This window comes from Haliotis rufescens, unplaced genomic scaffold (genome assembly GCF_023055435.1).
Source record: "Haliotis rufescens isolate VD_foot unplaced genomic scaffold, xgHalRufe1.0.p SCAF_18, whole genome shotgun sequence".
NCBI lineage: Eukaryota > Metazoa > Mollusca > Gastropoda > Lepetellida > Haliotidae > Haliotis > Haliotis rufescens.
The window spans coordinates 18,750,993-18,895,171 of NW_025963868.1; the positions used below are offsets into that span (position 1 = coordinate 18,750,993).

The window sequence follows — 144,179 nt, forward strand, 5'->3', positions numbered from 1 at the left end:
GGACACCGAAAAATGGGCTTCACACATTGTTCCCATGTGGGGAATCTAACCCGGGTCTTCGGCGTGACGAGCCAACGCTTTAACCACTAGGCTACCCGACCGCCCCTATCCCCAAATAAAGGAGCTGGCCATAGACACTTTGTTTGGTTTCTTTGAAGGTGGTGCCCGATCACGAGCTGATTCCCCAAGGCTAATTCTAGATATTATGACGGTTTGAATACAGAAGTTTATAAACCATCATAATACTATCAACGCTGGTCGATTATTGGGGATTGTCTAGTGCGTCCACCATGGGTTCCGCAACATCTGTGGCGGCATCAACACGACGACGGCGGCGGCGACACTTATTTAATCAAACAAATTAAATTTACGATAAATCAATTCTTCCAAAATGTTTCATCACAGGCATGTTTAACACAGTATAAACAATTCTGGCTTCAAGTCATTCCCTGTTTTACATCTTCTACCAAGTTTTTGACTACTATATGCGATTACCTCTTTACACACTGAATTAGATAAACACCCTTTACATAGTAAATGGCCGCAGTAGCCTCTTCTGCCATGGTCACCGAGCTAACTGTTATGATGAACCGACCCGGCACGTAGGCACACTCTCCTTCCTATCATTGCGATAAACTGTCATGCAATTCAACGTTTAAATAGAACTAAAACTGAACCATAGGCGAACAATTACAAATAGACCACGGCGGCATGGTCTCCGCGAATAGACGTAATGGCCGATAGCGTGTACAGTGGCGTACAACCAAATAATACAATGCAAATCTAGGTCGAGTCCAGGTTTGTGACTATGTCTAGTCTATATACCAGCGTCTAGATGCTATCAATTAATCATTTAGCGAATAGATTTGGCGATAATAGTTCTATTGGGCTTATGGGTAATTGAATGGGAATACATTCATTGTCAATGTGTTCAAAGTGCTTTATCTTTTGGGTTAAAGTGAAATATGGTGTATAAATGAAGTCAATTTATGAAAAACATCAAGCATACTGAAGGCCTGGGTTCTATTCCCCACATGGGTACATTGTGCGATGCCCATTTCTGGTGTCCCCTGCCGTGATACTGCCGGATGATTGCTATAAGCGGCACAAAGCCATACATTCAGTTACCTGTCGTTGAACATACAATTGAATAGAATTCGGCTGTATAACATACATGTACTTTTGATAGTGGTCTCTCTCTCTATAGAGAGAGAGAGAGTAGATTACTGCAAGTCTCTGGGCTCCTTTTTTTATATATTTTATTAAGATAATTTAACAAATGTTGTTGGGGTTTGTTTCAAGTAAAATATGTTCATTTCAGACAGACGGACAGACATTGTCAGAGACTATAGATGTTAGTCCAAAACATTTGCGGTAAGTAAAAAAACAGACAGCGATCATTTCGTGAGGATCATGTAATACTCTGAGTACACACCAGTCAACGGCTGAAAGTGAATTTTTCTATTCAGGATTTTTTAGTTAGTTAGACTTGAGATTTCCAAGGCAACAAGTTGGAGTCATGTGGACCTAAAGTTGGGTTCAGTTCCGAAACACAACTCATAAGCAGCTAAATATTTATTGTGTGAAACCTTGCAAACACATTAGACAGACCTGAGCGTGTGTCCTTTGATCTGTACATTAACAGAAGGCTCTAACAAACAATACATGTTAGTCACTAGAATCTATATAAATCTTTACTCCTTGTTATTCATTACAGGTGATACATCGGGCTAACTGCAAGAAATTAATCAAAATTAGGGTTAACCCTTTAGTCCCGACAAACGGCAATTTTAAACTGTGAATTAACATGTCAAACACTGGGTGCGGTCAACATAATAACCATCATCTCAGTTTTCTCATTTGTGTGTTTGTTATTCCAGCTGTAAATAACAGAAGAGGCTATTCAGTGATTGACATCATGAGCATCGATCTACGCAATTGGGATACGATGACATGCTTCAGCCAAGGTAGCGAACCTGACCACCTGATCCCGTCAGTCAATTATCTCAGTCTTACAGTCACCCTTGACTCTTCGTCATTTCATATGAAAATGCAACTGGATTTTTTATAGAAAACATTTTTACTTGTGAAAATTAACTTGAACAAAAAATGAATAATCTTATTTGCCCACCCCCCTGTCAAAAAAAGTTAACTTGGAAATATATGCAAAACTGGACACAACCCCTTTCCTTCTAGACTAAATGCATGTAGCCGTTGATCACGAAAATTACAAGTAACCCAGAAATACAAATCACAAGCTGAATGGAGACCTTCACACTATAAACCGTATTGACTTACCGAAAGCGTGAACTACAAAGGTCAACAGTCTGTTTTGAGACTGCAACTGCACGGATAATCCAGGTCCAAACTGGACATCTGCAGGAGTTCCAGCCTGTTCCCCTAATGGCGTCCTCTGTAAAAAGATACAACAATTCAGTCAAAATACAAGCTCGGGAGGGAAACCTAAGAGTTGAGCTATCACATCTACATTTTATTAATGAAATTATACTTTTAATTCACAGAATACTCAGTAGATGTAATGCGGGTGCTTTAAAGCCCCAGTTAGTTTACTATTTTAAACTGGATTCCGAACTCTTTTGTCTCCCTAAAATAGAACTGCTTGAAAGTAGATTCTCTTGACCACTTTCGTAGTTTAAAAAATCGGCGAAGCACCCTCAGCGTTAACATTTGACGTCGGAGCCCCCGGACAGAGTGTGTTCTATACACTGCTACATTGATCCCCGCATCCCTCATCACATGAGTTACCCGTGTAGCGACCGTAGCTGCGTATCGGTGGGGAGGCGTTTGCTCGTCATGCCGGGTTCTATTCCCCACATGGGTACAATGTATTAAGTCCATTTCTGGTGTCCCCCGCCGTTAATTAGCTGGAATATTGCTAGAAGCGGCAACTCAATTACTCACTCACTCACACAGGTTTGTTTATCCCCATCCTTTCTCCACAGTGCGGTCACGTAGTCTCTGATACACTGCACCTACTACACAGAGCAAAAGATTCTCTGGATAAGCTTGTATTGTCAAATTATGTGGTTTTGAACCAAACATCGAGACCTTTGTTGGTTTTGTCAGAAGGACGACAACTTTGTCGCCCTTGCTGACGTAAGCATCAACAATATGGCCAGTTTCTCCGTCATGCGCTTATCTGATAATTTACCATTTTCAGGCATATAACTATATTGGACTAGGAGCACGTCTATATTTCAAGTTTGACGGTATCGGGACATGGAGATTTCTTATTAAAATATCTGTCATCAGCCTTTTGGTCAAAGTATGTTGACCAAATGGATATCCATGTATGTGGGGATGAAAAGCATGCAGACAAAGCTGATCTGCTGGTGTTATCGATTCTGTATTCAGATCCAGTTTCATACATGTGAGTTCGATACTCTTGGATATGCGGACTGCCTCTGTGTTCTAGTGGTAGAGCGTCAGCCCGGAGAGCGGAAGGTTCGAACCCCGTTCTAAATATGTTTGTAGAACACTCCTGTTCTGGGTCGAGAACATCAACGTTCAGAATATCTTCAGAACACATGGACGCGTTCTAAGAGTGTTACATCCATGTGTTCTGTCGAGCGTTCAGAAGTAGAAAACTTGGGTTTAGAGTGCGGGACCAATGGGCTAATATACACCTGACGTCAAGTGCAACGTTTGATTCATGGGATGAGGAGGCGCGGCAATGCAGGGTGGTCAGTCACACCAAGTACTAGTATTGAACAAAACTGTGTTTCTTGCATCTGCTGACACTAGTTTCGTTGATACAGACAGTCTTAGACAGAAGTAGTTCAGTATTTATTATTCGACAAAGGTATTCAATGTCATTGTTCAAGATTGGCGCCTCTGGTAAGCAGTAAACATCATTGGACACTGCGCTAGGCGGCAAGTAAACTCATACAGGAAAATGTCGGTGGTGCTTATTTAATGTCCAGGTTGGGAAAAATCGGGGTGTGGTTCACAGGACGACAATTCACCAATTTTTAAAACAGAATTTGAGGCTTTTTAAACACAACGTAAAATGATTGTTTTACCATCTAAGCAGTGTCTTGAATTTTTAAGAATATTTAGGTAGGTTCATTGTGTATATTAATTAGACATGACCTGTTAGGCATCTATTTTACATAAATGAAATACTCAAAAGAAAATTTCAAAACAAAAATTATTTTCAATGTTGGGCATGTGTTTGTTTCTCTTCATTTCGTCTCAGAATTATATAACAAAAAAAAAAGGGGGGATAATTGTTTGTATGGAATTATCAGGAGATTCGTATCAGCTTTGGGGTAGGTGTCACGTTTTATATTAAGGTTTTACATCTTATAGAAATTTAAAGTATACAGTTTAATAGGGTGTAATATCAATATTTTTAAAAAGGCGAAACAATTTGTTATATACTCTCCAGAACTATAGAGGAGTTTCGAAAAGGTCTGATTATTACAGATATACAACTAGGTATCGAGTGATGGGATGGATAAGAACAAGGTGTAGCTAGGTGAACCATGACGATCAACAGAACATGTATGTTGTATTGTATCATAAGGGTGCAAACAACCAAGAAAGACGACAGGGGGTCGCAGTCCAAATTAAACTTTTGAAACAATTTAACTTGATATCAATAATGGGCCACGATTGAGGTGAACATAAAAAATTGCTTATACGGCGTGGCATGGAACGAATCAATCTCACAATGACATGAGGCACCTTGCAGCACCATTTAGTAGGTGGCCTTTGACGTGTTTTTCTACGACTAGACTTGCTTCTTATCTCCTGAAAACAGCGACTTATCTACCTGTCTCCACCAGTATCCTGGATTCAAGAACGGAGTACGTGCCTCATTCAAGACACACGATTTTCACAAATACTGGACATTCGTGACTGCAATGACTTTTGCAGACATGCGGGATATTGATATTGTTGATGCCACATATTTTTAATGTGAAGGTAATCCTGTGTATTTCATGATTATTATTATTTTTCATTGATCTTGTGCGGTTATTTACTGATTTCCGAACTTAGTTCTGTACGTACCTATTTCTGGGTTCACTTTCGCGTTTCAATTTAGGAATGAATACGTACCAAGCATCATTTGTATGTGAGGTTTCAACTTCATTGGTCCAGTGGTTGCTGAGGAGATGTTGACAGACGCCACCGATGCCACCAACACTGGAGTCACCGAACAAGCAGGCTGTCAGTCAGGCTAGGTCAACTAGAACTACACCACAAACACTGGAGTCACCGAACAAGCAGGCTGTCAGTCAGGTGAGGTCAACTAGAACTACACCACAAACACTGGAGTCACCGAACAAGCAGGCTGTCAGTCAGGTGAGGTCAACTAGAACTACACCACAAACACTGGAGTCACCGAACAAGCAGGCCGTCAGTCAGGCTAGGTCAACTAGAACTACACCACAAACACTGGAGTCACCGAACAAGCAGGCCGTCAGTCAGGCTAGGTCAACTAGAACTACACCACAAACACTGGAGTCACCGAACAAGCAGGCTGTCAGTCAGGTGAGGTCAACTAGAACTACACCACCAACACTGGAGTCACCGAACAAGCAGGCTGTCAGTCAGGTGAGGTCAACTAGAACTACACCACAAACACTGGAGTCACCGAACAAGCAGGCCGTCAGTCAGGCTAGGTCAACTAGAACTACACCACAAACACTGGAGTCACCGAACAAGCAGGCCGTCAGTCAGGCTAGGTCAACTAGAACTACACCACAAACACTGGAGTCACCGAACAAGCAGGCTGTCAGTCAGGTGAGGTCAACTAGAACTACACCACCAACACTGGAGTCACCGAACAAGCAGGCCGTCAGTCAGGTGAGGTCAACTAGAACTACACCACAAACACTGGAGTCACCGAACAAGCAGGCTTTTAGTCAGGTGAGGTCAACTAGAACTACACCACCAACACTGGAGTCACCGAACAAGCAGGCTGTCAGTCAGGTGAGGTCAACTAGAACTACACCACAAACACTGGAGTCACCGAACAAGCAGGCTGTCAGTCAGGTGAGGTCAACTAGAACTACACCACAAACACTGGAGTCACCGAACAAGCAGGCTGTCAGTCAGGTGAGGTCAACTAGAACTACACCACCAACACTGGAGTCACCGAACAAGCAGGCTGTCAGTCAGGTGAGGTCAACTAGAACTACACCACAAACACTGGAGTCACCGAACAAGCAGGCTGTCAGTCAGGTGAGGTCAACTAGAATTACACCACAAACACTGGAGTCACCGAACAAGCAGGCTATCAGTCAGGTGAGGTCAACTAGAACTACACCACCAACACTGGAGTCACCGGACAAGCAGGCTGTCAGTCAGGTGAGGTCAACTAGAACTACACCACACTTCACTGACACAATATTTACTGTATATCCAACGATAGGATATGGAAAAGATCCTGTATGGCCAAATAGATACAAGTACATGTAATTTGGAATAAGTTAGATGTGAGGGGAGTATGTCTGTTTGACATGAGGAAAGTATGTCTGTTAGATGTGAGGGGAGTATGTCTGTTAGATATGAGGGGAGTATGTCTGTTAGATGTAAGGGGAGTATGTCTGTTAGATATGAGGGGAGTATGTCTGTTAGATGTGAGGGGAGTATATCTGTTAGATGTGAGGGGAGTATGTCTGTTAGATGTAAGGGGAGTATGTCTGTTAGATGTAAGGGGAGTATGTCTGTTAGATATTAGGGGATTATGTCTGTTAAATATGAGGGGAGTATGTCTGTTAGATATGAGGGGAGTATGTCTGTTAGATGTGAGGGGAGTATGTCTGTTAGATGTGAGGGGAGTATGTCTGTTAGATGTAAGGGGAGTATGTCTGTTAGATGTGAGGGGAGTATGTCTGTTAGATGTGAGGGGAGTATGCCTGGTAGTTGAGAGGGGAGTATGTCTGTTAGATGTGAGGGGAGTATGTCTGTTAGATGTGAGGGGATTATATCTGTTAGATGTGAGGGGAGTATGTCTGTTAGACATGAGGGGAGTATGTCTGTTAGATGTGAGGGGAGTATGTCTGTTAGATATGAGGGGAGTATGTCTGTTAGATGTGAGGGGAGTATGTCTGTTAGATATGAGGGGAGTATATCTGTTAGACATGAGGGGAGTATGTCTGTTAGATATGAGGGGAGTATGTCTGTTAGATATGAGGGGAGTATGTCTGTTAGATGTGAGGGGAGTATGCCTGGTAGTTTGAGAGGGGAGTATGTCTGTTAGATGTAAGGGGAGTATGTCTGTTAGATGTGAGGGGAGTATGTCAGTTAGATGTGAGGGGAGTATGTCTGTTAGATGTGAGGGGAGTATGTCTGTTAGATGTGAGGGGAGTATGTCTGTTAGATGTGAGGGGAGTATGTCTGTTAGATGTTAGGGGAGTATGTCTGTTAGATGTGAGGGGAGTATGCCTGGTAGTTGAGAGGGGAGTATGTCTGTTAGATGTGAGGGGAGTATGTCTGTTAGATGTGAGGGGAGTATGTCTGTTAGATGTGAGGGGAGTATGTCTGTTAGATGTGAGGGGAGTATGTCTGTTAGATGTGAGGGGAGTATGTCTGTTAGCTGTAAGGGGAGTATGTCTGTTAGATGTGAGGGGAGTATGTCTGTTAGATGTAAGGGGAGTATGTCTGTTAGACATGAGGGGAGTATGTCTGTTAGATATGAGGGGAGTATGTCTGTTAGATATGAGGGGAGTATGTCTGTTAGATGTGAGGGGAGTATGTCTGTTAGATGTGAGGGGAGTATGTCTGTTAGATATGAGGGGAGTATATCTGTTAGATATGAGGGGAGTATGTCTGTTAGATATGAGGGGAGTATGTCTGTTAGATATGAGGGGAGTATGTCTGTTAGATGTGAGGGGACTATGTCTGTTAGATATGAGGGGAGTATGTCTGTTAGATATGAGGGGAGTATGTCTGTTAGATATCAGGGGAGTATGTCTGTTAGATGTGAGGGGAGTATGTCTGTTAGATGTGAGGGGAGTATGTCTGTTAGATATGAGGGGAGTATATCTGTTAGATATGAGGGGAGTATGTCTGTTAGATATGAGGGGAGTATGTCTGTTAGATATGAGGGGAGTATGTCTGTTAGATGTGAGGGGAGTATGTCTGACTGATATGAGGGGAGTATGTCTGTTAGATGTGAGGGGAGTATGTCTGACTGATATGAGGGGAGTATATCTGTTAGATGTGAGGGGAGTATATCTGTTAGATGTAAGGGGAGTATGTCTGTTAGATGTGAGGGGAGTATGTCTGACTGATATGAGGGGAGTATGTCTGTTAGATGTGAGGGGAGTATGTCTGTTAGATATGAGGGGAGTATGTCTGTTAGATATGAGGGGAGTATGTCTGTTAGATATGAGGGGAGTATGTCTGTTAGATGTGAGGGGAGTATGTCTGTTAGATGTGAGGGGAGTATGTCTGACTGATATGAGGGGAGTATGTCTGTTAGATGTGAGGGGAGTATGTCTGTTAGATATGAGGGGAGTATGTCTGTTAGATATGAGGGGAGTATGTCTGTTAGATATGAGGGGAGTATGTCTGTTAGATATGAGGGGAGTATGTCTGTTAGATGTAAGGGGATTATGCCTGGTAGATGTGAGGGGAGTATGTCTGTTAGATGTGAGGGGAGTATGTCTGTTAGATGTGAGGGGAGTATGTCTGTTAGATATTATGGGATTATGTCTGTTAGATGTAAGGGGATTATGCCTGGTAGATATGAGGGGAGTATGTCTGTTAGATGTGAGGGGAGTATGTCTGTTAGATGTGAGGGGAGTATGTCTGTTAGTTGTGAGGGGAGTATGTATGTCAGATGTGAGGGGAGTATGTCTGTTAGATGTGAGGGGAGTATGTCTGTTAGATGTGAGGGGAGTATGTCTGTTAGATATCAGGGGAGTATGTCTGTAAGATGTAAGGGGAGTATGTCTGTTAGATGTGAGGGGAGTATGTCTGTTAGATATGAGGGGAGTATGTCTGTTAGATGTGAGGGGAGTATGTCTGTTAGATGTGAGGGGAGTATGTCTGTTAGATATGAGGGGAGTATATCTGTTAGATATGAGGGGAGTATGTCTGTTAGATATGAGGGGAGTATGTCTGTTAGATATGAGGGGAGTATGTCTGTTAGATGTGAGGGGAGTATGTCTGACTGATATGAGGGGAGTATGTCTGTTAGATGTGAGGGGAGTATGTCTGACTGATATGAGGGGAGTATATCTGTTAGATGTGAGGGGAGTATATCTGTTAGATGTAAGGGGAGTATGTCTGTTAGATGTGAGGGGAGTATGTCTGACTGATATGAGGGGAGTATATCTGTTAGATGTGAGGGGAGTATGTCTGTTAGATATGAGGGGAGTATGTCTGTTAGATATGAGGGGAGTATGTCTGTTAGATGTGAGGGGAGTATGTCTGACTGATATGAGGGGAGTATGTCTGTTAGATGTGAGGGGAGTATGTCTGTTAGATATGAGGGGAGTATGTCTGTTAGATGTGAGGGGAGTATGTCTGACTGATATGAGGGGAGTATGTCTGTTAGATGTGAGGGGAGTATGTCTGTTAGATATGAGGGGAGTATGTCTGTTAGATATGAGGGGAGTATGTCTGTTAGATATGAGGGGAGTATGTCTGTTAGATATGAGGGGAGTATGTCTGTTAGATGTAAGGGGATTATGCCTGGTAGATGTGAGGGGAGTATGTCTGTTAGATGTGAGGGGAGTATGTCTGTTAGATGTGAGGGGAGTATGTCTGTTAGATATTATGGGATTATGTCTGTTAGATGTAAGGGGATTATGCCTGGTAGATATGAGGGGAGTATGTCTGTTAGATGTGAGGGGAGTATGTCTGTTAGATGTGAGGGGAGTATGTCTGTTAGATGTGAGGGGAGTATGTCTGTTAGATGTGAGGGGAGTATGTCTGTTAGATGTGAGGGGAGTATGTCTGTTAGTTGTGAGGGGAGTATGTATGTCAGATGTGAGGGGAGTATGTCTGTTAGATGTGAGGGGAGTATGTCTGTTAGATGTGAGGGGAGTATGTCTGTTAGATATCAGGGGAGTATGTCTGTAAGATGTAAGGGGAGTATGTCTGTTAGATGTGAGGGGAGTATGTCTGTTAGATGTGAGGGGAGTATGTCTGTTAGATGTGAGGGGAGTATGTCTGTTAGATGTAAGGGGATTATGCCTGGTAGATGTGAGGGGAGTATGTCTGACTGATATGAGGGGAGTATGTCTGTTAGATGTGAGGGGAGTATGTCTGACTGATATGAGGGGAGTATGTCTGTTAGATGTGAGGGGAGTATGTCTGTTAGATGTGAGGGGAGTATGTCTGTTAGATGTGAGGGGAGTATGTCTGTTAGATATGAGGGGAGTATGTCTGTTAGACATGAGGGGAGTATGTCTGTTAGATATCAGGGGAGTATGTCTGTTAGATGTAAGGGGAGTATGTCTGTTAGATGTAAGGGGAGTATGTCTGTTAGAGGTAAGGGGGGTTATGCCTGGTAGATGTAAGGGGAGTATGTCTGTTAGATATCAGGGGAGTATGTCTGTTAGATGTGAGGGGAGTATGTCTGTTAGATGTGAGGGGAGTATGTCTGTTAGATGTGAGGGGAGTATGTCTGTTAGATGTAAGGGGATTATGCCTGGTAGATGTGAGGGGAGTATGTCTGTTAGATATCAGGGGAGTAGGTCTGTTAGATGTGAGGGGAGTATGTCTGTTAGATGTAAGGGGATTATGCCTGGTAGATGTGAGGGGAGTATGTCTGTTAGATATCAGGGGAGTATGTCTGTTAGATGTGAGGGGAGTATGTCTGTTAGATGTGAGGGGAGTATGTCTGTTAGATGTGAGGGGAGTATGTCTGTTAGATGTAAGGGGATTATGCCTGGTAGATATGAGGGGAGTATATCTGTTAGATATCAGGGGAGTATGTCTGTTAGATGTGAGGGGAGTATGTCTGTTAGATATGAGGGGAGTATGTCTGTTAGATGTGAGGGGAGTATATCTGTTAGATATCAGGGGAGTATGTCTGTTAGATATGAGGGGAGTATGTCTGTTAGATGTGAGGGGAGTATGTCTGTTAGTTGTGAGGGGAGTATGTCTGACTGATATGAGGGGAGTATGTCTGTTAGATGTGAGGGGAGTATGTCTGACTGATATGAGGGGAGTATATCTGTTAGATGTGAGGGGAGTATATCTGTTAGATGTAAGGGGAGTATGTCTGTTAGATGTGAGGTGAGTATGTCTGACTGATATGAGGGGAGTATGTCTGTTAGATGTGAGGGGAGTATGTCTGACTGATATGAGGGGAGTATATCTGTTAGATGTGAGGGGAGTATATCTGTTAGATGTAAGGGGAGTATGTCTGTTAGATGTGAGGGGAGTATGTCTGACTGATATGAGGGGAGTATGTCCGTTAGATATGAGGGGAGTATGTCTGTTAGATGTTAGGGGAGTATGTCTGACTGATATGAGGGGAGTATGTCTGTTAGATGTGAGGGGAGTATGTCTGTTAGATATGAGGGGAGTATGTCTGTTAGATATGAGGGGAGTATGTCTGTTAGATGTGAGGGGAGTATGTCTGTTAGATGTGAGGGGAGTATGTCTGACTGATATGAGGAGAGTATGTCTGTTAGATGTGAGGGGAGTATGTCTGTTAGATATGAGGGGAGTATGTCTGTTAGATATGAGGGGAGTATGTCTGGTAGATATGAGGGGAGTATGTCTGTTAGATATGAGGGGAGTATGTCTGTTAGATGTAAGGGGATTATGCCTGGTAGATATGAGGGGAGTATGTCTGTTAGATGTGAGGGGAGTATGTCTGTTAGATATGAGGGGAGTATGTCTGTTAGATGTGAGGGGAGTATGTCTGTTAGATATGAGGGGAGTATGTCTGTTAGATATGAGGGGAGTATGTATGTCAGATGTGAGGGAAGTATGTCTGTTAGATGTGAGGGGAGTATGTCTGTTAGATATCAGGGGAGTATGTCTGTTAGATGTAAGGGGAGTATGTCTGTTAGATATCAAGGGAGTATGTCTGTTAGATGTAAGGGGAGTATGTCTGTTAGATGTAAGGGGAGTATGTCTGTTAGATATGAGGGGAGTATGTCTGTTAGATGTAAGGGGATTATGCCTGGTAGATGTGAGGGGATTATGTCTGTTAGATATGAGGGGAGTATGTCTGTTAGATGTGAGGGGAGTATGTCTGTTAGATGTAAGGGGAGTATGTCTGTTAGATGTAAGGGGAGTATGTCTGTTAGATGTGAGGGGAGTATGTCTGTTAGATATGAGGGGAGTATGTCTGTTAGATGTGAGGGGAGTATGTCTGTTAGATATGAGGGGAGTATGTCTGTTAGATGTAAGGGGATTATGCCTGGTAGATATGAGGGGAGTATGTCTGTTAGATATGAGGGGAGTATGTCTGTTAGATATGAGGGGAGTATGTCTGTTAGATATGAGGGGAGTATGTCTGTTAGATGTGCGGGGAGTATGCCTGGTAGATATGAGGGGAGTATGTCTGTTAGATATGAGGGGAGTATGTCTGTTAGTTGTGAGGGGAGTATGTCTGTTAGATGTGAGGGGAGTATGTCTGTTAGATGTGAGGGGAGTATGTCTGTTAGATGTGAGGGGAGTATGTCTGTTAGATATGAGGGGAGTATGTCTGTTAGATGTAAGGGGAGTATGTATGTTAGATGTGAGGGGAGTATGTCTGTTAGATGTGAGGGGAGTATGTCTGTTAGATGTGAGGGGAGTATGTCTGTTAGATGTGAGGGGAGTATGTCTGTTAGATGTGAGGGGAGTATGTCTGTTAGATGTGAGGGGAGTATGTCTGTTAGATATGAGGGGAGTATGTCTGTTAGATGTAAGGGGAGTATGTCTGTTAGAGGTAAGGGGGGTTATGCCTGGTAGATGTAAGGGGAGTATGTCTGTTAGATATCAGGGGAGTATGTCTGTTAGATGTGAGGGGAGTATGTCTGTTAGATGTGAGGGGAGTATGTCTGTTAGATGTGAGGGGAGTATGTCTGTTAGATGTAAGGGGATTATGCCTGGTAGATGTGAGGGGAGTATGTCTGTTAGATATCAGGGGAGTAGGTCTGTTAGATGTGAGGGGAGTATGTCTGTTAGATGTGAGGGGAGTATGTCTGTTAGATATGAGGGGAGTATGTCTGTTAGACATGAGGGGAGTATGTCTGTTAGATATCAGGGGAGTATGTCTGTTAGATGTAAGGGGAGTATGTCTGTTAGATGTAAGGGGAGTATGTCTGTTAGAGGTAAGGGGGGTTATGCCTGGTAGATGTAAGGGGAGTATGTCTGTTAGATATCAGGGGAGTATGTCTGTTAGATGTGAGGGGAGTATGTCTGTTAGATGTGAGGGGAGTATGTCTGTTAGATGTGAGGGGAGTATGTCTGTTAGATGTAAGGGGATTATGCCTGGTAGATGTGAGGGGAGTATGTCTGTTAGATATCAGGGGAGTAGGTCTGTTAGATGTGAGGGGAGTATGTCTGTTAGATGTAAGGGGATTATGCCTGGTAGATGTGAGGGGAGTATGTCTGTTAGATATCAGGGGAGTATGTCTGTTAGATGTGAGGGGAGTATGTCTGTTAGATGTGAGGGGAGTATGTCTGTTAGATGTGAGGGGAGTATGTCTGTTAGATGTAAGGGGATTATGCCTGGTAGATATGAGGGGAGTATATCTGTTAGATATCAGGGGAGTATGTCTGTTAGATGTGAGGGGAGTATGTCTGTTAGATATGAGGGGAGTATGTCTGTTAGATGTGAGGGGAGTATATCTGTTAGATATCAGGGGAGTATGTCTGTTAGATATGAGGGGAGTATGTCTGTTAGATGTGAGGGGAGTATGTCTGTTAGTTGTGAGGGGAGTATGTCTGACTGATATGAGGGGAGTATGTCTGTTAGATGTGAGGGGAGTATGTCTGACTGATATGAGGGGAGTATATCTGTTAGATGTGAGGGGAGTATATCTGTTAGATGTAAGGGGAGTATGTCTGTTAGATGTGAGGTGAGTATGTCTGACTGATATGAGGGGAGTATGTCTGTTAGATGTGAGGGGAGTATGTCTGACTGATATGAGGGGAGTATATCTGTTAGATGTGAGGGGAGTATATCTGTTAGATGTAAGGGGAGTATGTCTGTTAGATGTGAGGGGAGTATGTCTGACTGATATGAGGGGAGTATGTCCGTTAGATATGAGGGGAGTATGTCTGTTAGATGTTAGGGGAGTATGTCTGACTGATATGAGGGGAGTATGTCTGTTAGATGTGAGGGGAGTATGTCTGTTAGATATGAGGGGAGTATGTCTGTTAGATATGAGGGGAGTATGTCTGTTAGATGTGAGGGGAGTATGTCTGTTAGATGTGAGGGGAGTATGTCTGACTGATATGAGGAGAGTATGTCTGTTAGATGTGAGGGGAGTATGTCTGTTAGATATGAGGGGAGTATGTCTGTTAGATATGAGGGGAGTATGTCTGGTAGATATGAGGGGAGTATGTCTGTTAGATATGAGGGGAGTATGTCTGTTAGATGTAAGGGGATTATGCCTGGTAGATATGAGGGGAGTATGTCTGTTAGATGTGAGGGGAGTATGTCTGTTAGATATGAGGGGAGTATGTCTGTTAGATGTGAGGGGAGTATGTCTGTTAGATATGAGGGGAGTATGTCTGTTAGATATGAGGGGAGTATGTATGTCAGATGTGAGGGAAGTATGTCTGTTAGATGTGAGGGGAGTATGTCTGTTAGATATCAGGGGAGTATGTCTGTTAGATGTAAGGGGAGTATGTCTGTTAGATATCAAGGGAGTATGTCTGTTAGATGTAAGGGGAGTATGTCTGTTAGATGTAAGGGGAGTATGTCTGTTAGATATGAGGGGAGTATGTCTGTTAGATGTAAGGGGATTATGCCTGGTAGATGTGAGGGGATTATGTCTGTTAGATATGAGGGGAGTATGTCTGTTAGATGTGAGGGGAGTATGTCTGTTAGATGTAAGGGGAGTATGTCTGTTAGATGTAAGGGGAGTATGTCTGTTAGATGTGAGGGGAGTATGTCTGTTAGATATGAGGGGAGTATGTCTGTTAGATGTGAGGGGAGTATGTCTGTTAGATATGAGGGGAGTATGTCTGTTAGATGTAAGGGGATTATGCCTGGTAGATATGAGGGGAGTATGTCTGTTAGATATGAGGGGAGTATGTCTGTTAGATATGAGGGGAGTATGTCTGTTAGATATGAGGGGAGTATGTCTGTTAGATGTGCGGGGAGTATGCCTGGTAGATATGAGGGGAGTATGTCTGTTAGATATGAGGGGAGTATGTCTGTTAGTTGTGAGGGGAGTATGTCTGTTAGATGTGAGGGGAGTATGTCTGTTAGATGTGAGGGGAGTATGTCTGTTAGATGTGAGGGGAGTATGTCTGTTAGATATGAGGGGAGTATGTCTGTTAGATGTAAGGGGAGTATGTATGTTAGATGTGAGGGGAGTATGTCTGTTAGATGTGAGGGGAGTATGTCTGTTAGATGTGAGGGGAGTATGTCTGTTAGATGTGAGGGGAGTATGTCTGTTAGATGTGAGGGGAGTATATCTGTTAGATATCAGGGGAGTATGTCTGTTAGATGTGAGGGGAGTATGTCTGTTATATATGAGGGGAGTATGTCTGTTAGATGTGAGGGGAGTATGTCTGTTAGATATGAGGGGAGTATGTCTGTTAGATGTGAGGGGAGTATGTCTGACTGATATGAGGGGAGTATGTCTGTTAGATGTGAGGGGAGTATGTCTGTTAGATGTGAGGAGAGTATGTCTGTTAGATATGAGGGGAGTATGTCTGTTAGATGTAAGGGGATTATGCCTGGTAGATATGAGGGGAGTATGTCTGTTAGATGTGAGGGGAGTATGTCTGTTAGATATGAGGGGAGTATGTCTGTTAGATGTGAGGGGAGTATGTCTGTTAGATATGAGGGGAGTATGTCTGTTAGATATGAGGGGAGTATGTCTGTTAGATGTGAGGGAAGTATGTCTGTTAGATGTGAGGGGAGTATGTCTGTTAGATATGAGGGGAGTATGTCTGTTAGATGTAAGGGGAGCATGTCTGTTAGATATCAAGGGAGTATGTCTGTTAGATGTAAGGGGAGTATGTCTGTTAGATGTAAGGGGAGTATGTCTGTTAGATATGAGGGGAGTATGTCTGTTAGATGTAAGGGGATTATGCCTGGTAGATGTGAGGGGATTATGTCTGTTAGATATGAGGGGAGTATGTCTGTTAGATGTGAGGGGAGTATGTCTGTTAGATGTAAGGGGAGTATGTCTGTTAGATGTAAGGGGAGTATGTCTGTTAGATGTGAGGGGAGTATGTCTGTTAGATATGAGGGGAGTATGTCTGTTAGATGTGAGGGGAGTATGTCTGTTAGATATGAGGGGAGTATGTCTGTTAGATGTAAGGGGATTATGCCTGGTAGATATGAGGGGAGTATGTCTGTTAGATATGAGGGGAGTATGTCTGTTAGATATGAGGGGAGTATATCTGTTAGATATGAGGGGAGTATGTCTGTTAGATGTGCGGGGAGTATGCCTGGTAGATATGAGGGGAGTATGTCTGTTAGATATGAGGGGAGTATGTCTGTTAGTTGTGAGGGGAGTATGTCTGTTAGATGTGAGGGGAGTATGTCTGTTAGATGTGAGGGGAGTATGTCTGTTAGATGTGAGGGGAGTATGTCTGTTAGATATGAGGGGAGTATGTCTGTTAGATGTAAGGGGAGTATGTCTGTTAGATGTGAGGGGAGTATGTCTGTTAGATGTGAGGGGAGTATGTCTGTTAGATGTGAGGGGAGTATGTCTGTTAGATGTGAGGGGAGTATGTCTGTTAGATGTGAGGGGAGTATGTCTGTTAGATGTGAGGGGAGTATATCTGTTAGATATCAGGGGAGTATGTCTGTTAGATGTGAGGGGAGTATGTCTGTTATATATGAGGGGAGTATGTCTGTTAGATGTGAGGGGAGTATGTCTGTTAGATATGAGGGGAGTATGTCTGTTAGATGTGAGGGGAGTATGTCTGACTGATATGAGGGGAGTATGTCTGTTAGATGTGAGGGGAGTATGTCTGTTAGATGTGAGGAGAGTATGTCTGTTAGATGTGAGGGGATTATGTCTGAGTGATATGAGAATAGTTTGTAATTATGGCCACAATTGCCTATTCTTTGGTTTACTGATATATCGATAACCAATGCTTGTGTAACCTGTTGCCAATACACAGCCCTACCAGTCATTTGTTATGTCATTTGTCATCAAGTGTTTGCGTAATTGTGTAGATGAAATAAATACCAATTCTGTTATCAGTGCAGAATGTTACATGTGTCACAGTACGCATGTCAGAAAAGGCTTTGTTCTATTTTAAAGATAAACCAAGTTTTGTATAATGTTGGACTTGGGCTTCTGAGAATGTCAACTAATGGTGACATATGGAACTGTCCAGGTGACGAATAAAAGAACACATCCTGACCCTACACAACATTTATTCCCATAGGCATTTTGTCCAACGACAGTAAAGTACTAGATAAAATATAGTGTTAGAGTTATATCACAGTGTGGCATACAAAACATAAACAATGTTGTGTAACAAAAGCTGGTTACAATGTAAATAGATCAACAATAGTTGACAACAATGACAAGGTGATATGTGACAACACACAGGAGGGAATATAGAATATAGGCAGTGTACATACTTAAATACCTAATTTGTTGTTTGTTTGGGGGTTGTTTTTTTTGTTTTGTTTTTTTTTTGGGGGGGGGGGGGGGGGGGACGCTGTGATTATTTTGGGGGGGGGGGGGGCTGTGATTTTTTTTATCAAAAAAATATATTGTCCACGTAAATTCTCGAAAAAAACTAATCATATTTCACTCTTGAGTACCAAATAAACTGACTGCGCAAAAAATGATTTTCTTGCGAGGTGTTTTTCAACAAAAAAATATTCATGCTCATATTTTTCAATCACATACAGATATGCTACACACACAGAACTTGGATCACAGGGCCATCTAGGGCAGACCACACTTTACTGCTGACTCAGACATACTGCATATAGATATGCTCCACACACAGAACTTGGATTACAGGGTCATCTGGGGCAGACCATGTGGAAGCTGAGTGTACAGTACACCCTGACAGAGGTGCTGGTCAAGTGTGTGTGATGGCACAGTGCACAGACTGCACCTGTACATGCAGAGTTAGCTGACGCAGGAAGTTGATAAATATATACATATATCAACAGTATAACATCTGTTCAACATATTTAAAGAATTAAATACTGAATGGTTACAATACGTATCTATCTAACAACAAAAAGCCTCATTTCACCACTACTTTTAAAACTCTGCTCCTGAAACAAATCATCACATATCATTACTCTGTTCAGTGTATCATCTGGAAGCCGGTCTTAGTCAATGTGTTGTCACCTTTTACCTGATTTATATCGACCCCTTTTCAGGTCATTTAATTAATATCAGTTTAGTATTAAAACTCTTGAAAACACAAATATAGTCACAGACCAATTTGAGTTATTAACATGTGACCTTTCACCCTACAGAATTTGTCCAATGTTTTTTTGAAAGAATTTGCAAACGGAATCAGTCTGTGAGCAACTCACACTCACAGCTCCCACCACTGCCTAAGTATAACAGAATCTTGGATATCCTTAATTCTCACTAATTTCTATATTTTCAATAAAACACTTAGTATCATTATCATCTTGACACAGTTTCTGCTGGATCCCGGTGACATGGTGTTAACCAGGAGGGCCATGGTGTTAACCAGGAGGGCCATGGTGTTAACCAGGAGGGCCATGGTGTTAACCAGGAGGGCCATGGTGTTAACCAGGAGGGCCATGGTGCTGCATGTCACCTGCATGTGGACAGCAGATTCTGCTGGATCCCGGTGACATGGTGTTAACCAGGAGGGCCATGGTGCTGCATGTCACCTGCATGTGGACAGCAGATTCTGCTGGATCCCGGTGACATGGTGTTAACCAGGAGGGCCATGGTGCTGCATGTCACCTGCATGTGGACAGCAGATTCTGCTGGATCCCGATGACATGGTGTTAACCAGGAGGGCCATGGTGCTGCATGTCACCTGCATGTGGACAGCAGATTCTGCTGGATCCTGGTGACATGGTGTTAACCAGGAGGGCCATGGTGCTGCATGTCACCTGCATGTGGACAGCAGATTCTGCTGGATCCCGGTGACATGGTGTTAACCAGGAGGGCCATGGTGCTGCATGTCACCTGCATGTGGACAGCAGATTCTGCTGGATCCCGGTGACATGGTGTTAACCAGGAGGGCCATGGTGCTGCATGTCACCTGCATGTGGACAGCAGATTCTGCTGGATCCCGATGGCATGGTTTTAACCAGGAGGGCCATGGTGCTGCATGTCACCTGCATGTGGACAGCAGATTCTGCTGGATCCCGGTGACATGGTGTTAACCAGGAGGGCCATGGTGCTGCACGTCACCTGCATGTGGACAGCAGATTCTGCTGGATCCCGGTGACATGGTGTTAACCAGGAGGGCCATGGTGCTGCATGTCACCTGCATGCAGACAGCAGATTCTGCTGGATCCCGGTGACATGATGTTAACCAGGAGGGCCATGGTGCTGCATGTCACCTGCATGTGGACAGCAGATTCTGCTGGATCCCGGTGACATGGTGTTAACCAGGAGGGCCATGGTGCTGCATGTCACCTGCATGTGGACAGCAGATTCTGCTGGATCCCGGTGACATGGTGTTAACCAGGAGGGCCATGGTGCTGCATGTCACCTGCATGCAGACAGCAGATTCTGCTGGATCCCGGTGACATGATGTTAACCAGGAGGGCCATGGTGCTGCATGTCACCTGCATGTGGACAGCAGATTCTGCTGGATCCCGGTGACATGGTGTTAACCAGGAGGGCCATGGTGCTGCATGTCACCTGCATGTGGACAGCAGATTCTGCTGGATCCCGGTGACATGGTGTTAACCAGGAGGGCCATGGTGCTGCATGTCACCTGCATGCAGACAGCAGATTCTGCTGGATCCCGGTGACATGATGTTAACCAGGAGGGCCATGGTGCTGCATGTCACCTGCATGTGGACAGCAGATTCTGCTGGATCCCGGTGACATGGTGTTAACCAGGAGGGCCATGGTGCTGCATGTCACCTGCATGTGGACAGCAGATTCTGCTGGATCCCGGTGACATGGTGTTAACCAGGAGGGCCATGGTGCTGCAATTGTCACCTGCATGTGGACAGCAGATTCTGCTGGATCCCGGTGACATGATGTTAACCAGGAGGGCCATGGTGCTGCATGTCACCTGCATGTGGACAGCAGATTCTGCTGGATCCCGGTGACATGGTGTTAACCAGGAGGGCCATGGTGCTGCATGTCACCTGCATGTGGACAGCAGATTCTGCTGGATCCCGGTGACATGGTGTTAACCAGGAGGGCCATGGTGCTGCATGTCACCTGCATGTGGACAGCAGATTCTGCTGGATCCCGGTGACATGGTGTTAACCAGGAGGGCCATGGTGCTGCAATTGTCACCTGCATGTGGACAGCAGATTCTGCTGGATCCCGGTGACATGGTGTTAACCAGGAGGGCCATGGTGCTGCATGTCACCTGCATGCAGACAGCAGATTCTGCTGGATCCCGGTGACATGATGTTAACCAGGAGGGCCATGGTGCTGCATGTCACCTGCATGTGGACAGCAGATTCTGCTGGATCCCGGTGACATGGTGTTAACCAGGATGGCTATGGTGCTGCATGTCACCTGCATGCAGACAGCAGATTCAAACAGTAAAACAAAGGCAGCCATTCAGCAGGAAGTAGTTTCTGCAGTACTCGTCCTGCTGATAAGGACTGAACAGCAATAATGATGACACATATCATGCAGCTAGATGTCATTTCGCTGTAACGGAGGAAACATTTTACAAACTATAAACACAAACTCACATTAACTGGAAATGTGTTTGGCATAAAATCAAAAACAGAAGCAACCACATTAAACCTTTTCTAGCATGCCTAAAACATCATTAATCTCTTAAGCATACTCAATGATATACCACAGCCACCATGGTCAGTCTGCACAGTACACTGTACCACAGTCACCTTGGTCAGTCTGCACAGCACATTGTACCACAGTCACCTTGGTCAGTCTGCACAGTACACTGTACCACAGCCACCATGGTCAGTCTGCACAGCACATTGTACCACAGTCACCTTTGTCAGTCTGCACAGCACATTGTACAACAGTCACCATGGTCAGTCTGCACAGCACATTGTACCACAGCCACCATGGTCAGTCTGCACAGCACATTGTACCACAGTCACCTTGGTCAGTCTGCACAGCACATTGTACCACAGTCACCTTGGTCAGTCTGCACAGCACATTGTACCACAGTCACCTTTGTCAGTCTGCACAGTACACTGTACCACAGCCACCATGGTCAGTCTGCACAGCACATTGTACCACAGTCACCTTGGTCAGTCTGCACAGTACACTGTACCACAGCCACCATGGTCAGTCTGCACAGCACATTGTACCACAGTCACCTTGGTCAGTCTGCACAGAACATTGTACCACAGTCACCATGGTCAGTCTGCACAGAACATTGTACCACAGTCACCATGGTCAGTCTGCACAGCACATTGTACCACAGTCACCTTGGTCAGTCTGCACAGCACATTGTACCACAGCCACCATGGTCAGTCTGCACAGCACATTGTACCACAGTCACCTTGGTCAGTCTGCACAGCACATTGTACCACAGTCACCTTTGTCAGTCTGCACAGCACATTGTACCACAGTCACCATGGTCAGTCTACACAGCACATTGTACCACAGTCACCATGGTCAGTCTGCACAGCACATTGTACCAAAGTCACCTTGGTCAATCAACAAAAGATATGCAAAAACACGTTAATCAGGACATATACAGTTAAGTGAGGATTAATTGTACTGAAATTACATTTGTGACATTTGGTCAGAGATTTTGTGAGGTTATCTCCCAAACTTGCTCCTTTACATGTATATATAAAAGAAAAAAATTCTAGTTCCTTCAAACATAAATTTTTTATGTAAATGTTTCGTTATCATTTTCAGCAGGCAAAACCAGGTCCCATCTCTTATCTCCTTCTTTGGATGTTTGTTGGAAGTGAGTTGTCACTCCGGAGCTTGGACCTGACAGCTTGAGGGCAGATCAGGAAAAGAGAGGTCACCTCACTTGGTCTGGCACATCAACCCGAACAACACAAGAGAGGTCATCACACATCAACCTGAACAACACAAGAGAGGTTATCACACATCAACCTGAACAACACAAGAGAGGTCACCTCACTGGGTCTCACACATCAACCTGAACAACACAAGAGAGGTCATCTCACTGGGTCTCACACATCAACCTGAACAACACAAGAGAGGTCATCACACATCAACCTGAACAACACAAGAGAGGTCATCACACATCAACCTGAACAACACAAGAGAGGTCATCACACATCAACCTGAACAACACAAGAGAGGTTATCTCACTGGGTCTCACACATCAACCTGAACAACACAAGAGAGGTCACCTCACTGGGTCTCACACATCAACCTGAACAACACAAGAGAGGTTATCTCACTGGGTCTCACACATCAACCTGAACAACACAAGAGAGGTCACCTCCCTGGGTCTCACACATTCACCTGAACAACACAAGAGAGGTCATCACACATCAACCTGAACAACACAAGAGAGGTCATCTCACTGGGTCTCACACATCAACCTGAACAACACAAGAGAGGTCACCTCACTGGGTCTCACACATCAACCTGAACAACACAAGAGAGGTTATCTCACTGGGTCTCACACATCAACCTGAACAACACAAGAGAGGTCACCTCACTGGGTCTCACACATCAACCTGAACAACACAAGAGAGGTATCTACACTTGGTCTCACACATCAACCTGAACAACACAAGAGAGGTCATCACACATCAACCTGAACAACACAAGAGAGGTCATCACACATCAACCTGAAAAACACAAGAGAGGTCATCACACATCAACCTGAACAACACAAGAGAGGTATCCACACTTGGTCTCACACATCAACCTGAACAACAGAAGAGAGGTCATCACACATCAACCTGAACAACACAAGAGAGGTCACCTCCCTTGGTCTCACACATCAACCTGAACAACACAAGAGAGGTATCCACACTGGGTCTCACACATCAACCTGAACAACACAAGAGAGGTCATCACACATCAACCTGAACAACACAAGAGAGGTCATCTCACATCAACCTGAACAACACAAGAGAGGTGATCACACATCAACCTGAACAACACAAGAGAGGTCATCACACATCAACCTGAACAACACAAGAGAGGTCATCTCACTGGGTCTCACACATCAACCTGAACAACACAAGAGAGGTCATCTCACTGGGTCTCACACATCAACCTGAACAACACAAGAGAGGTCATCACACATCAACCTGAACAACACAAGAGAGGTCATCACACATCAACCTGAACAATCCTATAGAGGTCATCACACATCAACCTGAACAACACAAGAGAGGTCATCAACCTGAACAACACAAGAGAGGTCATCACACATCAATCTGAACAACACAAGAGAGGTCATCACACATCAATCTGAACAACACAAGAGAGGTCATCACACATCAACCTGAACAACACAAGAGAGGTCATCACATATCAACCTGAAAAACACAAGAGAGGTCATCAACCTGAACAACACAAGAGAGGTCATCACACATCAATCTGAACAACACAAGAGAGGTTATCACACATCAACCTTAACAACACAAGAGAGGTCTCACACATCAACCTGAACAACACAAGAGAGGTCATCACACATCAACCTGAACAACACAAGAGAGGTCATCTCACTGGGTCTCACACATCAACCTGAACAACACAAGAGAGGTCATCTCACATCAACCTGAACAACACAAGAGAGGTCATCACACATCAACCTGAACAACACAAGAGAGGTCATCACACATCAACCTGAACAACACAAGAGAGGTCATCTCACTGGGTCTCACACATCAACCTGAACAACACAAGAGAGGTCATCACACATCAACCTGAACAACACAAGAGAGGTCATCACATATCAACCTGAAAAACACAAGAGAGGTCATCACACATCAACCTGAACAACACAAGAGAGGTTATCACACATCAACCTTAACAACACAAGAGAGGTCTCACACATCAACCTGAACAACACAAGAGAGGTCATCACACATCAACCTGAACAACACAAGAGAGGTCATCTCACTGGGTCTCACACATCAACCTGAACAACACAAGAGAGGTCATCTCACATCAACCTGAACAACACAAGAGAGGTGATCACACATCAACCTGAACAACACAAGAGAGGTGATCACACATCAACCTGAACAACACAAGAGAGGTCATCACACATCATCCTGAACAACACAAGAGAGGTCATCACACATCAACCTGAACAATCCTATAGAGGTCATCACACATCAACCTGAACAACACAAGAGAGGTCATCAACCTGAACAACACAAGAGAGGTCATCACACATCAATCTGAACAACACAAGAGAGGTCATCACACATCAACCTGAACAACACAAGAGAGGTCATCACATATCAACCTGAAAAACACAAGAGAGGTCATCACACATCAACCTGAACAACACAAGAGAGGTTATCACACATCAACCTGAACAACACAAGAGAGGTCATCACATATCAACCTGAACAACACAAGAGAGGTCATCACACATCATCCTGAACAACACAAGAGAGGTCATCACACATCAACCTGAACAATCCTATAGAGGTCATCACACATCAACCTGAACAACACAAGAGAGGTCATCAACCTGAACAACACAAGAGAGGTCATCACACATCAATCTGAACAACACAAGAGAGGTCATCACACATCAATCTGAACAACACAAGAGAGGTCATCACACATCAACCTGAACAACACAAGAGAGGTCATCACATATCAACCTGAAAAACACAAGAGAGGTCATCACACATCAACCTGAACAACACAAGAGAGGTTATCACACATCAACCTTAACAACACAAGAGAGGTCTCACACATCAACCTGAACAACACAAGAGAGGTCATCACACATCATCCTGAACAACACAAGAGAGGTCACCTCCCTGGGTCTCACACATTCACCTGAACAACACAAGAGAGGTATCCACACTGGGTCTCACACATCAACCTGAACAACACAAGAGAGGTCATCACACATCAACCTGAACAACACAAGAGAGGTCATCTCACTGGGTCTCACACATCAACCTGAACAACACAAGAGGTCATCACACATCAACCTGAACAACACAAGAGAGGTCATCACACATCAACCTGAACAACGCAAGAGCTTTCGCCTGATGACTTTTATTGCCTTTCCTGTGAATGGTTACAATTACCTCCTTGTACAAGAAAGCTCACCTAAGTCAGGGAAGAGTTGGAGGGCCTGCTGAAGTATATCTGCTGCCATGTGTGACTGGCCCGCTTCTTGACACCACTCCACAAGGGAAGCATAGTGCTCCGCCCTGGCTCCCACAGAGCTCCAGTACTTCATGGCTCCGTCCACATCCCCACTAGAGATGAACACTGTTGTAGCTTTTTGCTTCAACAGGTGTAGGTTGTTTGGGTAACTGTATGTAAAGGAGCACTGTCAGCTTTCTTGTTCTCCTTAGAATCCTCAAAGTGTGATTGTACGTATATACAGGGTGGCCATGTAAATATGTAGGCAGGACACTGATGTCCCTATACAACATCTACACTTTGGATTATTGCTCTTGCGTTTGTGTGGTGTTCTGAAAGGGGACACAGCCCTTACACAAATACAAGTAAACTTGCATCTTTAGTTGAAGCCGCTTTGTTTTGTATTAGGGACCCGCTGAACTGCCTTTTCCCAGATGTTGACAGAAAATTAATGAAAAATGATGATTTAGAAATAATAATACTATACTGACAACACTATAATATTGACCAATGCCTCAATGGAAGGGAAGCAACTCTTCTGTGATTGTCACTTAAATTCCATCAGAAGAAGTGCAAATAAATGTCATTGGCTGACTGGTGTGTCTCCGCCAATGAAAGCACTTTTTGCTGGTAACAATTGTATGCACATTTAGAGCCTCTTGGAGGCTGGTTATGTTTTGTGAATTTGTTACTGTTGGCGCATCTTATAGTTCTGCACAAAGTCAACATAGTATTTAATTGTAATAGTCAAAAATAGATGCCAACTTCAGAAAAAAGGTAAAAACAAGCTGACACACTTGTGGATTTGTCATCAGATGTCATAGCCACATGCCCTGCCAGGTTTGAATTATCGTTTCAAGAAGTTTTTGCTACAAAACATGTTGGAAATGTCTGAAGTGTAACATTACATCCCTACATACAGGACTTTACACTCTCTACATACAGGACTTTACACTCTCTACATACAGGACTTTACACTCTCTACATACAGGACTTTACACTCTCTACATACAGGACTTTACACTCTCTACATACAGGACTTTACACTCTCTACATACAGGACTTTAATCTATCTACATACAGGACTTTACACTCTCTACATACAGGACTTTACACTCTCTACATACAGGACTTTACACTCTCTACATACAGGACTTTACACTCTCTACATACAGGACTTTACACTCTCTACATACAGGACTTTAATCTATCTACATACAGGACTTTACACTCTCTACATACAGGACTTTACACTCTCTACATACAGGACTTTACACTCTCTACATACAGGACTTTACACTCTCTACATACAGGACTTTACACTCTCTACATACAGGACTTTAATCTATCTACATACAGGACTTTACACTCTCTACATACAGGACTTTACACTCTCTACATACAGGACTTTACACTCTCTACATACAGGACTTTACACTCTCTACATACAGGACTTTACACTCTCTACATACAGGACTTCAATCTGTCTACATACAGGACTTTACACGCTCTACATACAGGACTTTACACTCTCTACATACAGGACTTTACACTCTCTACATACAGGACTTTACACTCTCTACATACAGGACTTCAATCTGTCTACATACAGGACTTTACACGCTCTACATACAGGACTTTACACTCTCTACATACAGGACTTTACACTCTCTACATACAGGACTTTAATCTATCTACATACAGGACTTCAATCTGTCTACATACAGGACTTTACACTCTCTACATACAGGACTTTAATCTATCTACATACAGGACTTTATTCTATCTACATACAGGACTTTAATCTATCTACATACAGGACTTCAATCTATCTACATACAGGACTTTACACTCTCTACATACAGGACTTTAATCTATCTACATACAGGACTTTATTCTATCTACATACAGGACTTTAATCTATCTACATACAGGACTTCAATCTGTCTACATACAGGACTTTACACTCTCTACATACAGGACTTTAATCTATCTACATACAGGACTTCAATCTGTCTACATACAGGACTTTAATCTATCTACATACAGGGCTTCAATCTATCTACATACAGGACTTTAATCTATCTACATACAGGACTTTAATCTATCTACATACAGGACTTTAATCTATCTACATACAGGACTTCAATCTGTCTACATACAGGACTTTAATCTATCTACATACAGGACTTCAATCTGTCTACATACAGGACTTTAATCTATCTACATACAGGACTTTAATCTATCTACATACAGGACTTCAATCTGTCTACATACAGGACTTCAATCTGTCTACATACAGGACTTTAATCTATCTACATACAGGACTTCAATCTGTCTACATACAGGACTTTAATCTATCTACATACAGGACTTTAATCTATCTACATACAGGACTTTAATCTATCTACATACAGGACTTCAATCCATCTACATACAGGACTTCAATCTGTCTACATACAGGACTTTAATCTATCTACATACAGGACTTCAATCTATCTACATACAGGACTTTAATCTATCTACATACAGGACTTCAATCTGTCTACATACCGGACTTTAATCTATCTACATACAGGACTTTAATCTATCTACATACAGGACTTCAATCTGTCTACATACAGGACTTTAATCTATCTACATACAGGACTTCAATCTGTCTACATACAGGACTTTAATCTATCTACATACAGGACTTTAATCTATCTACATACAGGACTTCAATCTGTCTACATACAGGACTTTAATCTATTGTATGTCACTCTGAGGGAAATGTGATCCTGTCAGTTTTTGTATTTCCTCCTCCATCCACACCAATATTGATGTGCTGATCATATTTTCCCTCCTTCAAACAGCTCATTTAATCCACAACCCAAGAAAGTAACTGCCTGTCCAAACTACAAATAGGACTTCTTCAACACAGCTGCTGGTAAAAAGACTATTTGTTTAAGGAGCACTGTGCTCCGGCTTCTCAGTAACCCTGCTGTCTGACTCTGCCCGCAGGTGCTCATCAGCTGCATCTGTCTACTAGCCGGAAAAAGACTTTGAGGCAATGACTTTTATGCATTTATGAATGTTGATTGGTTAACAAATTATTTAATATATGGCAAGGACAGAACACAAATATTATTAAATTTTCCAACATAAAATAACACACAAAATGAAAGATCCAAGGAGTGAAATCAAGTTCTGAATGAGTGGATGACAAAATGGCTAAAATTTGTTCTGCAACACCAATTTTCGATTGAACAGTTTTGTAAACTTCTACCAGATGCTATGTACTAGATGTAGACAACTCTGTCAGTGCTATACTCACTCCCAGTGCTATACTACTGAATGTAGACAACTCACTCCCAGTGCTATACTACTGAATGTAGACAACTCACTCCCAGTGCTATACTACTGAATGTAGACAAACTCACTCCCAGTGCTATACTCCTGAATGTAGACAACTCACTCCCAGTGCTATACTACTGAATGTAGACAACTCACTCCCAGTGCTATACTACTGAATGTAGACAACTCATTCCCAGTGCTATTCTACTGAATGTAGACAACTCACTCCCAGTGCTATACTACTGAATGTAGATAACTCACTCCCAGTGCTATACTACTGAATGTAGACAACTCACTCCCAGTGCTATACTACTGAATGTAGACAACTCACTCCCAGTGCTATACTACTGAATGTAGACAACTCACTCCCAGTGCTATACTACTGAATGTAGACAACTCACTCCCAGTGCTACACTACTGAATGTAGATAACTCACTCCCAGTGCTATACTAATGAATGTAAACAACTCACTCCCAGTGCTATACTACTGAATGTAAACAACTCACTCCCAGTGCTACACTACTGAATGTAGACAACTCACTCCCAGTGCTATACTACTGAATGTAAACAACTCACTCCCAATGCTACACTACTGAATGTAAACAACTCACTCCCAATGCTACACTACTGAATGTAAACAACTCACTCCCAGTGCTATACTACTGAATGTAGACAACTCACTCCCAGTGCTACACTACTGAATGTAGACAACACACTCCCAGTGCTATACTACTGAATGTAAACAACTCACTCCCAGTGCTACACTACTGAATGTAAACAACTCACTCCCAGTGCTATACTACTGAATGTAGACAACTCATTCCCAGTGCTATACTACTGAATGTAGACAACTCACTCCCAGTGCTATACTACTGAATGTAGACAACTCACTCCCAGTGCTACACTACTGAATGTAGACAACTCACTCCCAGTGCTACACTACTGAATGTAGACAACTCACTCCCAGTGCTACACTGCTGAATGTAGACAACTCACTCCCAGTGCTACACTACTGAATGTAGACAACTCACTCCCAGTGCTACACTACTGAATGTAGACAACTCACTCCCAGTGCTACACTGCTGAATGTAAACAACTCACTCCCAGTGCTACACTACTGAATGTAGACAACTCAGTCACAGTGCTAAAGTACTTACACAGTCAGGCCATGGTCAAGTGTTTCTTCTTTGAGGCGCTTAGGTCTGGTGTTGGCTGGTCTGGCCTGGTCAAGCTGGTCAATGTAGACAAATGTAGCGGCTGTCTTCTTCGGACTATGGACCAGTGCTTTCAGAATACGGTCTGCTTGATCATACTGCTTAATGTCCAGGTAGTGTTTGGCCATAGAGTTGTGTACCCATGCCAGGCACTCACACATCCGCCCTTGGGAGGTAAGGGCATTGACTGTAACATCAATGCAGGATGCTCAATTATCACTTGCTACATCAACCTCTAAGGCTTGGAGAAGTCTTGGTGAAGGATATTGCAAGAATGAAACCTAATGGTAAAGGCACTTTTGCTACCATGTTATATATATGTGTTTACTTACATACAGTCCAGTAGAAGGGTGTGGCTACTTCATACTTCCCCTGGTGTAAGTAACAGTTGACTAGGTTCTCCAGGCAGTTGCGGAACTCCTTGCTGCTAGCGCCATAGTCATTCACCTACATGGATACACATATCACACATATGAATACACACATCACCTATATGCGTACACACATCACCTACATGCATACACACATCTTCTACATGGATACACACATCACCTACATGCATACACACATCACCTACATGCATACACACATCACCTACATGGATACACACATCACCTACATGGATACACACATCACCTACATGGCTACACACATCACCTACATGCATACACACATCACCTACATGGATACACACACCACCTACATGGATACACACATCAGTCCATTACCTACATGGCTACACACATCAACTACATCGATACACACATTACCTACTTGGAGACACACATCATTCCATCACCTACATGGCTACACAGATCACCTACATGCATACACACATCACCTACATCGATACACACATTACCTACTTGGATACACACATCAGTCCATCACCTACATGGCTATACACATCACCTACATGGATACACACATCACCTACATGGCTATACACATCACCTACATGGCTATACACATCACCTACATGGATACACACATCACCTACATGGCTAAACACATCACCTATATGGATACACACATCACCTACATGGCTAAACACATCACCTATATGGATACACACATCACCTACATGGATACACACATCACCTACATGGATACACACATCACCTACATGGATACACACATCACCTATATGGATACACACATCACCTACATGGATACACACATCACCTACATGGATACACACATGAGCCCATCACTTACACGGCTACACACATCACCTACATGGCTAAACACATCACCTACATGGCTAAACACATCACCTACATGGATACACACATCACCTACATGGATACACACATCACCTACTTGGATACACACATCACCTACATGGATACACACATCACCTACATGGATACACACATCACCTACATGGATACACACATCATTCCATCACCTACATGGATACACACATCATTCCATCACCTACATGGATACACACATCACCTACATGGATACACACATCTCCTACATGGATACACACATCACCTACATGGATACACACATCACCTACATGGATACACACATCACCTACATGGATACCCACATCACCTACTTGGATACACACATCACCTATATGGATACACACATCACCTACATGGATACACACATCACCTACATGGATACCCACATCACCTACTTGGATACACACATCACCTACATGGATACACACATCACCTACTTGGATACACACATCATCTACATGGCTAAACACATCACCTACATAACTTAACACATCTCCTACATGGATACACACATCAGTCCATCGCCTACATGGATATACACATCACCTACTTGGATACACACATCACCTACATGGCTAAACACATCACCTACATGGCTTAACACATCTCCTACATGGATACACACATCAGTCCATCACCTACATGGATACACACATCACCTACATGGATACACACATCACCTACATGGATACACTCATCACCTACATGGATACACACATCACCTACATGGATACACACATCACCTACATGGATACACACATCTCCTACATGGATACACACATCTCCTACATGGATACACACATCACCTACATGCATACACACATCACCTACATGGATACATACATCACCTACATGGATACACACATCTCCTACATGGATACACACATCACCTACATGCATACACACATCACCTACATGGATACACACATCACCTACATCACACATGCATGATTTATGTTTGGCCTTATTGGACATCTGCAGTGGAATATGGTGATGCAGTTTCGAGTACCTTGTAGATGACATGTGCTTTCAGTGTGTACTCCTCCACCCGCGCCCAGTGTTTGCGAGCCCCCTCCAGGGTTCCCAGGTTCAAGTAGGCTGCAGCCAGGGCAGGGTGCTCCTCCCCAACTGACTTGGCCTTCACCTCTACGGACCTGGGGACAGCAACAGCACTTATACCAGGCAACTTGTCCTCAATATCATTGACGTTCAGTAGAGTAATTTGAGGAAAAAACTGTGTATCCAGTTAATTATCTAAAGATACAAATTAAAAAATTGCCATGTTGTGTTCACCACCCCAGATGAACACCTTCTGGCTGACAACTGTGTGCGCTGGGAACAAGAACATACAGGCCGGTGGTTTCTGACTCATTGGAGGGTGGAACCCCAGCCGGAGGTATAACAAGTATATCTACTCCTAATGAAAAGTATGGTTGTGGAATATCAGATGCAATTTGCTTGAAAGCCTTGTCTTTTTCTGAGTCATCTACGAATTTTCTCCTTGCTGCCGTAATGTCTTGTCATGAGATGTATGATGATGGTCAAAGGCAAACAAGTCAGAATAGGTAGTCCTACAGGGAATAACTTCTTAATCACTTCTAACAACACCTGCACCCAACACCTCTTCACATATACTCTGTCCACTACCTGTTGTTTATCACCTTTATTCCACCTTTTGCTACAATTAAAGCAATATTGCCTTATGTTGACGTGTCATTTCTGCTCAAGCGGGCAGTGATGTGTGTGATTTCTTCAGACTGTGTGTTATCACATACATGTTGTATTAGACTGCTTTCTCACTGTAAGCTACTGGTGCTATATACTTGAAGTAGTTCTTCATTGTAAGCTACTGGTGCTATATACTTCAAGTAGTTCTTCACTGTAAGCTACTGTTGCTATATACTTGAAGTAGTTCTTCACTGCAAGCTACTGGTGCTATATACTTGAAGTAGTTCTTCACTATAAGCTACTGTTGCGATATACTTGAAGTAGTTCTTCACTGCAAGCTACTGGTGCTATCTACTTGAAGTAGTTCTTCACTGTAAGCTACTGGTGCTATCTAATTGAAGTAGTTCTTCACTGCAAGCTACTGGTGCTATCTACTTGAAGTAGTTCTTCACTGCAAGCTACTGGTGCTATATACTTGAAGTAGTTCTTCACTGTAAGCTACTGGTGCTATCTAATTGAGGACGTTCTTCACTGTAAGCTACTGGTGCTATCTACTTGAAGTAGTTCTTCACTGTAAGCTACTGGTGCTATCTACTTGAAGTAGTTCTTCACTGTAAGCTACTGGTGCTATCTAATTGAGGACGTTCTTCACTGTAAGCTACTGATGCTATCTACTTGAAGTAGTTCTTCACTGCAAGCTACTGGTGCTATCTACTTGAAGAAGTTCTTCACTGTAAGCTACTGGTGCTATCTACTTGAAGAAGTTCTTCACTGTAAGCTACTGGTGCTATCTACTTGAAGTAGTTCTTCACTGCAAGCTACTGGTGCTATCTACTTGAATTAGTTCTTCACTGTAAGCTACTGGTGCTATCTACTTCAAGTAGTTCTTCACTGTAAGCTACTGGTGCTATCTAATTGAGGACGTTCTTCACTGTAAGCTACTGGTGCTATCTACTTGAAGTAGTTCTTCACTGCAAGCTACTGGTGCTATCTACTTGAAGTAGTTCTTCACTGCAAGCTACTGGTGCTATCTACTTCAAGTAGTTCTTCACTGTAAGCTACTGGTGCTATCTACTTCAAGTAGTTCTTCACTGCAAGCTACTAGTGCTATCTACTTGAAGTTGCTCTTCACTGCAAGCTACTGGTGCTATCTACTTCAAGTTGCTCTTCACTGTAAGCTACTGGTGCTATCTACTTCAAGTAGTTCTTCACTGTAAGCTACTGGTGCTATCTACTTCAAGTAGTTCTTCACTGTAAGCTACTGGTGCTATCTAATTGAAGTAGTTCTTAACTTTAAGCTACTGGTGCTATCTACTTGAAGTAGTTTTTTTACTGTAAGCTACTGGTGCTATCTACTTCAAGTAGTTCTTCACTGCAAGCTACTGGTGCTATCTACTTCAAGTAGTTCTTCACTGCAAGCTACTGGTGCTATCTACTTGAAGTCGTTCTTCAGTGTAAGCTACTGGTGCTATTTGTACTTGAAGTAGTTCTTCACTGCAAGCTACTGGTGCTATCTACTTGAAGTCGTTCTTCAGTGCAAGCTACTGGTGCTATTTGTACTTGAAGTAGTTCTTCACACCAAGCTATCCATGCTACACACTGGGTAACTTACTTGAAGTAGTACTTCTCTGCCAAGTCAAGTTTGTTCATGTGTTTGTAGGCCAGGCCCAGGTTGGTGTACAGGTTTCCAATGGTGTGCGGGACAGAGTCATAGTGGACAGCTTCGTACAACTGAAAGAGTTAAGGGTTAATTGCAACTCAGTTGATTCCTGCCTCACAGTCTTAACATGCCCCCCTCTCTGACAACAGTGTCTCCCCACTATTGTCAGACAGCTTGTAATCACATAGGTCACGGTTGAGTGGATTACTAATCTGTCAGTTGAAAACTTGCAATTCAGTTGTCTCAATTTCTTTTCAAAACAAACCCTTTGGTAAATATCAACTGTTTGATTATCTAATAAAGGTCAATTTGATATAAAAACAAGCATTAATTAATATACAGTTTAACTTGATTGTTATCTTATTTTTTTTGTAACAGATGTCTCTGGTGAACAAGTTTAATTGTCTAAATAATTTTTGTTTAAATCTCATATTTAATGTTTTTTTCTAAAATATATGTTACAGCAGGATCAATGCTGGTATCACCACTGCCCAGTGAGATGCTGGTATAACTACTACCCAGTGAGATGCTGGTATAACCACTACCCAGTGAGATACTGGTATAACCACTACCCAGTGAGATGCTGGTATAACCACTACCCAGTGAGATGCTGGTATTACCACTACCCAGTGAGATGCTGGTATAACCACTACCTAGTGAGATGCTGGTATAACCACTACCCAGTGAGATGCTGGTATAACCACTACCCGGTGAGATGCTGGTAGAACTACTACCCAGTGAGATGCAGGTATTACCATTACACAGTGAGATGCTGGTATAACCACTACCCAGTGAGATGCTGGTATAACCACTACCCAGTGAGATGCTGGTATAACCACTACCCAGTGAGATGCTGATATAACCACTACCCAGTGAGATGCAGGTATAACCACTACCCAGTGAGATGCTAATATAACCACTACCCGGTGAGATGCAGGTATAACCACTACCCAGTGAGATGCTGGTGTAACCACTACCCAGTGAGATGCTGATATAACCACTACCCAGTGAGATGCTGATATAACCACTACCCAGTGAGATGCTGGTGTAACTACTACCCAGTGAGATGCTGATATAACCACTACCCAGTGAGATGCTGGTATAACTACTACCCAGTGAGATGCTGGTATAACCACTACCCAGTGAGATGCAGGTATAACCACTTCCCAGTGAGATGCTGGTATAACCACTACCCAGTGAGATGCAGGTATAACCACTACCCAGTGAGATGCTGGTATAACCACTACCCAGTGAGATGCTGGTAGAACCACTACCCAGTGAGATGCTGGTATAACCACTACCCAGTGAGATGCTGGTAGAACCACTACCCAGTGAGATGCAGGTATAACCACTACCCAGTGAGATGCTGGCATAACCACTACCCAGTGAGATGCTGATATAACCACTACCCAGTGAGATGCTGGTATAACTACTACCCAGTGAGATGCTGGTATAACCACTACCAAGTGAGATGCTGGTATAACCACTACCCAGTGAGAGGCTGGTATAACCACTACCCAGTGAGATGCTGGTATAACCACTACCCAGTGAGATGCTGATATAACCACTACCCAGTGAGAGGCTGGTATAACCACTACCCAGTGAGATGCAGGTATAACCACTACCCAGTGAGATGCTGATATAACCACTACCCAGTGAGATGCTGGTGTAACCACTACCCAGTGAGATGCTGGTATAACCACTACCCAGTGAGATGCAGGTATAACCACTTCCCAGTGAGATGCTGGTGTAACTACTACCCAGTGAGATGCAGGTATTACCATTACACAGTGAGATGCTGGTAGAACCACTACCCAGTGAGATGCTGGTATAACCACTACCCAGTGAGATGCTGGTGTAACTACTACCCACTGAGATGCTGGTATTACCATTACACAGTGAGATGCTGGTAGAACCACTACCCAGTGAGATGCTGGTATAACCACTACCCAGTGAGATGCTGGTATAACAACTACCCAGTGAGATGCTGGTATAACCACTACCCAGTGAGATGCTGGTATAACCACTACCCAGTGAGATGCTGGTATAACCACTACCCAGTGAGAGGCTGGTATAACCACCTACCCAGTGAGATGCTGGTGTAACCACTACCCAGTGAGATGCTGATATAACCACTACCTAGTGAGATGCTGGTATAACTACTACCCAGTGAGATGCTGGTAGAACCACTACCTAGTGAGATGCTGGTATAACCACTACCCAGTGAGATGCTGGTACAACCACTACCCAGTGAGATGCTGGTATAACCACTACCCAGTGAGATGCTGGTATAACCACTACCCAGTGAGATGCTGGTATAACCACTACCCAGTGAGATGCTGATATAACCACTACCCAGTGAGATGCTGGTATGACCACTACCCAGTGAGATGCTGGTATCACCACTACCCAGTGAGATGCTGGTATAACCACTACCTAGTGTGATGCTGGTATAACCACTACCCAGTGAGATGCTGGTATAACTACTACCCAGTGAGATGCTGGTGTAACCACTACCCAGTGAGATGCTGATATAACCACTACCCAGTGAGATGCTGGTATAACTACTACCCAGTGAGATGCTGGTATAACCACTACCCAGTGAGATGCAGGTATAACTACTACCCAGTGAGATGCTGGTGTAACCACTACCCAGTGAGATGCAGATATAACTACTACCCAGTGAGATGCTGGTATAACCACTACCCAGTGAGATGCTGGTATAACCACTACCCAGTGAGATGCTGGTATAACCACTACCCAGTGAGATGCTGGTAGAACTACTACCCAGTGAGATGCTGGTATAACCACTACCCAGATAGATGCTGGTAGAACCACTACCTAGTGAGATGCTGGTATAACCACAACCCATGAGATGCTGGTGTAACCACTACCCAGTGAGATACTGGTATAACCACTACCCAGTGAGATGCTGGTATAACCACTACCCAGTGAGATGCTGGTATTACCACTACCCAGTGAGATGCTGGTATAACCACTACCTAGTGAGATGCTGGTATAACCACTACCCAGTGAGATGCTGGTATAACCACTACCCGGTGAGATGCTGGTAGAACTACTACCCAGTGAGATGCTGGTATTACCATTACACAGTGAGATGCTGGTATAACCACTACCCAGTGAGATGCTGGTATAACCACTACCCAGTGAGATGCTGGTATAACCACTACCCAGTGAGATGCTGATATAACCACTACCCAGTGAGATGCAGGTATAACCACTACCCAGTGAGATGCTAATATAACCACTACCCGGTGAGATGCAGGTATAACCACTACCCAGTGAGATGCTGGTGTAACCACTACCCAGTGAGATGCTGATATAACCACTACCCAGTGAGATGCTGATATAACCACTACCCAGTGAGATGCTGGTGTAACTACTACCCAGTGAGATGCTGATATAACCACTACCCAGTGAGATGCTGGTATAACCACTACCCAGTGAGATGCTGGTATAACCACTACCCAGTGAGATGCAGGTATAACCACTTCCCAGTGAGATACTGGTATAACCACTACCCAGTGAGATGCAGGTATAACCACTACCCAGTGAGATGCTGATATAACCACTACCCAGTGAGAGGCTGGTATAACCACTACCCAGTGAGATGCAGGTATAACCACTACCCAGTGAGATGCTGATATAACCACTACCCAGTGAGATGCTGGTGTAACCACTACCCAGTGAGATGCTGGTATAACCACTACCCAGTGAGATGCAGGTATAACCACTTCCCAGTGAGATGCTGGTGTAACTACTACCCAGTGAGATGCAGGTATTACCATTACACAGTGAGATGCTGGTAGAACCACTACCCAGTGAGATGCTGGTATAACCACTACCCAGTGAGATGCTGGTGTAACTACTACCCACTGAGATGCAGGTATTACCATTACACAGTGAGATGCTGGTAGAACCACTACCCAGTGAGATGCTGGTATAACCACTACCCAGTGAGATGCTGGTATAACAACTACCCAGTGAGATGCTGGTATAACCACTACCCAGTGAGATGCTGGTATAACCACTACCCAGTGAGATGCTGGTATAACCACTACCCAGTGAGAGGCTGGTATAACCACCTACCCAGTGAGATGCTGGTGTAACCACTACCCAGTGAGATGCTGATATAACCACTACCTAGTGAGATGCTGGTATAACTACTACCCAGTGAGATGCTGGTAGAACCACTACCTAGTGAGATGCTGGTATAACTACTACCCAGTGAGATGCTGGTATAACCACTACCCAGTGAGATGCTGGTATAACTACTACCCAGTGAGATGCTGGTATAACCACTACCCAGTGAGATGCTGGTACAACCACTACCCAGTGAGATGCAGGTATAACCACTACCCAGTGAGATGCAGGTATAACTACTACCCAGTGAGATGCAGGTATAACTACTACCCAGTGAGATGCAGGTATAACCACTACCCAGTGAGAACTCGGTATAACTACTACCCAGTGAGATGCTGGGCCGAGAGCTCACCTTGAGAGCGGCAAGGAACTTGTCTGCAGCCTTCTGGGGGTTGTCTGTTTTCAGCTGCACTAGGCCCAGGTTCACCAGGCAGTCAGCCTCATTCCTCTTGTTGCCATGTTTCTTGTGGTAGCATTCAGACTCTCTCAGTAGGGGCTCAGCCTGGAATGCACATGGCAGCCTGCCAGTTCTAAATGTCTACATGCTATAGAGAGAAGGGCATATCTACATGCTATAGAGAGAAGGGCATATCTACATGCTATAGAGAGAAGGGCATATCTACATGCTATAGAGAGAAGGGCATATCTTCATGCTATAGAGAGAAGGGCACATCTACATGGCATATCTACATGATGTAGAGAGAAGGGCATATCTACATGCTATAGAGAGAAGGGCATATCTACATGATATAGAGAGAAGGGCATATCGACATGCTATAGAGAGAAGGGCATATCTACATGATCTAGAGAGAAGGGCATATCTACATGATCTAGAGAAAAGGGCATATCTACATGCTATAGAGAGAAGGGCATATCTACATGATCTAGAGAGAAGAGCATATCTACATGATCTAGAGAGAAGGGCATATCCATGGATCTAGAGAGAAGGGCATATCCACATGATCTAGAGAGAAGGGCATATCTACATGCTATAGAGAGAAGGGCATATCTACATGATCTAGAGAGAAGGGCATATCTACATGGCATATCTACATGATCTAGAGAGAAGGGCATATCTACATGCTATAGAGAGAAGGGCATATCTACATGATATAGAGAGAAGGGCATATCTACATGATCTAGAGAGAAGGGCATATCTACATGATCTAGAGAAAAGGGCATATCTACATGCTATAGAGAGAAGGGCATATCTACATGATCTAGAGAGAAGGGCATATCTACATGATCTAGAGAGAAGGGCATATCCACTGATCTAGAGAGAAGGGCATATCCACATGATCTAGAGAGAAGGGCATATCTACATGCTATAGAGAGAAGGGCATATCTACATGATCTAGAGAGAAGGGCATATGTACATGATCTAGAGAAAAGGGCATATCTACATGCTATAGAGAGAAGGGCATATCTACATGATCTAGAGAGAAGAGCATATCTACATGATCTAGAGAGAAGGGCATATCCACTGATCTAGAGAGAAGGGCATATCCACATGATCTAGAGAGAAGGGCATATCTACATGCTATAGAGAGAAGGGCATATCTACATGATCTAGAGAGAAGGGCACATCTACATGGCATATCTACATGATCTAGAGAGAAGGGCATATCTACATGCTATAGAGAGAAGGGCATATCTACATGATATAGAGAGAAGGGCATATCGACATGCTATAGAGAGAAGGGCATATCTACATGATCTAGAGAGAAGGGCATATCTACATGATCTAGAGAAAAGGGCATATCTACATGCTATAGAGAGAAGGGCATATCTACATGATCTAGAGAGAAGGGCATATCTACATGATCTAGAGAGAAGGGCATATCTACATGCTATAGAGAGAAGGGCATATCTACATGATCTAGAGAGAAGGGCATATCCACATGATCTAGAGAGAAGGGCATATCTACATGCTATAGAGAGAAGGGCATATCTACATGATCTAGAGAGAAGGGCATATCCACATGATCTAGAGAGAAGGGCAAATCTATATGATCTAGAGAGAAGGGCATATCAACATGATCTAGAGAGAAGGGCATATCTACATGCTATAGAGAGAAGGGCATATCTACATGATCTAGAGAGAAGGGCATATCCACATGATCTAGAGAGAAGGGCATATCCACATGATCTAGAGAGAAGGGCATATCTACATGCTATAGAGAGAAGGGCATATCTACATGCTATAGAGAGAAGGGCATATCTACAAGATCTAGAGAGAAGGACATATCCATGGATCTAGAGAGAAGGGCATATCTACATGCTATAGGGAGAAGGGCATATCTACATGCAATAGAGAGAAGGGCATATCTACATGATCTAGAGAGAAGGGCATATCTACATGATCTAGAGAGGAGGGTATGTCCACATGATCTAGAGAGGAGTGTATGTCCACATGATCTGGAGAGTAGGGCACATGGTAGCCTATCATGTCCACATGATCTAGAGAGTAGGGCATATGGTAGCCTATCATGTCCACATGATCTGGAGAGTAGGGTACATGGTAGCCTATCATGTCCACATGATCTAGAGAGTAGGGCACATGGTAGCCTATCATTTCCACATGATCTAGAGAGTAGGGCACATGGTGGCCTGTTTATAAGGTCAAGTGAAGGTGCCTGCTCTATACCTCTGTGTACTGCTGCTGCTGAAAGTATACCAAGCCTTGTCCATTCAGAGCCCATGCTAGTTTTGTCTCAGCCTGTTTGATGTCCACCACTCCACTGGTTATTGTGCTGGAAAAGGGTTTTCAAGTTAGACAGTACCTAAAACACAGCATATTATCATCACACACTGTCGTCTTACTCCCTCCAGTACTGGATGACCTGTGTGTGTAGCGTCTCTGTCACACAGACACCATGCTACAGGTAGAACCTCCACACCAACTACTTACTCCCTCCAGTACTGGATGATCTGTGTGTGTAGCGTCTCTGTCACACAGACACCATGCTACAGGTAGAACCTCCACACCAACTACTTACTCCCTCCAGTACTGGATGACCTGTGTGTGTAGCGTCTCTGTCACACAGACACCATGCTACAGGTAGCACCTCCACACCAACTACTTACTCCCTCCAGTACTGGATGACCTGTGTGTGTAGCGTCTCTGTCACACAGACACCATGCTACAGGTAGCACCTCCACACCAACTACTTACTCCCTCCAGTACTGGATGACCTGTGTGTGTAGCGTCTCTGTCACACAGACACCATGCTACAGGTAGAACCTCCACACCAACTACTTACCCCCTCCAGTACTGGATGACCTGTGTGTGTAGCGTCTCTGTCACACAGACACCATGCTACAGGTAGCACCTCCACACCAACTACTTACTCCCTCCAGTACTGGATGACCTGTGTGTGTAGCGTCTCTGTCACACAGACACCATGCTACAGGTAGCACCTCCACACCAACTACTTACTCCCTCCAGTACTGGATGATCTGTGTGTGTAGCGTCTCTGTCACACAGACACCATGCTTCAGGTAGCACCTCCACACCAACTACTTACTCCCTCCAGTACTGGATGACCTGTGTGTGTAGTGTCTCTGTCACACAGACACCATGCTACAGGTAGCACCTCCACACCAACTACTTACTCCCTCTAGTACTGGATGACCTGTGTGTGTAGTGTCTTTGTCACACAGACACCATGCTACAGGTAGCACCTCCACACCAACCACTTACCCCCTCCAGTACTGGATGACCTGTGTGTGTAGTGTCTCTGTCACACAGACACCATGCTACAGGTAGCGCCTCCACACCAACTACTTACTCCCTCCAGTACTGGATGACCTGTGTGTGTAGTGTCTCTGTCACACAGACACCATGCTACAGGTAGCACCTCCACACCAACTACTTACTCCCTCTAGTACTGGATGACCTGTGTGTGTAGTGTCTTTGTCACACAGACACCATGCTACAGGTAGCACCTCCACACCAACCACTTACCCCCTCCAGTACTGGATGACCTGTGTGTGTAGTGTCTCTGTCACACAGACACCATGCTACAGGTAGCACCTCCACACCAACCACTTACCCCCTCCAGTACTGGAAGACCTGTGTGTGTAGTGTCTCTGTCACACAGACACCATGCTACAGGTAGCACCTCCACACCAACCACTTACCCCCTCCAGTACTGGATGACCTGTGTGTGTAGTGTCTCTGTCACACAGACACCATGCTTCAGGTAGCACCTCCACACCAACCACTTACCCCCTCCAGTACTGGATGACCTGTGTGTGTAGTGTCTCTGTCACACAGACACCATGCTACAGGTAGCACCTCCACGCCAACTACTTACTCCCTCCAGTACTGGATGACCTGTGTGTGTAGTGTCTCTGTCACACAGACACCATGCTACAGGTAGCACCTCCACACCAACTACTTACTCCCTCCAGTACTGGATGACCTGTGTGTGTAGTGTCTCTGTCACACAGACACCATGCTACAGGTAGCGCCTCCACACCAACTACTTACTCCCTCCAGTACTGGAAGACCTGTGTGTGTAGTGTCTCTGTCACACAGACACCATGCTACAGGTAGCACCTCCACACCAACCACTTACCCCCTCCAGTACTGGATGACCTGTGTGTGTAGTGTCTCTGCCTCCCTGTATTCGCCCCTGTCACACAGACAACAGGCTAGGTAGTAGCGGTGTTCAGAAAGAAGGTCTTGCCTGACGTTCTCCTCACACTGACCCTGCAGCTTCTCCTGCAATACAAGCATAGGATGTATACCAGTCTCCTCTCACTGTCCTTGGTGTAATTAGTTTTAACTGGGTACAGCCAATGTCCATATGTTAAAACATGTTACTGTAACTCACTGGTTTGAGGTCAGCAGCTTAAAATGCCATTAAACTCATATCAAGATGGTGTCAGCATTGCAATTCAAATATGTTTGGCATAGACATGGAGGACAAATTGACAAAGCTTACACAATGACTTTGTTTCAACAATGTATCTTCACCCTATAATAATGAATATAACATGTAAAAATGTTACAATACTACCTGTTAAATTTCCTTACACAAAGTGACATATGCCAACCCCATAATGGGGGCAAACAGGCAATGTTCAAGGTGACACAAAGTAATTTTCACGCACCACATTAATCCTAATTTCTTCTCTCTCAAAACAAAGAAAAACTAAGTATCCGCAGCACACATTCAGTAGAGAATAAGCCCCACAGTGTACAACAGTCAAAGTGGCCCTGCATGCTGGGACACAGCAGAACACACTGATAACTGTTCTTACTAATGTCTGGATGATCTTGTGTCCAGCTCTGGCAACCCCTTCCTTGCATCCAGCCAGGTCCATGAAGTAGCGCACATTCTCCAGGTGAAACAGGAGCTGTAGTAGCAACAAGGGGCATGTAGCAGAGAGACAGAACGGGATGTAGTGAAGATCTGGGAGGAGATCCTCTGTGTCCGAATAAATGGTATTTGAAATCAGGGTAATGGAGATGTGGTATGTAGAAGGCAATAAGACAATGGAGATGTGGTATGTAGAAGGCAATAAGACAATGGAGATGTGGTATGTAGAAGGCAATAAGACAATGGAGATGTGATATGTAGAAGGCAATAAGACAATGGAGATGTGGTATGTAGAAGGGGATAAGACAATGGAGATGCGGTAGGTAGAAGGGGAAAAGACAATCAAGATGTGGTATGTAGAAGGGGATAAGACAATGGAGATGTGGTATGTAGAAGGCAATAAGACAATGGAGATGTGGTATGTAGAAGGGGATAAGACAATGGAGATGTGGTATGTAGAAGGCAATAAGACAATGGAGATGTGGTATGTAGAAGGGGATAAGACAATGGAGATGTAGTATGTAGAAGGGGATAAGACAATGGAGATGTGGTATGTAGAAGGGGATAAGACAATGGAGATGTGGTATGTAGAAGGGGATAAGACATTGGAGATGTGGTATGTAGGAGGGGATAAGACAATAGAGATGTGGTATGAAGGAGGGGATAAGACAATGGAGATGTGGTATGAAGAAGGGGATAAGGTAATGGAGATGTGGTATGAAGAAGGGGATAAGACAATGGAGATTTGGTATGTAGGAGGGGATAAGACAATAGAGATGTGTTATGAAGAAGGGGATAAGGTAATGGAGATGTGGTATGAAGAAGGGGATAAGACAATGGAGATGTGGTATGTAGGAGGGGATAAGACAATGGAGATGTGGTATGTAGGAGGGGATAAGACAATAGAGATGTAGTATGTAGAAGGCAATAAGACAATGGAGATGTAGTATGTAGAAGGGGATAAGACAATGGAGATGTGGTATGTAGAAGGGGATAAGACAATGGAGATGTGGTATGTAGAAGGGGATAAGACATTGGAGATGTGGTATGTAGGAGGGGATAAGACAATAGAGATGTAGTATGTAGGAGGGGATAAGACAATGGAGATGTGGTATGAAGAAGGGGATAAGGTAATGGAGATGTGGTATGAAGAAGGGGATAAGACATTGGAGATGTGGTATGTAGAAGGGGATAAGACATTGGAGATGTGGTATGTAGGAGGGGATAAGACAATGGAGATGTGTTATGAAGAAGGGGATAAGGTAATGGAGATGTGGTATGTAGGAGGGGATAAGACAATGGAGATGTGGTATGTAGGAGGGGATAAGACAATAGAGATGTGGTATGTAGAAGGCAATAAGACAATGGAGATGTGGTATGTAGGAGGGGATAAGACAATGGAGATGTGGTATGTAGGAGGGGATAAGACAATGGAGATGTGGTATGTAGAAGGGATAAGACAATAGAGATGTGTTATGAAGAAGGGGATAAGGTAATGGAGATGTGGTATGAAGAAGGGGATAAGACAATGGAGATGTGGTATGTAGGAGGGGATAAGACAATGGAGATGTGGTATGTAGGAGGGGATAAGACAATAGAGATGTGGTATGTAGAAGGCAATAAGACAATGGAGATGTGGTATGTAGGAGGGGATAAGACAATGGAGATGTGGTATGTTGGAGGGGATAAGACAATGGAGATGTTGGAATGTAGAAGGGGATAAGACAATAGAGATGTGGTATGTAGAAGGCAATAAGACAATGGAGATGTGGTATGAAGGAGGGGATAAGACAATGGAGATGTGGTATGTAGGAGGGGATAAGACAATGGAGATGTGGTATGTAGAAGGGGATAAGACAATGGAGATGTGGTATGTAGAAGGCAATAAGACAATGGAGATGTGGTATGTAGGAGGGGATAAGACAATGGAGATGTGGTATGTAGAAGGCAATAAGACATTGGAGATGTGGTATGTAGGAGGGGATAAGACAATGGAGATGTGGTATGTAGGAGGGGATAAGACAATGGACATATGGTAGGTAGAAGGGGATAAGACAATAGAGATGTGGTATGTAGAAGGGGCTAAGGTAATGGAGATGTGGTATGAAGAAGGGGATAAAACAATGGAGATGTGGTATGTAGAAGGGGATAAGACAATGGAGATGTGGTATGTAGAAGGGGATAAGACAATGGAGATGTGGTATGTAGAAGGCAATAAGACATTGGAGATGTGGTATGTAGGAGGGGATAAGACAATGGAGATGTGGTATGTAGAAGGCAATAAGACATTGGAGATGTGGTATGTAGGAGGGGCTAAGGTAATGGAGATGTGGTATGAAGAAGGGGATAAAACATTGGAGATGTGGTATGTAGAAGGGGATAAGACAATGGAGATGTGGTATGTAGAAGGGGATAAGACAATGGAGATGTGGTATGTAGAAGGGGATAAGACAATGGAGATGTGGTATGTAGAAGGCAATAAGACATTGGAGATGTGGTATGTAGGAGGGGATAAGACAATGGAGATGTGGTATGTAGAAGGCAATAAGACATTGGAGATGTGGTATGTAGGAGGGGATAAGACAATGGAGATGTGGTATGTAGGAGGGGATAAGACAATGGAGATGTGGTATGTAGAAGGGGATAAGACAATGGAGATGTGGTATGTAGGAGGGGATAAGACAATGGACATATGGTAGGTAGAAGGGGATAAGACAATAGAGATGTGGTATGTAGAAGGGGCTAAGGTAATGGAGATGTGGTATGAAGAAGGGGATAAGACATTGGAGATGTGGTATGTAGAAGGGGATAAGACATTGGAGATGTGGTATGTAGGAGGGGATAAGACATTTGAGATGTGGTATGTAGGAGGGGATAAGACAATAGAGATGTAGTATGTAGAAGGGGATAAGACAATAGAGATGTAGTATGTAGAAGGGGATAAGACAATAGAGATGTGGTATGTAGAAGGCAATAAGACAATGGAGATGTAGTATGTAGAAGGGGATAAGACAATGGAGATGTGGTATGTAGAAGGGGATAAGACAATGGAGATGTGGTATGTAGAAGGGGATAAGACATTGGAGATGTGGTATGTAGGAGGGGATAATTTTTTTCACATTCATCGGGAAATGAATGCAATAACATGTGACCATTTCAGCTAATCAGAATGCAGGAATATCAATAAACAAAACGAAAATTTAATTATAAGTGTATGTAAGGTGATCTTCAGTTGAATGTAACACACCTCCCAGCACTCTCACAACTGGTGCCTGGCACACATGCAGATTTAAACAACAATGTCTTCACCTTCTGTGCAGGTGGGGCTGTTCCCCCTGCTGGCTTCACCCCCTTGTTCTGTGCAGGTGGGGCTGTTCTACCTGCTGGCTTCACCCCCGTGTTCTGCAGTGTCATGCTGAGCTCCTTCACCGCCTCATCATAGGCCTTCAAGTACCAGGTGGTCACATCGGTCAGCGAGTGACCAGTAGCCTTCCACAGCTCCAGCAAGCTGTACTCATCCACCCTATCAACAAAGTATCCACTGAAGCCTGACACACACTTCACACTGTAGCATTACACAGCACACACTGTAGCCTGACACACACTACACACTGTAGCATTACACAGTACACACTGCAGCCTGACACACACTACACACTGTAGCATTACACAGCAGCCTGACACACACTACACACTGTAGCATTACACAGCACACACTGTAGCCTGACACACACTACACACTGTAGCATTACACAGCACACACTGTAGCCTGACACACACTACATACTGTAGCATTACACAGCACACACTGAAGCCTGACACACACTACATACTGTAGCATTACACAGCACACACTGTAGCCTGACACACACTACATACTGTAGCATTACACAGCACACACTGAAGCCTGACACACACTACACACTGTAGCATTACACAGCAGCCTGACACACACTACACACTGTAGCATTTCACAGTACACACTGCAGCCTGACACACACTACACACTGTAGCATTACACAGTACACACTGCAGCCTGACACACACTACACACTGTAGCATTACACAGCAGCCTGACACACACTACACACTGTAGCATTACACAGTACACACTGCAGCCTGACACACACTACACACTGTAGCATTACACAGTACACACTGCAGCCTGACACACACTACACACTGTAGCATTACACAGTACACACTGCAACCTGACAAACTACACACTGTAGCATTACACAGTACACACAGCAGCCTGACACACACTACACACTGTAGCATTACACAGTACACACTGCAGCCTGACACACACTACACACTGTAGCATTACACAGCACACACTGCAGCCTGAGACACTACACACTGTAGCATTACACAGTACACACTGCAGCCTGACACACTACACACTGTAGCATTACACAGTACACACAGCAGCCTGACACACACTACACACTGTAGCATTACACAGTACACACTGCAGCCTGACACACACTACACACTGTAGCATTACACAGCACACACTGCAGCCTGACACACACTACATACTGTAGCATTACACAGTACACACTGTAGCCTGACACACACTACACACTGTAGCATTACACAGTACACACTGTAGCCTGACACACAATACACACTGTAGCATTACACAGCAGCCTGACACACACTACACACTGTAGCATTACACAGTACACACTGCAGCCTGACACACACTACACACTGTAGCATTACACAGTTCACACTGCAGCCTGACACACACTACACACTGTAGCATTACACAGTACACACTGCAGCCTGACACACACTACACACTGTAGCATTACACAGTACACACTGCAGCCTGACACACACTACACACTGTAGCATTACACAGAACACACTGCAGCCTGTTAATTTGTTATACTCCATAAGTGAACCCACCCTATATTAAAACTTAAATCCAACTTGTTGCCATGGAAACGTAAAAAATAAAAAATTCTAAAATTCCTTAATAGCAAAAGCACAACTTCAGTATGTGACTGATAAATTTGCCAAGTTTCGATCAAATACACCAAATTGTTTTCGAGTTCTGCCCCGGAAAAGGAAATGATGACAGACGGACGGACAGACAGACGGACGGACGGACAGACGGACTGGCTGATCGCTATATTTTTAAATATATATATATCAATGCAATACCTTCTACATCTTAAGACTAATATCCTCACAAATATAACTTGAGAATAGTTCTATTCACTAGATGCATGCAAAGGATTCATTAAGTTTTTGTGACGTGAATGCACTTACTTAACGAGTGTGTGGAGCACATTCAGATCAGTCAGAGTCGTGCTGAGCTCTGCTTTGTCTCCAAGTTCTTCTTGTAACCATGGTAACTCAAATGCAGGACGTTTCCGTATTGAATAAGGCACTTGTGGCCAGACCGGGTGGCTCTGTCAAAACACATGTATCTATGACAACACAGTTTCATTTAAGTCATCTCGGTCGACATTGAATAGGTGGATAAACTGGGGGTCACACTGGAAAAATATTCCAGGTGTGACTGTCACAGTTCTAGGTGTGGACTGTCCCAGTCCCAGATGTGGACTGTCACCGTTCTAGGTGTGACCGTCACAGTTCTAGGTGTGACTGTCACAGTTCTATGTGTGGACTGTCACAGTTCTAGGTGTGGACTGTCACAGTTCTAGGTGTGACCGTCATAGTCCCAGGTGTGACCATCACAGTTCTAGGTGTGACTGTCACAGTTCTAGGTGTGACTGTCACAGTTCTAGGTGTGACTGTCACAGTTCTAGGTGTGATTGTCACAGTCCCAGGTGTGACCGACACAGTTCTAGGTATGACTGTCACAGTCCCAGGTGTGACCGTCACAGTTCTAGGTGTGACTGTCACAGTCCCGGGTGTGACCGAAACAGTTCTAGGTGTGACTGTCACAGTCCCAGGTGTGACCGACACAGTTCTAGGTATGACTGTCCCAGTCCCAGGTGTGACCGTCACAGTTCAAGGTGTGGACTGTCACAGTTCTAGGTGTGACCGTCACAGTCCCAGGTGTGACCGACACAGTTCAAGGTGTGGACCGTCACAGTTCTTGGTATAGACTGTCCCAGTCCCAGGTGTGACCGTCACAGTTCTAGGTGTGGACTGTCACAGTTCTAGGTGTGACTGTCACAGTTCTAGGTGTGACTGTCACAGTTCTAGGCATGACTGTCACAGTTCTAGGTGTGGACTGTCAAAGTTCTAGGTGTGGACTGTCACAGTTCTAGGTATGACCGACACAGTTCTAGGTGTGGACTGTCACAGTTCCAGGTGTGACTGTCACAGTTCTAGGTATGACCTACACAGTTCTAGGTATGGACTGTCACAGTTCCAGGTGTGGACTGTCAGTTCTAGGTATGGACTGTCACAGTTCTAGGTGTGACTGTCACAGTTCCAGGTTCGGACTGTCAGTTCTAGGTATGACTGTCACAGTTCTAGCTGTGGACTGTCACAGTTTTAGGCGTGACTGTCATAGTTCTAGGTGTGACCATCACAGTTCTAGGTGTGGACCATCACAGTTCTAGGCGTGACTGTCACAGTTCTAGGTGTGACTGTCACAGTTCTAGGCGTGACTGTCACAGTTCTAGGTGTGGACTGTCACAGTTCTAGGTGTGGACTGTCACAGTTCTAGGCGTGACTGTCACAGTTCAAAGATTGACCGTCACAGTTCTAGGTGTGGACTGTCACAGTTCTAGGCATGACTGTCACAGTTCTAGGTGTGACTGTCACAGTTCTAGGCGTGACTGTCACAGTTCTAGGTGTGACCGTCACAGTTCTAGGTGTGGACTGTCACAGTTCCAGATGTGGACTGTCAGTTCTAGGTGTGACTGTCACAGTTCTAGGTGTGACCGTCAAAGTTCTAGGTGTGGACCGTCACAGTCCCAGGTGTGACTGTCACAGTTCTCGGTATGGACTGTCACAGTTCCAGGTGTCACTGTCACAGTTCTAGGTATGACCAACACAGTTCTAGGTGTGGACTGTCACAGTTCCAGGTGTGGACTGTCACAGTTCTAGGTATGACCGACACAGTTCTAGGTGTGACTGTCACAGTTTCAGGTGTGACTGTCACAGTTCTAGGTATGACCGACACAGTTCTAGGTATGGACTGTCACAGTTCCAGGTGTGGACTGTCAGTTCTAGGTATGGACTGTCACAGTTCTAGGTGTGACTGTCACAGTTCCAGGTTCGGACTGTCAGTTCTAGGTATGACTGTCACAGTTCTAGGTGTGGACTGTCACAGTTTTAGGCGTGACTGTCATAGTTCAAGGTGTGACCATCACAGTTCTAGGTGTGGACCGTCACAGTTCTAGGCGTGACTGTCACAGTTCTAGGTGTGACTGTGACAGTTCTAGGTGTGACTGTCACAGTTCTAGGTGTGGACTGTCACAGTTCTAGGTGTGGACTGTCACAGTTCTAGGCGTGACTGTCACAGTTCAAGGATTGACCGTCACAGTTGTAGGTGTGGACTGTCACAGTTCTAGGCGTGACTGTCACAGTTCAAGGTGTGACCGTCACAGTTCTAGTTGTGGACTGTCACAGTCCAAGGTGTGACTGTCACAGTTCTAGGTTTGGACTGTCACAGTTCTAGGTGTGGACTGTCACAGTTCTAGGTGTGACTGTCACAGTTCTAGGTTTGGACTGTCACAGTTCTAGGCGTGACTGTCACAGTTCAAGGATTGACCGTCACAGTTCTAGGTGTGGACCGTCACAGTTCTAGGCATGACTGTCACAGTTCTAGGTGTGACTGTCACAGTTCTAGGCGTGACTGTCACAGTTCTAGGTGTGACTGTCACAGTTCTTGGCGTGACTGTCACAGTTCTAGGTGTGACTGTCACAGTTCTAGGTGTGACTGTCACAGTCCAAGGTGTGACTGTCACAGTTCTAGGTATGACCAACACAGTTCTAGGTGTGGACTGTCACAGTTCTAGGTGTGGACTGTCACAGTCCGAGGTGTGACTGTCACAGTTCTAGGTTTGGACTGTCACAGTTCTAGGGGGGGTCGTCACAGTTCTAGGTATGACCAACACAGTTCTAGGTATGACTGTCACAGTTCTAGGTGTGACTGTCACAGTTCCAGGTGTGACTGTCACAGTTCTAGGTATGACCAACACAGTTCTAGGTGTGGACTGTCACAGTTCTAGGCGTGACTGTCACAGTTCAAGGATTGACCGTCACAGTTGTAGGTGTGGACTGTCACAGTTCTAGGCGTGACTGTCACAGTTCAAGGTGTGACCGTCACAGTTCTAGTTGTGGACTGTCACAGTCCAAGGTGTGACTGTCACAGTTCTAGGTTTGGACTGTCACAGTTCTAGGTGTGGACTGTCACAGTTCTAGGTGTGACTGTCACAGTTCTAGGTTTGGACTGTCACAGTTCTAGGCGTGACTGTCACAGTTCAAGGATTGACCGTCACAGTTCTAGGTGTGGACCGTCACAGTTCTAGGCATGACTGTCACAGTTCTAGGTGTGACTGTCACAGTTCTAGGCATGACTGTCACAGTTCTAGGTGTGACTGTCACAGTTCTTGGCGTGACTGTCACAGTTCTAGGTGTGACTGTCACAGTTCTAGGTGTGACTGTCACAGTCCAAGGTGTGACTGTCACAGTTCTAGGTATGACCAACACAGTTCTAGGTGTGGACTGTCACAGTTCTAGGTGTGGACTGTCACAGTCCGAGGTGTGACTGTCAAAGTTCTAGGGGGGGTTGTCACAGTTCTAGGTATGACCAACACAGTTCTAGGTATGACTGTCACAGTTCTAGGTATGACTGTCACAGTTCCAGGTGTGACCAACACAGTTCTAGGTATGACCGACACAGTTCTAGGTGTGGACTGTCACAGTTCCAGGTGTGGACTGTCAGTTCTAGGTATGACCGACACAGTTCTAGGTATGACTGTCACAGTTCCAGGTGTGACTGTCACAGTTCTAGGTATGACCAACACAGTTCTAGGTGTGGACTGTCACAGTTCCAGGTTTGGACTGTCAGTTCTAGGTATGACCGACACAGTTCTAGGTGTGGAATGTCACAGTTCTAGGTGTGGACTGTCACAGTCCGAGGTGTGACCTTCACAGTTCTAGGTATGACCAACACAGTTCTAGGTGTGGACTGTCACAGTTCCAGGTTTGGACTGTCAGTTCTAGGTATGACCGACACAGTTCTAGGTGTGGACTGTCACAGTTCTAGGTGTGGACTGTCACAGTCCGAGGTGTGACTGTCACAGTTCTAGGTGTGGACTGTCACAGTCCGAGGTGTGACTGTCACAGTTCTAGGTATGACCGACACAGTTCTAGGTGTGGACTGTCAGTTCTAGGTGTTACAGACAAAATACATCCTTTGAATAAATGTAGTGAAAAACTGTGACTATAGAAAAATATGAAACTTCATACCTTACGTTTGTCTCCGAAAAACTTTATCAAAATCTTGATGGCTGATGACCTATGAAAAGAACAGCACAACTTCAAGAGTGTTTCACTGAAGCATTTTTCTAGTACGTCAACCATCATTTTGGCACCCGTTTTTTCAAAATAATTTTCCATTAAACACGCAATCACATGACGATCGATGAAGAAAATTGTTTCATTCAGACATGAAATATTACAAAACTTGTATTTGTAGTTAGATCAATGATTATTATTCGATAATAACCAATTTTCGTCCTGTGTTTGTATGTTTATTGGAACATAATTACGAAAAACAGGTGTCAAAATGATGGCTGACAGACTAAAAGGATTTTTTTGAGAATCATATGTGAAGAGTGTGTTTCACTTCTCCATGGACATGTTGGGGTATTCCTATGTTTTGCTGAACACAGCCAAACTTCCCGGGAAGATCATATAACTAGCATCTTAAAGCATCCATTGTCAGCTACTGTTTGTCCTGTATATCATGTGAGGGACAATGTTGGACGTTCCTGACCTGTCTTGTGTAGACGTGAGGTACCGCTGCTCCACAGCATGCCCAAGTTGTGGGAAGGAGAACCTGCAACATGTATGTCATAGTTGATGGGAAGGGGAACCTGCAACATGTGTGTCATAGTTGATGGGAAGGAGAACCTCCAACATGTGTGTCATAGTTGATGGGAAGGAGAACCTGACACGTGTGTCATAGTTGATGGGAAGGAGAACCTGCCACATGTATGTCATAGTTGATGGGAAGGAGAACCTGCAACATGTGTGTCATAGTTGATGGGAAGGAGAACCTGCAACATGTGTGTCATTGTTGATGGCAAGGGGAACCTGACACATGTCATAGTTGATGGGAAGGAGAACCTGACACATGTGTCATAGTTGATGGGAAGGAGAACCTGCAACATGTGTGTCATAGTTGATGGGAAGGAGAACCTGCAACATGTGTGTCATAGTTGATGGGAGAGGAACCTGCAACATGTGTGTCATAGTTGACGGGAAGGGAACCTGCAACACGTATGTCATAGTTGATGGGAAGGAGAACCTGACACGTGTGTCATAGTTGATGGGAAGGAGAACCTGACACATGTGTGTCATAGTTGATTGGAAGGAGAACCTGCAACATGTATGTCATAGTTGATGGGAAGGGAACCTGCAACATGTATGTCATAGTTGATGGGAAGGGAACCTGCAACATGTATGTCATAGTTGATGGGAAGGGAACCTGCAACATGTATGTCATAGTTGATGGGAAGGGAACCTGACACATGTGTGTCATAGTTGATGGGAAGGAGAACCTGCAACATGTGTGTCATAGTTGATGGGAAGGAGAACCTGCAACATGTATGTCATAGTTGATGCGAAGGAGAACCTGCAACATGTATGTCATAGTTGATGCGAAGGAGAACCTGACACATGTGTGTCATAGTTGATGGGAAGGAGAACCTGCAACATGTATGTCATAGTTGATGCGAAGGAGAACCTGCCACATGTGTTTCATAGTTGATAGGAAGGGGAACCCGCAACATGTGTGTCTTAGTTGATGGGAAGGAGAACCTGCAACATGTGTGTCATAGTTGATGGGAAGGAGAACCTGCAACATGTGTGTCGTAGTTGATGGGAAGGAGAACCTGCAACATGTATGTCATAGTTGATGGGAGAGGAACCTGCAACATGTATGTCATAGTTGATGGGAAGGAGAACCTGCAACATGTGTGTCATAGTTGATGGGAAGGGAACCTGCAACATGTATGTCATAGATGATGGGAAGGAGAACCTGCAACATATGTGTCATAGTTGATGGGAGAGGAACCTGCAACATGTATGTCATAGTTGATGGGAAGGGAACCTGCAACATGTATGTCATAGTTGATGGGAAGGAGAACCTGCAACATGTGTGTCATAGTTGATGGGAAGGGGAACCTGCATCATGTGTGTCATAGTTGATGGGAAGGAGAACCTGCAACATGTATGTCATAGTTGATGGGAAGGAGAACCTGCAACATGTGTGTCATAGTTGATGGGAGAGGAACCTCCAACATGTGTGTCATAGTTGATGGGAAGGGAACCTGCAACATGTATGTCATAGTTGATGAGAAGGAGAACCTGCAACATGTGTGTCATAGTTGATGGGAAGGGGAACCTGCATCATGTGTGTCATAGTTGATGGGAAGGAGAACCTGCATCATGTGTGTCATAGTTGATGGGAAGGAAAACCTGCCACATGTGTGTCATAGTTGATGGGAAGGAGAACCTGCCACATGTGTGTCATAGTTGATGGGAGAGGAACCTGCAAAATGTGTGTCATAGTTGACGGGAAGGGAACCTGCAACACGTATGTCATAGTTGATGGGAAGGAAAACCTGACACGTGTGTCATAGTTGATGGGAAGGAGAACCTGACACATGTGTGTCATAGTTGATTGGAAGGAGAACCTGCAACATGTATGTCATAGTTGATGGGAAGAGAACCTGCAACATGTATGTCATAGTTGATGGGAAGGGAACCTGCAACATGTATGTCATAGTTGATGGGAAGGGAACCTGCAACATGTATGTCATAGTTCATGGGAAGGGAATCTGACACATGTGTGTCATAGTTGATGGGAGAGGAACCTGCAACATGTGTGTCATAGTTGATGGGAAGGAAAACCTGCAACATGTATGTCATAGTTGATGCAAAGGAGAACCTGCAACATGTATGTCATAGTTGATGCGAAGGAGAACCTGACACATGTGTGTCATAGTTGATGGGAAGGAGAACCTGCAACATGTATGTCATAGTTGATGCGAAGGAGAACCTGCAACATGTGTTTCATAGTTGATAGGAAGGGGAACCCGCAACATGTGTGTCTTAGTTGATGGGAAGGAGAACCTGCAACATGTGTGTCATAGTTGATGGGAAGGAGAACCTGCAACATGTGTGTCGTAGTTGATGGGAAGGAGAACCTGCAACATGTATGTCATAGTTGATGGGAGAGGAACCTGCAACATGTATGTCATAGTTGATGCGAAGGAGAACCTGCAACATGTGTGTCATAGTTGATGGGAAGGGAACCTGCAACATGTATGTCATAGATGATGGGAAGGAGAACCTGCAACATGTGTGTCATAGTTGATGGGAGAGGAACCTGCAACATGTATGTCATAGTTGATGGGAAGGGAACCTGCAACATGTATGTCATAGTTGATGGGAAGGAGAACCTGCAACATGTGTGTCATAGTTGATGGGAAGGGGAACCTGCATCATGTGTGTCATAGTTGATGGGAAGGAGAACCTGCCACATGTATGTCATAGTTGATGCGAAGGAGAACCTGACACATGTGTGTCATAGTTGATGGGAAGGAGAACCTGCAACATGTATGTCATAGTTGATGCGAAGGAGAACCTGCAACATGTGTTTCATAGTTGATAGGAAGGGGAACCCGCAACATGTGTGTCTTAGTTGATGGGAAGGAGAACCTGCAACATGTGTGTCATAGTTGATGGGAAGGAGAACCTGCAACATGTGTGTCGTAGTTGATGGGAAGGAGAACCTGCAACATGTATGTCATAGTTGATGGGAGAGGAACCTGCAACATGTATGTCATAGTTGATGCGAAGGAGAACCTGCAACATGTGTGTCATAGTTGATGGGAAGGGAACCTGCAACATGTATGTCATAGATGATGGGAAGGAGAACCTGCAACATGTGTGTCATAGTTGATGGGAGAGGAACCTGCAACATGTATGTCATAGTTGATGGGAAGGGAACCTGCAACATGTATGTCATAGTTGATGGGAAGGAGAACCTGCAACATGTGTGTCATAGTTGATGGGAAGGGGAACCTGCATCATGTGTGTCATAGTTGATGGGAAGGAGAACCTGCCACATGTATGTCATAGTTGATGGGAAGGAGAACCTCCAACATGTGTGTCATAGTTGATGGGAGTGGAACCTCCAACATGTGTGTCATAGTTGATGGGAAGGGAACCTGCAACATGTATGTCATAATTGATGGGAAGGAGAACCTGCAACATGTATGTCATAGTTGATGGGAGAGGAACCTGCAAAATGTCTGTCATAGTTGACGGGAAGGGAACCTGCAACATGTATGTCATAGTTGATGGGAAGGAGAACCTGACATGTGTGTCATAGTTGATGGGAAGGAGAACCTGACACATGTGTGTCATAGTTGATTGGAAGGAGAACCTGCAACATGTATGTCATAGTTGATGGGAAGGGAACCTGCAACATGTATGTCATAGTTGATGGGAAGGGAACCTGCAACATGTATGTCATAGTTGATGGGAAGGGAACCTGACACATGTGTGTCATAGTTGATGGGAAGGGGAACCCGCAACATGTGTGTCATAGTTGATGGGAAGGAGAACCTGCAACATGTATGTCATAGTTGATGGGAGAGGAACCTGCAACATGTATGTCATAGTTGATGGGAAGGAGAACCTGCAACATGTGTGTCATAGTTGATGGGAAGGGAACCTGCAACATGTATGTCATAGATGATGGGAAGGAGAACCTGCAACACGTGTGTCATAGTTGATGGGAAGGAGAACCTGACACATGTGTGTCATAGTTGATGGGAAGGAGAACCTGCAACATGTATGTCATAGTTGATGGGAAGGGAACCTGCAACATGTATGTCATAGTTGATGGGAAGGGAACCTGCAACATGTATGTCATAGTTGATGGGAAGGGAACCTGCAACATGTATGTCATAGTTGATGGGAAGGGAACCTGACACATGTGTGTCATAGTTGATGGGAGAGGAACCTGCAACATGTGTGTCATAGTTGATGGGAAGGAGAACCTGCAACATGTATGTCATAGTTGATGCGAAGGAGAACCTGCAACATGTATGTCATAGTTGATGCGAAGGAGAACCTGACACATGTGTGTCATAGTTGATGGGAAGGAGAACCTGCAACATGTATGTCATAGTTGATGCGAAGGAGAACCTGCCACATGTGTTTCATAGTTGATAGGAAGGGGAACCCGCAACATGTGTGTCTTAGTTGATGGGAAGGAGAACCTGACACATGTGTGTCATAGTTGATGGGAAGGAGAACCTGCAACATGTGTGTCGTAGTTGATGGGAAGGAGAACCTGCAACATGTATGTCATAGTTGATGGGAGAGGAACCTGCAACATGTATGTCATAGTTGATGCGAAGGAGAACCTGCAACATGTGTGTCATAGTTGATGGGAAGGGAACCTGCAACATGTATGTCATAGATGATGGGAAGGAGAACCTGCAACATGTGTGTCATAGTTGATGGGAGAGGAACCTGCAACATGTATGTCATAGTTGATGGGAAGGGAACCTGCAACATGTATGTCATAGTTGATGGGAAGGAGAACCTGCAACATGTGTGTCATAGTTGATGGGAAGGGGAACCTGCATCATGTGTGTCATAGTTGATGGGAAGGAGAACCTGCCACATGTATGTCATAGTTGATGGGAAGGAGAACCTGCAACATTTGTGTCATAGTTGATGGGAGTGGAACCTCCAACATGTGTGTCATAGTTGATGGGAAGGGAACCTGCAACATGTATGTCATAGTTGATGGGAAGGAGAACCTGCAACATGTGTGTCATAGTTTATGGGAAGGGGAACCTGCATCATGTGTGTCATAGTTGATGGGAAGGAGAACCTGCATCATGTGTGTCATAGTTGATGGGAAGGAAAACCTGCCACATGTGTGTCATAGTTGATGGGAAGGAGAACCTGCCACATGTGTGTCATAGTTGATGGGAGAGGAACCTGCAAAATGTGTGTCATAGTTGATGGGAAGGAGAACCTGACATGTGTGTCATAGTTGATGGGAAGGAGAACCTGACACATGTGTGTCATAGTTGATTGGAAGGAGAACCTGCAACATGTATGTCATAGTTGATGGGAAGGGAACCTGCAACATGTATGTCATAGTTGATGGGAAGGGAACCTGCAACATGTATGTCATAGTTGATGGGAAGGGAACCTGACACATGTGTGTCATAGTTGATGGGAAGGGGAACCCGCAACATGTGTGTCATAGTTGATGGGAAGGAGAACCTGCAACATGTGTGTCATAGTTGATGGGAAGGAGAACCTGCAACATGTATGTCATAGTTGATGGGAGAGGAACCTGCAACATGTATGTCATAGTTGATGGGAAGGAGAACCTGCAACATGTGTGTCATAGTTGATGGGAAGGAGAACCTGCAACATGTATGTCATAGTTGATGGGAAGGAGAACCTGCAACATGTGTGTCATAGTTGATGGGGGAGGAACCTGCAACATGTGTGTCATAGTTGAAGGGAAGGGAACCTGCAACATGTATGTCATAGTTGATGGGAAGGAGAACCTGCAACATGTGTGTCATAGTTGATGGGAAGGGGAACCTGCATCATGTGTGTCATAGTTGATGGGAAGGAGAACCTGCAACATGTATGTCATAGTTGATGGGAAGGAGAACCTGCAACATGTGTGTCATAGTTGATGGGAAGGGAACCTGCAACATGTGTATCATAGTTGATGGGAAGGAGAACCTGCAACATGTATGTCATAGTTGATGCGAAGGAGAACCTGCAACATGTATGTCATAGTTGATGCGAAGGAGAACCTGACACATGTGTGTCATAGTTGATGGGAAGGAGAACCTGCAACATGTATGTCATAGTTGATGCGAAGGAGAACCTGCCACATGTGTTTCATAGTTGATAGGAAGGGGAACCCGCAACATGTGTGTCTTAGTTGATGGGAAGGAGAACCTGCAACATGTGTGTCATAGTTGATGGGAAGGAGAACCTGCAACATGTGTGTCGTAGTTGATGGGAAGGAGAACCTGCAACATGTATGTCATAGTTGATGGGAGAGGAACCTGCAACATGTATGTCATAGTTGATGGGAAGGAGAACCTGCAACATGTGTGTCATAGTTGATGGGAAGGGAACCTGCAACATGTATGTCATAGATGATGGGAAGGAGAACCTGCAACATATGTGTCATAGTTGATGGGAGAGGAACCTGCAACATGTATGTCATAGTTGATGGGAAGGGAACCTGCAACATGTATGTCATAGTTGATGGGAAGGAGAACCTGCAACATGTGTGTCATAGTTGATGGGAAGGGGAACCTGCATCATGTGTGTCATAGTTGATGGGAAGGAGAACCTGCAACATGTATGTCATAGTTGATGGGAAGGAGAACCTGCAACATGTGTGTCATAGTTGATGGGAGAGGAACCTCCAACATGTGTGTCATAGTTGATGGGAAGGGAACCTGCAACATGTATGTCATAGTTGATGAGAAGGAGAACCTGCAACATGTGTGTCATAGTTGATGGGAAGGGGAACCTGCATCATGTGTGTCATAGTTGATGGGAAGGAGAACCTGCATCATGTGTGTCATAGTTGATGGGAAGGAAAACCTGCCACATGTGTGTCATAGTTGATGGGAAGGAGAACCTGCCACATGTGTGTCATAGTTGATGGGAGAGGAACCTGCAAAATGTGTGTCATAGTTGACGGGAAGGGAACCTGCAACACGTATGTCATAGTTGATGGGAAGGAAAACCTGACACGTGTGTCATAGTTGATGGGAAGGAGAACCTGACACATGTGTGTCATAGTTGATTGGAAGGAGAACCTGCAACATGTATGTCATAGTTGATGGGAAGAGAACCTGCAACATGTATGTCATAGTTGATGGGAAGGGAACCTGCAACATGTATGTCATAGTTGATGGGAAGGGAACCTGCAACATGTATGTCATAGTTCATGGGAAGGGAATCTGACACATGTGTGTCATAGTTGATGGGAGAGGAACCTGCAACATGTGTGTCATAGTTGATGGGAAGGAAAACCTGCAACATGTATGTCATAGTTGATGCAAAGGAGAACCTGCAACATGTATGTCATAGTTGATGCGAAGGAGAACCTGACACATGTGTGTCATAGTTGATGGGAAGGAGAACCTGCAACATGTATGTCATAGTTGATGCGAAGGAGAACCTGCAACATGTGTTTCATAGTTGATAGGAAGGGGAACCCGCAACATGTGTGTCTTAGTTGATGGGAAGGAGAACCTGCAACATGTGTGTCATAGTTGATGGGAAGGAGAACCTGCAACATGTGTGTCGTAGTTGATGGGAAGGAGAACCTGCAACATGTATGTCATAGTTGATGGGAGAGGAACCTGCAACATGTATGTCATAGTTCATGCGAAGGAGAACCTGCAACATGTGTGTCATAGTTGATGGGAAGGGAACCTGCAACATGTATGTCATAGATGATGGGAAGGAGAACCTGCAACATGTGTGTCATAGTTGATGGGAGAGGAACCTGCAACATGTATGTCATAGTTGATGGGAAGGGAACCTGCAACATGTATGTCATAGTTGATGGGAAGGAGAACCTGCAACATGTGTGTCATAGTTGATGGGAAGGGGAACCTGCATCATGTGTGTCATAGTTGATGGGAAGGAGAACCTGCCACATGTATGTCATAGTTGATGCGAAGGAGAACCTGACACATGTGTGTCATAGTTGATGGGAAGGAGAACCTGCAACATGTATGTCATAGTTGATGCGAAGGAGAACCTGCAACATGTGTTTCATAGTTGATAGGAAGGGGAACCCGCAACATGTGTGTCTTAGTTGATGGGAAGGAGAACCTGCAACATGTGTGTCATAGTTGATGGGAAGGAGAACCTGCAACATGTGTGTCATAGTTGATGGGAAGGGAACCTGCAACATGTATGTCATAGTTGATGGGAGAGGAACCTGCAACATGTGTGTCATAGTTGATGGGAAGGGGAACCTGCATCATGTGTGTCATAGTTGATGGGAAGGAGAACCTGCAACATGTATGTCATAGTTGATGGGAAGGAGAACCTGCAACATGTGTGTCATAGTTGATGGGAGAGGAACCTCCAACATGTGTGTCATAGTTGATGGGAAGGGAACCTGCAACATGTATGTCATAGTTGATGAGAAGGAGAACCTGCAACATGTGTGTCATAGTTGATGGGAAGGGGAACCTGCATCATGTGTGTCATAGTTGATGGGAAGGAGAACCTGCATCATGTGTGTCATAGTTGATGGGAAGGAAAACCTGCCACATGTGTGTCATAGTTGATGGGAAGGAGAACCTGCCACATGTGTGTCATAGTTGATGGGAGAGGAACCTGCAAAATGTGTGTCATAGTTGACGGGAAGGGAACCTGCAACACGTATGTCATAGTTGATGGGAAGGAAAACCTGACACGTGTGTCATAGTTGATGGGAAGGAGAACCTGACACATGTGTGTCATAGTTGATTGGAAGGAGAACCTGCAACATGTATGTCATAGTTGATGGGAAGAGAACCTGCAACATGTATGTCATAGTTGATGGGAAGGGAACCTGCAACATGTATGTCATAGTTGATGGGAAGGGAACCTGCAACATGTATGTCATAGTTCATGGGAAGGAGAACCTGACACATGTGTGTCATAGTTGATTGGAAGGAGAACCTGCAACATGTATGTCATAGTTGATGGGAAGAGAACCTGCAACATGTATGTCATAGTTGATGGGAAGGGAACCTGCAACATGTATGTCATAGTTGATGGGAAGGGAACCTGCAACATGTATGTCATAGTTCATGGGAAGGGAATCTGACACATGTGTGTCATAGTTGATGGGAGAGGAACCTGCAACATGTGTGTCATAGTTGATGGGAAGGAAAACCTGCAACATGTATGTCATAGTTGATGCAAAGGAGAACCTGCAACATGTATGTCATAGTTGATGCGAAGGAGAACCTGACACATGTGTGTCATAGTTGATGGGAAGGAGAACCTGCAACATGTATGTCATAGTTGATGCGAAGGAGAACCTGCAACATGTGTTTCATAGTTGATAGGAAGGGGAACCCGCAACATGTGTGTCTTAGTTGATGGGAAGGAGAACCTGCAACATGTGTGTCATAGTTGATGGGAAGGAGAACCTGCAACATGTGTGTCGTAGTTGATGGGAAGGAGAACCTGCAACATGTATGTCATAGTTGATGGGAGAGGAACCTGCAACATGTATGTCATAGTTCATGCGAAGGAGAACCTGCAACATGTGTGTCATAGTTGATGGGAAGGGAACCTGCAACATGTATGTCATAGATGATGGGAAGGAGAACCTGCAACATGTGTGTCATAGTTGATGGGAGAGGAACCTGCAACATGTATGTCATAGTTGATGGGAAGGGAACCTGCAACATGTATGTCATAGTTGATGGGAAGGAGAACCTGCAACATGTGTGTCATAGTTGATGGGAAGGGGAACCTGCATCATGTGTGTCATAGTTGATGGGAAGGAGAACCTGCCACATGTATGTCATAGTTGATGCGAAGGAGAACCTGACACATGTGTGTCATAGTTGATGGGAAGGAGAACCTGCAACATGTATGTCATAGTTGATGCGAAGGAGAACCTGCAACATGTGTTTCATAGTTGATAGGAAGGGGAACCCGCAACATGTGTGTCTTAGTTGATGGGAAGGAGAACCTGCAACATGTGTGTCATAGTTGATGGGAAGGAGAACCTGCAACATGTGTGTCGTAGTTGATGGGAAGGAGAACCTGCAACATGTATGTCATAGTTGATGGGAGAGGAACCTGCAACATGTATGTCATAGTTGATGCGAAGGAGAACCTGCAACATGTGTGTCATAGTTGATGGGAAGGGAACCTGCAACATGTATGTCATAGATGATGGGAAGGAGAACCTGCAACATGTGTGTCATAGTTGATGGGAGAGGAACCTGCAACATGTATGTCATAGTTGATGGGAAGGGAACCTGCAACATGTATGTCATAGTTGATGGGAAGGAGAACCTGCAACATGTGTGTCATAGTTGATGGGAAGGGGAACCTGCATCATGTGTGTCATAGTTGATGGGAAGGAGAACCTGCCACATGTATGTCATAGTTGATGGGAAGGAGAACCTCCAACATGTGTGTCATAGTTGATGGGAGTGGAACCTCCAACATGTGTGTCATAGTTGATGGGAAGGGAACCTGCAACATGTATGTCATAGTTGATGGGAAGGAGAACCTGCAACATGTGTGTCATAGTTGATGGGAAGGGGAACCTGCATCATGTGTGTCATAGTTGATGCGAAGGAGAACCTGCAACATGTGTGTCATAGTTGATGGGAAGGGAACCTGCAACATGTATGTCATAGATGATGGGAAGGAGAACCTGCAACATGTGTGTCATAGTTGATGGGAGAGGAACCTGCAACATGTATGTCATAGTTGATGGGAAGGGAACCTGCAACATGTATGTCATAGTTGATGGGAAGGAGAACCTGCAACATGTGTGTCATAGTTGATGGGAAGGGGAACCTGCATCATGTGTGTCATAGTTGATGGGAAGGAGAACCTGCCACATGTATGTCATAGTTGATGGGAAGGAGAACCTCCAACATGTGTGTCATAGTTGATGGGAGTGGAACCTCCAACATGTGTGTCATAGTTGATGGGAAGGGAACCTGCAACATGTATGTCATAGTTGATGGGAAGGAGAACCTGCAACATGTATGTCATAGTTGATGGGAGAGGAACCTGCAAAATGTGTGTCATAGTTGACGGGAAGGGAACCTGCAACATGTATGTCATAGTTGATGGGAAGGAGAACCTGACATGTGTGTCATAGTTGATGGGAAGGAGAACCTGACACATGTGTGTCATAGTTGATTGGAAGGAGAACCTGCAACATGTATGTCATAGTTGATGGGAAGGGAACCTGCAACATGTATGTCATAGTTGATGGGAAGGGAACCTGCAACATGTATGTCATAGTTGATGGGAAGGGAACCTGACACATGTGTGTCATAGTTGATGGGAAGGGGAACCCGCAACATGTGTGTCATAGTTGATGGGAAGGAGAACCTGCAACATGTATGTCATAGTTGATGGGAGAGGAACCTGCAACATGTATGTCATAGTTGATGGGAAGGAGAACCTGCAACATGTGTGTCATAGTTGATGGGAAGGGAACCTGCAACATGTATGTCATAGATGATGGGAAGGAGAACCTGCAACACGTGTGTCATAGTTGATGGGAAGGAGAACCTGACACATGTGTGTCATAGTTGATGGGAAGGAGAACCTGCAACATGTATGTCATAGTTGATGGGAAGGGAACCTGCAACATGTATGTCATAGTTGATGGGAAGGGAACCTGCAACATGTATGTCATAGTTGATGGGAAGGGAACCTGCAACATGTATGTCATAGTTGATGGGAAGGGAACCTGACACATGTGTGTCATAGTTGATGGGAGAGGAACCTGCAACATGTGTGTCATAGTTGATGGGAAGGAGAACCTGCAACATGTATGTCATAGTTGATGCGAAGGAGAACCTGCAACATGTATGTCATAGTTGATGCGAAGGAGAACCTGACACATGTGTGTCATAGTTGATGGGAAGGAGAACCTGCAACATGTATGTCATAGTTGATGCGAAGGAGAACCTGCCACATGTGTTTCATAGTTGATAGGAAGGGGAACCCGCAACATGTGTGTCTTAGTTGATGGGAAGGAGAACCTGCAACATGTGTGTCATAGTTGATGGGAAGGAGAACCTGCAACATGTGTGTCGTAGTTGATGGGAAGGAGAACCTGCAACATGTATGTCATAGTTGATGGGAGAGGAACCTGCAACATGTATGTCATAGTTGATGCGAAGGAGAACCTGCAACATGTGTGTCATAGTTGATGGGAAGGGAACCTGCAACATGTATGTCATAGATGATGGGAAGGAGAACCTGCAACATGTGTGTCATAGTTGATGGGAGAGGAACCTGCAACATGTATGTCATAGTTGATGGGAAGGGAACCTGCAACATGTATGTCATAGTTGATGGGAAGGAGAACCTGCAACATGTGTGTCATAGTTGATGGGAAGGGGAACCTGCATCATGTGTGTCATAGTTGATGGGAAGGAGAACCTGCCACATGTATGTCATAGTTGATGGGAAGGAGAACCTGCAACATTTGTGTCATAGTTGATGGGAGTGGAACCTCCAACATGTGTGTCATAGTTGATGGGAAGGGAACCTGCAACATGTATGTCATAGTTGATGGGAAGGAGAACCTGCAACATGTGTGTCATAGTTGATGGGAAGGGGAACCTGCATCATGTGTGTCATAGTTGATGGGAAGGAGAACCTGCATCATGTGTGTCATAGTTGATGGGAAGGAAAACCTGCCACATGTGTGTCATAGTTGATGGGAAGGAGAACCTGCCACATGTGTGTCATAGTTGATGGGAGAGGAACCTGCAAAATGTGTGTCATAGTTGATGGGAAGGAGAACCTGACATGTGTGTCATAGTTGATGGGAAGGAGAACCTGACACATGTGTGTCATAGTTGATTGGAAGGAGAACCTGCAACATGTATGTCATAGTTGATGGGAAGGGAACCTGCAACATGTATGTCATAGTTGATGGGAAGGGAACCTGCAACATGTATGTCATAGTTGATGGGAAGGGAACCTGACACATGTGTGTCATAGTTGATGGGAAGGGGAACCCGCAACATGTGTGTCATAGTTGATGGGAAGGAGAACCTGCAACATGTGTGTCATAGTTGATGGGAAGGAGAACCTGCAACATGTATGTCATAGTTGATGGGAGAGGAACCTGCAACATGTATGTCATAGTTGATGGGAAGGAGAACCTGCAACATGTGTGTCATAGTTGATGGGAAGGAGAACCTGCAACATGTATGTCATAGTTGATGGGAAGGAGAACCTGCAACATGTGTGTCATAGTTGATGGGGGAGGAACCTGCAACATGTGTGTCATAGTTGAAGGGAAGGGAACCTGCAACATGTATGTCATAGTTGATGGGAAGGAGAACCTGCAACATGTGTGTCATAGTTGATGGGAAGGGGAACCTGCATCATGTGTGTCATAGTTGATGGGAAGGAGAACCTGCAACATGTATGTCATAGTTGATGGGAAGGAGAACCTGCAACATGTGTGTCATAGTTGATGGGAAGGGAACCTGCAACATGTGTATCATAGTTGATGGGAAGGAGAACCTGCAACATGTATGTCATAGTTGATGGGAAGGAGAACCTGCAACATGTATGTCATAGTTGATGGGAAGGAGAACCTGCAACATGTATGTCATAGTTGATGGGAAGGAGAACCTGCAACATGTGTGTCATAGTTGATGGGAGAGGAACCTGCAACATGTGTGTCATAGTTGATGGGAAGGGAACCTGCAACATGTATGTCATAGTTGATGGGAAGGAGAACCTGCAACATGTGTGTCATAGTTGATGGGAAGGGGAACCTGCATCATGTGTGTCATAGTTGATGGGAAGGAGAACCTGCCACATGTATGTCATAGTTGATGGGAAGGAGAACCTGCATCATGTGTGTCATAGTTGATGGGAAGGAGAACCTGCATCATGTGTGTCATAGTTGATGGGAAGTGGAACCTGCAACATGTGTGTCATAGTTGATGGGAAGGAGAACCTGCCACATGTGTGTCATAGTTGATGGGAAGGAGAACCTGACACATGTGTGTCATAGTTGATGGGAAGGAGAACCTGACACATGTGTGTCATAGTTGATGGGAAGGAGAACCTGACACATGTGTGTCATAGTTGATTGGAAGGAGAACCTGCAACATGTATGTCATAGTTGATGGGAAGGGAACCTGCAACATGTATGTCATAGTTGATGGGAAGGGAACCTGCAACATGTATGTCATAGTTGATGGGAAGGGAACCTGACACATGTGTGTCATAGTTGATGGGAAGGGGAACCCGCAACATGTGTGTCATAGTTGATGGGAAGGAGAACCTGCAACATGTGTGTCATAGTTGATGGGAAGGAGAACCTGCAACATGTATGTCATAGTTGATGGGAGAGGAACCTGCAACATGTATGTCATAGTTGATGGGAAGGAGAACCTGCAACATGTGTGTCATAGTTGATGGGAAGGAGAACCTGCAACATGTATGTCATAGTTGATGGGAAGGAGAACCTGCAACATGTGTGTCATAGTTGATGGGGGAGGAACCTGCAACATGTGTGTCATAGTTGAAGGGAAGGGAACCTGCAACATGTATGTCATAGTTGATGGGAAGGAGAACCTGCAACATGTGTGTCATAGTTGATGGGAAGGGGAACCTGCATCATGTGTGTCATAGTTGATGGGAAGGAGAACCTGCAACATGTATGTCATAGTTGATGGGAAGGAGAACCTGCAACATGTGTGTCATAGTTGATGGGAAGGGAACCTGCAACATGTGTATCATAGTTGATGGGAAGGAGAACCTGCAACATGTATGTCATAGTTGATGGGAAGGAGAACCTGCAACATGTATGTCATAGTTGATGGGAAGGAGAACCTGCAACATGTATGTCATAGTTGATGGGAAGGAGAACCTGCAACATGTGTGTCATAGTTGATGGGAGAGGAACCTGCAACATGTGTGTCATAGTTGATGGGAAGGGAACCTGCAACATGTATGTCATAGTTGATGGGAAGGAGAACCTGCAACATGTGTGTCATAGTTGATGGGAAGGGGAACCTGCATCATGTGTGTCATAGTTGATGGGAAGGAGAACCTGCCACATGTATGTCATAGTTGATGGGAAGGAGAACCTGCATCATGTGTGTCATAGTTGATGGGAAGGAGAACCTGCATCATGTGTGTCATAGTTGATGGGAAGTGGAACCTGCAACATGTGTGTCATAGTTGATGGGAAGGAGAACCTGCCACATGTGTGTCATAGTTGATGGGAAGGAGAACCTGACACATGTGTGTCATAGTTGATGGGAAGGAGAACCTGACACATGTGTGTCATAGTTGATGGGAAGGAGAACCTGCAACATGTGTGTCATAGTTGATTGGAAGGGGAACCCGCAACATGTGTGTCATAGTTGATGCGAAGTAGAACCTGCAACATGTGTGTCATGTATGTCATAGTTGATGGGAAGGGGAACCCCCAACATGTATGTCATAGTTGATGGGAAGGAGAACCTGACACATGTGTGTCGTAGTTGATTGGAAGGAGAACCTGCAACATGTATGTCATAGTTGATGGGAAGGAGAACCTGCAACATGTATGTCATAGTTCATGGGAAGGAGAACCTGCAACAAGTGTGTCATAGTTGATGGGAAGGAGAACCTGACACATGTGTGTCGTAGTTGATGGGAAGGAGAACCTGCAACATGTAGGTCATGGTTGATGGGAGAGGAACCTGCAACATGTCCTCAAAAGTCTAATTTTACCATCTCTAAATCCTTTTTTTTCAACACTTCCTAATCCCAGAATGGACTCTATTACTAATCTTACAAAACCAATCTTTTAAATTCATTTGGAAGGCCCAACCTGATCAGATAAAACAAACCCCACTATTATTTAAACATATAGAAATGGAAGAATGAAGATACGACTTGTATTAGACACAACACATGCTCAAAGTAAGTGAGTGACTATGGTTTTACGCCGCTTTTAGCAATATTCCAGCAATATCACGGCGGGGGACACCTGAAATGGGCTTCACACATTGTACCCATGTCGGGAATCAAACCCGGGTCTTCGGCGTGACAAGCAAACGCTTTGACCACTAGGCTACCAGACCGTCCCTCATGCTCAAAAGATAAGTTGGATACGAAGAACCGTAGATACGAAGTTGGATATGAAAAAAAAGCTAAGCAAACTGACTGAACTTACAATCCCATCAATCAACTTGCATCCAACAGAAATGGGATCGAAATACTTATATATAATTAAGAAAAAATGTCTTACCTAAAATCAAAAGTCCCTTTTGAAAAGATGTCTAGGAAACGTGGTCTAAAATACAGTCACGGCAAACAAACTATAATGCAGAATTACCAAAACAGTGTCTATTGGGAAACGATAATATCCATATTGGATAAGAACCAATACTGTATACTATGGATACTGTAGCCACCAGGATAATAACACTGCAGGCACCTGAATAATAACACTTCACCCACCAGGATAATAACACTTCACCCACCAGGATAATAACACTTCAGCCACCAGGATAATAACACTGCAGCCACCAGGATAATAACACTTTAGCCACCAGGATAATAACACTTCAGCAACCAGGATAATAACAATGCAGCCACCAGGATAATAACACTTCACCAACCAGGATAATAACACTTCACCAACCAGGATAATAACACTTCAGCCACCAGGATAATAACACTTCAGCCACCAGGATAATATCACTTCACCAACCAGGATAATAACACTTCACCAACCAGGATAATAACACTTCAGCCACCAGGATAATAACACTTCAGCCACCAGGATAACACTGCAGCCACCAGGATAATATCACTTCACCAACCAGGATAATAACACTTCACCAACCAGGATAATAACACTTCAGCCACCAGGATAACACTGCAGCCACCAGGATAATAACACTTCAGCCACCAGGATAATAACACTTCAGCCACCAGGATAACACTGCAGCCACCAGGATAATAACACTTCAGCCACCAGGATAATAACACTTCAGATACCAGGATAACACTGCAGCCACCAGGATAAATAACACTTCAGCCACCAGGATAATAACACTGCAGCCACCAGGATAATAACACTACAGATACCAGGATAACACTGCAGCCACCAGGATAAATAACACTTCAGCCACCAGGATAATAACACTGCAGCAACCAGGATAAATAACACTTCAGCCACCAGGATAATAACACTGCAGCAACCAGGATAATAACATGCTGGCTGGATTTTAAAATGCAAAACTGAAACATTATCAGGTAACATGGCTACCCTGTGAAGTTGAAGCATTAGCAATAGGAGCTTCAGTGAAACACTTTGCCCCATACATCATGACCTCCTCTCAGAAAAATCAAATCCTCACTGATAGTCGGCCCTGTGTTCAAGCACACGAGAAACTTCAACGGGGAGAGTTCTCAAACAGTTCACGAGTGACCACATTCCTGTCGACCATCAGTCGCTACAATGTACTGATTAAACACATCGCTGGAGCTACTAACATCCCCTATGACTACAGTAGCAGAAATCCCATGGAATGCAATGATCAACGATGTCAGGTATGTAAGTATGGAACAAATTTTCAGACTATGTCATTCGAGATTTAACAGTCAAGGACGTAATTGAAGGAGGAATACGCATGCCTTTTACAAGCAGAACTGCCTGGCATGTCACACAACATGAGTGTCCAGATTTACGTCGAACACATTCTCACTTAACTCAAGGCACGAGACCCAGTAAAAAGGCTACAAATATCTCAATGAAGTGTGCATTGCTTCAGATGGCCTTTTGGTGGTGTGTGACACTTTGCCTTTCAACAAAGTACGAGAACGTCTGGTTGTCCCAAGAACTGTTCTTCATGGTCTGCCGACTGCTATCCACATCCGCTTCAGCCACCCAAGCATCTACCAAACAAAACAGCTTTTTCGTAGATACTTTCATGCCTTGGACCTCGACAAAGCCTTACAAGAAGTATCTTCCTCCTGCCATCATTGTATGTCCCTCAAAACCATTCCAGCACAGTTGTTTCCACAAACCTCAACCATCCACCTCAATCCATTGGGTCATCCTTCGCAGCTGATATCATAAAAAGATATGGCCAACTTATCTGTGTCTTACGAGAAACAGTATCCTCGTTCACTCTCACATGTTTTGTAGAAAATGATCGACATGACCAACTACGTGACGCCCTTCTGTGTCTCTGTGCAGATATTCGCAATCTCGGTGAAAGTGGAGTCATCATACGAGTTGATCCAGCACCTGGGTTTCAGGCTCTGGTCAAAGATCCTGTTCTGATATTGGCTCCTGCAAAAACCCCAACAAGAATCCTGTAGCAGAAAAGGCAATCTCTGAACTTGGCTTAGAGGGCTTAAACCTCTCACCAGAGGGAGGTCCTTTGTCTCGATCCACTATCGCACTTGCAACAGCTAATCTCAACAGCAGACTGAGGAAGAGTGGAATGTCCGCCCGAGGAAGAATTCACTCAGCAGGACCAAATAACTGGAGCACAGCTACCAATGGATGATCGTGACATCATCATGAAACAGCATCTTACCCGCCTTAACAACCATCCATATAGCAGTAAGTCAAAGGCTCATGGCAAAACTCTGTTTGATCGATCAGACATACAAATTGGCGATCTCGTATATATAAAGGGGGAGAAGGAGAAAACAAATGCCAGAGACAACCAATGGTTGTCAACATTACAAAAGACAAATGCCAACTTCGTAAGTTCACAAAGACTCAATTCCGATCACAAACTTACGATGTTCCCATTGTCTGCTGTTACCCGATCAAACCGTCAACAGAATCTGTGGTAACTAATGAGCCAATAAGAGGCTTAACTGAAAAGGACAATCCTCACAGCACTGATGAGGATAGTGATGAGGACAAAGTCATCGTTCAACATGAGATTCAGAACAACCCAAGACAGGTTCCAGTGCAGCCGCTCAGACAATCCACAAGAACACGACACCCACCAGCCTGGCAAAGTTCTGGAGAGTGGCTGATGCAATAAGACACTTCCAGTGATCAACATTGACATTAAAGAAAGAGGAGAAAGTGGTCGCGCCACTATGTTTATTTTCTATTTTTTCTTTATCGTATTTGAATCCCATTTCGTTTGTATTCTTTTCGCGTATTTCGCATTTCGTTTCTACTGTAATCCCTGTTTGGTATTTTTGTCTCTCATCTGAGTAAACTCGTGTGAATTGGAGAGTCAGGTTTTTTATATATTGGCGTAGAGCAATGGTCATAGCCTCCGGGCTACAGCAGCCTTAGCATGGAAACACCGGAGCGATGGTCATAGCCTCAGGGTTGCAGCAGTCTTAGCATGTAAACAACAGAGCGATGGTCATAGCATCAGGGTTGCAGTGGTCTTAGCATGGAAACACCAGAGCGATGGTCATGGCCTCAGGGTTGCGGCAGTCTTAGCATGGAAACACCAGAGCAATGGTCATAGCATCAGGGTTGCAGCAGTCTTAGTATGGAAACACCAGAGCGATGGTCATAGCATCAGGGTTGCAGCAGTCTTAGCATGGAAACACCAGAGCGATGGTCATAGCATCAGGGTTGCAGCAGTCTTAGCATGGAAACACCAGAGCAATGGTCATAGCCTCAGGGTCGCAGGAGTCTTAGCATGGAAACACCAGAGCAATGGTCATAGCATCAGGGTTGCAGCAGTCTTAGCATGGAAACACCAGAGCAATGGTCATAGCATCAGGGTTGCAGCAGTCTTAGCATGGAAACACCAGAGCGATGGTCATAGCATCAGGGTTGCAGCAGTCTTAGCATGGAAACACCAGAGCAATGGTCATAGCCTCAGGGTCGCAGGAGTCTTAGTATGGAAACACCAGAGCGATAGTCATAGCCTCAGGGTTGCAGCAGTCTTAGCATGGAAACACCAGAGCGATGGTCATAGCCTCAGGGTTGCAGCAGTCTTAGCATGGAAACACCAGAGCAATGGTCATAGCATCAGGGTTGCAGCAGTCTTAGTATGGAAACACCAGAGCAATGGTCATAGCCTCAGGGTCGCAGGAGTCTTAGTATGGAAACACCAGAGCGATGGTCATAGCCTCAGGGTTACAGCAGTCTTAGCATGGAAACACCAGAGCGATGGCATAGGAGTGGTCACTCACACAAAAACAGCTTTGAAAATATCATCTTCACCACTTGAAACCTATTAAACTTGTAAATCTTTGACAATTACCTGAGCAAGCCTGATCTTAAAACTATAAACTGTTCCAGTGCACAATACAGCGGCAGCCAGATAGTGATAGGAATGTCCAATATCTCTGTGATCTCACTCTCAGACAGGCCCTCATGTGCAACTTGAAGCAGCTGAAACACCTGCAACAGCACAACACCCTCTATACAACAACACAACACACTGTACAACATCCACTACAACATCACCACACTCTGTTCAACATCACAACTCTCTGTACAACATCCCTGCACACTGTACAACATCACTGCACACTGTACAACACAACATACTGTACAACACCCTCTATACAACATCACAACCCCCTCTATACAACAACACAACACACTGTACAAAATCCACTACAACAACACAACACTCTGGTCAACATTACAACACTCTGTACAACATCACTGCACACTGTACAACATCACACCACACTGTACAACATCACTGCACACTTTACAACACAACATACTGTACAACACCCTCTATACAACATCACAAAACTCTGTACATCACAACACTCTGTACAACATCACACCACACTGTACAAATCACTGCACACTGTACAACATCACACCACACTGTACAACATCACACCACACTGTACATCACAACATACTGTACAACACCCTCTATACAACATCACAAAACTCTGTACATCACAACACTCTGTACAACATCACACCACACTGTACAAATCACTGCACACTGTACAACATCACACCACACTGTACAACATCACACCACACTGTACATCACAACATACTGTACAACACCCTCTATACAACAACACAACACCCTCTATACAACAACACAACACACTGTACAACATCGACTACAACATCGCATCACTCTGCTCAACATCACAACACTCTGTACAACATCACTTCACACTGTACAACATCACTGTACACTGTACAACATCACTGCACACTTTACAACACAACATACTGTACAACACCCTATATACAACATCACAAAACTCTATACAACATCATAACTATCTGTACAACATCACACCACACTGTACAATATCAAACCACACTGTACAACATCACTGCACACTGTACAACATCACTGCACACTGTACAACATCACACCACACTGTACAACATCAAACCACACTGTACAACATCATTGCACACTGTACAACATCACACCACACTGTACAATAACAAACCACACTGTACAACATCATTGCACACTATACAACATCACACAACACTGTAAAACACAACATACTGTACAACACCCTCTATACAACAACACAACACCCTCTATACAACAACACAACACACTGTACAACATCGACTACAACATCGCATCACTCTGCTCAACATCACAACACTCTATACAACATCACTTCACACTGTACAACATCACTGTACACTGTACAACATCACTGCACACTGTACAACATCACTGCACACTGTACTACATCACACCACACTGTACATCACACCACACTGTACATTATCACACCACACTGTACACCATCACACCACACTGTACAACATCACTGCACACTGTACAACATCACTGCACACTGTACATCACTGCACACTGTACAACATCACACCACACTGTACATTATCACACCACACTGTACACCATCACACCACACTGTACATCACTGCACACTGTACAACATCACTGCACACTGTACAACATCCCTGCACACTGTACAACATCACTGCACACTGTACAACATCACTGCACACTGTACAACATGATGACACCACTTACCATCTGTACAACACGTGGGTACTCTGTAGTGTTGTAGTCACTTTCTAACCTCTCTAGGAGTAAGGCACACAGTTCTTCAATGCTGTAATAAAACACAACAATCAGTAACTTATGCAGTACTTTAGAACCATGATGAACACAAAAAACTGATTCTTTATACATAGATTTTGTCATTTTAATGGCTTTTATACAAAATCACCCAATTTCTTGTGACAAACATGTGTTTTAGCATATCTGGAAAAATGCTTCTGAGCAACACAATTAGTCTTGTAACATCTTCTACAATTGCAAAAGTCACATGCTCATCATGATGCTTTTATAAACATTAAAACCCACACAAACATGATACTATTTATATGAATACTCAAACAAACATGATACTATTTATATTATTACTCACACACAAGCATGATACTACTGATATTAATACTCACACAAACATGATACCATTTATATTGATACTCACACACACACATGATACTTTTTATATCATTACTCACAAACATGATACTATTTACATTATTACTCACACAAACATGATTCCATTGACATTATTACTCACACAAACATGATACTATTGATATTAATACTCTTACAAACATGAAACTATTTATATTATTACTCACACAAACATGATACTATGTACATTAATACTCACACAAACATGATACTATTGATAATAATACTCACACAAACATGATACTATTTATATTATTACTCTTAAAAACATGATACTATTTAAAATATGTATCACACAAAGATGATACTATTGATATTACTACTCACACAAACATGATACTTTTGATATTAATACTCACACAAACATGATACTATTTACATTATTGCTCACACAAACATGATACTATTAATATTATTACTCGCACAAACATGATACTATTGATAATAATACTTACGCAAACATGATACTATCTATATTATTACTCACACAAACATGATACTATTAATATTATTACTCACAAAAACATGATACTACGTATATTATTACTCACACAAACATGATACTATTTACATTTTTACTCACACAAACATGATACTATTTATATTATTACTCACAAAAACAGGATACTTTTTATATTAATACTCATACAAACATGATTCTATTGACATTATTACTAACACAAACATGATACTATTTATATCATTGCTCACACAAACATGATACTATTTACAATAATACTCACACAAACATGATACTATTGATATTAATACTTACACAAACATGATACTATTTACAATAATACTCACACAAACATGATACTATTGATATTAATACTCACACAAACATGCAGCTGATACTATATACATTATTGCTCACACAAACATGATACTATTGATAATAATACTCACACAAACATGATACTATTGATATTAATACTCACACAATCATGATACTATTTACATTATTGCTCACACAAACATGATACTATTTATATCATTACTCACACAAACATGATACTATTGATATTAATACTCACACAAACATGATACTATTGATATTAATACTCATACAAACATGATACTATTAATATTATTACTCACACAAACATGATACTATTTGTATCATTACTCACACAAACACGATACTATTTACAATAATACTCACACAAACATGATACTATTGATATTAATACTCACACAAACATGATACTATTGATATTAATACTCACACAAACATGATACTATTTACAATAATTCTCACACAAACATGATACTATTTACAATAATACTCACACAAACATGATACTATTGATATTAATACTCACACAAACATGATACTATTTACAATTATACTCACACAAACATGATACTATTGATATTAATACTCACACAAACATGATACTATTTACAATAATACTCACACAAACATGATACTATTGATATTAATACTCACACAAACATGATACTATTTACAATAATACTCACACAAACATGATACTATTGATATTAATACTCACACAAACATGATACTATTTACAATAATACTCACATAAACATGATAGTATTTACAATAATACTCACACAAACATGATACTATTGATATTAATACTCACACAAACATGATACTATTTACAATAATACTCACACAAACATGATACTATTGATATTAATACTCACACAAACATGATACTATTTACAATAATACTCACACAAACATGATACTATTTATATTAATACTCACACAAACATGATACTATTGATATTATTACTCACACAAACATGATACTATTGATATTATTACTCACACAAACATGATACTATTTATATTAATACTCACACAAACATGATACAGACCTGTCAGACTTGAGGAGAGAGTTGAGCTTGTCATCCAGCTGGCGGAAGGAGCCGAACTTCTCCAGCTCCTGAACAACAAATACCATTAATAAGTTGGGAGCCTGCCCCATGCATAGTATTTACATCATGTGGGTCAAACCACAGCCAGTAACATGTTGGTGCCCAGTCCAACCCCCTGATGGAAAACACAGCGGCTCTAAGCAGCCAGTAACATGTTGGTGCCCAGTCCAACCCCCTGATGGAAAACACAGCGGCTCTAAGCAGCCAGTAACATGTTGGTGCCCAGTCCAACCCCCTGATGGAAAACACAGCGGCTCTAAGCAGCCAGTAACATGTTGGTGCCCAGTCCAACCCCCTGATGGAAAACACAGCGGCTCTAAGCAGCCAGTAACATGTTGGTGCCCAGTCAAACCCTCTGATGGAAAACACAGCGGCTCTAAGCAGCCAGTAACATGTTGGTGCCCAGTCGAACCCTCTGATGGAAAACACAGCGGCTCTAAGCAGCCAGTAACATGTTGGCGCCCAGTCAAACCCCCTGGTGGAAAACACAGTGGCTCTAAGCAGCCGGTAACATGTTGGTGCCCAGTCGAACCCCCTGATGGAAAACACAGCGGCTCTAAGCAGCCGGTAACATGTTGGACCCTCTGATGTACACCAGTACTAATTGAGCAACCAAAAACATGGGGCTCTAAGTGAGTCAAACCACAGTGGTTCTAAGCAGCTGTCAATATTGTGGCTGAAGTCAGATAAATGTCATCACTTTTGTTCATCAAGATCATGAAATTTCCCACATTTGTTTAGTGTACTAAGACAGGGATCACAGGATTAACAGAATGGACATTTGATCAGAGAATCAAAGATATTGATTTGTCATTCATCTGTATTAATGTGTTAAGTACTGTCTTCCCAGTTATCTACTTAATTCCACAGGGTAAAATGTTATTATTCCAGGTTCTGTAATATAGAGGCAATGTGAAATCTGACCGCGACGAGGATGTTGAGGTAGAGGGGGCTGCTGGTGTGTCTGCTGTCCACGACTCTCTGCAGCTGCTGTTTGGACAGAGCCTTGCCATAACCACCAAGGGCTTTCTGTAAACATACAATTCTGGAATATACATATATGTCCCCCAGGACACCCCAGGAGCTTTCTGTTAACAAAGAATACTACCTCTACTACATCATTGCCAGAAATCCTGCATTTCAGCTGTCACCACAGCATAAAAATCGTCAGATTTTCAACATTTATAAGTCCAACTATCCATAACCACAGAAGATACCAACAGTGTCTTCCTTCCTTCTGTGCATGTGCAGCCAATAAGTCCTCACTTCTTTCCAACATCAGCAACCTGAATGCAGATTAATGGCGAGGAGATGTAACTAGTAGTGGCAGTATTTGTTGTGGGTGCGCCACTGACAACTGGATACAATCTGTTCTACTCATATGGTCAAACTGGTAGATGAAGCCCTGCTTTCATGAGCAGTGACAATACAGAACAAGGAAGTTGCCAAATTTGTGTGTTGATAGAAGGTGGAGATTGTTGTTTTTGGTCATCCTGTCATAGTAAGAAATGTCCAACAATAGCTATCGTTGCTGACAATGCAAAGAATGCTTCCTCTGGTAGTTACATCAGGTGTACTCCCACCCAGTAATCTCATATGGAGGAACTCAGCATCCTGGCAACTATGGGTACAGTCATAGGCCCACATCCTACTCTCATCTTCTCCACCACTAGCAGAACTTGTAACATCTGTTGTCCTAGATGGCGGATGGCCTGCATGATCAAGCACTACTATGAGAATGATCGTGCAGTTCATTTCTTGATCTTCAGAAGAAAACTGTCTAGGAGAGACCAAGGGTGAGAGGCACATGCTAAGAACCCTGTCCAATCCATGGACTATACATCCACTTGATGACATACACTGGAAGCTTGATGAGGCATGGCGCAAACGAGTTTGAAGGTGGTACATCTTACATTGATGTTATCCATCAATATATCTCTGGATAGAGACCACTGTAGCCATTATTCTTCCCTGATGAGACACCACTGTAGCCATTATTCTTCCCTGATGAGACACCACTGTAGCCATTATTCTTCCCTGATGAGACACCACTGTAGCCATTATTCTTCCCTGATGAGACACCACTGTAGCCATTATTCTTCCCTGATGAGACACCACTGTAGCCATTATTCTTCCCTGATGAGACACCACTGTAGCCATTATTCTTCCCTGATGAGACACCACTGTAGCCATTATTCTACCCTGATGAGACACCACTGTAGCCATTATTCTTCCCTGATGAGACACCACTGTAGCCATTATTCTACCCTGATGAGACACCACTGTAGCCACTATCCTTCCCTGATGAGATATAGCTGTCTGCCAAGATGTTTGTACATAGTTGGTACTTGCTTGCAATCAACGCTGATCATCCAATACTCAGTCCTGAGTAAAGTGTGAAGATTGCATGCTTTTTCCCATCAGAAGTTTGGTTGATGTAACAGATATTCTTTGTTCAGAACATGCAGATCTATGATCATGCGCATATGTAGAGTCCAATACCATCCAAATTGCCAATGAGATTGTTCTTAACGTGGGACCTTCCGCTATCCTGAGACTAGATTTGGTTGTTGATGGAAGTGTAGCTTGTATGAGTCTGTAGACATTGCCAAGTCAATAGGTTTTGTTCCAAACAATACTGCAGGACAGTCAGTAGCGGCTGTGTCCTCCTCCCCGCCACGTGTACTCTGACTGATGGTTTGGGGAAGTTTTCCCAACCCGCTGGAGTGGTGGCTCATTCTTCCTGATGGTAGTCATTGTAATGATAAGTGTTAATGTCAACAGAAGTCCATTAATCTATATTAAGTAGTCATACCCAAGCAGTATCTAGCAGCTAAGCCAACGAGAGTGCTCTCCCTTGAGTTGTAACAAGATGGCCACCATGCTGACCACATGGTCTGAATAAAAGGCTTTTTAACACGAAGTACCTTTCTTCACTTATTGTTACAAACCACTACATGGTGTCAGAAGTAAGTCTACCCATCAAAGAAGTTACTGACAACAAAAATGAATAACTTGGAGCCTCCCAAACCTTTGGAACTTGCTGGAAATGTGAGTGAAAACTGGCGCCGTTTCAAGCAAGCATGGGAATGCTACTACACCATTACTGTTGATGGTAAAAACAAACCTGATGTCTACAAGTCATCTTTATTGCTGCATTGCATTGGAGAAAATGCCAGAGAAGTATTTAATTCTTTTGAATGGGCTGAAGAGGAAGATAAACAGAAAGTTGAAAAAATCTTAGAAAAATTTGAGCAATACTGTGTTCCCAGAAATAATGTGACATTTGAGAGATACAAATTTTTTACATGTTCACAAAAGTCAGACCAGACAATAGATCAGTATGTTAGTGAATTGCAACAAAAAGCTAAATCTTGTGAATTTGGACAACTCAAAGACAGTTTGGTTAGAGACAGAATAGTGTGTGGCGTGTACAACAGTGCTTATCGAGAGAAATTACTGCGTGATGATAGATTAACTCTTTTAAAAGCAATAGACACATGTCGTGCTGCAGAAATGGCAAGTTGTCAAGCTAAAGAAGTAAGTGAAGATTGTGCAGTTCATTACATAAAATCCAAACAGAAAATGAACTACAAGCAAACAAGTAAACAAGAAACAGTAAAACAAGAGCTTTGTGGACGGTGTGGAAGAAATCATAACCCAAAACAGAAATGTCCAGCATCTGGTCAAAAGTGTTTGAAATGTGGTCTTCTCGGACATTTTGCTACACAATGTAGATCTCATTCAGGTCGATCCCGACGTGTCTATGATATTGATGCAGAAGCATGTGATTATCCACCAGAAGATGCAGAATTCTTCGTTGATGTTGTGGATACAGACAGTCAGAGGGTCTCTAACTCAAAGGCTTGGATGATGTCACTTGACATAAATGGAACACAGGTACCCCTCAAACTTGACAGCGGCTCAGACATGAACCTCATCAGCTTGTCACAGTGGAATAAACTAAAATACCAGCCACCATTAGAACCTCCTAAGATGAGCCTAAAAGCTTATGGTGGAATTGACATACCTGTTGAAGGACAGGCAGAGCTCACAGTCACCTACAAAGGTAAACCATACAAGACTGTATTCATGGTAACGCCAGACAACAATAGATGTATCCTTGGTGTGGAGGATTGTGAGAGACTGAACTTGGTTCGTAGAGTTTACGAAATCAATGTTGATGAGAAAAATTTGAACAGCCAGAATTCTACAAAGCCAGAAGATATTCTAAGTGAATATCAAGATGTATTCACAGGGCTTGGATGCTTGCCTGGTGAACATACCATAAAAGTGGACAAAGGAGTCACACCAGTCATAGAAGCTTGTAGAAAAGTGCCATTTGCTCTCCATGATCAACTTAAAGAAGAGTTGAACAGAATGAAATCACTTGGAGTGATCACAGAGGTTACAGAACCTACTGAATGGGTTAGTTCGATGGTGATTGTGCACAAGAAACAAGGGAAATTGAGAATATGCCTAGATCCTCGCAATTTGAATCTAGCAGTGCAGAGAGAACACTATAAACTCCCAACTCGTGAAGAAGTGATGTCGCAGTTTGCTGGTGCTAAAGTGTTTAGCAAGCTGGACGCCTCCTCAGGCTTTTGGCAAATGAAGCTAGATCATGCCAGCTCAATGCTGACAGCATTCAACACACCATTTGGGAGATACCGTTATCTCAGACTCCCATTTGGTATTTCAAGTGCGCCAGAAGTGTATCATCGAACCATACATCAACTTTTTGAGCACATTAGAGGTGTAGACACCAGTATGGATGACATGATCATCTTTGGTAAAGACACCAGAGAGCACAACGAGCGACTGAAAGCAGTACTTCAGAAGTGTAGAGACAGTGGTCTGAAATTGAATAGAGAGAAATGTGAAGTGGGTGTCACAGAGCTTACCTTCCTGGGAGATAGAATTTCTGTTGATGGACTCAAACCAGACCCTAACAAGGTGAAAGCCATCATGGATCTTCAGAAACCCACAGAAAAGAAGGAACTGCAACGGTTCCTTGGGATGGTTAATTACCTTGGAAGGTACATTCAAGACCTCTCAACAAAATCAGCACCACTTAGGCAGCTGTTGGAAAAAGACAGTCATTGGTCTTGGTCTCATGAACAGGACAAATCATGGGAAGAACTTCGAAACCTCATCTCACAAAGACCGGTTCTTCAATTCTATGATACCAAGAAACCCATCAAAGTGTCTACAGATGCATCAAAACATGGACTTGGTGCCATACTGCTGCAACAACATGAAGATGCATGGATGCCAGTAGCATATGCGTCAAGGGCGATGACCACTGCAGAGACTCACTACGCACAGATCGAGAAGGAAGCACTAGCAATGTGTTTTGGAGCTGAACGGTTCCATCAATATGTGTATGGGAGAAAGTTTCTTGCAGAAACTGACCATAAACCACTGATTCCCATCTTCAAGAAAGCTCTGAATGACTGTCCTCCACGCATTCAACGTTTCCGTCTTCGCATGCAGAAATATGACATGGAGGTAATGTACACTCCTGGTCGAGAGATGTATGCAGCAGATACCCTGTCAAGGAACTTTCCTAGTGATCATTCACCCACCAGTACAACAGAAGCAGATGTACAAATGTATGTTGACAGTATCTTGTCAACAGTGCAGGTGTCAACCGACAGATTCGCACAGATCAGAGCAGAAAGCATCATAGATCCAGAAATGACAGCTCTAAAAGCAATCATCTTGACAGGTTGGCCTCATGAACATTCACAGTGCCCAAGAAACCTGGATGATTTCTGGAATTATCGAGATGAACTTTCATGTATTGACGGAGTAGTCTTCAAAGGCAACCGCATCGTCGTGCCCAAAGGTATGCGGAAACTGATGTTGCAGAAAATACATGCAGGACATCTGGGTCAAGAAAAATGCAAGCAAAGAGCTAGAGAAGTTCTATTCTGGCCTCGAATGAATCATGACGTAGATGTCATGGTAAGTGGATGTGAGACGTGCTTGAACTATCGTCATCGTCATCAACCTGAACCACTATCACCTCACCCAGTAGCTACTCAGCCATGGCAGCATGTCTCCACTGATCTTTTTGAACTCTACTCAAAAGACTATCTATTAGTTGTGGACGCATACTCTAACTTCCCAGAAGTCATTGCTTTGCCAAATCAGTCCAGCCAAGCCGTCATCAAAGCACTACGATCCATATTTGCCAGACATGGTTCACCAGTTGAACTGTTCAGTGATAACGGACCATGTTATGCGAGTGCAGAATTTGCAGATTTTGCTGTTGAATGGGACTTTAAACACTCTACATCTAGTCCTAAATACCCCCAGTCAAACGGTCTTGCAGAACGCACAGTCCAGACTGTCAAAAACATCATGAAAAAGTGCATTGACAGTGGGGAAGATCCTCATCTAGGACTGCTCGCCTATCGTACCACACCTCTAGCTGGTAGTTTCTCTCCGTCACAGCTGTTAATGAATCGGACAATCAGGTCAAATCTCCCACTGAAGAAAGATCTCCTTCAGTCAAGTACACCTGATCCAGATCAAGTCATCAAACACAAGCTGGTTTCGAAAGAGGAACAAAAGTACCACTTCGACCAGAAAGCATCTCCTCTACCTCTACCCCAGTTGGAACCAGGTAGCAGTGTGAGAGTGTATCGAGAGACAAGTAATGACTGGAAAACAAAAGGTAAAATAGTGCAAAAGGTAGCACCAAGATCCTACCTTGTGCAAACAGAGGGAGGTGGAAGACTGAGACGAAATCGCCGTGATCTCCTCCTTACTCCTCATGACAACACACCTCGCATTACAAATAACCAGCCTGCAACAACAACAACTACAACTTGCTTGACAACTCCCGAAGCACAGCAGAGTGGTACTACAACACGATCTGGCCGAGTCATCAACAAGCCATCTCGTCTGATCGAAACCGAGTGATGTGTGAATTCTGAACTGTAAAAGTTTCATGTTTCGGAAGTTGATTTTCAGTAGACAAGGTTTTTGTCAGAGACTTTAATTGAGTTTAGTTTAAGTTCTAAAGTTAGAGAATGGCAAGCCATCATAAATGTGCAAAATGAATGACAAGAAGAGACACTCATCAGGAAGGAACTGAACATGATCAGTTTGACATGATGTGTCATTTTAAGTACTCATTGAAAAAGAAAAAAGAAAAGAAAAGAAATCAAACTTATCTATTGTTGATGTGCTTAGCCAGGCTTTAAAGTGTTTACATTGTTACCAGTTTAATTCAGAGTTTATATGATGTTAATTTCAACTTAGAAAGGGAGATGTAATGATAAGTGTTAATGTCAACAGAAGTCCATTAATCTATATTAAGTAGTCATACCCAAGCAGTATCTAGCAGCTAAGCCAACGAGAGTGCTCTCCCTTGAGTTGTAACAAGATGGCCACCATGCTGACCACATGGTCTGAATAAAAGGCTTTTTAACACGAAGTACCTTTCTTCACTTATTGTTACAAACCACTACAGTCATCTCTGCTGATGTTGCTACCAGCTGCTCGTCCTGTCATGGCGCCTCGTCTCCTGTGTCCTCCTCCCCGCCACGTGTACTCTGACTGATGGTTTGGGGAAGTTTTCCCAACCTGCTGGAGTGGTGGCTCATTCTTCCTGATGGTAGCCATCTCTGCTGATGTCGCTACCAGTTGCTCGTCCTGTCATGGCGCCTCGTCTCCTGTGTCCTCCTCCCCGCCACGTGTACTCGGACTGATGGTTTGGGGGAGTTTTCCCAACCTGTTGGAGTGGTGGCTCATTCTTCCTGATGGTAGCCATCTCTGCTAATGTCGCTACCAGCTGCTCGTCCTGTCATGGCACCTCGTCTCCTGTGTCCTGCTCCTCTTCAAAAGTATCACAAATGTATATCTCTATCTAGTCTTCTTATAAACTATAAAAGCAGAAAAAAGTAACTTTGCTTCACATAAAGTAGTGTAAATGTCATATAAAATAATGTTATATTTGGTCAGAGAGCCAGCGGCAGTGTATTGAAGACACCAGAGGACTGAAAACAGCCTGGGGATGTTGTTCCAAATGTCAGCCAAAGATTGGTCCAACTGAACTGGCGTTTCCGGATGGTTCTAGTCCTGTCTTGGGCATCGTTCCATCTCATCCACGATTTGTTCTATGGGGGAGAGGTTCGTCGAAACAACCAACATTGGCAGTGCAGCAATGTTACAATCTGTAACAACACCTGCAACATGTGGGCGGGCATTATCCTGCTGCAACGTCATGCTTCAACCCCTAAACTGAAGATGTTTAGTAATGCAAATAGAGCTAACACAATCTCCCCGACACCTGTAGAGCCTTGCACGACTATCAGGGTTATCCAGGTGACCCCTGGACTCATATGTGAACAGTATACAGTCCCAGTCTTGTCTGCAAGACCTCAGATGCTGTCTACACCAAGCTAGGCGTGCCTAACAGTGACATGGATGCAAACTTGGGCTTATCGCTCGATGTCAGGCCGGAATTGTCCCAGCTGTTCATGTAGCAGTTTGATGTGCAATATTTAATTTCAAAATATATTTTCATTGAACTTTATCTGATGCACAGTTTCTTTTTTTCTGTTAGTACACATAAACTGAAAATACCAACTTATTATAGTGTGAAATCTACCAGACACTGTGCTATGACAACTCAGAAAACAAACAGATGTTGACAGTTACACACACAGGATAGAAGTGAGGCTGTCCTTGCTGGGCATGAGGAGAGTGTAAGGAAGGGAGATACTGGTTGTATCAACCGGAGTTCTATGGAAGTGTACTGCATATTTGCATATGTCTTTGGCATTGTTAAAAACACAGGCCTTTCGGGGTGATTTCAGTATTGTGTACACCTGGTATTGCTTAAACAACTAGAATGACTTTCTTTCGAACTATCAGGTATCTCATAAATTCTGCATTTAACTAAGAAGACCCAATTTGTCTCGAAATCATGGAAAATCCATTTCAAATTCAGGAGACAGGCAACTAGCCATGCTATTTTCCAGAGTATACCCTGGCAATGATGTAAAAGAGATTCTGTATTTGTAAGAATTGTCAAACAATAGTTTTCATTGTCAACAATTCAAAAATACTACCTGTTTCTGTATGGTGTCAGTGTGTGTGACTGTATGTATGGTATCAGTGTGTATGACTGTATGTATGGTGTAAGTGTGTGTGACTGTATGTATGGTGTCAGTGTGTGTGACTGTGTGTATGGTATCAGTGTGTATGACTGTATGTATGGTGTCAGTGTGTGTGACTGTGTGTATGGTGTCAGTGTGTGTGACTGTATGTATGGTGTCAGTGTGTATTGTGTCAGTGTGTGTGACTGTATGTATGGTGTCAGTGTGTGTGACTGTATGCATGGTGTCAGTGTGTGTGACTGTATGTATGGTGTCAGTGTGTGACTGTATGTATGGTGTCAGTGTGTGTGACTGTATGTATTGTGTCAGTGTGTGTGACTTTGTGTATGGTGTCAGTGTGTGTGACTGTATGTATGGTGTAACTGTACGTGACTGTTTTTATGGTGTCAGTGTGTGTGACTGTGTGTATGGTGTCAGTGTGTGTGACTGTATGTATGGTGTCAGTGTGTGTGACTGTATGTATGGTGTCAGTGTGTGTGACTGTATGTATTGTGTCAGTGTGTGTGACTTTGTGTATGGTGTCAGTGTGTGTGACTGTATGTATGGTGTAACTGTACGTGACTGTTTTTATGGTGTCAGTGTGTGTGACTGTGTGTATAGTGTCAGTGTGTGTGACTGTATGTAAGATGCCAGTGTGTATGGTTTCAGTGTGTGTGACTGTATGTATGGTGTCAGTGTGTGTGACTGTATGTATGGTGTAACTGTACGTGACTGTTTTTATGGTGTCAGTGTGTGTGACTGTGTGTATAGTGTCAGTGTGTGTGACTGTATGTAAGATGCCAGTGTGTATGGTTTCAGTGTGTGTGACTGTATGTATGGTGTCAGTGTGTGTGACTGTATGTATGGTGTCAGTGTGTGTGACTGTATGTAAGATGCCAGTGTGTATGGTTTCAGTGTGTGTGACTGTATGTATGGTGTCAGTGTGTGTGGCCGTGTGCATAGTGTCAGTGTGTGTGACTATGTATGGTGTCAGTGTGTGTGACTGTATGTATGGTGTCAGTGTGTGTGACTGTATGTATTGTGTCAGTGTGTGTGGCCGTGTGCATAGTGTCAGTGTGTGTGACTATGTATGGTGTCAGTGTGTGTGACTGTATGTATGGTGTCAGTGTGTGTGACTGTGTATGGTAGCAGTGTGTGTGACTGTGTGTATGGTGTCACTGTGTGTGACTGTGTGTATGGTGTCAGTGTGGTTGACTGTATGTATGGTGTCAGTGTGTGTGACTGTGTGTATTGTGTCGGTGTGTGTGACTGTTTGTATGGTGTCAGTGTGTGTGACTGTGTGTATGGTGTCAGTGTGTGTGACTGTGTATGGTGTCAGTGTGTGTGACTGTGTGTATGGTGTCAGTGTGTGTGACTGTGTGTATGGTGTCAGTGTGTGTGACTGTGTATGGTAGCAGTGTGTGTGACTGTGTGTATGGTGGCAGTGTGTGTGACTGTGTGTATGGTGTCAGTGTCTGTGACTGTGTATATGGTGTCAGTGTGTGTGACTGTGTATGGTGTCAGTGTGTGTGACTGTGTGTATGGTGTCGGTGTGTTTGACTGTTTGTATGGTGTCAGTGTGTGTGACTGTGTGTATGGTGGCAGTGTGTGTGACTGTGTGTATGGTGGCAGTGTGTGTGACTGTGTGTATGGTGACAGTGTGTGTGACTGTGTGTGTGGTGTCAGTGTCTGTGACTGTGTATATGGTGTCAGTGTGTGTGACTGTGTATGGTGTCAGTGTGTGTGACTGTGTGTATGGTGGCAGTGTGTGTGACTGTGTGTATGGTGGCAGTGTCTGTGACTGTGTATATGGTGGAAGTGTGTGTGACTGTGTGTATGGTGACAGTGTGTGTGACTGTGTGTATGGTGTCAGTGTGTGTGGGTGTGTGTATGGTGGCAGTGTGTGTGTCTGTGTATGGTGGCAGTGTGTGTGACTGTGTGTGTGGTGACAGTGTGTGTGACTGTGTGTATGGTGGTAGTGTGTGTGACTGTGTGTATGGTGTCAGTGTGTGTGACTGTGTATGGTGTCAGTGTGTGACTGTGTGTATGGTGGCAGTGTGTGTGACTTTGTGTATGGTGTCAGTGTGTGTGACTGTGTATGGTGTCAGTGTGTGACTGTGTGTAAGGTGTCAGTGTGTGTGTCTGTATGGTGTCAGTGTGTGTGACTGTGTGTATGGTGTCAGTGTGTGTGACTGTGTGTATGGTGTCAGTGTGTGTGACTGTGTGTATGGTGGCAGTGTGTGTGACTGTGTGTATGGTGGCAGTGTGTGTGACTGTGTGTATGGTGTCAGTGTCTGTGACTGTGTATATGGTGGCAGTGTGTGTGACTGTGTGTATGGTGTCAGTGTCTGTGACTGGTTATATGGTGGCAGTGTGTGTGACTGTGTGTATGGTGTCACTGTGTGTGACTGTGTGTATGGTGGCAGTGTGTGTGACTGTGTGTATGGTGGCAGTGTCTGTGACTGTGTATATGGTGGCAGTGTGTGTGACTGTGTGTATGGTGTCAGTGTGTGTGACTGTGTGTATGGTGTCAGTGTGTGTGACTGTGTGTATGGTGTCAGTGTGTGTGACTGTCTATATGGTGTCAGTGTGAGTGACTGCGTGTATGGTGGCAGTGTGTGTGACTGTGTGTGTGGTGTCAGTGTGTGTGACTGTGTGTATGGTGTCAGTGTGTGTGACTGTGTGTATGGTGTCAGTGTGTGTGACTGTGTGTATGGTGTCAGTGTGTGTGACTGTCTATATGGTGTCAGTGTGAGTGACTGCGTGTATGGTGGCAGTGTGTGTGACTGTGTGTGTGGTGTCAGTGTGTGTGACTGTGTGTATGGTGTCAGTGTGTGTGACTGTGTGTGTGGTGTCAGTGTCTGTGACTGTGTGTATGGTGTCAGTGTGTGTGACTGTGTGTATGGTGGCAGTGTGTGTGACTGTGTGTATGGTGGCAGTGTGTGTGACTGTGTGTATGGTGTCAGTGTGTTTGACTATGTGTATTGTGGCAGTGTGTGTGACTGTGTGTATGGTGTCAGTGTGTATGGTGTCAGTGTGTCTGACTATGTGTATTGTGGCAGTGTGAGTGTGATTCACCTCACAGATTTGTTTTCTTTGTGTAACTTCCAGATCCCCAACAGTGAGGCGGCGGTATTGTCGGCGTGTCACTAGCTCCTCCAACGCTGCAGTGTCTGTGTCAATGGTGGACAACACCACCTTCACTGTCTTAGGTAGTGCATCTGGCCACCAGAACAGTGCCTGCCAGGAACAAAGTTACAGCTACCTTACAATACAACAACAGAACACAGAAGAGGATATGTGGCACGAAGGGGAATACTATTGGTTATGGTGTCTATAGTTGCCATATGCACTGTCATATTAGGTAAGCAGAAAAATATTGGCCGAGGCGTGAGCAACTAAAGACATAATAATGAATTAATAATGCCGAAAAGTTTACACTTTCTGGTGTCTTTATCGCACATGTCATGTCAAAACGAAAACTTGAAACTTACAATGGGTATAAATGACAGGACCAGTACATATGTTTCTGATATTACTTTGAGGCATAATAAGGGATCATATGGAATCAGTAGTTCTGCTCTCTCATTGGTTAATCTCACTTTGAGAAACAACAAAGGCCAGTCTCCATATGTGGTTGAAAGAGGTAAATATCAGTCTAAAATCAGATGTTCTGAAACCAATAAAAACACTAATTCCAAATAACTATTGTTCAGGTGATTCAGGTAAATTATTGTAAACAATGGGTACTTTTCTACCTTATGCCTGGTCTGCATTCTTTACTTTGAGTGGAAGCAAAATGGCCTCTTAAGGAAGTGCTTTTCAAAGGAAACCTTTCTGATCAACGTGCTCTCCTGGCTTAGGTATTGTGTTGGTATAAAACAATATAGTTTGTGCAGTTGTTTAACCATGAATTAAAAGAAATGAACTCAATGATGTACTATATTTTGAGGCAAAAGGGGAGGGCTGAGCGCAAAGAGGCCAGAGAAGGGGAGGGCAGAGTGGCAAGGGGGGAGGGCAGAGAGGCAAGGGGGGAGGGCAGAATGGCAAGAGGCCAGAGAAGGGGAGGGTTGAGTGGCAAGGGGGGAGGGCAGAGCTGCAAGAGGCCAGAGAAGGGGAGGGCTCAGGGGCAAGGGGGGAGGGCAGAGAGGCAAGAGGCCAGAGAAGGGGAGGGCAGAGTGGCAAGAGGCCAGAGAAGGGGATGGCTGAGGGGCAAGGGGGGAGGGCAGAGCTGCAAGAGGCCAGAGAAGGGGAGGGCAGAGTGGCAAGAGGCCAGAGAAGGGGAGGGCTGAGGGGCAAGGGGCCAGAGAAGGGGAGGGCAGAGTGGCAAGAGGCCAGAGAAGGGGAGGGCTGAGGGGCAAGGGGGGAGGGCAGAGCTGCAAGAGGCCAGAGAAGGGGAGGGCAGAGTGGCAAGAGGCCAGAGAAGGGGAGGGCTGAGGGGCAAGGGGCCAGAGAAGGGGAGGGCAGAATGGCAAGAGGCCAGAGAAGGGGAGGGCTGAGTGGCAAGAGGCCAGAGAAGGGGAGGGCTGAGGGGCAAGGGGGGGAGGGCAGAGCTGCAAGAGGCCAGAGAAGGGGAGGGCTGAGGGGCAAGGGGGGAGGGCAGAGAGGCAAGAGGGGAGGGCAGAATGGCAAGTGGCCAGAGAAGGGGAGGGCTGAGTGGCAAGAGGCCAGAGAAGGGGAGGGCAGAGAGGCAAGAGGCCAGAGAAGGGGAGGGCAGAGTGGCAAGGGGGGAGGGCAGAGCTGCAAGAGGCCAGAGAAGGGGATGGCTGAGTGGCAAGAGGCCAGAGAAGGGGAGGGCAGAGTGGCAAGGGGGGAGGGCAGAGCTGCAAGAGGCCAGAGAAGGGGAGGGCTCAGGGGCAAGGGGGGAGGGCAGAGAGGCACCCGGCGAGAGAAGGGGAGGGCAGAGTGGCAAGAGGCCAGAGAAGGGGAGGGCTGAGGGGCAAGGGGGAGGGCAGAGCTGCAAGAGGCCAGAGAAGGGGAGGGCAGAGTGGCAAGAGGCCAGAGAAGGGGAGGGCTGAGGGGCAAGGGGCCAGAGAAGGGGAGGGCAGAATGGCAAGAGGGCAGAGAAGGGGAGGGCTGAGTGGCAAGAGGCCAAAGAAGGGGAGGGCTGAGGGGCAAGGGGGGAGGGCAGAGCTGCAAGAGGCCAGAGAAGGGGAGGGCTCAGGGGCAAGGGGGGAGGGCAGAGAGGCAAGAGGGGAGGGCAGAATGGCAAGTGGCCAGAGAAGGGGAGGGCTGAGTGGCAAGAGGCCAGAGAAGGGGAGGGCTGAGTGGCAAGAGGCCAGAGAAGGGGAGGGCTGAGTGGCAAGAGGCCAGAGAAGGGGAGGGCAGAGTGGCAAGAGGCCAGAGAAGGGGAGGGCAGAGAGGCAAGAGGCCAGAGAAGGGGAGGGCAGAGTGGCAAGAGGCCAGAGAAGGGGAGGGCAGAGAGGCAAGAGGCCAGAGAAGGGGAGGGCAGAGTGGCAAGATGCCAGAGAAGGGGAGGGCAGAGAGGCAAGAGGCCAGAGAAGGGGAGGGCAGGGGGTGGCAAAAGGGCAGTGGGAGAGAAAATAAAAACATCCACCTTTGTCGTCTTGCCAGGTGTCTCCATTTTGTTCAGGCCGTCTATCACCATGACAACAATAAGTTTAGCCTTCTCCGCCCTCTGCAGGCATGTTTGAAGGTCTGCCATCATCTCCTGAATGTCCAGTTTGCTGTATCGAGTGACAGCATGCCCCTTGTCCTTCACATCAAGGTGTTGGGTTATCGCCACCACAAGTCTCCTCAAGATGTTCACAGCCTCTGTCATCAGTCCAAAATGTTGCATCACCACACACACGCATAGGAATGGGCTAAGTATGAAGACATGAACATAGTGCCACTGCAGTGTAGTTCACCTGGATATGTAGCTGGTATCTTTCATCCCGTGACCTTGTATCTACATTCACAACCAATGTCCTCAGATTCAAATGTCATCTTTGGTATCCTCAGCACTTATACTCAGCATGCCCAGGGCCCAGCTGTGATAGTCACAAACACTTATGTCTATATGGTTGCATCCGGTGATTACTAAGATTACAGAACCTATCTTCTGTCAGACGTCTCCAATATCCTCTTTTATGTTACTGTCAACAACCTAATTCTACACTTGAGAGGTAAGCACGTGCTAAACAACCTAATTCTACAATTGAGAGGTAAGCATGTGCTAAACAACCTAATTCTACACTTGAGTGATAAGCATGTGCTAAACAACCTAATTCTACCCTAAGTGATAAGCACATGCTAAACAACCTAATTCTACACTTGAGTGATAAGCATGTGCTAAACAATCTAATTCTACACTTGAGTGATAAGCACGTGCTAAACAACCTAATTCTACACTTGAGATATAAGCACGTGCTAAACAACCTAATTCTACACACAGTAAAACATACTGTCACGAAAACACACACTAAAACATACTGTCACGAAAACACACACTAAAACTTACTGTCACTGAAACACAAACTAAAACTTACTGTCACTGAAATACACACTAAAACTTACTGTCACTGAAACACACACTAAAACTTACTGTCACTGAAAAACAAACTAAAACTTACTGTCACTGAAATACACACTAAAACTTACTGTCACTGAAACACACACTAAAACTTACTGTCACTGAAACACACACTAAAACTTACTGTCAATGAAACACACACTAAAACATACTGTCACTGAAACACACACTAAAACTTACTGTCACTGAAACACACACTAAAACTTACTGTCACTGAAACACAAACTAAAACTTACTGTCACTGAAACACACTAAAACTTACTGTCACTGAAACACAAACTAAAACTTACTGTCACTGAAACACACACTAAAACTTACTGTCACTGAAATACACACTCAAACATACTGCCACTGAACCACACACTAAAACTTACTGTCACTGAAACACACTAAAACTTACTGTCACTCAAACACAAACTAAAACTTACTGTCACTGAAACACAAACTAAAACTTACTGTCACTGAACTGGCTGCAGCCAATGTAGTGGCTGATAACAATGGTTCTAGGCTGTGTCTTTTTCACGTGGCCGACCCAGTTGGCCAGCAATGCGGACTTGCCCTGCCCTGCCTCCCCGGTCACTAGCACTCTCTCTGCAGCACCTGGGAAAAGACAACACACAGCACTGAGAAAATAACACACACAGCACTGAGAACATAACACACACAGCCTTGAGAACATAACAAACACAGCACTCAGAACATAACAAACACAGCACTGAGAACATAACACACACAGCACTGAGAACATAACACACATAGCACTGAGAACATAACACATACAGCACTGAGAACATAACAAACACAGCACTCAGAACATAACAAACACAGCACTCAGAACATAACACACACAGCACTGAGAACATAACACACACAGCACTGAGAACATAACACACACAGCCTTGAGAACATAAACACAGCACTCAGAACATAACACACACAGCACTGAGAACATAACAAACACAGCACTGAGAACATAACACACACGGGGCTGAGAACATAACACACACAGCACTGAGAACATAAACACAGCACTGAGAACATAACACACACAGCACTGAGAACAAAACACACACAGCACTGAGAACATAACACACACGGGGCTGAGAACATAACACTCACAGCACTGAGAACATAACACACACAGCACTGGGAACATAACACACACAGCACTGAGAACATAACACACACAGCACTGAGAACATAACACACACAGCCTTGAGAACATAACACACACAGCACTGAGAACATAACACACATAGCCCTGAGAACATAACACACACAGCCTTGAGAACATAACACACACAGCACTGAGAATATAACACACACAGCCTTGAGAACATAACACACACAGCACTCAGAACATAACACACACAGCCTTGAGAACATAACACACACAGCACTGAGAACATAACACACACAGCACTGAGAACATAACACACACAGTACTGAGAACATAACACATACAGCCCTGAGAACATAACAAACACAGCACTGAGAACATAACACACACAGCACTGAGAACATAACACACACAGCACTGAGAACATAACACACACAGCACTGAGAACATAACAAACACAGCACTCAGAACATTACACACACAGCACTGAGAACATAACACACACAGCACTGAGAACATAACACACACAGCACTCAGAACATAACACACACAGCCTTGAGAACATAACACACACAGCCTTGAGAACATAACACACACAGCACTGAGAACATAACACACATAGCCTTGAGAACATAACACATACAGCCCTGAGAACATAACAAACACAGCACTGAGAACATAACACACACAGCACTGAGAACATAACACACACAGCACTGAGAACATAACACACACAGCCTTGAGAACATAACAAACACAGCACTGAGAACATTACACACACAGCCCTGAGAACATAACACACACAGCACTGAGAACATAACACACACAGGACTGAGAACATAACACACACAGCACTGAGAACATAACACACATGGGGCTGAGAACATAACACACATGGGGCTGAGAACATAACACACACAGCACTGAGAACAAAACACACACAGGACTGAGAACATAACACACACAGCCTTGAGAACATAACACACACAGCACTGAGAACATAACACACACAGGGCTGAGAACATAACACACACAGGGCTGAGAACAACATACACATAGCACTGAGAACATAACACACACAGGGCTGAGAACATAACACACACAGCACTCAGAACATAACACACACAGCACTGAGAACAACACACACAGGGCTGAGAACATAACACACACAGCACTGAGAACAACACACACAGGGCTGAGAACATAACACACACAGGGCTGAGAACATAACACTCACAGGCTGAGAACATCACACACACAGTACTGAGAACATAACACACACAGCACTGAGAACATTACACACACAGGCTCAATTTCCGAAGTTTTTAATGAACCTGTGACTATTACAAGTGTTAGTCATCACTGATCAATTGAGCGATCACTGAAAGGTGATTGCAGAGATGTGTCAAATAGATACTAAGGTACATTCATATATATATATCTGTCCATTGTCACTGCAGGCTACACAAGGATCGAGTCGATACTACAGTAGTTTGAGTGTGCTTTTCATCGTTTTGTTCTCTAAGATGGGTTGTAGTGAGAATATCCTTGAACGGACATGCAAAAGTATCCCAAAGTATGCTAAAACGCTTAGTCCATGATTAAAGGGTCTGATTGATGAGAAACAACGCTTCTGTACTTATTCATGTTAGGGAACTCCAAGGGGTTTCCCCAAGATTGTGGAAGTAGTCTGTCACTGTTTACGTCATTTTAAGAACACGGTCTCGTGAAAAACATATAAATGTGTAATTGTGTTGTTCAAACAATTATAATTTTTTAATTTGAAGTTTACACGATATACGGCTTTTCCATTGGACAAGAGGTCAGTCACATGACCGCGAAATTGACGTTTATAAGTGTATGAACGACACAATTTGACGTTCATAAGTTTTTCAGCAGACCGTGTCCTTGAAATGACGTAAACACTGAAGGACTACTTCCACATTCCTGGGGAAACCCCTGGGAATTCCCTAGCACGAAAACATGCATTTAAGCGTTCTTTCTGATTATTTAGAACCTTTATTCTTGGTCTCAGCATTTCAGTATACATTGAGAAATGTCAGAGAGCGTGACTGCATGATTGTTCACGAATATCCTCGCTACGGCCCATCCTAATGAACAAACGAAGAAATGCACATCTAAACTATCGTAGTATTGACTCGATCCGTGGCTAGGCTGACATTGACCATCTCCAGCAATCTATGAATTTACCTTTGTGTCTGTTTGACGCATCTTTATTCACCTTTCAATGATCGGCCAGTTGATCAATGATGACTAACACATGTAACCGCCACAGGTTCATTAACAACTTCGGAAATCTCTCCTGTCACGTTTATCGTGTCGGCCATTTTGACGTCTTGTACTTGATGTAAATGTATTACGACCCCTGTCATTGTGACTGACTTACTGAGGTAGTTCTTTACAGACCTTTCTCATCCAATGAGGATATGATTTGAACACATGTGCTGCGTAAGATGTTTCTGAAGAGCAAGTTGTGCATCCATACGCCCATGCCACCTCTCTTTTTGAGGAACTATTTTACTCCACGATATAGCTGTCAGTATAGTATGGATGTCAGTGTAAACATGAAGTCACATGTACTAAATAAAATTGTGTTTAGATCTTGGCCTACATCCTTTGAGGTAAGAAATTGTGATAAAAAAAATCATAAGAATTGACTTTCACTTTGTGTGAGTTCATTGGAGTATGAACCTTCATAGAGTGCGGGCCACTGAATGTCAATATCGCAGTCATGTGCCCGACCTCTTGTCCAATGGAAAAGCTGTATATCATGTAAACTTCAAATTAAAAAATTATACTTCGATACACACACACCACTAAGAACATAAAAGCAGTGTCTCTCCTGCATATACACAGTGTGTACCTGACAGGAGTGCCTTGTCCAGCTGCTTGAAGTACTTGTCTCCCCCTACATACAAGCTCTGTCTTGCAGCCTGGAACTTGTCATGATCTGCCTGCTCCGCCTGGCGTTCTGTCACCCTGCTCATCTCCTCATCCTCCTCGGTCAGCAGCACCTTGGTCAAGTACTCCCAGATGGCGTTGAACATGTGGTTGGCTCCCTGATGTGGTGGAAAATAAAAGTAAATAACGCTTTAGGACTTATTCAAAACTTACATTCAGAAGGAAAATATTGGTTCCTAATTATCCAGGTTATCCTCCTTCCCTTGCGCTGGTGGGGAGCTGTTAGGGAGGTCACTGCATGGTCCTCGTACATGTGCTGACAACACCAGCGACTCAGGTACACCTGGCTGATTATGTAACCTACTCTACCATGCCTAAGTCATCCTCGCACTATTAATAGCTAAGCCTTTTCTCAACTCTTATATTACCTTACCGCTATCTGTAAGAAGGTACTGTACAACACTGTGTCACACATCATATAGACAGACCTATTACAATTCTGAGCTACTTTGGCAAACTTTTCACAAGCATTTTAAATAACCAACTCAATAAATTCTTAGAGTGTAATAATATCCTTAACCCATTACAAGCAGGCTTAAGAAAAGATTGTCAACCCCTGATAACATATAAGGTTTAGAGTAATGTTTAGCATAATGGAGGACAGAGGTGTTTAGCCTCAGATTGATATGGCGTCATCCGTGTGTACTGGGTACCAGGGCAGATAATATACATCTGAACAGTCACTTTGGACTGAGCAGTGGAGAGAGATTTCTCGTAAACTTCCTGAACCTTGTTATTGAAGAGCTTCTCGGATGACCAGTGGACATAATAAGTCAAAACAAAAGAGATTGATGCCTCCTCCTCACTATTGGCCTGGCGACACATAAGGAGAAGAGAGACCATGGCATGCACTAAGGAGAAGAGGGGACCATGGCATGCACTAAGGAGAAGAGAGACCATGGCATGCACTAAGGAGAAGAGGGACCATGGCATGCACTAAGGAGAAGAGAGACCATGGCATGCACTAAGGAGAAGAGAGACCATTGCACGCACTAAGGAGAAGAGAGACCATGGCATGCACTAAGGAGAAGAGAGACCATGGCATGCACTAAGGAGAAGAGAAACCATGGCACGCATAAGGAGAAGAGGGACCATGGCATGCACTAAGGAGAAGAGGGACCATGGCATGCACTAAGGAGAAGAGGGACCATGGCATGCACTAAGGAGAAGAGGGACCATGGCATGCACTAAGGAGAAGAGAGACCATGGCATGCACTAAGGAGAAGAGGGACCATGGCATGCACTAAGGAGAAGAGGGACCATGGCATGCACTAAGGAGAAGAGAGACCATGGCATGCACTAAGGAGAAGAGAGACCATGGCATGCACTAAGGAGAAGAGGGACCATGGCATGCACTAAGGAGAAGAGGGACCATGGCACACATAAGGAGAAGAGAGACCATGGCACACATAAGGAGAAGAGAGACCATGGCACACATAAGGAGAAGAGGGACCATGGCACGCACTAAGGAGAAGAGGGACCATGGCATGCACTAAGGAGAAGAGGGACCATGGCATGCACTAAGGAGAAGAGGGACCATGGCATGCACTAAGGAGAAGAGAGACCATGGCATGCACTAAGGAGAAGAGGGACCATGGCATGCACTAAGGAGAAGAGAGACCATGGCACATATAAGGAGAAGAGGGACCATGGCATGCACTAAGGAGAAGAGGGACCATGGCATGCACTAAGGAGAAGAGGGACCATGGCATGCACTAAGGAGAAGAGAGACCATGGCACACAAAAGGAGAAGAGGGACCATGGCATGCACTAAGGAGAAGAGGGACCATGGCATGCACTAAGGAGAAGAGGGACCATGGCATGCACTAAGGAGAAGAGAGACCATGGCATGCACTAAGGAGAAGAGGGACCATGGCATGCACTAAGGAGAAGAGAGACCATGGCATGCACTAAGGAGAAGAGGGACCATGGCATGCACTAAGGAGAAGAGGGACCATGGCACACATAAGGAGAAGAGAGACCATGGCATGCACTAAGGAGAAGAGGGACCATGGCACGCACTAAGGAGAAGAGGGACCATGGCACACATAAGGAGAAGAGGGACCATGGCACGCATAAGGAGAAGAGAGACCATGGCACGCATAAGGAGAAGAGAGACCATGGCATGCACTAAGGAGAAGAGGGACCATGGCATGCACTAAGGAGAAGAGAGACCATGGCATGCACTAAGGAGAAGAGGGACCATGGCATGCACTAAGGAGAAGAGAGACCATGGCATGCACTAAGGAGAAGAGGGACCATGGCACACATAAGGAGAAGAGAGACCATGGCATGCACTAAGGAGAAGAGGGACCATGGCACACATAAGGAGAAGAGGGACCATGGCATGCACTAAGGAGAAGAGAGACCATGGCATGCACTAAGGAGAAGAGAGACCATGGCACACATAAGGAGAAGAGGGACCATGGCATGCACTAAGGAGAAGAGAGACCATGGCATGCACTAAGGAGAAGAGGGACCATGGCATGCACTAAGGAGAAGAGAGACCATGGCATGCACTAAGGAGAAGAGGGACCATGGCATGCACTAAGGAGAAGAGAGACCATGGCATGCACTAAGGAGAAGAGAGACCATGGCACGCACTAAGGAGAAGAGAGACCATGGCATGCACTAAGGAGAAGAGAGACCATGGCATGCACTAAGGAGAAGAGGGACCATGGCATGCAAAAGGAGAAGAGAGACCATGGCATGCACAAAGGAAGTGAGGGAACATAGCACGCATAAGGAGGAGAGAGAACATGGCACGCATAAGGAGAAGAGAGACCATGGTATGCATAAGGAGAAGAGAAACCATGGCACGCATAAGGAGAAGAGAGACCATAGCACGCATAAGAAGAGAGACCATGGCATGCACTAAGGAGAAGAGGGACCATGGCATGCAAAAGGAGAAGAGAGACCATGGCATGCACAAAGGAAGTGAGGGAACATAGCACGCATAAGGAGGAGAGAGAACATGGCACGCATAAGGAGAAGAGAGACCATGGTATGCATAAGGAGAAGAGAAACCATGGCACGCATAAGGAGAAGAGAGACCATAGCACGCATAAGAAGAGAGACCATGGCATGCATAAGGAGAAGAGAGACCATGGCACGCATAAGGAGAAGAGAGACCATGGTATGCATAAGGAGAAGAGAGACCATGGCACGCATAAGGAGAAGAGAGACCATGGTATGCATAAGGAGAAGAGAGACCATGGCACGCATAAGGAGAAGAGAGACCATGGCACGCACTAAGGAGAAGAGAGACTATGGCACGTATAAGGAGAAGAGAGACCATTGCACGCACTAAGGAGAAAAGAGACTATGGCACGCATAAGGAGAAGAGAGACCATGGCACGCACTAAGGAGAAAAGAGGCCATGGCACGCATAAGGAGAAGAGAGACCATGGCACGCATAAGGAGAAGAGAGACCATGGCACTCACAAGGAGAAGAGAGACCATGGCACGCACTAAGAAGAAGAGAGACCATGGCACGCATAAGGAGAAGAGAGACCAGGGCACACACAAAGGAGAAGAGAGACCATGGCACGCATAAGGAGAAGAGAAATGATGGTATGCATAAAGAGAAGAGAGGCAAGGGCACACACAAGGAGAAGAGAGACCATGGCACGTATAAGGAGAAGAGAGACCATGACACGCACTAGGAGAAGAGAGACCATGGCACGCATAAGGAGAAGAGAGACCATGGCACGCATAAGGAGAAGAGAGACCAGGGCACACACAAAGGAGAAGAGAGACCATGGCATGCATAAGGAGAAGAGAGACCATGGCACTCACTAAGTAGTAGAGAGACCACGGCATGCATAAGAAGAGAGACCATGGCACGCATAAGGAGAAGAGAGACCATGGCACGCACTAAGGAGAAGAGAGAACAGGGCACACACAAAGGAGAAGAGAGACCATTGCATGCATAAGGAGAAGAGAGACCATGGCACGCATAAGGAGAAGAGAGACCAGGGCACACACAAAGGAGAAGAGAGACCATTGCATGCATAAGGAGAAGAGAGACCATGGCACGCATAAGGAGAAGAGAGACCAGGGCACACACAAAGGAGAAGAGAGACCATGGCACGCATAAGGAGAAGAGAGACCATGGCATGCATAAGAAGAGAGACCATGGCACGCATAAGGAGAAGAGAGACCATTGCACGCATAAGGAGAAGAGGTACCATGGCACGCATAAGGAGAAGAGAGACCAGGGCACACACAAAGGAGAAGAGAGACCATGGCACGCATAAGGAGAAGAGAGACCATGTCACGCACTAGGAGAAGAGAGACCATGGCACGCACTAAGGTGAAGAGAGACCATGGCACGTATAAGGAGAAGAGAGACCATTGCACGCACTAAGGAGAATAGAGACTATGGCACCCATAAGGAGAAGAGAGACCATGGCACGCACTAAGGAGAAGAGAGACCATGGCACGCATAAGGAGAAGAGAGACCATGGCACGCATAAGGAGAAGAGAGACCATGGCACGCATAAGGAGAAGAGAGACCATGGCACACATAAGGAGTTGTGCTTAGTCCTTCATGACATGAAATCTCATTCAGGAGTTTTCGGCAGTCTCATCTTCTTAACCAAAACCTGGATGTAGGTAGAATCAATGAGCATAAAAGATCTATCATCTGTCTTGAGTAGTGAGGACATGGAACGACCCAAAGTCTGCATCAAGCAGTAGAGTGGCTGCTCCTCAGCCTTAGAGGTAGCAACACTAGGCGCCGAAAAACAAGAGGAGGCTCTTGGCATAGAACACACATGCTTTGAAGCCCTGTACTGAGGCAACAAATGGGATCTGGAACACCGAGGATGACACTGACGGATGATGGGTGACGACGGAAGTAGGGGGCAGAGGCCAAGTCTGCAATGGGTGCGCCTGGGAATACGTGGGAACAGGCGGCGCCTGAGGCAGCAATGGTGATGGAAGAGCCTGCGCTTGCTGTGAGTAAAATGGGCTAGGCCAGGGAAAGGGCACTGGAATGGCTATGGATAAGCAGGGTGATAACGTGGCCGATGTAGTTTTTGTATATATTTGTTTCATTTCATTTCAGGTTTTTACATATATTTATTATATATAACTAGTTGTTAGTTTCAGTCAGCTATAACAAAGTGTATCTGACCTGTCTTACTTACTAACTGCCCATTGGCCAGAACATTCATATGCTGATTGGCCAAGCTAACACCTATTGTTAAACTACATGCTTTGATTACACTGCATCTGACAGAACTGCTCAGACCAGCAAAGCATAAAGAGATAATATTAAATCAGGTGAGTTAAATGGCTATAATCTAAATCTTGTGTTGTATTGAAAAAGTGCAGTATGTTTAAAGTGTTATATTAAGTAAACTAAATGTATGTAATCTAATATAAATGTTGGTTAAATTATTTAAATCTGCATAAGGTAAACCAAATGACAATAATTCATCACTAAAACATATTCTATCACTTCAATGAAATATGTGTGAAAGTGTTTTACTTCTAGAATGTTTTAAAAGCTTTGTAATGTAGAGATTCAGATGTGATACATGCAAATCATTGTAAATACAATGTGTGTATTATCTTGTTCAATATATTAAATGTTAAATAGTGTTTTAGTCTATGTATTATTTATTCAGATCATCTATGGTGTTGCTATAAGCATGGACCTATATATACAAGTCCGTGCTATAAGTGAGGCAGTGGGGATCCACACCCTTGTATCACCTACACCGCATTGTCTAAGACTTAAGATGTAATCTAGATGTTATGACCACATTTAATGTAATATTATCATATTATCATTAATTTATGTCTTAAAGTATTGTACATACAGAATGTGTGAAAGTTATGTATTTATATTGTGTATATATTACACAGCCAAATGAAAGTCAAGGAGTAATCTCCCTTGGATGTTGGTCTTGTGTAGCATGTATCTAGTATGCACACATGACCATGACATGCACACACGACACATGGCCATGACATGCACATACGACACATGGCCATGATATGCACACGACACATGGCCATGACATGCACACGTCACATGGCCATGACATGCACACACGACACATGGCCATGACATACAACAAATGGCCATGATATCCACACATGACACATGGCCATGACATGCACACGACACATGGCCATGACATGCACACGACACATGGCTATGACATGCCACATGGCCATGACATGCACACTTGACACATGGCCATGACATGCACACACAACACAATGCCATGACATGCACACACAACACATGGCCATGACATGCACACCTGACACATGGCCATGATATGCGACACATGGCCATGACATGCACACATTATACATATGCCATGACATGCACACACAACACATGGCCATGACATGCACACATGACACATGGCCATGACACACGGCACATGGCCATGACATGCACACACAACACATGGCCATGACATACGACACATGGCCATGACATGCACACACGATACATGGCCATGACATACGACATATGGCCATAACATGCACACACGACACATGGCCATGATATGCACACACGACACATGGCCATGACATGCACACACGACTGTGTTATATATGTGCAATATGAGGGTGTTGATACAAGCAGCATATAAAGCTATATACCCTATCCACACATGACACATGGCCATGACATGCACACGACACATGGCCATGACATGCACACGACACATGGCTATGACATGCCACATGGCCATGACATGCACACTTGACACATGGCCATGACATGCACACACAACACAATGCCATGACATGCACACACAACACATGGCCATGACATGCACACCTGACACATGGCCATGATATGCGAACACGACACATTGCCATGACATGCACACATGACACATGGCCATGACATGCACACACATCACATAGCCATGATATGCACACACGACACATGGCCATGACATGCACACAAGACACATGGCCATGACATACGACACATGGCCATGACATGCACACATTATACATATGCCATGACATGCACACACAACACATGGCCATGACATGCACACATGACACATGGCCATGACACACGGCACATGGCCATGACATGCACACACAACACATGGCCATGACATACGACACATGGCCATGACATGCACACACGATACATGGCCATGACATACGACATATGGCCATAACATGCACACACGACACATGGCCATGATATGCACACACGACACATGGCCATGACATGCACACACGACTGTGTTATATATGTGCAATATGAGGGTGTTGATACAAGCAGCATATAAAGCTATATACCCTACCTCCTCTGGTGAGAAGTAATCCATATGCACCGATATTGTCTGAAACAAAACAGAGAAAGTCAACAAGTTCAGTGTGAACAATACTGTATATAACAAGGCAAGTTCAGTGTGAACAATACTGTATATAACAAGGCAAGTTCAGTGTGTATGACACTGCATATAACAAGGCAAGTTCAGTGTGTATGACACTGTATATAACAAGGCAAGTTCAGTGTGTATGACACTGTATATAACAAGGCAAGTTCAGTGTGAACAATACTGTATATAACAAGGCAAGTTCAGTGTGTATGACACTGTATATAACAAGGCAAGTTCAGTGTGTATGACACTGTATATAACAAGGCAAGTTCAGTGTGTATGACACTGTATATAACAAGGCAAGTTCAGTGTGTATGACACTGCATATAACAAGGCAAGTTCAGTGTGTATGACACTGTATATAACAAGGCAAGTTCAGTGTGTATGACACTGTATATAACAAGGCAAGTTCAGTGTGTATGACACTGTATATAACAAGGCAAGTTCAGTGTGCATGACACTGTATATAACAAGGCAAGTTCAGTGTGTATGACACTGTATATAACAAGGCAAGTTCAGTGGTATGACACTGTATATAACAAGGCAAGTTCAGTGTGTATGACACTGTATATAACAAGGCAAGTTCAGTGTGCATGACACTGTATATAACAAGGCAAGTTCAGTGTGTATGACACTGTATATAACAAGGCAAGTTCAGTGTGTATGACACTGTATATAACAAGGCAAGTTCAGTGTGAACAACAGTGTATAAAACAAGGATTCCTTCAGGTTTGGAGGATTTCCTCTTCTAGCATGCAAATTCTTCATTAAAAAAATGTACACCCTGGTTCTTGATATCATCCCAAAAAGGATCGCAAAGTCCAAAATCTTGAAATTCTCATAACAACCTTTAAAATGATGTCAAGGTCACCATAATTGACTGGTGTCTGGAAATCCTCCATACACAACTTGGTGCCAAATATGAATTAAATGTACAAATTGGTTCTATAGATACCGTGCCAAAAAGGAATACAAAGTCCAAATCTTTGAATTCTCTTGTAACGACCTTGAAAATGATGTCAAGGTCACCAAAGCAACTGGCGTCAGGACATCTTCCATATACACCTTGGTGCCAACTATGAATTAAATGTATCAACTGGTTCTTGAGATATCATGCCAACACTTTTTTCGGACGGACGGACGGACAGACAGACAGACGGTCATGAATACTTTGTCCCCGCCTAACACTATCGCATGGCAGGGGACAACAAGGCAAGTTCAGTGTGTACACACGTCTTCATGAATCATTTCAGTGTTTCTGACATGTTATGGATCATGATTTGGAGGTTATACATGTTCTCACCTTGTTTTTGGTGGCCTCAACTTTATGTCTGAGACTGTCCAGTCTCTTCCTGGCATCAGCGCTCTCGCACTGGAACTTGGCAGCTCCCTTCTTGTCTCCAGCCTTCTCCAGACTCGATGCTTTCCCATCATCATAGCCCTGCACATGGATATACCACAACTGTCAGCCCTGCACATGGATAGATCACAACTGTCAGCCCTGCACATGGATATACCACAACTGTCAGCCCTGCACATGGATATACCACAACTGTCAGCCCTGCACATGGATATACCACAACTGTCAGCCCTGCACATTGATATACCACAACTGTCAGCCCTGCACATGGATATATCACAACTGTCAGCCCTGCACATGGATATATCACAACTGTCAGCCCTGCACATGAATATACAACTGTCAGCCCTGCACATGAATATACCACAACTGTCAGTCCTGCACATGAATATACCACAACTGTCAGCCCTTGATATGAATATACCACAACTGTCAGCCCTGCACATGAATATACAACTGTCAGCCCTACACATGAATATACAACTGTCAGCCCTACACATGAATATACCACAGCTGTCAGCCCTATACATGAATATACAACAACTGTCAGCCATATACATGAATATACAGCTGTCAGCCATATACATGAATATACAACTGTCAGCCATATACATGAATATACAACTGTCAGCCATATACATGAATATACAACTGTCAGCCATATACATGAATATACAACTGTCAGCCATATACATGAATATACAACTGTCAGCCATATACATGAATATACAGCTGTCAGCCATATACATGAATATACAACTGTCAGCCATATACATGAATATACAACTGTCAGCCATATACATGAATATACAGCTGTCAGCCATATACATGAATATACAACTGTCAGCCATATACATGAATATGCAACTGTCAGCCATATACATGAATATACAGCTGTCAGCCATATACATGAATATACAACTGTCAGCCCTATACATGAATATACAACTGTCAGCCATATACATGAATATACAGCTGTCAGCCATATACATGAATATACAACTGTCAGCCATATACATGAATATACAACTGTCAGCCCTACACATGAATATACAACTGTCAGCCCTACACATGAATATACAACTGTCAGCCATATACATGAATATACAACTGTCAGCCATATACATGAATATACAGCTGTCAGCCCTACACATGAATATACAACTGTCAGCCATATACATGAATATACAACTGTCAGCCCTACACATGAATATACAACTGTCAGCCATATACATGAATATACAGCTGTCAGCCATATACATGAATATACAACTGTCAGCCATATACATGAATATACAACTGTCAGCCCTACATATGAGTATACAGCTGTCAGCCCTGCTGTAGTTTCTGATCCTTGGAGTATTGCCCACCAGGGGATTATGTAGGTAGACCAGTGAGTGTTGTCTTTATAACAAGTGGAAAAGTGTAGTGATGGAGGGAGTGTTGTCTCATGACAAGCTTCTCAGTCACCTCTTTGTCTTGCATTTATGGAGGTATTTACGTACAAACTGTGTGACATTGTGGAAATCAGCTTCACTTCTTACAGAAATCAATAATTCCTACACAGACTGCTTATTTAATCATTACCGCACAAAAAGACTGTAGTCACTGATACAAAGTTTCGAGAAAAACATTTTTAGGTTTATGGAAAAATGCATGCAAAGAAATATTCTGGGCTAGCCAGTCTTATGTCATGCATCATTTATAGTTTATTGATTAAGATGTTTTGCTTAAAATGCTTGTATATTTAGTAAATGTGTTAAACCTTTTACACAAATGTTTGCAGCCTACAAACAATGATAATCTACAAACATTTTGGAAGGTAAGGAGACATGAGCCTGGCTCATATGGGTCACAAACATACATAATTATCATAACAGAGAAAAGTTTCTGTGGAGAAGGCTGGAAACTGGGGTATTGTCATCAAAAGACAATTTCATTAAAATCAGATCTTAGTTCTCGCTATTGCTAAACAAAGATCTGAGGACATCCCATTGTGGGCCACGACAGAACAACCTTCCATCCAACCAATTGAGGCGTCGCTTATCTGATCATGAGAGTGACATTCAGAATGTGTTATCTAATCATGCAACCTCCAAAACGGGGTATTTTGAAAGACAGTTACGGCCCGTATGACTGATTCCTTCAAAATTATCGTCTAACAATTTGAACGGAGTAGGCGTGGCACAGTACGTGGGAAGCACTGCAATACAATCTCAACCACATATAAGATAGTCCGGAATGTTTGTTTGTTCAGTTTTGAAAATTATTTTTCAAGCGTAGTCTGAAATGGAAGTCGCCAGGTTCAAACGAGTGCTGTAAAGCTCGAGAAAACTGCTTTCTAATTGGCTGATGTTGACTTCTTGTTAGTCATTTCAGTGGTCGGTCAAAGTTTGTGAAAGATCGTTCTGACGTGACCCGTAATGGCATGTCCTCAGACCATGTCACCAATAAGGAACGGTTGCTATCATTGTATTCATGTAACAGGGATCAAGTCAACCATTTTTCACAATTGTAGCAATAGGGTTGTTCACAACAAGTGTCATAATTAGTTGTGTCTATCTCTTTCTCAGGTATATTACTTTCATAGCTTAATCATGTTATAGGGTCAGTTCATTCTTGTTTTAAGGGTAGTCAAGTTATTCCATTTTAGTATAATTGTTTAACTGTCTTGATCAAAGGGCTGAAACCTAGTTCTTCGTCTTGTTTGGTGATTTTGAATATCTATGTCACCAGCCATCTTAACACCTGTCACCACTTATCACTATCACTGCACTGCACCACAGTACAGATCAGTTCAGTATTACTATCTGATGTGTAATAATCCGGAACAGGTAAGATTGCATACCCCCTCAACGTTTTGGGGATTAAAAGGATTGAGAGACAATGGATACATATATAACTTTTGGAGGGGGATTGTACAAGTGGAAGTCTTTCCCCGGAATATTGTAAATATGGACATGATGCTATTTAGGAAATAAATATGTTGTCTGTGTTGTGTATTCATTGTCAACAATGTTCGATAGTGTATGAATGTTATAGTTTGTTTCGTAATTTAGATAATCCTTGCAATTTTTATTTTAAAAGAGGTAAAAATGTTTACGGGAAATATATCTCCTTCGCTATATGTTAACCGGTATTTATCCCGCGATATGCCAAGGAGAGGCACGGGCCACCGAGCCGTGGATGCCCGTGCCTATAATAAAAACAGAAGATGAGATTGGGTTAAATGGCCGAGGGTGTGCAGGTACTAGTGGGCTACTAAGCTGCTAATTGTGTATACCAAAATGCTACCGTGGCCAACGGCGATTCGCAGCTAGCGCTGCTGGCCTGAGACTGCTACCGCTGTCCGGCCCCCACGTTACCATTGCTTGCCAAAAGCAGCTCCCCGCTGCTGGCCTAAGTCAGACTACCGCTGCCCGTCCCCAGGTAGCCGGCCAAAGCAGATCCCACTGCCTGGCCCCATTAGCAAAACCATTGTGCAACTATCGCCGCGGACCCAACTGTCAGCTACCGCTTGACAAGACGACTTCCGCCGCCGGGCCCATATACGTGGCAGTTGTTTGCCCTAACGTATGTTATTTTACGATTCCCTGGCTGAAAATTCGGGAAAGACAAGGTTCCCACTGAGAAGCAGGTAACCCCGAGTATTAATTTGGAAGCAAGTTAATTCGTTACTAGCAGTGTAGCCCACAAGAACCCCGCCACAAAGCACCAGAGTGCTACCCCACACCCACGGCCACGTGATACGCGGAGATAGCATTGTTGCCCCGCTTGCCTATGTACTGAAAAGAAACACTAACCTGTGGAGATAACATCCTTACTGGCCCTAAACAAACTCCTTCGCTAAATGTTAACCGGTATATATTTTGTAAAAATAGACTATTGCGCATTGAGTGATTATCTCCTTTACCTATAGAGCTTTATCACACGTGACCTTGCAATGCTGTACATCGTATCTTATTCAAGCTGTATCACTGAGAGTAAATGATTATCTCCCTTAGCCGAATAGCTCTTTTGCACACTACCTTTGCAATGTATCTCGTATGCTATTCAGACAGCCGGTAAGAAAGGTTCCAGTGAGGAATTCAGGTCAAGCATGTAACGCACACTGAATCTGTCTCCCTTCACACTGCACTACTAGGCTTCTAAAAAGTATGACTTTGTTCAATAAACAACAAATGTAACACAATGGGTTTGATATGAAAAAAATTGTAATTAGTTGTCTTCATAATCATATGTATGGTGCTTGCTGTACACAGTTGAGCACAGTATTGTTTCAAGTAATTCACTGTATGTGGCAGTTTACAGTTCTGCATGGTTTATTTCTTTGACAGTTTTTTTTTAACTTCAGACAGATTTAACAACTGTTTATGAGCTTTGCTTCTGGATACATAGGATATCCACAGGTTGGACTGTAGTTTGCAATTATTTTCCTAAAAAAATAATACGGTTGCATGAAATATTCAGAATGTTTGGGTTGAACATTGAAACATTCTTCTACACATACTTCACATCTACACTGGAAGTAATCACAACACAGTTCAAGTTAACCAAACAGAACTGTACACGAGAGTAATGGTTGAGTGAGTTGGGTTTAACGCCACTTTGAATAGTATTCCACTTATATCACAGAGTGTCAGCTTGACGTGGGAGGAACACCGAGGTGATTCAGGTTTTAGGCGTTCAACACTTTGGTGAAACCCGGGTATAGTACTGACAACATAATCAGGGCGAACCAGGATTCAAACACACTGTCAGGTTTCTGGCATGCCCAAGGGACACAACTCTGCATAGTGAATGCAGCACCTTAGGCGATTGGGTCAACCATGCCCCCGTACACAACCGTAACAAACTATCATACTACAAAGATGTTTTAGATGAGATATGTGTTGTGTAACATTCCATGAAGAAACAGTGGCAATATTACACTATCACAAACTACAAAATACATGCACAATAAGTGTAAAACACACAGGTACATTCAACATACAAAGAAGGTACAAGTGTTTTATAATGATATGGGAACACTGAGAATTGAGCCAAACTATGGTAATGTTGAACATACAAGGAATTTGTTTATAATTGTAGATATGACAACAGATCTTGGCATTTGTTTCTAGATAACTGTTGGTAAAAATTATTAAGAATTGTACCTTTTAACAGAGTGTAGCAACTTCTTTATCTGGATTATCAGGAATATTTGTGATTCTCTTTCTCGGTTGTATTTTATACAAGACGTCACATGTTCCACAGACGTTGCTCCGATGGGGTTGGTGTTTTTGTGTATCTACCAGTTTCAATTTGTAGTTTGTGATTACTTAAACAAGGTTTTGAGAAATGTGACCTATGAGCTTTGTTTTTACAATATGTAAGCCAACCTGTATGTTCTTGCCTTGCTGCTGGATAAATGGGAATCTCTTCATGAATGCATGAACATATTTTTACATTTGAAGTGCTGTTCATTTACAGAGGATTCTTCACATTTTTTTGTGTTTACTATTTCAAAAGTTTGTTTTATTTAACCCAGCCAACATTTTGACCAGAAAGATTTATATTTGCTGCCAAAACATATTTAAGAATGACATTTCTTGTGTTATCTATATAGGACTTGTAATCAATTGTTTTATATATTATTGGTACTAATAGTGGATATTTATACCAAGTTCTGCCTGACAGGCCAAGTTATGTGTTTTCTTGCCTTGGTTTTCCTTGTGCCGACCATTTAAAGATACTTTCTTCTTTGTGATTTCCAAAGATAGGTACAAAACTTCCTTCCTCTGCATGTGACATTACATGGCGGGGAACACCTGATGCACTGCAGCAATCTCGACTTGTATCTTATATTTATGCCTATTTCAATCACACCTGTGTAAATGATTCATATACTATCAGTAATGTTCAGCTGGTAGGTAATATATAGCTGTTTGTTTATGAGTTAATGTGATTAACTTATTATGCAACTACAATGCTGCAGATCATATATACATATATATGACATGACATTTTAATTGTCTTTTATGTTTTTGCTAGATATGTTTATTAATACTTAGCGACACAAACAGATCACACCCCACCACCTTGGTTATCATTAGGCTAGATCACACACACACACACACACACACACACAATCTACACGTTATATAAGTGCAATCATCTTGGACGCGGTGGTAAACCTCACCTCACCTCACCTCACCTCACCTCACCTCACCTCACCCAGTCACACATCGTTGCAAGAACCTTCTGGATCAGCCTCATACAGAGCTAGGTCATCACAAGACATCTTGCGCCTTGTGCGTTTTTGATCAGATGTCAGAAGCTTTGGAAGCCAACGAGCTGATACTTTCTTCGGGGCGGTCGGGTAGCCTAGTGGTTAAAGCGTTCGCTCCTTACGCCGAAGACCCGGGTTCCATTCCCGACATGGGTACAATGTGTGAAGCCCATTTCTAGTGTCCCCCGCCGTGATATTGCTGGAATATTGCTAAAAGCGGCGTAAAACCATACTCACTCACTCACTGATACTTTCTTCACATAGTCCAACTGTCGGTGATAATGGAATGTACTCTCTCCTGGGAAATGCCTACTACACTAGCAATATGATGCTGCAGACAATGTGCCACACATAGGCTCACTGGGACATGTGCTGACCAAGACATTTTTTTCTCTTTTGAAGGTTAACAACAAGCCAAGATGGCCAGTTTGATCCTACCTTATCCCTGAAGCAGAAGCATGCTGGAGTAGCCCCGGGCTTGTTGAGGTGCCCGTGCAGGAACTCCAGCTCCGTCACGCTACAGTTCCGCTTGTCCTTCAGCCAGGGGAATCGACTCAGTGCGTTGTCTATGTTCTGCTGGAGAGCTTTGTCCTGGAGGCCGTGCCACCCATACCTCTGGAAACCAACCACACTGTGTGTCAGAGGCCACAGCAAGCAACAACACACTCAACACTGTGGAACAGTCAGTCAGTATATTTCCAACTGAAACTTGCTGTTTAGACAGAGGCGTAACTACCATATAAGCAAAAGGAAAGTTGCATACACATAATGTTTCAATGTCAGTGATTGCCTTTCCTGGGAATGCATTGGTTTGCCTGCAAGGGTAATTTCCCTTTATCAAAGGGAAGCTACTCTAGTCTATGAAAAATCACATTTGTTTAATCTGCCTGGCCTGACATAATGTCAAGAAACGCAGTCAGATGTCCCACACAGCGACAAAATGCAAGAAGGTAAAATATATTTTATCCAACTGTTTCCTATTGTGGAGAGACCCCAAGCCACAGATACAAAGCACCAGCACAAATATGGATGCTTTGCACATCGTGTCTTCACACACATTAATTTGCAATTAATGTTTCCAAAGTTGCCTGCACTTGTGAAAGGCCTCAGCGACACCCTGTTAGAAAATCAGCCATAGACAAGGGAAGATACCATGTTCGTTTTTAAACACTGAAAGTAGTACCTACCTGCATTTATGTAAACTTAACATTTGAAACCTCACTCTTTGTGTTCAGATCCAATTTTAATAACACATTGAAAACAGTAATCTCTCTATGTGAACAAAGCCAGTTGTGAGATAGTGTGAGACATCGCTCTGGAATGCTAAGACATCATGATACAAGAATGAAATCATGCTACCATGAAAACTGAGAAAAAATAAGTAAATCAAACTTAACATATGATTAATGTGGCAAAATTCAAGATTGTGAAAAACATCGCTGTGGAAAGTCCATAAGATTTGGAGGATCAAAATCAGGTGATGTTCAACAGGCCTGCATGAACACTACTAGGGGAGCACTAGTTACAGTTGCTGTGAAGAAAGGGAAACAATACTGCCATAGACAAGGGGTGGTGTTATTACAGCTGAACTGGATAGAAATGCCCTCAACATGATAATATTTCTAAAACATTTCATCAACAAGGGAGCAAGTCACCTCAAGTCTTATTGAGTAATTTGGTCTTGGCCTTTGAAGCTGTCAACTTCGGGGGGAGACATTATTGTGAGCTGTGCCACCATCAGTATTCTGACTTTGTAACTGACACAGATATTGCACTGATCAATACTAGCACTGACGAGGACATTCAGTGTATCAAACTACTTTCTAAATATAGTTAACAGTATGTCAAGTGTTTTCTCATCTCAATCATTATTGTCTTCTAAATATATGCCCTGGACTTTATAACCCCCAATATCTTCAGTGACTTGTGGCGCTACTCAATCCTGTGAGTTGACAGCAGTAAGGATCACATGGTCAGATGTCACGTTTGTTTATGTGAGAATGCAAATTAGCTATGACGTCATATGGAAACGTGATTGATTGTGGCCTGCATGAGGTTAGGCAAAATTGGGGCATTATCAGTTACAGTAGGTCATAATTGTGGGACATTTTATAATTAAATCTATTTCCGGTGTAATTAATGAAATAGAATTTTATGATAATTAAAAGTCTAAAATCCTAGTATCATGGCTTTGCATTAAATATTAACTAAGGTAGGTACATAGGCTTATTCATTATTAGTGGGAACTCAAATATTGTGAAGATGTGCAGTGCTTGATGTATGTTTTCATTTCCGTTCTGCCTTGTGGAGTGAGTAACACAACCAAGGAGCTAGGCACCATTTACTGCTTCTTCCTCATTTAAGGTTAGGAATTTGTGATGTCTTGTAATCCATTTTGTGATATCACCAATTCAGGTTGATGAGTGATTTAGTGTGTAATTTTCACTAATTTGATTTGCTGGTGTCTACAGATACATCAGTTGTATTGATATCTGAAAATCAAATTTGTAATATGTATTGTTGCTGTCATAAAAATGGGAATATTTCATAAACAGCACCTGGGGCTGCAGGGGTAGAATCAAACTATTTACCTGTCACTTCCAAATGTACATCGGCAAAACATATGTCATCAAATAAGTTAGATAAATGATTAATTTAGTTAGATACATTTGAAAAATTACTACAATGCTACACTGATCCAACGCATTCCCTATATATTTTCAAATGTGTTAGGGAGGTATAGGGTTGTGATTGAACACATATATTTCTGATATATTCTGACGTAAAAAGAGGTTTTTGGTCTTAATGTTGATGGGTGACATCTTGGGGGGAATGGAAACTAATAAAACATAAAAATTGGAAACGCGATTTTTCTCTACATGGCAACCGAGACCATATACCGTGATAGTCTCTGATGGCAAGATATAGCGGCTCGCAAAAACCCTTGTTACATTATATACGGTAATCAGCTGACACCAAAGACCATATATTCTTTAACAGGCGTCTGCGCACCTGTCCGTAGAATCCGACGAATATGTCGCATCTGTCCACCTCTTTCAGACATATGTTGACGGTCTGAGCTTTGTCGGCAGCCTCTGATGTAATGCCCCACCGCATGTCAACGGGCACAAACTGCACCCCTCGCGAGCTGCACAGGTGTTGCAGTTGGGGGAAGTATTTCCGCGTTAGTTCGTCCCGCTCCTCCTCCATTCCCCCAAAAGGCGAGGAGAAGAAGATTCGACATGTCCGGGGATCTTTAAGTTTGCCTTTGACACATTTCGACATCCTAAAAACCTCTATGAATTTCGATAAAGGCGCGATAGATGTATGTCCTAGTCGGAAGGCCTCGCCGCGCGTCAACCGTTGTCAGTGTAAACAGGAAGTTATCTCTAAATACATCACAAAAACAGCAGTAAAATGGTGTTTGACTGTAGTCGAAATTCGGAGCGGTAATATGAAATTATATTCATGACAAATTAAATTATAAAATACATAATAAAACACTTGAATTCGATTTCCGTTAAACGATATATCCTTTTCATTAAATTTCAACAATCCATCTCGTGAATATATATAACCGCGAGTTTTATCGATCAAAATGACAGTGGTCGAGTCTAAACACGCACGCGTCATCGAGGGACTTGATCTAGTCTAGCACCCACCGCAGCCATCTACTGCATGCTTACCAGTCTGGGCTTGTCTCCACTTCATTGAAATTAAGTTTAATGTCTCATTTAATGACTCTACATTAAACAAACAATCAAACAAAGTACAACAGTATTTGTTTGAACGAACCTTCTACTTGTTCAAATATTTCTGTTTGGGAGTTTTCCTCTCTTAGGATAAAAAAGGAAATGTTCCTCGGGCGTCGGCGCGTCACTTCAGTGAAACCCTGTGCGTCAGTCATTTTTTAATGCCAAAAACAACAGCAACATATTTTTCAAATTTCCCGCATGACTTGATGAACATGAAGAAGTATGTTCTGTTATGCATATCATAAGATGCTGGACAACTGACATTGTATGAAGCAATGTGTGCACAGTTGTTGCTTGGGGGCTTTGGTTCTTGTCTTTAAACGTGTTCCTCCCTTATCCCTTGTGTTTTCAGCACAAAATAAAGCCCTAGCTGCTGCTCTCCTCACATTTGAGAAAAAGGTGCTCGAGAAACATTTAATTTTTATGCAGCCTTATATATTGTGATGGTCCAAGGGCTAGAGTCAGTGGTTCGCGGCTTCAGGTCTCTTTGGGTGCACAAAGTATGCAGCTCACTTGAAAGTGCATGTCCAATATATCTTGCGCCGTAATGCTTTGTTTGTTTGTTGTTTATTAATGCCGCAATATTCCAGCTACATATGGCCGTGGGCTGTAGGTAATCGACAGAAATGCCAGTGATTGTGATATTAAACAATATAAGTACTGATATACAAAGAATTCGAATAAGTGAGCGATTTAGCGAGTATCACAAATTTGATTTATTAATATCCCACGCTGTCGGGGTACGAGCTGGGACACCTACATTTTAACTCACTCACCCAAATGAACAAGCTCCGACGTCCATACACTGTTTGGCCCTCACTCTATTGAACTCACACAAAGTGAAAGTCAATTCTTAAAATGTTTTTTTTATGTGGTGCGCGTGACTTCATGTTTACACTGACAGCCATACAACAACCAGCTGTGTCGCGGAATAAAATAGTTCCTCAAAAATGTATTGTCATTGTGATTCACTTACTGAGGTACTTCTTAACACACCTTTCTCATCCAATGATGATATTATTCGAATACAATTGTAAACAAACTACAACTGATATGTTCCTGCAGAGCAAGTTGAGCATACATGCGCTCACGTCACCTCTGGAAACTGGACTTTAATTCAAGAAATACACGAGTGAGAGTTGTTTATGGTGCAATATAATATTCGCGATAAATCGCAAAGGACAAAGGGGCGTGTTTTATTTCACGGTGAAACATTGTTCTGTGATGTCGTCATTTTTTAAGATTGGAACATGCGCGGGGAACTTGATGACGTCGTAAATTGGACGACGTTATTTTTCAGAGGGAAGTTTCTAGTGAGTGAACTTGTTTGTATGGATGAAGCTGTTAACGTAGATAAACGCAGTGGCCGAACAATCGCTTCCAAAAGTGAGGGAGATATGACAAACGGCTTTAGGAGAAAAGGAACAGATAATCGACTTGAGGATTGTGAGAATATGAGGGAAATACCAAACCTAACCCACGTGTTCGTAAAATGGACTTGTCCGACACTGCCGTGGTCGGATTCTATTCAGGGAGTGTACTGCTGACAGCTTCAGTAGCAGAGCCATTAGTGATGTCATTTGATTGTGACGTCATGGTTACAATTGTGCAAAGCATTGTGATGCAATTTCATTGCAGTGATATCTACAATGTAGATATAGAGGATATTTTATGTGTCGAGTGAAATATCATGTTTCTCTCATCGAGTGACGGGGGAAGGAGATATTTTTACGAGTGGCGTAGCCACTAGTTAAAAAAATCACCTTTTCCCCTTTCACGAGAAACATGGAATATCCTATTTATGATATACTTTTTGTGCAGTTGTCTACCGGAAAAATAAATTTTAAACTAGTTCAGTACAAATGTAAAACCTTGAAACGTAAATTCTCCCTGCCTGACAAACAGGGACGGTTCACCACCCCTTGTATTTGCAACTTAAAAAGTAGTTTCTTGTTTGCAAAATCTTAACCAATTGTAAACAAAAGTATAAAAAAATATTTAGGGTCATGATAATTATTTATCATACATTTCGATATGAATATATACAAAACCAACTTTAACAAAAAAAATATTATTGAATACTAGGAGATCGCTGAGAGAAGCGAAAGAATACAGGCTGGTCAAGTAACAAAAATGGCACTCTGCAAAACGAACAGCCTCGATTGACGAGTTAAATGAGAGATTTACAGTTTTTCGAGAGAAGAATAAACGGCTAGAAGTGATATTAACTCCATAAATCACCATAAATATTTATTTTGCTTTGTCAATGTGGAATAAACGTAAAAAGAACGTTAACAATCGTGTCCTGGCTAGTCACATACGACGGAGGGAGACAATTAAAGGGGAAGTAGCTCTTGTATGACAATAGTACCGTCAACGTGTTATGTTCAGTGCAGTGAAATATCAAGGGTTTATGTTCACTGCAATGAACATATCACTTTTCTCAACTTCGGAAAACTCAGTCTTTCACGCTGAAGTATATAACAAATCACTTGATCTCACCCAAGCGATATATCCTGTGGGAGCCAGTTTTGGGTGATAAATTGATAATAATCGTCTCTTGTTTATTTCTTAAATAAGAGGTAGCTACGCGATAAATCGCAAAGAACAATGAAGAACGAAGCGTGGTTTATTTCACGATAAAACATTGTTCTATCACGACGTCATTTCTGGAAATTCGAACATGCCCTCGTAACTTGGTGACGTCGTAAATTTGGACGACGTTATTTTTGAGAGGGGAGTGTCTAGTGAGTTGTTCCCCATAGATGTAGCTGGGCAACACAGATAAACGCGATGACCGAAAGATAGAAAAAGCGGGAGAGATATGACAATCGGTATTGGGAGAAAAGGTACAGGTAATCGACTTGAGGAGTGTGAGAATATGCGGGAAATACCCACCTGTGTATAAAATGGACTTGTCCGACATTTCCGAGGTCGAATTCTATTCAGGGAGTCATCATTGTTACAATTTGGGTAAATATTTCTAAAGCTTGTACATTTTATCAACATCCTTAAGAGGCTACACATAATGTTGAAGAATTAAACGACCGACTCGTGGTCGTTGTTTATCGTACAATTAAACCCTGCAGGGAGAATAAACCATGAGGGGCGTTGCAGTGTTTTATTGTACCATAAACAACTAGCACTGGTCGTTTATTTAATAAATGGATAATAGTAGTATCTTTGAAGTGACGTAGTAGCACAGGTTGGATGACAGTCAAATAATGGCAACTGTTTTTGTTGTTGTTTTTGTTGGGTTTTTGTTGTTGTTGTTGTACGTTTGTACGTTGTTAAACGCTTCGCTCACCAATATTCCAGCTATATGACGGCGGTCTGTAATAATTTGTCCACTCAAGAGCGTACCCAAAAAGAGGGATGTTCACCCCAGACACCACAGGTAGTTGCCTCTTACTGAAAGCATGGCCGGGTTGCTGAAGACCAATTCTAACCCGGATCTTCACGGGTGTAATGGCAATTAAGTGATGTAGATATACATGTCAAGGCTACATAGTAATTAGCTTTTTTAATTAAATGTCCTTTCGGACAATGGCTTTCCTGAATTGATAGTTATGACAGTGTTAAATTCCCTCTTATAATATATAATTTCACTATCTTAGTTCAACATTTCTTAAAATGAAACAGGGATTTTCGAAGCCGTTCGGCGACAAGGCAACGACTTGGCCCCTGTCTTCTAGGATAAGAGCGTTAAGCTTAGTGCGCAAACCAGTAGTGGAACCAGTTAACCAGGGATCAAGGTGAAGGCTAAAACTAACTTGGCGCCGTCTCCAAATACACACTGAAATGGCGCAATATAGATAACCACACTCGCGATTGAGCAGTAACTGTCAGGTATGTTTGTCAATTTGTCCGAAATAAGATACCAAGATCTGGTGCACGTTTAGAAGTAGCTGTAGTTGAGTTCGTAACCAAACCAATTAGTAGCCACTCCCCTCAGGCCCCTGAAGAAGGACAGTAATACTGAAACGCCGGGCCCATGTTTTGATCTTTTGGTCCGGTGTAGTGATATCACTATCCTGCTTCAGGGGCCTGTGCCACTCCCAACTGGTAGACAAACCTCACGGTGAACTCGTAAACAAATATAATAGAAAAACATAACTCAAAAAGGATTTATTAGATCTACTGATAACAAATAAATATTGAATTATTACGATAAAGACCAGAAACTTTGGCATCCAGCGAGCAGATATTAGGGATCCTAAACGATTGTGTAATGTTGCCTTCTAATCAATAAAAAGAAGACTACTATTAGATCTACCATTGAGAAAAGGTTCCACAATTTTTAAAAAATTAAAATATACACTCATTGCGGTATAAATGACTTTGATAGGTGTTGAGAATTAACTGTTACTTGAATGAAAGGGGGGTAACTCTTGTATCTGTCTGTTACAGTTGGCTTATTCACCCACCTTAAAAAAATACAAAAACAGATTTTATTACCGAAATAATGCAATTAATATTTTCATGAAATATGTTTTCACCTCAGTACACAATAGAAATTACTTTGAATAATAAGAAAGCATTGTTTTATGAAAAATGAAAGACACCAAACTCTGCCCAAACAAGTCCATGGTCCACCACTGTATGGAGCTCGGGGGCGTCTGCTTCTCCAAGATATGATATTTCCTTACAACTATTAATGAATGACTTGGTCTTCATTACACAGTGGCCTCAGAAGAATAGTATTTAGAGTTATATCCCCTTACTTTCTTGACATACCTTCACCACACATTATGGATTTTTTTATCTTCCAAACCTAATAAAATAAAGTTACCATGGCTCATCAATTTGTGCATCTGATGCGCAAATATTAAGAGTGTATTTTAACATATTAATTTTCACAATTATCATAAAATAAACAATAATAAACTGGAAGTGTTTCAGAGTGGTTTCAAGAGTGATTAAAGAATATCCTTATCACTATTCACTACGGTTTATTCAACTGTTATTACTTTATGTCTATACATCATATATATGTTTCTAATGTTTGGCATAACATTTCAACATATGTTTGAAGAAAATGGCAATCAATTTACAGTGCATTTAGCATTCACTTAACTATTCATATGTCTGTGTTTCACAGCATCCTTCCAATGAAATGATTTGTTTGTTTGCTGTTTAACGCCGAACTCAGCAATATTCCAGCTATATGGCGCCGGCCTCTGAATACTCAAGTCTGGACCAGACAATCCTGTGATTAACACCATGAGCATCGATCTACGCATTTGGGATACAATGACATGCACCATGTCAACGAGCCAGGCCACACAATCCCGTTAGTAGCCTCCGACGTCGACGTGCATGGGTTGCTGTACATCCACTTTAACCTGGATTTGATATTACCATGACAACTTGAGATATATATTGGTAATCATCTAGCCAGCAAAATACAGTGAACATGCATGTTTTAAATTTTGTACATGTTTACACAGTGTTTAGTTTTTGCAATATTATGTCTCGATCTACATCTTCTTTTATCATGACATCATTTCTGTGAATCGAATAAGCGCTCTCAACTTGATGACGTCATTTATTGGATGACATTATTTTTTAGAGGGAAGTGTCCAGTGGGTTTTCCCTATAGATGTAGCTGTTCCACACAGATAAAGGCAGTGGCAAAACCATCACACCCAAAAGTGGGAGACATACATGACAATCAGTATTAGGAGAAATGGTACAGATAATCGACGTGAGCATTGCGAGAATATGCTGGAAATACCAAATGTTACCCTGCACTTGTCCGTAACATGGACAAGTTTCATTTCTGTTTGCCATGACAATCTGATTGTTAATTTAGTGGTAAGTGCATATTCATATCTTCTCATTTATTTATACTTAACACATCTATTTTTTAAAAACCTGCATACTTCATTATTAAATACATTCCTGTATTTATGATGTTGTTCACTAAACATCCATATCATAATAAATTAAGTGACTTAGTATGATATTCAAAATGTACGTACCAAATACACACTTTTGATTTTTCTATTTTCTTATGACTAAAAACTGTATGTATACCTATTTATACTTATAATGGTAATATTTCGGACAACGTTAAAAGGGGGAATTCCAGAAAAATTATTAATAGACACTACAGGTACGGGACCAGTTGGTACACAGTTTTGAAGTTTGCACGAGAATGGTCAAACAAGCCTGAAACAAAAACAAAGAAATTTCGAATTATTTAATAGCACAGCATAAACAGTTTCATAGACCTCAGTGTTAATATTAACTAATTTGTTTCTCGTGCTCAATGCAATTTTTTCAACCGAACTGTAAACACTTTTCTATCCCGGAATGGTCATAACTGCACCTAAAATAAATTTATTATTATACATCTAAACTAATATTTAATATCACCATTACATTATCAAATGGTTACAAATAAATGCAAAACTTACAGGGTATCTGCTACTCATATATTAGGCACTCCTCATCATATTTTGACCACATGCTGAATGTGTATTCGTCTCGTGCAATCCGTGTTGACACTTCATTTATACCCGTGCAAAATAACACCGGGCATGTCATTTCCGGTTCGTTTTATTCTTTAAATTAATTAAAGCCGTTATTATTTACACATAAAAAAAAAACAATGTTGCGTGCGATCTTCCTGTTTTATTACAGTTGTATTTATCAAATGCCTTTATCTTCAATATTGTCTCCATGATAGTTTTCTTACTTACCGACATGGAGAAATAAGTCATAAAATTCACAACGGTTAAACTACATGGTCATAAAGTTACACATTCGGAAGTGTAGAAAATATTTACTTTTTTTCATCTAATTAAAATCAATGTAAACCGTAAGAATAATTCCGCCTGGAATAACAAGTTGAGCCGATGTGAATGATCGATCAGCACAAACGGCAGCCATTACAGCCGAGTCGGGATCGGACGTGGGATGGGCACTCTGCGTTTGGATCCTACTGACATAAACTGGATACTGGGATATGCTGATTTCGTGATAATTATGTTAAGTATTGCTATTATTGGTTATTCAGGTTGTTTATTTGTCGGATACGTGCATATTAAAGAAGGATTGCAGCTTTTATTTCAAGCCATTTTGCAGTTCGTAAAGCCCGCTCATGGCGACCCGGGGAATCCCGTGACGTCATTAGGCTGCCTACAGATATCTTATTCATCTGTAAATGTTCATGAATAATAGTTTCAATGGATCCATGGCTTAGACCTGTGTCTTCCTCAAGTTCAGCAATGGTAATATGTCTATCTGACAGTATATAAGTTTTTCTATCTCCTTGACATCTTCCCGAGGCAAGGGAGTTAACTGACTTTAAGGGGCACTGATCTAAAGCAATTCCCCGGGACTGGTTGTTGCCTTTGTTATTGTTTTTCCCCCGTGAGTACCCGGATGATACGCAACGCAACTGAGCGTGACAAGAGACTGGGCTACCGTCTGCAAGGACAGCAAAATAAACTTGGAGGCAATATTTTTTTACCCATTTTTGAACACTGATTGGTTAACCGTGATCTATAAAGATTTCAACAAAGGACGATAACTTTTAAAACTTCCGAGCTGTCTCTGAACCTCGCCGCCCTTGAGCGCTGTATTGATGACATACGATCCTGGATGAGCTTCAATTATCTCAAACTCAATGAAGAGAAGACTGAGTTTTTAATCCTTGGTTGGAGACAGCAAGTCAGAAAGCTTCACCCTGACTCTGTATACCTTCATATTGGTGATACCCCTGTGTACCTAACTGCCAGTGCCCGTAATTTGGGAATCACCTTTGACTCAACAATGGCCATGGACACTCATATTTCACTAACCAGCAGAGCATGCTACCATAGCATCTATAACATCAGTAAAGTCCGCCATCTACTTGATACTCCAAAAGTGAAATTGTTGATGCAATGTCTTGTGACATCCAAACTGGATTACTGCAATGCATTGTATGCTAATCTTCCCATGAAAGCCATATCAAAGCTACAACGCATTCAGAACCCTGCAGCTAGATGCATCTCTAAAGATCGAAGATCCAATCATATCAGTGTTGTCCTCAAAGCACTACATTGGCTTCCAGTCTCCTTTCGTATAAACTATAAGATATGTATCATCACTCACGACTGCCTCAACAATAGCGACTATCCAGACTATCTCAAAGATCTTATATCCCTGTACTCTCCAGAGCGTGCTCTCCGATCCTCTGGTGGAACTCTACTGTATCAGCCTCTGTCTACTTCTGCTATGTCTGACCGTGCCTTCTCCTTTTGCAGTCCACAGTTATGGAACTCTTTGCCTTTGAATCTGAGAAACTCTGCTTCTAAGGAAACGTTTAAGTCTCTCCTCAAAACCCACTTCTTCACTTCAGCTTTTCAATAGATTTCCTGATTGTTGGCATATGTACATAGACATTACATTTTAACTTTGTCACAGCGCCAGTGAGCAACTGTCGATGGATATTAGGCGCTTTACAAATCAATTATTATTATTATTATTATGTTAATTAATTTCTTTCGCTTGAACAAACAGACAAAAAGAACGGCGGAGCTCATCATTTGGAAATACCCCTGATTGTTATAGTATCAATGCAGTGAAACAGGATCAGGTGGTCAGGCTCGCTGACTTGGTTGATGCATGTCACATTGGAGGTCAACTAATGTCCTGAAATCATTTGGTACTTGAAGGGCTTGAACTCAATGCAGAAACTGTGCAGAGTTTTATGCTTTCAGTCTGACTGCTTCTGCCTTGGATTTTTTAATCGCATTATTGGCCTTTTTCTGTCTGCTCATATTTGATTAGCATGTCCACAACTTATGTCAACTTATGCCCTTTCAGTACCAACACTGATGATGTCACAAATAATCCCTGACAGGCATTCATTGTGTGGAACAGGACTGAGGGCAGCAGTTGGGTTATTGTACCCAATCAGGATGTTAGTCATAAAAGGCTAGTTCCAGGTTGTTATTTTAATTATTCACATTATCAAGATCAAAGATAACACTTCACACTTTCCTCCCAGATCGCCTAATTTCTCCGCTCAAGGTACCAAAATACAATTAGGTGATGTGGGTGTGCCATGCCTGGATGAGTTTTATAATTAGTTAATGTGGGTAGTTGGAACAGTCCACTTTACTGAATGAAGGGATGACAAGACAGCCAGCCTTCTTGGCTCATGCTGATGTCCATTTTGCTGTGCCAACTGATGGATACATAATTCCTTGAACCTCTGCATGGATGGAGTATGTTTGTAGAAACAAACGAGGTGATGAAAAGAAAGTTCCGTCAGCATACATGATGTCTACATTGCACAAATGTTCTAAATTCTCTCTTGTGGCAGAGATAAGAATCTTGTCATCTTCTCCATGATCAGCAATCAGAAATTGTTCTCCTGCATCAGTTTTTGTCCAGCCTTCTTCCAAGGGAACTGTTGAACTGGTCTTTGGAAGTCTGGGTATGTTCTTCTGTCTTTCTCCAAAAAGTTTGAAAATGGCAGAGATAATCCTCAGGAACTTCATCAGCATGTCGTCTGAGGTTGGCCAGTTCATCAGCATAAATACTTGGGATAGGTGTAGTCTCAGTTCTGGCACGATCAAGAAGCTTGCTTCTAAATGCATCAACGTGATGGAGATAAGGAGCTAATTGGTGATTGTGGTCTGGGCCGATCTTTACTGGTCTGTTCACAACTGTTATAATGTTTCCCTTGCAAGTAGCCTCAGTACACCTCCAGTAGACTGCATCATTCTTCTTTCTGTTCACTCTTGTAACCTCCATGATAAGCATATCTACCTCCCCAAAGATGAGGTAGAAAGGAGACTGCCATTTTGATTATGGAGAACAGGGCGAGACATTTTCCTATTATATCTGTGTATATCCTTCTCTTCATTTGAGAAAGGCAAAATTTACTGATCTCTCTATCTCAGTGGATTAAGATTCTTTACTCATGTGCAAGCTATACAACGCTAATATTCCCACTTAAGAGCAGTGTTGTTTTAAGGCTTAATCAGCTATGACTTCCCCGTTGCTCAACATGGCCTACTCCGGGCAATCTGGGCTGACCAGTAATTAGACAATGTGGGTATTAATTGGTTTAGGAAATTAGAAGATCTGGGTATACTCCGTGTGGAATAGGACTGAGGACAGCAGTTGGGTTATTGTACCCAATCAGGATGTTAGTCATAAAAGGCTAGTTCCAGGTTGTTAATTGTTATTTTAATTATTCACAATATCAAGATCAAAGATAACATTTCACACTTTCAACAATGTATGCCAAGTTGTTATTTTTGTAGGGTTAACCAAAGTAGTAGTAACAGCATTGCATGTATTGCCACTAAGAATCACAATATAAACGTCAGCCAATTTAAACATTTGTCACGATCAGCGACGGTAAATCTACATGATCTAGGTCATCCCCAACAATAGGTATTGGAAGCCACTCTACGTGTATGATTTTAGCACTTTCACTTGGAAACTAAAACATTATGTTAAATACTTATAGCAAATATTACAAATTTTTCTCTATCAGAAATTGTCTCAAAGTGTCCCAAGACAATTGAACTTCACAACAAAATCACAATAATTATTTTCAGTATACATGGACTTTAGTAACTTCTGCATGGTTACAGCAAATGATGTAAGTCTATGATCAATCTGCTCCGGGCCGTGATGAGTGAGTGGTATCAGTGTAATGCTAGACAGGTGGTAGGAAGTAAGTGCTCTAAGCTCTGTGTTTCAGGTGTGCTCGATGTTCTGTGTTTCAGGTGTGCTCGATGTTATGTGTTTCAGGTGTGCTCCATGTTGTGTGTTTCAGGTGTGCTTCATGTTCTGTGTTTCAGGTGTGCTACATGTTCTGTGTTTCAGGTGTGCTTGATGTTCTGTGTTTCAGATGTGCTCCATGTTCTGTGTTTCAGGTGTGCTACATGTTCTGTGTTTCAGGTGTGCTCCGTGTTCTGTTTCCAGGTGTGCTCCATGTTCTGTGTTTCAGGTGTGCTCCATGTTCTGTGTTTCAGGTGTGTTCCATGTTCTGTGTTTCAGGTGTGCTCCATGTTCTGTGTTTCAGGTGTGCTCCGTGTTCTGTGTTTCAGGTGTGCTCCATGTTCTGTGTTTCAGGTGTGTTCCACGTTCTGTGTTTCAGGTGTGCTCCACGTTCTGTGTTTCAGGTGTGCTACATGTTCTGTGTTTCAGGTGTGCTCCATGTTCAGTGTTTCCAGGTGTGCTCCATGTTCTGTGCTCAGGTGTGCTCCATGTTCTGTGTTTCAGGTGTGCTCCATGTTCAGTGTTTCAGGTGTACTACATGTTCAATGTTTCAGGTGTGGTACATGTTCTGTGTTTCAGGTGTGCTACATGTTCTGTGTTTCCGTTGTGCTCCATGTTCTTTGTTTCCGGTGTGCTCCATGTTCTGTGTTTCAGGTGTGCTCCGTGTTCTGTGTTTCAGGTGTGGTACATGTTCTGTGTTTCAGGTGTGCTCCATGTTCTGTGTTTCAGGTGTGGTACATGTTCTGTGTTTCAGGTGTGCTCCGTGTTCTGTGTTTCAGGTGTGCTCCGTGTTCTGTGTTTCCGGTGTGCTCCGTGTTCTGTGTTTCAGGTGTGCTCCATGTTCTGTGTTTCAGGTGTGGTACATGTTCTGTGTTTCAGGTGTGCTACATGTTCTGTGTTTCAGGTGTGCTACATGTTCTGTGTTTCAGGTGTGCTCCATGTTCTGTGTTTTAGGTGTGCTCCATGTTCTGTGTTTCAGGTGTGGTACATGTTCTGTGTTTCAGGTGTGCTCCGTGTTCTGTGTTTTAGGTGTGCTCCATGTTCTGTGTTTCAGGTGTGGTACATGTTCTGTGTTTCAGGTGTGCTCCATGTTCTGTGTTTTAGGTGTGCACCATGGACAGTGAAGTGCAGCGAGATGGTCGTCTGATGGACATCATAGATGAGAAGTGGCGTGAAGACAGACTGCCGATGGAAGACATCATGGTGCCTCAGTTGGAGCTGCCCGAGATAGAGCCGGACAACGGCCCCACCACCGAGACTCTCCGGGAACAGGAGCAGAAGTGGTCTGACCTTGCATTGTCAGTGTTGCATGATCAGCCACCCACAGCTGGCAACAGCTGAGAGCACCAGGAGCTCATACATCCTGTTTGTTTGCAGGACAGATGTGTTGTCACATGGTAGTGACAAGTTATTGTGGATAATGTTTGTGAAGAGAGTGATGTTTCTGTGGAACAACTTCATTAATGTGTTCTGTTCAACATGTACAAAGAGAGAGCAATGTACAGATGTGTGTGATAAACCATGTGGTTGTCTCCGTGGTAACCAATGTCCAGATGGACAGTCATATGTCATATGTAAATGATGGTGAAATAAATGTTGGAACCTTTCTGGTACTTCTGTCTGAATCTTATCTGGAATGTATTGCTGGGCCGATGCTATGTCCTCCTAGGAATCCATTTTACTAAATGTTGAGCCCCCAGAATGTTGTTATGTTTAGCTCAACTGGACAAACACCTGTACAACTTCTGCAGTGATGTATTGTCTAGTTTTTAAAGGGAAAGTAAAGACAACAACTTCTAGATTTTTCTACTTAGGCATACTTAATCACAAATGCTTCACCAAAATTTAATTTGAAAAACAGAATTAGCATAAAATTGATGATAATAGAAAAAACAGGCTATAGTAGTGGTGGTGGATAGATCATCTGCACCGAGAGTGGAAGGTCAGTGGTCGATCCGATGTCATACCAAAAGATGTTAAGTGATGGTACTTCTTGTTAGCCTGCCTGGCATTCAGCATTTAGGAGGGAAAGCGAGGACATGTCGGTGTGGTATTTCGGTAGGCTGGCACCATAAAACTGGCATAAGTCCAGACTAGTACAAGCAGCCACACAGGTGCATGCACATCTCTAGGTAATTATAAGTGCAATAATCTTGAATGCAACCTTAAGCCCCTTTTCACCTCACATCTTAATATCTCAAGGGTTTTTGTCAGACAGGTCAAGTTAGACAGACAAAATTCAGCAACTATTTGGTAGGTCACATGACAGTGACAATAAACCCCAATTATTTCTGACTGGTCTCCAGGTGATAAGATGATCAGGGTTTTTATTTAGATTCTTGTCCTGGTGCATGTTGAGAGTCAAATGTGCAGTGACCTCAACATTCACAAACAACATTGGTAGAACAAGTAATATCCTGTTTCACAAAGACCTGGTGTCATCATTTTAACCCAACAGTCATTCAATGGTGGAGGTTTTTTAATTTGTCACTTCCACTTTGTCCTGTGACAAAAATTACTCTTGATATTTTTTGGCTGGTACTGGTTGCAGACCAAACCTTTTCTCAGGTACACAAAGTTCACGTAGAGGCATGTGTTGATGTTCATAACTTTGAATTCCTACAACAGGATTTTGATAACCTTAGACATGTTTTCACTGCACACAACAGATAGATTCTGCCCAGCCACACTCCTCATCAAATCCATACTATCACCCAAAAACAGACACCATCATTGCCTCAGGCAGTCCATTTTGGCATCCATCCCAAAACATTCTAATAAAACCAGTGATTACCGGTAAACGTTTCCCAAAGTTTTCATTCTGATCAGGATGTGTGGAGCATCACAGGCATACCTTCAGCATCAAGTGTGCTCAAATTCATCAGAAATAAATGAACAAGGTCAGTAAGAGTGATAACTGAGCTTACTATGTTCACGTACAGAGTGTATACCCAGTGACAAAGACAGGTCAGCCCTTTGAAGACGGAGTGTCAGACGGATTGACAGTTGAATGAAGAGTTGAAATTGGTCTAAGACGGCGGGATATGAGGGGCTAGTCAAAAAGCTCTAGGCCTGACTAACTTTCAACTGTGCGCCCAAACAAAGTGAACTAGTCAAGGTAGTACATTGTTTGAGTACTTCATTGCAAGTGTATTTGGTTTATTGTTATTAGTGACAGTCGGTTGAACGTGATAGGAGTCCAAATGAACACAGAAGTGGACGAGAACGAGTACCGAGCAGTTATCAAGGTTTTGACTTTAGAGAAATGTACTCCTGAAGAAATTCATGACCACATGTCACAATTGTATGGAGATAAGTGCCCAAGCTAGTCCACTGTTAAACGTTGGGCAGCTATGTTTAAGGCTGGGAGATCAAGCCTTGATGACGACCCTAGGTCTGGACGTCACTCAACTTCCATCAATGAAGATTCAATAAAGGATCCATTGAAACTATTGTTCATGAACATTCACAGATGATATCTGCTCGCTGGGTGTCAAAGTTTCTAAATTCTGATCTTAAGGAAAAATGAGCTGACATTGCCAGAGAATACTTAGAGCAATTTGAGGAGGATTTCGTCAAATTCAAAAAGATTATTAACGGGTGATGAAACATGGGTCTACCACTATAATCCCGAGTCAAAACATCAATCCATGGAATGGCACCATTCCACTTCTCCGGCACCAAAGAAACTCATGTCTTCAAGATCAGTGAAGAAAGTTATGGCCGCTGTATTCTGTGACGCAAAGGGTGTGATCCTTGTTGATTACTTAGAAAGTCCAAAGACGATTATCGGTGGCTACTATACTGATTTGCTTTATTGCCTGAGAGATTTTATCAGAGAAAAGCGGCAAGGAATGCTGACTGCTAGAGTTCTGCTTTATCATGACAATGCCTCTTCTCACAGCTCTCGACTTGCAAAAACTGCTGCGCAACAATGTTCCTTCGAAGAGCTTCCTTACCCTCTTTACTCGCCAGACCTAACACCAAGCGATTACCACCTGTTTCCTAAACTGAAAGAACACCTTCGTGGAAAGCGTTATGACGACGACAACGATGACCTCAAAACTGCAGTGAATGGGTTTTTCAGGGTGGTTTCAGAAAACCTCTTCCTGACTGGAATTGAAAAGCTTCACTATCGATATTAATAACTGGGAGTCATTGACACTATTTTTTAATCGGACCCGCCTCTTCAACAAGGGATCATAACCTATTAAGCAGACGGATTTGGTGATCTGATCCCTTGGGGCTCTGTCAGGTGGATCTGTCCCTCAATAACAATATGTTTTTGTTTGAGCGTGACATCGTGTTTTGCTGTTCTGACATCTCTTAATTAATTTCTTTCTACTGCAGACTGAGATGTGTTGTGCTGCGAAGATGAATGTTGTTGAGATGATGGACAATACTGCTGACTAATTGCGCTGAGTATATGTGACAGATGTTAACATTTCAGGTGGAAGACTCACGATTAATCGTGTTTGCTGATGTCCGGTATGTCTGGCATTGAATTACGTGGTGGATACACTAGGCTTTCATTTGGCAATGCAACTCTTCCAATTTAAGAGGCAATGTCATGAAAGTCTCCGTGTTGTATCCTTGGACAAGGTTATTGACTTCACTTGTTCCACTGTGATATGACTGAAACCGTTGTTGACTGTGATGTGAAATGCCCATGAAGTACCGTTAACGCTTACTTGGTTAAAAAATGCAACATGAACACACACACACACACACACACACACACACACACACACACACACACACACACACACACACACACACACACACACACAAACACACACACACATATATATATATATATATATATATATATATATATATATATATATATACTACTCAAAAGAAGTTAAATAACACCAGATATATAATACACGATTTAGCAAATTGGTCATGGCATTATGTGTTATAACATTACTATCATCTAATGTTTGGCAACATGTTGCACCACGTCTGGGGTATTGCTGATCCTCCTGACACTTTCTGGAAACACTTCTGGTAGTCATGCAAATGAATTGAAAACATGAGCAAAACACAGGAATATTGTCGCCCAAACACAACGCTGCACCTGTCCTTAGCAACAACCAACACAATTTTCATGCTCAGCATATGAAAGTGGTGATGTTCATGGTGCACGTGCATGCTTTCCCTTTAAGAAGGCGATGACGATGATCGATGATCGTGTTATCACACTTTCCAAAACCATGCCACAGAGACGACATCTGACTGATGTTGATAGAGGACGAGGATGGGATGGCTCCAGGATGGCCTTTCTTTACCTGAAGTGGGCAGAAGATTGCAGAAGTCCCCCTCTGTCATTCACACCCTTTGGCATCGTTTTGCTGCCACTGGCAGGGTGCAAGAGCGACATCGTTCTGGACGGTAAGGTGTACCTCACAACGTGATGACCGATACCTGGTTCTCCAAGCACTCAGGCAGCGTACATCAACAGCAAACAACCTCAGGTTACAGTTAAGGGCTGTCAATAACACTGTCGTTAGTGATCAGACGGTGCGAAACCGTTTACGAGCTGCGCACTTGAGAAGTCGACGACACGCAGTGAGACCACCTTTACGTCAAGTTCACAGAACAGCACGTCTGGCTTGGTGTCGACAACATGTGCGTTGGAACAGACAGCAATGGTCTCGTGTACTGTTTACAGACGAGTCGCGATTCTGTTTGCAGCTCAATGATGGAAGAATACGGGTGTGGCGTCGTACTGGAGAGAGATTCACTGATGCCACAGTACGTGAACGTGTCGCTTTTGGTGGGGGATCAGTGATGGTATGGGAAGGATTCAGTTGGAATCACAGGACTCCTCTGTACCATATTGTCGGGAATCTGAATGCTGCCAGGTACCGTGATGAGATTCTTGAACCCCTGGTATTGCCCACACTTCGTCAGATTGGTCAAGGTGCTATCCTTCAGGACGACAATGCAAGACCCCATCGCGCTCGGATTATCACTGACTATCACAGACAAAGGCAGATTACCGTTATGCAATGGCCTGCTTATTCGCCAGATCTGGCGCCCATTAAACATCTTTGGGATGCCTTGGGAAGAGCCGTTCAAGCTAACCACCCACCTCCTGTTAATCTCCAGCAACTGTTAGGATTTCTTCATCAGGAATAGCAAGCAATTCAACAGACAACACTACAACAGCTTGTCCGATCTATGCGTAGAAGATGTCAGGACTGTATTGCTTCCAGGGGTAGGCATACCCGATATTGAAGGAACAGGATTATCCTTAACTGTAGTGTGTGACTTTTGATTTATAGGGTACATGCAATTCATATTGATTTGCTCTGGTCAGCTGTATGCCAGCGTTTCTTTCGTCAATGAAATGTCATGATTAAATACTTATCTTTCACAATCAGTGTTGTTCCTGTGGCCACGATTTATTTTTTGAGTGATTTTGATAACTTATTTGGGTGTTCTTTAACTTCTTTTGAGTAGTATATATACTCTGCAAAAAACGAAACGCAACATTATTAAACCCTTTAAGTATCTGTGTATCTGTGTATCTGAGAGAGTGTTGCCGACATCCACACAAAATTAAAACCAAATAGGAATTAGTCCTTTCAGCATGGATTGGGATTGACTTCTGTGGAAAGAATGATGTACTTCAGAAATTTAGTGAAGAGATCCTAAAATCGCAAAAATACAACCATGTGAGAGCCTGGCGCCGAATCACACCAACATGACATGCACTGCAACATCACTTGTCGGGCTATAAAAAAAAGTTTGGTTTTCATTTGCATTACATCCCAATCTTACAGCAAGTGAACAGCGACTATATGCCACGACTGACTGAAGAACAACGCCATCGGCCAACTGCAGGGAAATTATCTTCAGCTGCAGCCATGTTTTTCCACGTAGCACCAAGCACCATTACGCGACTGGGGAATCGTTATAAACCACACGGGATAACTCTTGACCTTCCCAGATCCGGTCGACCATGTATCACTACTAGAGCACAGGCCACCTCTACAACTACGGCAATACCAGGATTGCACTTGATATCAGCCCAGACAGTGAGGAACCGTTTAGGCGCTGAAGGTATTCGCGCAGGACGACCCGTTTGAGGACCTGCATCGTGGGCTGCGACTTCAATGGTGTCAAGGTCACGAGGTATGGCCACAACTGCGATGGAGACAAGTTTGGTTTAATGACGAATATCATTTATGCTTCGCCGTGCGGATGGTAGACGTCGTGTTTACAGGTGTTGCAGGGAACGTTATGCGCGAAACTGCATGGAGGAAGTGGACAGATTTAGTGCTGGTAGTGTGATGGTGTGGGCAACCATCTCCTACACTGGTAGAAGAGACAGATTCTTCCATCCCATTATGCAACAAGCGAACGTCATTTTCAAACAAGACAACGCCCGACCCCACACAGTAAGACTGACAACAGCCACTCAGGAATCACAACATCCAGGTCCTGCCATGGCCTTCTGGGTCTCCACATATAAACCCAATCGAACGTTTATGGGATGCACTGGATCAACGACTGCGAGCACGTTAGCAACAACCACAGAACCTCTGACAGTTGGCACAAGCACTGTTGGGAGAGTGGTCGAACATTCCCCAGGCGACAATCCGGGATCTGATTGCTTTCATGGGACGACGATGCCAGTCAGTTTTGAACTATGATGGTGGCCATACAAGATAATGCGAAAAGATGACCTTCACCTTGAAAATCTGCTGTTGCACGTATGCCATATGGAACCTGGGTCAGTGACAATGGTCGGTGCCAGCTTTAAACAATCGATTACAATTTGTTTATTATTTGATTATTTATATGATGTATAAAATATACATCTAAAATCACTTTTGCGTTTATTTTTTTTGCAGAGTTATATAAATAAAGTTAGAACAGAACCATCAGGGAAATTTTTGTATTGTCCAGAGACATGAGTTCACAACAGCATTACATGTTATGCCGTGAATGAGAACAAATATGAAGTTATTGTGTCCAGTTTTGAGGACAGGGTCGGTTGTCCAGTATTGATCAAGCATCAGTAATGAAATCGTCACATGAAACCTGTAATCCTTCAGAATGTCAACACTTGTTAGTCAGTATCGTGTATGCTAAACATCAATGCACTCCCACATTAACGACGGGAACAAGATGTGAGACGTTTGCTTACAAGAAATGAGATTCGACACCATTCTTCTCCGTCCCTGTTATAAGGGCGAACTGATGGTCACTCCTTGGCTTGTCTCCAACCCCTGTTATAAGGGCGAACTGATGGTCACTCCTTGGCCTGTCTCTCGCCCCTGTTATAAGGGCGAACTGATGGTCACTCCTTGGCCTGTCTCCCGCCCCTGTTATAAGGGCGAACTGATGGTCACTCCTTGGCCTGTCTCCCGTCCCTGTTATAAGGGCGAACTGATGGTCACTCCTTGGCTTGTCTCCCGTCCCTGTTATAAGGGCGAACTGATGGTCACTCCTTGGCCTGTCTCCCGTCCCTGTTATACGGGCGAACTGATGGTCACTCCTTGGCCTGTCTCCCGCCCCTGTTATAAGGGCGAACTGATGGTTACTCCTTGGCCTGTCTCCCGCCCCTGTTATAAGGTCGAACTGATGGTCACTCCTCGGCTTGTCTCCCGTCCCTGTTATAAGGGCGAACTGATGGTCACTCCTTGGCCTGTCTCCCGCCCCTGTTATAAGGGCGAACTGATGGTCACTCCTTGGCCTGTCTCCCGTCGCTGAAGCACGTGCAGTACTCAGCAAATTGTTTTGGTTGTGTTTGGGCGATTGATTTTGAACCAATTTGTAACAAGATTTGGGATTTGAACCCAACAGATACCAACTTTTAGTTGATTTTTTAACTTTTCTTTTGTTTGTCAGTTTATGTCGTATTTTGTACAATGGGTCAATTGGCCTTAATGCAGACAAATCTGTCTGTCTGTCTGTTATGCCCATCGTCCACAATCTTTGTAACATGAAAGTACATTCCTGCAGCAGTTGTGAGTACAAACATATGAAGTTGACCAGGTTTGTGTTTCAATGAATTGACTTGTATATGCTATTATTTTCTTTGTTCTGTTCTAAATTCACCGGGACGGTCGGGTAGCCTAGTGGTTAAAGCGTTCGCTCGTCACGCCGAAGACCCGGGTTCGAATCCCGACATGGGTACAATGTGTGAAGCCCATTTCTGGTGTCCCCCGCCGTGATATTGCTGGAATATTGCTAAAAGCGGCGTAAAACCAAACTCACTCACTCACTCACTCACTCTAAATTCACCTATCTATTTACAGTCAATATGGTTTTGTGAATGGATGAAGACATCTATCCATAGATTGAATTTGTGATTGAACTGTGACGTGACAAAAACATGTCTTTTAGAAACCCAAGCATGACTCTACCATGACCACAACCTCCACATCCTCCACACCCCCAAACCTACCCCAACCCCCGCATGTTCTTTGTTGGTATAAACTCACTACTGCACTGCTGAACTTGATTCATCAAGTGTCCGGCATGACCTGAGTGTACTCGTTGTAGGCTAGTGTGGACTTTGTTGGCCCGGAGAGCTGCTATCTGCCCTCACTCTTGTTCTAGGTGGCTATCTAGAGGTCACACTGGTCGCCCGATTGTACACCGACAAACCGACCACACCTTGTCTACTTCGGCCACGATTCAACTGTGATTATGGGACATTAAACTGGTATCGAGACGTCACCCCGCTACGTAAGCGATCAATTGTTGACAGGTGGTTGTCAGTTATGCGTACCTATAGACAGATTTGAGAGTATGCTACTGCCGGGTCTCGATACGGGGGTAAAGGGTGCTGTCCGGAAGGGGCTTATGATTCACGGGATACGCCGACTGTTTGCTGGGTATATTTAACATACAAAAAAAAATATCGTTGTACTTTGGAAACTTATTGAAACAGGTAAGTATCATGGAAAAATGAAGTCTTAGAGAAAACTTAAGATAACACCCCTAAATGTCATAGGTTTTTGTGGTCAAGGGTGTGAAGAAATTGTAACAATAATGAAAGTATACGTGTAGTGAAAATGTAATTTTGTGTTAAATCAACATTTCTATAATAGATATGAAGACTTCATGTTGTTTTGAGTATGATCTTACCTTTAGTATAGAATTAAATTTGAACACATATGGCCACATTATAGATGAATTGGATAACAGTGTGGGCATATTCAGTAGAAATGGGAAGACATATAATACTTGATAAGTGAGGTGAGGTGAAATTGGGTTTAACGTCGCGTCCAAGATTATTGCACTTATATAGCGACGTGCATGCACGTGTGTGGGTGTGGCTGCTTGTACTAGTCCGGACTGATGTCGATTTATAGTGCTAGCACACTGAGATACCATACTGCAGTTTAACATGAATACCCCACTCAGACACAATATACTGACTCCGAGCCGACCAGTCCTTGTTTTAGCCCCTTAATGCCGAGTGCCAGATAGGTTAACAACAAGTACCATCTTTTAACGTCTTTTGGTATGACGGGGATCGAACCCCGGACCTTCCGCTCTCCGGGCGGACGCTCTACCACTAGACCACGGAGGCGGTCTAATACTTAATAATATTTTATAATATGTTATATGTAAAATAATGTTATTTCTATTTATTGGATCAAATCACTTTTCACAAATCAACGAAACTAGCACATTTATTTTACCGTGTCGTGATTTAGGTTGTGTATGAACGTATGATATATCATGTTTTTCAATATTGGCAATCGGAAATATGATTTCATAGCTCTTCAATCTTTTCAACCAACACTGAAATGTTTATCTATCCTTTTCATTGAGAGGCTCAAATAGCTAAACTGATGTCCATGCTATTACTGTGTCATAACATCCACTAGCAGATATTAAACTGCTGGCTTCTTGTACAACATATGTCCATACTATTACTGTGTCATAACATCCATTGGCAGATATTTAACCCACGGCTTCTTGTACAACAGATGTCCATACTATTACTGTGTCATAACAGCCACTGGCAAATATTAAACTGATGGCTTCTTGTACAACAGATGTCCATACTATTACTGTGTCATAACAGCCACTGGCAAATATTAAACTGATGGCTTCTTGTACAACAGATGTCCATACTATTACTGTGTCATAACAGCCACTGGCAAATATTAAACTGATGGCTTCTTGTACAACAGATGTCCATACTATTACTGTGTCACAACATCCACTGGCAGATATTAAACTGATGGCTTCTTGTACAACAGATGTCCATACTATTACTGTGTCATAACATCCACTGGCAGATATTAAACTGATGGCTTCTTGTACAACAGATGTCCATACTATTCCTGTGTCATAACATCCACTGGCAGATATTAAACTGATGGCTTCTTGTACAACAGATGGTCTGCCCTATATGATCAGTATGTTCTGATGAAATATGTTGACACGATCCTTTCATTTATTAATATACGGGTGAGGTGAGGTGAAATGGGGTTTAACGTCGCGTTCAAGATTATTTCACTTACATAGCGACGTGCATGCACGTTCATTAATATACAATGCTGAAATATGAGATATATGCACGGATGTCCATGCCGTTATCAAGCACTGTTAAATAGATAGTGTGCATCTGTTCATCGTTTCAAATACTTGATTGTCCTGACATGGGACTAATTACAAACAAGATATCATATCAAGCATAAAATGTAACTTAATACGTTTATTGTAGCGTGTATTATTTCTGATTAACTTGCAAACTTCTGTTTTAAGAAAAATTATTTTGCTAGTTTGACTTCTTTTCAGATGCCGTTTTTACATGAATTTCTTTTCATATATAATTGCTCTGACAAAGACGTTTATTTTGCATTGGTCTTAAATAATGAAAGAGTTTCAGTTTGGGAACATTATGGACACATATTAGGTATATTCTGTACACTAGGTAGAAGAGGTGGTCACTCCCCTGTACACTAGGTGGAAGAGGTGGTCATTCCCCTGTACACTACATAGAAGAGGTGGTCACTCCCTGTACACTAGCTAGAAGAGGTGGTCATTCCCCTGTACACTAGGTAGAAGAGGTGGTCACTCCCCTGTACACTACATAGAAGAGGTGGTGACTCCCCTGTACAGTAGGTAGAAGAGGTGGTCATTCCCCTGTACAGCAGGTAGAAGAGGTGGTCACTCCCCTGTACACTAGGTGGAAGAGGTGGTGACTCCCCTGTACACTACATAGAAGAGGTGGTGACTCCCCTGTACAGTAGGTAGAAGAGGTGGTGACTCCCCTGTACAGCAGGTAGAAGAGGTGGTCACTCCCCTGTACACTAGGTGGAAGAGGTGGTCACTCCCCTGTACACTACATAGAAGAGGTGGTGACTCCCCTGTACACTAGGTAGAAGAGGTGGTCACTCCCTGTACACTAGCTAGAAGAGGTGGTCATTCCCCTGTACACTAAGTAGAAGAGGTGGTCACTCCCCTGTACACTACATAGAAGAGGTGGTGACTCCCCTGTACAGTAGGTAGAAGAGGTGGTCATTCCCCTGTACAGCAGGTAGAAGTGGTGGTCACTCCCCTGTACACTAGGTGGAAGAGGTGGTCACTCCCTGTACACTAGGTAGAAGAGGTGGTCACTCCCTGTACACTAGGTAGAAGAGGTGGTCATTCCCCTGTACACTACATAGAAGAGGTGGTGACTCCCTGTACACTAGGTGGAAGAGGTGGTCACTCCCTGTACACTAGGTGGAAGAGGTGGTCACTCCCTGTACACTAGGTAGAAGAGGTGGTCATAATTCAAAACAAGGTTTATTCTTCTCAATAGTATGTACAATACATGAATGTATTTATTCCCTTTGAACTATAGCTGTATAATATAAGTAAATGTTGTAAGTATACTTACATAGAGCGCAACGTGTCCTGAAATCTGACCAATATTGATACACATATTTCAGTTAAAGCCTAGAGGAAACAGATTGCTCAGGGCATGTACCAGTGTATATTATTGGCAACATGACAATCCTCATCAGAGAACTCGGGGGACCTTTCTTAACACAACAGTGTTTAGCCTGTGTGTACCTGTGGGAGTTATGCTTGTCTTAACACTATGACAACCGTTAGTCTATGTGTACCTGTGGGAGTTATGCTGTTCTTAACACTATGACAACCGTTAGTCTATGTGTACCTGTGGCAGTTATGTTTGTCTTAACACTATGACAACCGTTAGTCTATGTGTACCTGTGGGAGTTATACTTGTCTTAACACTATGACAATCGTTAGTCTATGTGTACCTGTGGGAGTTATGCTGTTCTTAACACTATGACAACCGTTAGTCTATGTGTACCTGTGGGAGTTATACTTGTCTTAACACTATGACAATCGTTAGTCTATGTGTACCTGTGGGAGTTATGCTGTTCTTAACACTATGACAATCGTTAGTCTATGTGTACCTGTTGGAGTTATGCTTGTCTTAACACTATGACAACCGTTAGTCTTTGTGTACCTGTGGGAGTTATGCTGTTCTTAACACTATGACAATAGTGAGTCTATGTGTACCTGTTGGAGTTATGCTGTTCTTAGCACTATGACAACCGTTAGTCTATGTGTACCTGTGGGAGTTATGTTTGTCTTAACACTATGACAACCGTTAGTCTATGTGTACCTGTGGGAGTTATGCTGTTCTTAACACTATGACAATCGTTAGTCTATGTGTACCTGTGGGAGTTATGCTTGTCTTAACACTATGACAATCGGTAGTCTATGTGTACCTGTGGGAGTTATGCTTGTCTTAACACTATGACAATCGTTAGTCTATGTGTACCTGTAGGAGTTATGCTTGTCTTAACACTATGACAATCGTTAGTCTTTGTGTACCTGTTGGAGTTATGCTGTTCTTAACACTTTGACAATCGTTAGCCTGTGTGTACCTGTGGGAGTTATGCTGTTCTTAGCACTATGACAACCGTTAGTCTTTGTGTACCTGTGGGAGTTATGCTGTTCTTAACACTATGACAATAGTTAGTCTATGTGTACCTGTTGGAGTTATGCTGTTCTTAGCACTATGACAATCGTTAGTCTATGTGTACCTGTTGGAGTTATGCTGTTCTTAACACTTTGACAATCGTTAGCCTGTGTGTACCTGTGGGAGTTATGCTGTTCTTAGCACTATGACAACCGTTAGTCTTTGTGTACCTGTGGGAGTTATGCTGTTCTTAGCACTATGACAACCGTTAGTCTATGTGTACCTGTTGGAGTTATGCTGTTCTTAGCACTATGACAATCGTTAGTCTATGTGAACCTGTGGGAGTTATGCTTGTCTTAACACTATGACAATCGTTAGTCTATGTGTACCTGTGGGAGTTATGCTTGTCTTAACACTATGACAATCGTTAGTCTTTGTGTACCTGTTGGAGTTATGCTGTTCTTAGCACTATGACAACCGTTAGTCTATGTGTTCCTGTGGGAGTTATGCCGGTCGTAGCGCTGGGATAGCTTTAAAGAGTCATGGTTTAACGTGTTTTCAACTTAAAGCTAGAGATTGGTGAGTCGTTTCGCAATGAAGCCTATGTTGACATTTGCATGTTGCCTATTTTCGGAATACGTGTCATTGTGTTTACAGGTTTATATTTCAATATGAATGGCTCATCAGGACACGATTTGAGTACTGATATGTAAAGATAACAATTCACCAGTGTGTGAATAAATAGCGAGGTTTCCTTATCTAGCCTTCTTTTCACGCTGTGAGTCTGGCTTGAGTGAGGAACACAGTTGCTATATATATTACTCGATGATAGATGACCAGTCTCTTTTGCCTCTAATATTGACATACAGTAAGTCTCATTGTCTCCAATCACCAGAAGTACATGTGCATGTATGTATATATACAATGACTTCATGGGTCAGTACATCAGTAGTGATCATGACGTAGCAGCTAGCCCTGGAGAAGGTGCCAGTGTTTCAAATGTCTAATACCCTCGATTATCAAGTACACCTTATCCCAACTCTACTGTGATAAGTGTCCTTTACCCATTCGCTACTTTTACCATTTCGCGACTTTTACCCATTTGCAATACATGCGACAGTACTGAACTGGGGATACTGTTGACATGATGACACACAAACGGCTGAACGAATAAACTGATTCTGATTCTGATTCTACAGGTGGACAGCGACTCCAGTCTTTGAACTTCCGTCGGGGAACAGATGGTGACGTACAAACTGGTACTCAGTTCGGGAGTATCTCTCAGAGAGTATGTAATATCAAGCTTACATACTTGACTGTTATACTGCCTCAAAAAGTATGTTACAACACGTGCAACATGAGGGCGGGCACTATCCTGTTGCACTGTGATGTTACGTCACTGCATTTGCACAAAGGGGGGGAACATGATCCCGAACGATGTCTTCCCGGTAACGTACGCCTTTCAAATTGCCATTAACAATGATGAGTTGCGTCCTCCCGTGAGTTGTGACGGCACCCCATGTCATTACACTTCCACCGTTCAGTAGATGCAACAATTGAATACGGTTGTCTTGTTGACGTGACGTCACACGCGGACGACAGACCCGCGGTTAACGTCTCCAAAGAGATGATATTGTGTTTCGACGAACATTAAAATGTCTGTCAAGTTCGTTTCGCGCCATTCTTGTTTGCAGCAAGCCGTGGCATTGCGTAAGCATTATTTACGGCTGAACTAAGAGTTTTATGAACAACTGGTAGATGATCATAGTGTGCAGATCACATTCAGAAACCACGTGTGTGAGTATCATGTTCCCAACAAACAGCAAACATCCCAATTGTGCATCATGCATGAATAGGCACGTGCAAATTGTGAATCACGACCTAAAAGTCGAGACGATGCTTCATGAATATGTTTTGAAAATGCGTTATTTAATTTCAGAATAAATCTATTTTTATTGAACGTTATATGAAGCACAGTTACTTTTTTAGGATACAATAAAGGCTCAAATGATTGTTTGTTACCGCCGAAAAAATTACCCGAGGGAAATTACCATTTAATATGCGTAAGCAATAAAAATAAAAAGGGGCGGTCCCTCAATCTGGAACCTCGTTCCAAGAGGTAAGGTTCACTGATACATCGGTCAGGTGTACCTGTTCAGTCAAGAGGTAAGGTTCACTGATACATCGGTCAGGTGCACCTGTTCAGTCAAGAGGTAAGGTTCACTGATACATCGGTCAGGTGTACCTGTTCAGTCAAGAGGTAAGGTTCACTGATACATCGGTCAGGTGCACCTGTTCAGTCAAGAGGTAAGGTTCACTGATACATCGGTCAGGTGTACCTGTTCAGTCAAGAGGTAAGGTTCACTGATACATCGGTCAGGTGTACCTGTTCAGTCAATGTTTATGGGCCTTCATAGGAAATCATGAAATTCGCTCTTTTTAGCGTAATTCACAAAGTTGCAGTATTTTTTACAAATCACCTTCAGTCACTGTCATCACT

The 144,179-nt window shown here is 43.3% G+C and overlaps 3 protein-coding genes and 1 long non-coding RNA gene across 6 annotated transcripts; 3 read left to right on the top strand and 1 right to left on the bottom strand.

Moving 5' to 3' along the window:
- The first annotated feature begins 5,160 nt into the window (after nt 1-5,160).
- Nucleotides 5,161-20,680, top strand: LOC125381426 (probable serine/threonine-protein kinase mkcB). The gene is made up of 2 exons (XM_048397952.1): nt 5,161-6,339; nt 20,504-20,680. Exons 1-2 carry the CDS (start codon nt 5,161-5,163, stop codon nt 20,678-20,680), a joined length of 1,356 nt encoding a protein of 451 aa, XP_048253909.1.
- On the bottom strand, nt 18,803-116,616 carry LOC124121028 (nephrocystin-3-like). Of its 2 annotated transcripts, none has more exons than XM_048398308.1 (26): nt 116,273-116,616; nt 113,699-113,875; nt 106,933-107,070; nt 105,552-105,590; nt 98,153-98,348; nt 94,605-94,748; nt 93,171-93,388; nt 90,692-90,853; nt 79,422-79,526; nt 78,438-78,505; nt 76,125-76,206; nt 74,376-74,515; nt 54,122-54,184; nt 53,593-53,641; nt 49,465-49,607; nt 47,488-47,701; nt 44,120-44,215; nt 43,432-43,577; nt 41,496-41,601; nt 39,201-39,350; nt 34,637-34,755; nt 32,366-32,510; nt 30,430-30,544; nt 30,041-30,284; nt 25,509-25,717; nt 18,803-22,300 (listed from the first exon to the last, which is right to left on the bottom strand). In XM_048398308.1, the coding sequence occupies exons 1-26, from the start codon at nt 116,543-116,545 to the stop codon at nt 22,296-22,298; spliced, it is 3,546 nt and encodes a 1,181-aa protein (XP_048254265.1). In that variant the 5' UTR covers nt 116,546-116,616; the 3' UTR covers nt 18,803-22,295. The 2 variants fall into 2 exon arrangements, with proteins under 2 accessions (XP_048254265.1, XP_048254266.1); XM_048398309.1 differs by lacking the exon at nt 18,803-22,300 and adding an exon at nt 25,381-25,421.
- On the top strand, nt 22,297-23,291 carry LOC125381530. 2 transcript variants are annotated; one of them, XR_007221854.1, is made up of 3 exons: nt 22,297-22,764; nt 22,995-23,176; nt 23,269-23,291. It is a non-coding gene; the product is annotated as an uncharacterized LOC125381530 (long non-coding RNA). The 2 variants fall into 2 exon arrangements; XR_007221853.1 differs by having other exon boundaries at nt 22,297-22,398; nt 22,445-23,176.
- A 4,128-nt stretch (nt 116,617-120,744) lies between the features above and the next one.
- Nucleotides 120,745-129,358, top strand: LOC124121017 (anaphase-promoting complex subunit 13-like). Its single transcript, XM_048398310.1, has 2 exons — nt 120,745-120,864; nt 128,857-129,358. The coding sequence occupies exon 2, from the start codon at nt 128,866-128,868 to the stop codon at nt 129,091-129,093; it is 228 nt and encodes a 75-aa protein (XP_048254267.1). The 5' UTR covers nt 120,745-120,864; nt 128,857-128,865; the 3' UTR covers nt 129,094-129,358.
- Nucleotides 129,359-144,179: the final 14,821 nt, after the last annotated feature.

Excerpts from the sequence above, each read along its gene's own strand:
- LOC125381426 (XM_048397952.1), top strand. The coding sequence starts at position 5,161 with ATGCCACCAACACTGGAGTCACCGAACAAGCAGGCTGTCAGTCAGGCT. Across the intron at positions 6,340-20,503 it reads ACAAGCAGGCTGTCAGTCAG|CAGATTCTGCTGGATCCCGG; the intron begins GTGAGGTCAACT and ends GCATGTGGACAG.
- LOC124121028 (XM_048398308.1), bottom strand. The coding sequence starts at position 116,545 with ATGTCGAAATGTGTCAAAGGCAAACTTAAAGATCCCCGGACATGTCGA. Across the intron at positions 107,071-113,698 it reads GCTTCTGCTTCAGGGATAAG|GGCTATGATGATGGGAAAGC; the intron begins GTAGGATCAAAC and ends ATCCATGTGCAG. Across the intron at positions 94,749-98,152 it reads GGACAAGGCACTCCTGTCAG|GTGCTGCAGAGAGAGTGCTA; the intron begins GTACACACTGTG and ends GTCTTTTCCCAG.
- LOC124121017 (XM_048398310.1), top strand. The coding sequence starts at position 128,866 with ATGGACAGTGAAGTGCAGCGAGATGGTCGTCTGATGGACATCATAGAT.